This window comes from Pogona vitticeps, chromosome 3, assembly GCF_051106095.1.
Source record: "Pogona vitticeps strain Pit_001003342236 chromosome 3, PviZW2.1, whole genome shotgun sequence".
Lineage (NCBI taxonomy): Eukaryota > Metazoa > Chordata > Lepidosauria > Squamata > Agamidae > Pogona > Pogona vitticeps.
Window position 1 is genome coordinate 98,226,824 of NC_135785.1, and position 144,179 is coordinate 98,371,002.

The 144,179-nt window shown below is 40.4% G+C and overlaps 1 protein-coding gene, 1 long non-coding RNA gene and 1 other non-coding gene across 3 annotated transcripts; 2 read left to right on the forward strand and 1 right to left on the reverse strand.

Annotated features, from left to right (window-relative positions):
- Window positions 1-205: 205 nt before the first annotated feature.
- Window positions 206-94,275, reverse strand: CABCOCO1 (ciliary associated calcium binding coiled-coil 1). The gene is made up of 8 exons (XM_072995167.2): window positions 93,875-94,275; window positions 73,505-73,608; window positions 68,537-68,706; window positions 59,951-60,095; window positions 54,415-54,487; window positions 6,037-6,159; window positions 5,524-5,658; window positions 206-521 (listed from the first exon to the last, which is right to left on the reverse strand). The coding sequence occupies exons 1-8, from the start codon at window positions 93,959-93,961 to the stop codon at window positions 447-449; spliced, it is 912 nt and encodes a 303-aa protein (XP_072851268.2). The 5' UTR covers window positions 93,962-94,275; the 3' UTR covers window positions 206-446.
- Window positions 94,276-99,361: 5,086 nt separating this feature from the next.
- LOC140706216 (U1 spliceosomal RNA) lies at window positions 99,362-99,521 on the forward strand. Its single transcript, XR_012085881.2, has one exon. It is a non-coding gene; the product is annotated as a U1 spliceosomal RNA (small nuclear RNA).
- Window positions 99,522-103,897: 4,376 nt separating this feature from the next.
- On the forward strand, window positions 103,898-110,764 carry LOC140705486 (uncharacterized). The gene is made up of 2 exons (XR_012084879.2): window positions 103,898-104,187; window positions 110,608-110,764. It is a non-coding gene; the product is annotated as an uncharacterized LOC140705486 (long non-coding RNA).
- Window positions 110,765-144,179: the final 33,415 nt, after the last annotated feature.

Below are 144,179 nucleotides of genomic sequence, written 5' to 3' on the forward strand. Positions count from 1 at the left end.
TTGTAAGATTCTGCAAGGTTGCTGTCTGAAGCTGAGATGATTAAGTTTCAGAAGCAATGCAGCAGAATAAAGTTTATTGCTGCTAACAAGTTAGAATCTTTATATCCACACATACTCTGCTTGTCTTTCGCCAACACAATAGTTGGGGTGGTGGTAACAAAAATCTAAAGATGCTTATATTTAACAAGGAAACAAAACCAAGCGATTGTTTTAATGGAAAATTAAGTTTTAATGCTTTTTCTTCACTATCTTGTTTTGATATAATGCTTATAATATATGTATGTACATGACAACTAAATAGAAAGATGCCATATTAGGGACTTCAGAACAACGCTTTTTATCTCATGATGAGACATCAGCTCAGTTATGTTGAATCTGATAAATAAAATGCACATAAATAATCTGCATACAGCACCATCATCATTCTGCTTGCACATGTTTTTTTTTCAGACCTTCTTCAGCTTCTCTATTCTTGCAGAATAGGTCTCTTCCTGCATTTGTAGCTTTTCATTTATCTCAGACTGTAACGACAAATTATTTAAGAAAAAAGGAAAATGATATTTATGTGTTTAAATCAATGGTCACAACTAATTGTCAAACAATCAGAGCATAATGTATTCTCAAAGGCTTTCACGCTGGGATCTGATGGTGGTTGTATGTTTTTCGGGCTGTTTGGCCATGTTGTGAAGGTTGTTCTTCCTAATGTTTCGCCAGTCTCTGTGGCCAGCATCTTCAGAGGACAGGAGTCAGAACTCTGTTCACCAGAGCACATACGAGTTCGGACCCCTGTCCTCTGAAGATGCTGGCCAGAAACTGGCGAAACATTAGAAAGAACAACCTTCAGAACACGGTCAAACAGCCTGAAAAACCTACAACAACCAATTAGAGCTTAAATCTAACTATCTGCACCACTACAGTACCTGTGTCAACAGTATAACTTGATTGGGAGCCACCAAAGACAGTAAAAAGCCTCAAGATTTTGCGATAACATTTCAACATTTAGATTTTATTAGTCACTCTGATAAATACATGTTCCAGGTGATTAACGGTATTCTTCTGGGATCTAGAACAATCTTGTTGGAAGAGGGTTTTTTTTGATGCTTTATAAATTCTCTCTCTCTCTCCCTCTCTCTCTTTGGTAAAATATGTACGTTACGCATAAAAATGACAAAAATGTAGAATGGTACCTTAAAACCATGTTGAATACGTCTAATAACATTCATAAATATACAAAATGATATTCATCTCCACTTTTCAATTTATCAAATGTTCGGACAGAAATAGCTGGACAGACATACACACGGTTTAATTTTTAAGGTAAATCATTCATGAGTCGAATGCAAAAGAGTTATTGACAAGGTATAGATCATATCATTCCTGGCTGATGTTGGCCTGGTTCCCATTCTGCTAGCAGCCCCACTTTTTGACCTCTAGCGAGGTGCAAGCCTTTCAGTAAGGTGAGCAAACAGTCAGGAGCTCAGATGAACATGGATACCCTCACTTTGCTACCAGCTACCTCTTCCAAAAAGAAATGGATACAAGAAGCTGCTATGCAATGCCTCACTAACTTTGATATAGCTATGGGAGACCTTATCTTGCAAATTCCTTCCTCTTTGGTAGATGCTGTGATGCCCCAGCTTGTTCTTATTGAGTAACACTTCGTCTTATTACTGTACCATTATCATAAACAGAAAATAGTATGGTAGCTACTATTCTCCCTGCTTTGTGTTCTCAGCTGAATTTATCCAATAAATACTAACTAACTTTGTATTCTCGAAGACTTTCATGGCCAGGTCTGATGGTGGCTGTGGGTTTTTTGGGCTCTTTGGACGTATTCTAATTTACTTTGTTCCAGATTTTACTTTTACACACACACACACACACACACACACACACACACACACACACACACACACACACACACACACACACACACACACACACACACACACACACACACACACACAAGCTATCTGAAAGAACTGTCACATACATATATTTCAGAATTAGTTCACTACATATAGCTTGTCTGTTTCGACTACCTCTCGATTGTCAAATGAATAGCATAAGCAGGGATCTCAGAATGTGGAAGACTGATTCTCTTGTGGCATTTACCAGGGTGGCAACAACTATGGTATCTTCTGGCAGGCATTCCACATTTCTGCAACTTTGTTGCATGAAGAACTGTACAAACACTGGATCAAATTCCATGAATATCAGCAGCCTTGGAATTTATGTAACCTTTTCAGTATGTAGATATTTGTATACAGGGAAAGAAGACCGCTTGGAATGACATAAACAGCCTGAGAGGGCTGAATGCAGCAATAACAGATTTTACAGAGTATTTTCTGCCACGTCTGAGCCATTTTAGATACATCGTACAGATTCTACACAAAGAATCAAGTCCAAATTCTCAGCTGATTCCACAACTATAACACACTCTGGCCATAGGAGGAGAATTTAATACAATCCCCAGGAAACGACAGACAAGTTCCAGGAGACAGGTTTATCAGATAGCTCACAACACACAGATGTACAGATGGATGACAGCATGGCTCACAAGCTAGAGCTAGAAGTCCAAGGTGCCATGGAAACTCATTTGGGTGTGACAATGGTAAAACTGCTCTTTGAGTAAAGTAAACAATCTTTATACATTTTTTACTATTTACACTAATAATTTGCAGCTGGGTAATACTGTACATTATTATACTTTACACTTTGAAGAGTGATACCGGCATGTTAACTACTCCTATACCAACATCCAGTTATGAGAAGCTTAGGTATGCAAAGCTGAAGTAAATATGTTTGTTAGAGTTATATGATAAGTAACTTTATTCCCCTTGTGTTCCCAAAGCATTGTGTAGCTTACACATCCTTTATCCACTCTGAATCATGGGAACATTGGAGTTGCTTTAGCTACACAAAATGGAAGACAGACAGCTGCTCTAAACACTGGGCACAACAATGATGATGTTCATGAAGTCTTAAGAAAGTGTATCCCTCAAACCATGGAAGTTAACTAGTAGGTATGGTGTCAGCCCTGCTATTAGCCAGAGCAAGGCTGTGCCTCCCCTAACCACTGAGCTAGTTCACTGTCCTTATAAAAGACAGAGGTTGCTACTCTAGCGTAACGGTTGAAGGAAGACACAACTGTCTGTCTGGTGGGCTTTTGTAAAATAGAAGGGAAGGGGGCTATCTTGTATTTCATTGCAGGTAGCAATTTGTCTTGGTCATGCTGTGGGAAGACATAATTTTATGAAGGGATTGGAAGAAAGTTAACTTCATGTTGAAGTCCATCTTTCAGGGTTAATCCTCCTGAGGCTATTGAAAACATACCAAGAGCAATAAAGTCAATCTGATGCAATGCCATGGCTTTTTATTAAAATTATGCATTATCAAGTCACTTTGGACTTATGGTGACCCTGGCAGGTTTTTCAAGGTATGTGAAATATTTAAGGAGTAGTTTTACCATTGCCACATCCAAGAAAGTATCCATGACAAAGCTGGGTTTTGAACTCAACTTTCCTGAGTCCTAGTCACTTATCCACTAGAGAGCATTAAAATTCAATTAAGAGTAAAAACAAAAGAAAACTCAAAGTCTATTTATAACTCACCAGTAGAGCAACTGTATGCACATACCTAAGAAGTCCCATAAGCTTTCACAAGTGAAAATGCTCAATAGCCTAATTCCTCATTATGGTGTAAACAATCTCTGTTGCAGCACACAATACTGTAGATAATTTGCCTATGCTGAATTCTTAACCTCCAAAAGTAATGCCATTTGGGTTACACTGATATAAAATCACAATAGGATTTTAGCCTATGTAATTCTTCTGTAGTTATTATTTTTGCCTTCTTAATGTTCAGCTGTAATCCTGCTTCTGAACTTTCTTCTTTAACCCTCTTCAATAGTTTTTTTAATTGCTTTCTTCTGCTAGTTATATGGTGCCATATACATATCTTATATTATTGCTGTTTCCCCCCTATATTATTAGTGTTTCTTCCTTAAATCCAATTATATTAAAATAAAATAAATTTTATAACACATAATTATTTTTCTCAATTCCAGTGTGAAATATATTGATTGTTTTTATACCTTTTGGTAAAATATTTGGGTTTAATTCATTGTCTCCAGGCAGAACTATATTTCTGTTGCACATTTATGGGACAGGATGAAAAATATGAGAGGTTAGCTTGGGTGCCCCTTAACTGCTCTGTAATATATATGCAACTACAACTGCAAGAAAGATATTGATGATATTGATACCAATATCATCACTGATAGTAAACCTCAGTGATAATATTGGTATCAAACAAATTTCTTGGAAAGTCTTTGAAGTTACCAGGTATTACAAATATTTGCTAATACAAGTTTTGTGTACCACACATCCTCCCGTGATTCTTAAGAAATGCTAAAGAAGCGCTGGCTAAGTGCTGTTAACTCTACTGAAAATATTGCCACAGGCCAAGTTCACCACAAGCCACTGTTTCTTATCACCTTTGGAGAATTCTTTGCCACCACAGTCTCACTCACTGCCAGTCCATTTCCTCTCTGGGATTGCAAAAAAAACAGGGGTTTCTGAACTGTCAAACATTTTGCAGGTCAGGATACGTAGTTGACAGGATGTGTTAAGTTTTGTGGGTCAATTCTGCAATTTATCGTTCTCAAATCTTTACTGCTCAGTGTTTTCCCTGTTGTTCTCCTATGTTCTGTTGTAGCATTAGGCTATCCAGAATGGAAAAGCAAACACACTATTGTTGCTTATTAGAACTCCTGTGCCTTTAATTAAATGTTTACTGTCTGCAGGTCCTGTTTGCTTCAATGCTTCCTAATTGCTACAGATGGCATTTAGCACAAAAGAGACAATTTACATGCGTTTCTTGGAAAACCTCTTTTAATTGCACAAACACAATGTCAGTCTCTGTTCCCTTCATTTTTTATAATGAAAAAGGTCAATTTACTATAAAAAGAAAGAAAATGCAAGCAAACTAGTCATTAGAGCTCCCCCTTTAGGAGGCCTGAAGTGAGGCAATTTAGACAAGCTTTTCCATTATGAGGCTGTTCTTCATTAATCCTCAGAGATTATCAACAAGAAACAAGGAAACAATCAGGACCTGTTAAGCATGAAACATTTGATTAATGCTATGCAGGATATCTGCTGAATGGAGTAACTTGTGATAGATGCTATATCAAGATCATGACCAAAGGGAAGTGGAAGATTAAGTACTGTGTAGGATCTGCATTTTAATACAGCTTCCTGCTTCTTAAGAAAATAAAATAATGTCTCATAATGTTAAGGACATGTTTCAGAATGCATTTTTTTACATAACTTTGGATGGTAACACTGAAGGGAATGCCTTAAGGAAGACTGTGAATAGGATACACTGAGAAGTGCATCTTCTTGCATTGCACAGCATGCAAGATAAATAGTGATTTGCAGTTCTTCACTGAATTCCACTAGCATAACAGGCTGAGTGTTCAACTTGAATTATAACTAGTCCATAGACTTGTAGTAAGAATACCTGAATGTTGCTGATCATTTCACTGGTGATTTCACCTAGCACTGATTGAACATCATCGATGGTGTAACCCACCAAAGGATCTTTCACAGGTTCGGCTTCCACCTCCTCTTCTGGATGAATACCTCCATCTATTTCCTAACAAAGTATTAAGGGAATTACACATTAAAACTTCCTGTCTGGACACAATATAGAAAACTAACAGTGTTCTAACGTGTCTGAAAGAGTTAACCTTTAAAGTGCCTGTCTGACAAATAGAAGGAAGGTTGTTTGAAAGAGTGAGTGGATGAACTGGAACTGGTGAGTGTTTTGCCACTTCTTGATAAAGCAATGTCAGCAAATATTCATCCTAGAACTGAAGTCGGTGTATTCTGCATTCAAGCAGCAGTTTTTTTCCACAGAGGACAACCCTTTTGCTGTGTTTTTGGAGGGTGGGATGGGGGGGGGAGAGAAGAGGAATTAACGATACATAATTTCCTTGACCATTATAGTTTTAATAAGAAAAATCTTCTGTACCTGGGCTGCATCCTCTTTCCCTGGAACCAATGCAATAAATCTAGAGTAAATATCGTAAGGCAGACCCTCTTCCAAGGGTGCAGGGAAAGGGAGATCTGCAGGCTTGACAAGTTCTACAACATTCTGTTCAAAGACAAAGAAAGAAGAAAGCAACTTATGTAACAAAGATGTTATTAATGGTTTTCTCCAGAAAGGAAATAACATGGACTGGCTGTCAACAATCAACATTTTTGTGGTCCCCAATTTTATCCTTTACTGTTTTAATTTCTGACTTTGTGAATCATCCTGGGGTGGCTTGGCCTCAAAAGGCAAAATGGAACTTTAAAAATAATTTAATTAATAAAATGCTTGCACATGATCCCATTTTTGGATGCCAAGCAATGTTACACTCCAGCTCAGGACCATAGTCTGAAGAGATCATGGTTTGCCACAGAACTGCGCTACAGAAGTCATTGTTAGAAGTGGGTCAAATCCCCTAAGAAAAGCTTTAACATGTCTCTCCTTTACCAAGTGGTTGTTCAGCATTTCTTTAACTGCAGGAGCCATTGTTGTATGTTCTCCAGCTTCTCATGTTTTGCTGGCTTAGAGATTAAGTGCCTGAGCTTCTGCAGTTTTCCAAAGATATTGCCACTGTATGTTGATGATTTTGACATATCATTTGGGAGCAGGATTCTGTTGTTATGTAAAGTTTTAAAATTATTCAACCTTTAAAATTAAGTTTTTTAAAAAATGTACAAACATATGTCTGCCTGATGACATATCTGTGTCATGTGATTTTGAACTCTTCATTTCTCTGCATCAGTTATGCCTTTGCCCTACTTTGAATACCCATTCAAATAGCCAATTACAATTAGAGTCCAGCAGAACTAGTCCCTTTTGTTAATCATATGAGCCCTAACATTTGGCCAACAGCTTTTTTTTTTAAATAGTTGCAAAGTGGAATTAAAATGAAGTATTTTGTTTAGGAAAAGAGGTTTATGATCTGATCTAGGCTGTAAAACCAGAATGTAGTGATCTAAAAAGAGCTATTTGACTCAGTCCTTCCTATATTTTGCATTCTTAACAAGGCCAGGGAAAATTCAGAATGAATGAATTGTGAAGAGAGCCCAGAGCCAAATGTATTTAAATGAATCCTTCTGATGCAATATTTTCCCTTAAAAGTACAATTAAGGCTTTGTATTTCCTTTAAACAAAACCTCATGTATACTATTACCAATGATTATGCAGTGAAATCCATTTAAAAATAGAGAAGACAAGGTCAGCAGTATAATCCTGTTTTTAAAGTTACAATTTTTCCAAGATAAATTTACTGCTTTCTTATGTATATGAATGGATTTCAGGCAATTTGCTCATGCAGGGAATTAAGGCCACAAATAAAAATAAATTAAAACAAGTCTGTACTTAATTTCCTCCCTTTGTTTATGAATCTCTTTCTCTCTCTCTCTCTCTCTCTCTCTCTCACACACACACACACACACACACACACAGAGAGAGAGAGAGAGAGATACCCACATCCACACAGAAAACAATATTTGCCTAAGGTTGTTTGCTTCCCTTTGCAAGGTGTTATGTCTGAACCATAAAAAAAATTAAATGAGAGTAAGGACAAATTGTTATCAGATGATTATGCAAATCTTGTTCTTCTAACAACTTGGCATTTTGCTTATTAGCAACACATGGCCAGATACAGCTGCTGCAATGCTAGGCAGCCTTGAACCATGATTTCATCAGCTATTATATTCAACTCATAGTGCAGTGTACATAGATATTAGTCTAATTTGGTCCTAGTTTGCATAGATAAAGAATCGGGCATCTATGTTCAGCTACACCTCTTGTTTACTCACTCTGGTTATATTTGGGGTCACTGCTTGCATGGTAATCTGAATTCTATCCACCTCTTTATAGCCAGGACAATGAACCTTTTTCAGTTATCACAAGTTTCCCAATCTTTTTCTCATTCCTTTTCTATCAGAGGTTGGATGTCTTTGTGCGTATTATACCACACACAGCCCTTCTAAACAATAATATATCATTGCATCCAAACCAGTCTCTACGGTTGTACTCATTTTTGCACTTCTTTCCCTGTTTGGGATGATCATTGTAACATTATAACATTTCTCATTGAGTCACCAAAGCATTCTAGCTTTTTGCATTTTATGAACTGTATTATTTCTCAGTCTGTAATAATTCACCTTAGTATTTCTTTATCTCTGAACTCAAGGAATTCTTAGCATATTGCGATAAATCTTCATTTAAAATAGCTGGAGGTCTGAGAGGGTTTTTAAAATGGATTGTTGTGCTCTGATGTTTTAAATGCATTTTAATATTGATTTTATTAATGTTTTTAATATAACACTTATTTAATTCTTTAAAATATTTGTATACCTACTGTTTTTAGCTTTTAAATATTATCTTTTAATGATGTAAGTTTTAGAATTGGCCTGTTTTAAAACTGACAAATCCATGCCATGCAATAGAACTGAGAATACATACATTGCACATACCCAAAGCTACAGCTTGGTTGCATACACCACTTTTCACCTTAAAGAAGGTCACTTCTATTCTGACTTTTAAATGGTTATGATTTCACAGTTGTTCAACCAAACTGATCAGAGAGCAGAAACTCTGAAACCCATTGAAAAACAATGTTCAGCAGGCCAAGGCGAAGAGGCATTCCCCAAACCAGCAAAATCAGGGAGCTGGACAGGGGACATACTGTATTTGTCTTCAGTGTGGAAGGGATTGTCAGTCTCTAATTGGGCTTCTCAGCCACACTAGACACTGTGTTAGTGCGTAAACACACACAAAAGTTTCAGCAGAGTAACTTCAAGGTCCTGGTGACAAAATGACTCACACAGACATGATCAGCGTCTTCTACCACCAGACATATATTTGCAGGATATTTACAGATATACAGAGCGACAGCATGACACCATGAATTCACCAGAAGAGCAGGAATACATCTTCTCTGCACAGTCCACATATATACACTTATGCCTCTGGCTGTGTCCAATCAGCACAGATGTTGCATCATCTTTGAGCCAGCCCTCCTGAGTCACAGTGACTAAGCATTTTGACACACCTGAACATCATGGCTCCTCATTAGTACATTTGTTCTGCTCAGGCCTGTAAATTTTATACACTGACACGCTGTTCCAAGTCCACCATACAGAGCATGTTACTATAGTCTCTCGAGACTGAGGATGCCTAATCTAAATCTAAATCTAAAGTTTGGGGATGATCCTGTATAAAAATAACGTGGGTCCATGAGGAGCTGTGCCTCACATGTATTTTTACCATTGCAACGCTATACACCAAAGGATCCTTGATTTATGTGTTGTAGTCTGTGGGTAAAAATGGAACCTATGATTTGACAGTGGTTTGGGGCAGATTCCACATAAAAATCATTCAGATCCATGCCTTGGATCAGTGTTTTCGTATCACTGCAAAACCATGCACTGAAGGACCCATGATTTCTGTGGTGTAGCATGTGAATACAAATGGTACCTATGATTTGTCAGTGGTTTGGGGCAAATCTCACGTAAAAATCATGTGATTCCCAGAGGATCCATACCTGGATTCATGTTTTTGCCCCACTGCAAAGACGGCTCTTTGCTCCTTACTTCGAGTACACATGTCACCTATTTGTTGCCTCCAACCCTGCATTTCAGACATTCCCATTTGCCTCCTGTATGCTTTGCTAAATCGCTCACTAAGTGGTGGGAGTTGCAAATGACAGGGGTGTTCTCATATGCCAAAATGATTCAAGAGGTGTTTTCACAGAGCAAATCAATCTCACAAGGGAGAAACAACCTTCTTGCTGCTCAGTAAAATGCCTTGTTTTCCAGCCAAAAAAATATGCTTCCCATGGGGAAAAAAATCTGAGCTTCCATGTGCATTGTGAAGTTACCTTAAAAAACAAAACAATTTAAAACATGTTAAACCCGATTCAAATATGTCCCCCCACCAATGTAACCATTCCTTAACAGGACTTGTGAAACAAAAAGGCTCACAAATCACAATGCTGATGCTCCACTCCCAACCTTGCTCTAAAGGGCATGATGGAGTCAACATTGGCATGCTAGACAGCTATGAGCAAGGCGAAGGGGCTGAGGAGACAGTTGGCCAATGCATGTATTTGCGCCCATCATACCATTTGGAGCAACAAACACACATTTACAGTATGTTTCACAACCAAAGAAGTTGTTACACAGTCCTCAACCAAAGAGTGTAGGATATATAGTCTACCTTGCCTACAATCACTCTCTACTGCTATCTACCTGACAAACTAGCTCTGGAACTTGGAGAAACTTCAGAAGGAACTTTCAAAGTAGTATGAAGAACTTCTATTAGGTGGAGGAAAACTGAAACACTTGTGCTTGCACAGACCCTTATGTTTGCCTAAAGGGAGCTGTCAAGATTGGAGCCCCACAAAGTTACTATAAGCCCTCAAATATACTTTTCATCCTCCTATTTAAAATAAAATGGGGAAGTGCTACAGTAGAGCCACTTTTGCTCATGTATCTGTCATCTGCAGTCTCTAAATGACATACAAAAAACTGGCTTCTCTTAAAGCATACAAGAACAAAATAAGCAATAAGAAATATTCTGAAGTATGCAGAGAAATGGATTGCTAAAAGTTATAATACATGAATTATGCAATGTGATGTTTTCTTTAAAATTAATATTGTTCAATCTACCTATGTAAAATTCCACTTTCCCCAGATACTGCACTATTTTAATTCACTTAAAACATATTGTACTATTTATCTATATAAAAAAACTACTGTTCCTGAGATATAAAAGGAGACTTAACCGGTGGAAATATATTGTTGTAGTAAAACAGGTAACATCATATAAATAACTCCATAAGTTATAAGCAACAGCAAAGAATGCCTGCATTCAAAATATTACAGAGATGAAAAACAGCTATTTATTTACATGGTTACAAGGAACACAGGAAATTATTTCAGTATTTTTATGTGCAGAACAGAAGAAAGCTTACTTACTAGCTCTTGGAATAACTGTGAGGAGTGTATTTACTAATATGCTTTCAGAAAATGGAATCTTATGTCTTACTTTATTGATGATTTAACCACTTTGATCATTCAACCACCACTAGAACTACAATTAAAACATAAATACAAATGGAAATATGACACCTGCAGAGTGTTAGCTTAACAAACAAAATGCCAGCAAATTAAAAAGTACAAATTATGCACACGCTCACAAAATACTGGATTAAAAACAAAGTACAAACAAATTAAAATGCACACAGAATTTTTAAAATTCCTTTCAATTAATCATGCATTGTTTTAAAAATTGGAATCAGTGTATCTTAATGCCAGCTTAATTCTTCTTGGATATGAGAAAGTATTAAGATATGTTTATTTCCCAAAAGTTCACCCTCTATGCAAAGGACTCATGTTTTAATTTAAACTGTGCTTTAATATTGGAACTTCTTTAGTCTTCTAATTTATTATTTTTTAATTGAGCTTTATTATGGGTCACTGTGAGTTCCATTTTGGGAGAAAAATCAGATATAAAACCAATCATATCGATAAAATGGTTGAATAGCAGGGATATGAGGGCAGTATAGGTATAAGCTAGTCCTCTCAGCTCTAACAGACTATGCATAACAGACTATGTCCGTATCTTTCATGATAGACATTTTTCCTGGCTGCTATTACTTGAACTGGCTCATTGCACACACTGAGTTAACTGCTTTCCAGGTTCAAGACATTATGCACTGAGCTGAAAGGAATATGGGGGACAGGGTGAGTGGGAAAGTGATGTTACCATGGAGTAGTTGTCAGCTCACAGATATATCAGTTACTGTATGTAGTCCTTCAAAACATAGCAAAACACTAGGCTGACAGCAGCAAGAGAAACTCCAACAGCAGGTTGGGTAGTAACTTGTTATGATTGGTGCTGGTAAATGTTTGACATATAGGTAGGTTAACCCTGAATCTTGGGAAATTATTGGCAGGTTAGGGGCAGCTCTTTGTTTGAGTTGTTGGGAGAGAAAACTGAACCATAATCTCCAGGGGAAGAGTTTGAAACCTGCATTTTGAACACTTTTAAGAAACAGACCTGACACAGGAAACTGCCAAGACTTTTTGGATGTTCGTGTGTATTTTCTTTTGCATAGCCCACAAAATATTAGTGCACAGTCTGATGAAGACTAGTTTAGGTTGAAAGCTAACTATTTTAAAAAATTATTATTTTTTAGTGGTCCAGTAAGGGCTTCACCCGCTCTTGCTTTTATACTTTATAAGGATCATATGCCTTTGTTTTTTCTAGGAAAAAATCTGAAAACTTCCAGCACTCAACATTTCAACAGCAGAAAACACATATCAACATTTAATAATTTTAAAGCAATTACACCTTTGTCTCTGGGTCAGTCTTTCCTTCCTGCCTGTCTGCCTTTGTCATACCTACAAAGTTCTTAACTATGTGAAGCACACATGTAACAGGCATATTCAAACAAGTTCATGTCTAAGAAGTGATACAAACAGGCTTCTAAACTGAATCACTTAGCCTACTTATGGAATGATTTTGCCAAGCTCACTCAATATGTTCATCTTTAGCTGCACATTTCAGTTTTGGTGAATAAAAAGAGCACACAGACACGTCTGTGCTTGTTCAATGGATGAGTAAAGTGCTGTGACTAATAGGTTACAAAGGAGTTGTTTATGTAATATTAAAATCTGCTCTTGTTCTGTAGACAGAAAGCATGTTACTCTCTGAACTGAACTGAATCTTTAATTCAGGTCCAAATTTTTCTTCCTATTGATGAACTCCAGATGGTGCATCTTGGCTAAATTATAAAGAAATCATCGAATTTGAGCCTTCCAGGCTTCTAGGCACATCACAATCATGTTTTGAATCTCCTCACAGCAGTGAGGGCTAGAAACTTTCTACAAAAGAAAATATTTCCTGGATATAAAGGACAGCTTATGAGCCACATAAATAAGTCCTAGGAGCTACATGTGGTTGATGACATATATATCTTTTTCCTCCCAGATCTGTGTTTAAATTTGGGACATATATAATACTTCATTATATTATCTTGTGTCCTCAAAAATATTAGTAGAACAACAATTGCAAAGCTGTGGAGAAGATCTCAGAGAGCAAAATATTTGTGGTGCATATTTTAATGACAATTATACTGACAACCCAGGAAACTGTGCATCATTTAGTGGCATCTTGGCCTCAGGGACACAAGAGTCAGCTGAAATGTAGGAATTTATATTAATGAACATCAGTATGACAATTTTACCAATAGTATAGTTATTTATGGTTTCTGATTTTCCTTTTACACATCTAGCCCACAAATTGCTATCAGAAAACGCTACTGTCATCATAATAAATATTCCCTTTAGATTTTAATAATTAAATCTTTTGAAAGACTCTCTTTCTGGCCAACATACAGAATGTTCTTGTTACACTACTGAATGCTGCCAAGTTGTCTTCTTAGCCAACCCGTCAAAAGTGTTACTGGCAGAAAACAGTGAATAGTGTCCTACGTTTTGACACCATAGTAAAAATCATTCTGAAGCTGGATTACAGTTGATAAAATATCGGAGCCAAATAAATGAGAGACAACATAATATGGTCTCAGTTACTGCCGTTTCATTTACCAGTATATTTAATGAAAATTCATCTTCCTCATCCCATGCCCTATCTTATGCCACAGTTAATCTTATGCCATTTCCCCTCAGCTTGTTGAATTCAACCCTTTTACATTTATTCTACTGTTTGGGGGCCTCTCAACCCAGGGCCAACCATGTGTTCTACATGAGAGGATGCAAAGTTCCTTTAATTACTTTAATTCCAACACTAGCACTAGAACAGGAATAAAACAGCATCTCTTTGACTGTGGACAATAAAATAAAAACATGAAAGAATTGGCTCTTTTAGAATTCCCCACCTCTTCTTCTTCAGAGTGTAGTGTTCTCCACAAATCAAATGTGGATCTACTATGGTAATTTGCTTGCTGGTATTTAATCCATCACACATATATAATGTGCATGTGCTGTGTTTTGGGGAGGGGTTACAGAAAAGCTTCATTTACCCTTGGATCCTCTCTGCTGCCCTCCTCTTCTAAAGGGGTCTACTATATAATTTAAGGATCTTTGAAACACACCAGCATTAATTTCTAAGTACACTTTAATCTATTTAAAACCATCACCATAATCTTCTTTACTGTCAAGACTGAAATACAACAGATCCAAGATACTGTTCTTGCATGAAGCTGGACTTCAAATTTTGACAGTTTCCAGAATTTCCCCCCACTCTCTGGGCCTGACTCGGTTTTTCAAACGCTAATGAATTATCAAACATTTCAGTTACATATAATGATGTAGGTCTAGATAAGTTAGCTGAACTCAAGTTTTCACTGAAGCCAATGGTTTATCAGTGATGACCAAGTGGTAACACTGATTTCAGCTGAACCGAAATTTAACAAATTTAGTCTGTCTCAATCTTGTGACGAACATATAAGGCAGAGAACATGCCTCCAAATACTGCTAGACTGCAACACAGATGGTTCCTTTCAACTGGCTATGCTAACAAGGGATAGTGGGAGTTATACTCCTGACTGGGTATACAAGAACTGTAATTCTGAAAAGTGCCTACGCATGCACACACACATCCACCCACCTCAGCTGAGGGCCATTTCTTACATTATCTGACAAACATGGGTATTACTTCTATATGTCTGTGTCCTATGGCACTCCAGTATGATCTGAAATGTGGGAGGTGCAGTGACATGGTGATTTCTTATTCCCCTAAGATTTAACTTATTAAACAGTTTTGGAATTTGCATATTATATTAATTTCAGTCTCCTACCAGTCTGAGCTAAATTGCTACCTGAACCATTACTGGTAAAACAAGATCTGGACACAAATTTATATAGCATACAACCTGAATTACTGAAATATGTTCCATGTCTTGGGCTGTTGTAGAGACTACTGAGAAATAACAAGAGGTGCAAAACACAGAACTGAGTGACATGAAGAAGTGCGAAACACATTTTGCCAGATTTTTCCTTTTTTTTTCTTTTTGGTAAAAACTAAAATGACTACTTATTTGTTTCCAGACATATTTCAAACTGCTAGTTTTAACCATTAAAGGCTTGAATTAGTAGGAACCAAGGTAATTGTATGACCACCTACTTCCACATGAATCTGAAGGGTTTAAAGACTATCTTCAGAATGTCCTTTTATACAGATATAAGCAATGGGAGGTAATGAGGAACAAGCCCTTCATGGTAGTGGCACCTCGACTTTGAAACACCCACTCTCTGTCAATTCTTTTGTTGGCTTCCCATATAAAACTAAAAACACTGGTATTTTTTGTTGGTTTGAAGTGACTTGATATTGCTGCCATATTAAGGATGTTGGTTTTTCTTCATTTTTGATACTTTAAATATTTTATATATTGATATTTTTGAAGTTTTAGTGTCCCTTTACATTTTACATTTATCAGCTCTGTCATGAATTCCTATAATTAAGAGGCAAGGTACATGTATATTTTAAATAAAAAAGTGCACACAGTGAATACAGCCAGATGACACATTGGCTTTTCATCTAGTTCAGCCAGTTTTTAGTGAAAGTTGTGGAGCAATATGATGGACAGGAACATGACAATAGTGATGATATAGCATGGAAATAGGTAATGTGGGTGAGAGCGGGTACATATATATGCATACTTGTAGGAGGTTGAAGCAAGATTCTCTGGTTTTGGACAGAAGAGAGATCGTGGTTATAGAATAAACAATAATGTTGGAAGCATGAAGAATATGTGGTCTCAAGCTTCCTGGTACTGAAGGAACAAAATGCCTTATTGCAAAGCACAACTTGTTGCTGCCGAAATGTGTTCAATTCCTCTCCATCATTTTGATAACGAGGAGTCTAGTTCAGCTTGAGAACTTAACCGGATGAACTTCCCACACCAGCTCCATTACCAGGGTAGACACAGACATGATAGATAGAATGTGATTAAAGCTGAAAGCAAATTAGGGTTGGGACAGAGTTGTGCCAGTCTTAGAAATAAAACTCAAAAGGAATTCTGTGCTTAAGTCATGAAAACCAGTCATAAAACATAACAAAGTAATTTACAAATTCTAGGAGGTGACAGAAGTTCCTGCTATGATATTCACACACAAAGGACCTTCAGGATTGTCCGCACCTACTCACAGGCTATCTACTAGGCCAATATTTGTTACTCGTAGATTCAGATGATGAAACAAAGAATGGGATGGCTTTCAAGCTGAATCTAGGATGTTTAGATGATAATCAACTGCTGCCCGACACAACCTTATAAAATGTCCTGCTCTAATGCCCAATTTTACCACAGACATTTCCACTGAATTTACCTTAAAAAAGAAGCAGAAAAAAAAGGCGGACACAGAATGCGATGATCCAGACTTGGCCTTACTGCAGATTCAATGAAATCAGTAAGAACCTAATACTTGACTTTTGGGGGTGGTGGTGGTGGTGGTATATAATAGGATTGTTAAATACACTCAGTCTATTGATTTTAGTATACTCTAAACATGACTAAATCTGGATCCAACTGACAGAGGGAACGCATCAGAGACAAAATACTGCACAACTTTAGATGGCAAAGAAACCACACAAACATTTCTGTTGAAGTTCTTTTAAGATGCTGTAGACATGTGCTAAGGCTGCCAAAACCCAACTCATTTCCAGCTTATGTATGAACCACTTTTTAAAAATGCAGTTCAAAGAAACCGGTATTTAAAAATAAACTTGAGAGCCTTAATCCAGAGGCAACAGGACATTAAATTGTTCAAAGATACAAAAATGTACTGTAGACTTTTTAAAATAAATATTATGCATTTCACTAAGCATGTGGGTTGCAAGGACACGTAAAGACTGTAATATTGTGTTCTCTGCCATTAGATACAACATACAAAAGAGCCTAAGTCTCTTCCATGAAGTGTGTAACTTTCTGTTAAAATAATCATTTGTTCTTTGGGCTGCAAATTCAATTACTGATTTTGCCTGAATCATGTTCTGCTGTGAAAACAAGCATTCAAAGAAATAAGCTGTAACTGAGACATTTTTTTTAAACATTCCCAACAGGCATGTGTGAACAAACTGGTTATGATCATCCTTTGCCTGTGAACAGCATTATGTTCTAATCCATTTCTGTATTTTTAATTAAACTTAAAAATAAAATGTGTACCATAGTTCACTTCAGTTTTCAAAATTACTTTAAAAAGTACTTTTGGAGGTATTTTGGTAAAAATTCTTCAGGTTTTATCTCATGCTGGCAACAGAGTTATTACTGGGTTTTTGTTTTGTTTTTTTTTGGCATTTTTTAACTTTCAAAGAGGGAAATCAGAATTGCCCCTAGAGGGAACCAGAGTGGATTTCCTTGTATTTGGTGGTTTTGTTTGTTTGTCTGTTTGTTTTCTTTTGCCTGTTGGTAAAAGCAATAAGATATTAACACTAATAATAACTGTAACTGCAAAAAGGTAACAATCTACACATGTGATTTAAGTTATAGTAACAATGGGCTGGCTGCTCAGAAATAACCGGCAAAGCTACAAGTTTATTTTAACTGTAGTTTTCCAAGCTCTGGGCAAACTCAGGAACTAAACAGAGAAAGGTCTCAAGTAACCCTCTAATTAGTATAGAGTGTAGTCTGGCTTTCAGTATCTCACCTCAAATCATAGTATTACATACCCCAAATTCTCCAAGAGTTGGGGCATTCTAAAGAGCATTGGAGATATATGACCTTGTCTGTAATGTTTATTTTATTCAAAAATAAATAGGATGCAAATTGTCTGACTATATTATATTCTCAGAAAGGGTGTGTGTGAGGGGATTTTCCCTTTCTTAAAAACAATAGTCCTCAATGAGCAATCCTCTACCAACTATTCCGAGATATTAATTATCAGTCTTTCTACAAAATGAACAATGACCTAGTAGGGTATTATTATGTCCATTGCCTGGTAAACATGCCCCCTAGCATAGATTCTAAACAGGATCACAACTAACCACTACCTTACTAAGGTGAAGGCTGCCAGTCGAGCTCACTTCGCTGTCCAGATAAGTGAAGCTTCAAATAAGCAGGTGGAACTTTTCCGTATAGTTCGCGATCTATCCGGAATTCGTCTAAGTGATGGGCCTCCTACTAGTATTTCACCTGACTCATTTGCAGCATTTTAAAAATCTAAAGTGGAGGCCATCTGCTGGGAGCTATCTCCTTTTTTGAACACAGTAGATTGAGCAGAGATATCCAGCACTCCGCCTTGCCCAATGAGACTTGATCTCTTTCAGCCTGTGACGCTATATATGGTGGACAACGTGCGTGACCACTGTTGTGCCACCTCCACCTCCCTTGACCCTTGCCCAGTCTGGCTAATCAAAGCAGCCAGGCCTACAACAACTGAATGGGTCACGGCAATAATTAATGGGTCTCTCCAGAAGGGCAAGGTTCCCCTTGCCCTCAAGGAGACACTCATTAGGCCCATAAGGAAGAAACCAAGTTTGGCGGCGGAGAATATTGGCAATTATAGGCCCATCACCAGTGTTTCTTTCCTCAGCAAAATGGTAGAGAGGGTGGTGGCTGACCAGCTCCAGGCTCTTTTGGATAAAACCAATGCCCTGGATCCATTCCAGTCAGGCTTCAAGCCGTGCCACAGTACGGAAATGGCATTGGTCACCCTGTTTGGTGATTTGCTGAGGGGGGCTGACAGGGGCAAAATGTTTTTGTTGGTCCTCCTCGATATCTCAGCCACCTTAGATACTGTTGACCACGGTATCCTCCTGGGGAGGCTCTCTGAGCTGGGAATCGGTGGTCTGGGGCTTGCCTGGCTCCATTACTTCTTGGAGGACCATCCTCAGAGAGTACAGCTTGGGGGAGGGAGTGTTTCGGCCCCATGGAGCCGAAACACTGTGGGATTCCGCAGTGCTTGATTATCTCCCCAATGCTGTTTAATATCTACATGAGGACACTGGGTGGGGTCATCAGAGGGTATGGGGTTTCATGCCATCAGTACGCTGATGACACCCAGCTCTACATCTCCTTTTCTCCAACCATAGTGGATGTCGTTCTGTCCCTTCAGTGCTGCCTGGAGGCTGTACTGCAATGGATGCAGGTGAATGGACTGAGGCTGAACCCGGACAAGACAGAGGTTCTGAGGGTGAGTGGCCCTTCCATTGGTGGTTTGGGAAATTCCCTCTCTTTTGGGGGAGTGACTCTCATCGCGAAGAGTGAGGTTTGCAGCTTGGGCGTCCATCTGGATCTGGTGCTCACCATGGAATCCCAGGTGGTGTCAGTGGTCCACTCCACCTATTTCCATCTCTGGCGGATTGCTCAGCTGTGTCCCTATTTTGTTGGGGCACTCACCACTCTGGTCCATGCGCTTGTAGTCTCAAGATTAGACTACTGTAATGCACTCTGTGTGGGGCTACCTTTGAGATTGATGTGGGAGCTTCAAATGGTGCAGAATGCGGCAGCCAGACTTTTCAGTGGGATGAGAAAATATCAGCATATTTCCCTCACTCTGGCTGCTTTGCATTGGCTACCCGCTCGTTTCCACATTGATTTCAAAGTGTTAATGATGACATATAAAGCCCTAAACGGTTTAAGACTTCGATATCTAGCGGAACGCCTCCTCCCACCTAGATCTACCTGAATCACTTGTTCTAGCCAGGAAGGGTGGCTGAGGGGCCTAACACCGAGGGAGGCCTGGAGAGAAAGAACCAGAAACCGGGCCTTCTCGGCAGTGGCCCCTCGCCTTTGGAACAGTCTGTCCCCAAACATCTGTCTGGCTCCCTCGCTGGGTGTTTTTAAGATCTGGCTCTTTAGGCAGGCTTTTCCTCCTGTCATCACTTGGATATTTTCCCCCCATCTTGAATGATATTACTATTGTTGTTTTTTTATTTTATTATATTGTTTTTAATTTATTTTTTATTGTTAGCTGCCCAGAGTAGACTTCGATCTAGATGGGTGGGGCATAAACAAACAAACAAACAAACAAACAAACAAACAAACAAATAAATAGAAATTCCTGCTTTTAAACTCCAATAGGATTCCTAGGCTGTCACTAGAAAACTTCACTGTTGTTCATTTAAATTGCTGCTGGTTCAAGAGATGCTGCGGTAATATATTCTCCCCTCTTTCTTTTATTTGTAGTGTTCCTGTGTGGTAAACATGGTAGCAAACAAGGGAAAGTCAGGCAAGACAAACCACCATGGCCCCATTTCTGATACAATAATAAATATAAACCATATACTCCTCTATAATGCATAACACATTGTTGTGCCAAGTTATATATGCTTCATTTGGTTATTTGCCCCCAAATATACAGTAACATTAAAACATTCCAGAAAGATAATGGCAAAAGAAAGCAAGGAAGCTGTGAAGTCTTCCTGTGGGGCAGCACACTTTTTTCTGGAAAATGTAGAAGCTCGCAAATGAATTGAAGCCTAACTATCACCGTATCAGAGTTGAAGATTCAAAGTGAATCAGTTTTTACCAGGAACCACAGCCCTTAAGGGTAATGAATGAACCAAACCAGCTGTGCTTTGTGTTATAAACAAATTTAAGATTGGATAAGATCAACACAAAAGATGGATAAAAATCATTTGGACTGGAAGTAAAGATGAGAAGACAACAGCACATTTATCAAATTATTTCCCTAAATTAGGAAATCCATGCAAGTTTCAAATCTGGAAAAATATGAGGTAATAATACTTTTGGAAACCAGAAGTGTGCTTTTTTATTATTATTTGGAATGCTTACAGTATTGGAAAGTGTCACTTCACAATGTTGTTGGGCTTGAAATAATTTCTACTGTGAATTTCCTTGAAAGCTGCCAGCCAATCATGTTATTAAATCAGGATATTTAAAATGTGTTTAACTAGGACTGGGAAGAAACAATAACTAATTTCAACTAATAGCTTCCATCTCAAGTGAACTGTTATATAATGTAGGCCATTTTGCTCCTTACCCTTCACTATTTATAATTTAATTTCCATTTCCTAAAAGCAAGAGAGATGACATTTCTTTAAACAAGATATCCATAATCACAAAGAATTTAACCTCAAGTTGACATTAATGTGAAAAGATTTTGTGAAATATAACAATGTGCAGCTTACCATGCTACTGGGAACGGAAGGGAAAACAGACCATTTGAATGTCTGTGTTCAGTCTTCTTCATTTTGCACCTTTCCTTCCATTTTTCTTACAAGAATTCCCCCCCCCCTTTTTTTGTTTGACATTTCATTTTCAACAGGTTGTTCACACAATTTGGATTAACATCTTGCAGCTCTGTTACATAGTTTGAAGTCTAAATGTTTCCAGTTTCCATCTCTTTCCCTCCCTCTCTCTGGGTTGCCATCTCACTTGCTGAGACTGGCTACCATCATGGTAATTCCTTTGTTCTGTCATCGCCAGCTCAGTCCTCCAAAATCCCATGAAAGTCATGGGGGCTTCTTATATCCTTCCTGGTAAACCAGACTGAAAACTGGAGTCCTCTGATCTGTCAAGCAAGTCCCCCCCCCCCAATCAAATAGCCATTCCCTGGTTTCTTGTACCTTTCCAGTCCAACAGCCTCCTGGGATGAGGGACTGGAAATGACAGTCAGGTTTCCCACAGCCCAGCACTTCCTGGACTGTAAACAGGACCACAGGTAAGGAATGGCTGGGGATCCAAGTTTTATATCTGCACTCTGTTACAAACAGTTTCAAGTTTCATTCTTTCACTGTGGATGCCACCTCAGATGCTGAGGCTGGCTTGCATCAGGGAACATCACCAGCTACCTCCCCCTTTGTGAATTAGTTGTTCTCTATTAAGCCCCTCCTTGTGACTCTGATGTTATTTCTGATTCTTCCACATTTACCCTCGATCTTTCCTTCAAATATTCATTGCAGTATATTTGCCATGGTGAACTATGTGTCCAAGGTATGAGAGCTTGTATTTCTTAATAATCAATTCTTTCTTTTTGTTTTCCTATCTGATGAAGTATCTCTTCATTCCTCATTCTATCAGTCCCTGCAATACAAAGGACTCCTTTGTCTGTCCAATTTCAATAGTGTTTATTTTATTGCACATCTTAGGGGTGATCACCTGTAACACTAACATATTCAGTTTCAAAAATATATTAAGCTGTTTATCACACAGCATTTTCTTCAACTTGTTGTTCTAGTTATCTCAATTCTTCACTTTATTTCTATATTGTAGTCTATTGTTAATTAAATGTCCTAGGTATACAGTATGTATCTGTCTGCTTGGTCTATAAGTGAGTTGTTGCACTAAATATATATATTGATATTATCCCTAATCACCATTATTTTTGTTTTCTTGCCATTGCTTGACAGTTACTTTCTTGTTACATTCTTCTATGACCCAATCTAACTGTATTTGAAGGTCATCTGAGCTTCCTGCTATCATGACTATCATCAGTTTATCTTATTTTATTTAAGAGTATGCTATTTATTTTAGCATTCTCTGATCTATCTGCAAGAACCCTTTGCTTTGTGAGGCCCTAAAGAGTAGACATTTGGTCCAGATTGGCAGGGTAGAAATCTAAATGAATGAATGAATGAATGAATGAATGAATGAATGAATGAATGAATGAATGAATGAATGAATGAATGAAGTTTGCAAAAGTACGCAAAAGAATAGGAAAAGTTGTTGAAGTGGTGGTGGTAAAGAATGAGCATGTTCACTGGAACCAAAACAAGTGTTGAAATCCAGCTGTGTACTAGAACTGTGCTAGTAATCTACTGGTTGCTGGCTACAGAAAGCATTTAATTAATTAAAATGCACAGGTTGCTGTCCTCTGAAGATGCCGGCCATAGAGACTGGCGAAACGTTAGGAAGAACAATCTTCAGAACATGGCCAAAGCGCCCGAAAAACCCAGAACAACCATTAGATCCTGGCCATGAAAGCCTTCACGAATATATTAAAATTAAATAGTCCTTTTAGAATACAAAGCAACCTTGAGATACAGATCTTCAGGGTTTACCGGTAAATATCCATGGCAAGTTTCAACTGTCCAGATTTTATATCTTTGAAATTATGGTGGAGACTGATGGACAGATATGCAAAAACATGCACAGGCACTTACATCAGTATAGAAACATGTGTTCCTTCCCATCATGCTGTGGAGCTATATCTAGTATAGCATCACCTTATCTTATGCCTCAACTCATACCTGAATGCAGAGAGCATATGATTTGAGTGTATGCTTAATCTCCTGCCCACTGTCCCATGTTTTAAATTATTCAAAATTATTAATTTTCAAAATCTTTTTCTACTTGTTTTCCCCAACTACCTCTTCCCCTCTTTCCCAGCTATCCCATGTCTCAGAAAGAATATGACAAGCAAAGCCCTGCTTCCTGCCTCTCACTGAATTGCAAGTACAATCTGATTTCTTTAAATCAGGAGCTTCTGATAGAAAAGCAGACATCGTACTTTGATCATGATATGTATCTTGAAGCTCCTTTATTATCACAAAAAGTATACTCCCAATCAAACTCGTAACACTGCAGCAACGAAAATAAAATAAAAATCATTACACTAGATCTCGATCAAAGCGTGTCACTATCTGTTTCCAAGTCAACACATCCCCGGTGAAGCTGGCAAATTGCCCAGGAAAAGTAGACAGCAGCTGGTGGATTTGATTACCATCTGTAAATCTTTAAATGCATAAAGGTAAATTGTTTTGTCTCCATCTAGTGATCAACTGCATTTAGCAGAAAAGCGGAGTGAAATTAAGAGAAACAAAATAATAATTGGAGGACATCTTCAAAGAACAAGACAACCATCTTAACTCACACACATCATTTTGCAGCTGCAACACTTGCATAAGCCACGGATTTTTAAAGGATGGCGTTAATGAATTGCTTTTAAAGAGAAAACCAAATCTTCAACATAAAGATTATTAACCATATTTTCTAAACTTGCACATATTTCAATTGTAGCAGATCAGAGAACTGATTATAGTTCAGTGAGGTTTATGTTCAAAAACATTCCATGCTGTAAAGACCAGATCCCAAGAGGGGTTAGATGTGTCCTCTGATAGGTCTTTCTGCACCAAGAGCAAATTGTACCCAGGACGTGTACCCATCATATCTAACCCCATAGTCTTGGGATCTGGTCTTTACAGCATGGAATGTTTTTGAATATAAACCTCACTGAATGAAGTTTTCCCAACCAATATCGTGATAGATGGAGTATAGCTTCATTTAGAAGTATGGAATGGATGTCGAAATAATCTATGCAATGATATGACTGACTTACTAGGCTATCATTTCCTTCTTTTACTTAAAAATATTTTTGCATATGGCTGTTCCAGTTTGGTTTGACTTAAAAATAATAACAACAATAATCTTAGAACTGCAGAGCTGTAAAGGATCCCCTGGATCATCAAGTCCAGCCCGTCAAGGAGGTACAGTGAAGAATCAAACTCCCAACATGCCTTATCCAAAAGGGTATGTAGTTTTTTCATGCCCTGCTCTTCAATGAAGCAGTATTAGGTTAAGTATGGGATGACTTTGTGTCAGCTTCACCGATTCTTCTATACCAGTGGGTTATGGAATACAATACTCATAGGCTACAGTGCTTGTCTGAATCATAGGTCACAGGTGCCCACTCCTAACAGTCAGATATCCATGGACCTATCATTTGGGAGTTAAATTAGACAAAAAGATAGCACATCTCCAGAAGCACATCTCTAGTGGTTCCAAAGACTAGTGCCTGAGCAATCAAACTTGCAAATGAAGGTGGCCCATGTTTACCTCCTGATGGCGAGTCACAAACAGAAAGAATGTAAATTTGCTCTCCCTGGATAGTCACAAATCTCATGTTGTGATAGCCAGATATATTTCAGTGCTTCAACAACTTCTGTTTCCAATGATACACTATCCATATTGTGTACTTTGAGTTTGAGAGTGTTCACTCCATTATAGCTTCTTGTATTTCTCAGCTGCTCACCAGAACAGAGTTACTTCAGTCCATAGTCTTGTCTACAGCCCATAGTCATAGTCCAACAGTATTTGTAGGATTTCTTGGTAGGTGTATCTCCTTCATTTTTAGTAACACAATAGTATCTTTGCTTAACTAGTGTTAAAATAAATGACAAGTCTCTTCCCTGCCCAGGTTTAATCCTGAACAAAGTGTGTTTTCTTGAGCTGTCCCACCCTAGTCTTGACACTATTACATTATTTATAGCCATGCTTTGCTTACTTCAGGAGTGGTAGATTGTACAGTACTGAAGAAATGACAGCTAACCCTACACAGTGGGGTGTCTCGCAGGTGGATAGTACCATCATATTATGCTTTAGTATATCCAAATTTATTGAGAAAAGAAGTTTAACTATATTTCTACTTCTGTACTCTCATTCACAACATGGATTAGTGTATCAGACTTTCAGATCAAAGAGAAGAAAACAAAATTCCCTCCTTGATCAGTAGTATTTGCTTTATTCACCTCTTTCCGAAGAAGTCAGAAAACTACAAGGGAGAAGACAGACTCATTCGTGAAACTTTATCAGCACAGAGATTATAAGGAAGTGATTCAAACAGGGGCCTTGAATAGTAAAGGAACATCAAGGCTTCAGGAACAAAGACATGCTAGGTAAGAATCTATCACCAGTCTGCTGCAGAAAGGTGGAGCAGCTCAATGAAGAAAAAACAAAACCCCAAAAGAAACAGTTGTTTTAAACTACTTCATAATCAGGTACATCTAGCTTAGCATCCAATATCTGACAACAGACAAATTAAAAGATTTCAGAGGAAGCATGCCAACAGATTAGGCAGAGCTGGCACCACCATTAGGCAAAATGAAGTTGCCATGCAAGATAGCAAGTTCAGGGGTCATGAAAGGACAGCAACTTGTTAATTTATTATTATTATTATTATTATTATTATTATTATTATTATTATTATTATTATTATTATTATTATTATTATTATTATTATTATTATTATTATTATTATTATTATTATTATTATTATTATTATTATGCTTTAACCAATTGGGAGAGATTTTCTGCTTCATGTGGCATAAAACAACCAGTCTGGCTTAAGGCTCCTATATATCTTAACTTGAATGCACAGGAAATATCATTTGCTTCTCAATCACTTGCAACAACATGTCTTTGGTCCATGGTGAATCCAGGTCAATAATGTAATATTCCTTTAGCTTTCATCCTTTCCAGCTTTCACTCAAGCTGGGAAAACATTTATCGGATAAAACAAAAGGCAGTAATTTGGACAGGCAGGGCTAAGGACATGGGGCAGTTTCAAATGGAGACAGGCGGCGCTGGATGTAACTCCCGCAGCTTTACTCTAGCACAGTGGTTCCCAAGCTTGCGTCCCCAGTTGCTCTTGGACTCCAGTTCCCAGGAAAACTTGGCTGGCACAGCTAATTGTGAAGGCTTCTGGGAGCTGTGGTCCAAGAACATCAGGGGACTCAAGGCTGGGAACCACTATTCTAGCAAAAGAGCGTTTAGGCATTCTGAGCACAACTCAGTTCCATGAATGTCTTTTCAAGATAGAGCTTCAGTGGAACAGATTTCTGCCTTGCAAACCAGAACTCATGTTCCATTCAAAACTTTTCCAGTCTACAAACAAAATATTGTGTTCCACACAAAATCTTCTCAGTCTGCAAATCATTTTCTACATCATGCACATGTGTTAAGCTCTTCATTCAAAGATGGGTAGTAAAAATCAAGTAACAGAAGAATCAATTGTGATCTGAAAAAATATCTGGACATCACACTTCAAAAAGGATGCCAACAAATTTGAACAAGTTCAGAGGAGGCAACAAGGATGATTGGGGGGCTGGAAACCAAGCCTTATGAGGAAAGACTGAAGTAACTGGGCATGTTTAGCCTTGAGAAAAGAAGGCTGGGGGAAGATATGATAGCAGTTTTCAAATACTTGAAAGGCTCTCATACAGAGGAGAGGCAGGATCTGTCTTCAATCATCCCAGAGTGCAGTACACACAACAATGAACTCAAGTTACACGAAGCCAGATATTTGTTGAATATCAGGAAAAACCTCCTAACTGTTAGAGCAATACAGCAATGGAACCAATTACCTCAAGAAGTGGTGAGTGCTCCAACACTAGAGACATTCAAGAGAAATTCAGACAACCACCTGGTAGATCTCCTTTGATATGTATTCCTACAGTGAGCAGGGGGTTCGGCTCGATGGCCTTATAGGCACCTTCCAACTTCATGATTCTATAATTCCAATCTTAATTAGAACAATGGACTAAAGGGTGGGTTAGAAAAAAATGGTAAATGTAAGGATCTTACAAGATTTGGACAATTGGTAATAAGGAAGGAAAAAGTAGATGAAAATAAGCTAATGAAAGGGATAATAAGCAAAATCTCATGTTCCATGCAAAATCTTCTCAGTCTTCAAATCTAATGCTACATCATGCACATCTGTTATGCTTTCCATTCAGGTTTTCTGCATCCTTTGTGAATGCAAATTGCACACATATCTTAAAATTTAAAAGAAATTATATGGCTGCTGATACAACTGAAATTTCTCAGTGTTTCCAGTAACTCTGTGCCTCACTTTTACGGGAGTAAGATTAAATTTCCCCTTTATATATATATATATTTTAAAGATTACATTTATTTTGACTTTACACCACAGAACTAATCACTGTCATGGAATTTTTAAAAACTAAATGGGTTTTCATATCCTACTGTTTATTGCATTAAGAAACTGTCTTCTACATTGTAAGGATTACAGCTAAAGAAATTGTAGTGTAATCACAATGCAATATAACCTCAACCAGTGTACCAACAAAATGTCAGATTTAATCAGAAACAGACCTACTGCATAAAGGCTGCCTTTATGGAAAATGTGACAGCTTTGTGAGACATTTAGCTGCAAGAATGAGGAAGCAGTGATGTGCACTAGCAGCAGCTCTGCTAATTTGTGATAGATTATGTCCTGGGACTGTGTCATTTTTGGGTGGGTGGTGAAGAAATAGTAAATGATAGGTATAGTTTCAACCTAAATTTAACTGTCTCTAGACATGAATGTAAATGAAACATTCTCAAAAAATGCAGAATACTGAGCAAGAAACTTCCTGTGACATTTAAGAATTCCTTCAATGGTTAAAAAGCTCTTTGGAATATTCTCTTAGAGCCATGCTTATACTATGGCAATTCTACCACTTACCACCTTGTAATTATATCCTGCTCCTGCATGAAAGTATTGGTAAAGAAACCTTGTAAGGTATTTCGCTTTACTCTTGTTTGCCACTTAAACGAAGAGGTGAGATGTGCTCTTTCATAGGGGACAGTTGAATTTGTAAGACTCACAGAACTGTAATAATACCTAATATTTAATAGCATTTAAAATTTCATATCCTTACAGCAGCCCTGTAGGGCAGATCAGTATTATTAACAGCCATACTGAAGATTTCTAGGGAAAGGCAGATTGACAATGAGATATTAATTTGTTCAGGGTCTCCTACTGATGTAATGACTTCGCCTTTAAGCAGTGAGCTTGCCTCCATTTACGTGAAATTATGTTCTATTAAATACAGTTGGTCTTACTTATGTGTAAGCATGAACGCAATCCAATTACTAGTCCCTACACTATACAAAATGGTGCAAAACTAGAGTGTGGTATGGTAGCAAAATGAATGCAACTGGAAATAGCCCATGAAAGCTTTTTTCAAATAAAACTTTTAAGTCTTAAAAGTGCCACAAGATCTTTTGGGTTTTTTTTTTCTGCAATATCTATGGTGGTAAAGATGCTTGTAGGACAATAGTTGATAAGTTACTCCCATCAGCCTTTGTCAACAGTGGTTAAATTGCTGTACTTCAGTCAAGACTCTGCTCATAACCTGATTTTGATCTTGATAAATTCAGGTAGCCAGCTCAGGGTTGACTCAGCCTTCCATCCTTCTGAGGTCATTAAATGAGTACCCAGATTGTTACGGGGCAAAGTTGTTGTTTGCATAATTATCTTGTAAACTGCCCAGAAACTGCTTTAGCATTATGGGGTGGCATATAAGTTAAAACCATGACAACAACAAATCCACATATGACATGTTATCATGGATGACAAGAGCTGCAGTCCAACCACATACTGAGAGCCAAAATCCTGGGCAGCTCCCAGGGCCCACCTCCAACGCTTGCACTGTCCTGCCTGCTTAATTCTGTTCAGCACTGGCAGGACAGGCAGCTGCTCTTTTGGGGCTCCCCTAATGCCTCCAATGCCAGTTTGCTCCAGGGGATTTCAGACGTGTAAATGATGCCTTGGTGGCACTAACTGGACAAGTGACACAACGGGTAGGTCTGCTGATTAGATACTTCAATCACAGAAGGGGATCCACTAGAAATTATTATCCTGCAGGCCCTCTGAAACCTGGACGTGGCTCTGCACACAGTGCTGGAAAATGATGGAAGCTTGGGAGAAGGGGAACAAGGTGAATGGGAGTAATCACTGTTGCAAGATGTAAGTTTGTAGGCATTCTGCACAAATTTTATGTGGTCAGATGGACAATGGCATGGCAGGATGACTCACCAATGACAGTGCTCTCTGCATGTGAAGTCTGTCTCTGCTGGAGCAGTTTAATGCTTCATATATATGCCATACAAATATCATTTATTCTTTAATGCATAAATACAGCAAAAATATCTGGCAATAAGGGATGGCGAAGGATACAACTGTACTAAGCTATTTTTAGGCCTTCAGGTTCTACAGGAAAAAAACCAATTAGCCAATTGATAAAGATGTAAAACGAGGGCAGTCATGTTGACATTATCTACAGGAAATTGATTTGAGGACTAATTACATTCCTTTATTCACAATGATGAATACACTGCCTTATTTTGGACATGCTAGCAACAGTCTCAGATCTGGCTATATAGAATAGGTGTGCATCTGGTGACTTGATCCTATTTGTATGTACAAAATCTAGAGTGGAGATTAACTCCTGGCCTATGTCCAGAAGCTATTGGCAGTAATGCTGGCCCAATGTTCTTGGCTCTTACATACCACATTTGCCTGTTTTGTGGTGTCATACACACCTTTCTGACACATCAGAGCAGTCCTGGAAATAACAGAGAAGAGGAAAGAGGCAGGGACTTCTCAATCGTAATTCCACAGACCAGATCCTGCCATTTTATATGCTGGTGAAATGATAAGATCAGGTTGTTGGGGAGAGGTCTTTAGCTCAGCAATAGAGCACATGCTACATGCCCAGGTTCAATCCCCAGGACCTCAAAAGTTCTCAGGTATTAATTCTGAGCAAAGACCCAAGTATTGTACGTTAGGCTGAGGTTCTCAAACTTGGGCTACTAGATGTTCTTGGACTGCAACTCACAGAAATCCTGACCAGCACAGCAGTGGTGAAGGCTTCTGAGAATTGCAACCCAAGAATATCTGGGGACCCCAGTTTCAGAACCACTGTGATGAAAGGAGATGGAGCAATGTTCCAAGTCTAGCAAACAGTGTAATGTTGTTACAAATGGTCTATAGTATCATAATTTACAATGCTGTGATTATAGATATTAAGAAAGCTAGTTTAAAAAAGAAAAGAGGCATTTGAAAAGTGGATTTGTCAGAGATTGGTAAAAAAATTCTTGGACCAAGAGAAGACCAGCAAAAAAGTACTAAAAGGCATGAATAAAGACAAAGAAATCATAAAACACATAAAATGCAGAAAGTTAAAATACTTTGGTTACATAATGAGAAATGAAAAGTACAGATTGTTACACATAATTTATTGAGAAGAGTATGACCAACTAAAGAATCTGGGAGGCCAATATCAATGTATCACATCACCAATGTTTAATACTGCCACATCTTAAGTCTGGACAGCCATGATAATGTCCAATCTCTCATAGCAGGGTCACAAGAAAAAGAAGAATGGTCTAAGACAACTACATACATTCATATAAAATGGGACATAGTCAAAAAGGAATTAATTGTAGTTTTAGAAGTCTGTTAAATAATGAGGAAAAACTCAATTTCCTGCCTCAACCCAATCCAACTCAGCAACCGCCCAGAGCAGACCCTTGGTTTACATGGGCGGGATAAAAATCTAATTTAAATAAATAGATGGATGGATGGATGGATGGATGGATGGATGGATGGATGGATGGATGGATGGATGGATGGATGGATGTGATCTGTTCTGATATGGACTTGAGGTTTGACTTTTTGTACCTGGGACTACCCACATCAGGCTGGAAGTAAAGCACAACAAGGGGGGGGGAAGATAGTGGTGAGAGTTGAAGTTGATGATGGTACCCTCTGCGCCAAATATCAAAGTACATATCAAAATATTTCTTTGCTTTCAAGTCACAGTTCCTCTTGCACAACAAATGGAAACAGTAAAAGGAGCATTGGAAATTCTAAATATAACTTGAGTAGCACTGATAAATCCCTAGCTTCTGAGACCCACCAATTACTGTATATCATTTTCTATTGTTGTAGACAACTAACTTATTAATGTTTATGGGGCTCAAACTGTTCTCAAAAAATGTCTAATGAGCATAACCTACATAATACTTTGTCAAGGAAAGATTGGGGACAGACTCAAAATGAAAACACATTGTGACATGACACCATCCATAAAATGATCCACATATTTAAGGCCTGCTTCTATTAATGCTAACTCTAGTAACAGCAGGTCCTCCATGCACAGTATACCTTGTGGACTGTCCCCCAAATTGTACCCATTCCACAAACATTATAATTCAGCAAGCCTTGGGGTGGGAGGATCAGCCCTTCACAGAAATGGTTATAAAGTTGCACATATCCTATAATTAGCTGTGATTCCATGCAACTTTGCCTAAGAATTAGTCCGCTTAATTCAATCAGCCTTCTCAGTGGAAATGCATGGAACTTAAGTACCAGCTTAGAGACTCTGTGCCAAGATCTCTAAATCTGATATTATTTTATTTTAAAAGACTTTTCCCCCAAGTAAAATATCTCTGTTTTAAAATCTAAAATACTTATGCTTGTTTTTCATGAACATCCAACAGCTATGGATAAAGGTGTATCCTCAAATATTGAATTGCATAGTGAATCCTAAATGGAACAAAAGAATGTGACTCACACAAAGCAAATACTTTGTGACAGATACAACTTTTTGTTAAAAACCTGAATTGAAATTGCTGACGTCACTGTTTCTTTCAGTGAAAAGCAGCTGACATGCCAAGTAGCTTTAATGATAAAAATACTTTTTATTCACATGCTTTCTTTTTTTGGAAGTGTTTTTCTAACAACAAACTAGCAACCACATGAACTCCATCTTCTGTTCTTGACTTTGAGAAGGACTTGACTCAGAACACCCAGAGTTTGGAAAGGATATAATTGGACTACAAGTCCCAGAATCTGCCAGCTATTGGGGCATTCTGGGAGTTAATAGTCCAAAAATTATTTTCCCATACTTTAAGAGCATCAGTGATTTACCGGATTTATTAAAACAGAATATATAGTCTGCATACATCATGCTTCTACATTGCGCTAACATATAAACCACTGGAAAATGACAGAATGCACCTGAGATACAGGTTCATCTAAGGATGGTCTGAAGCATTTTGCTGTCTGATGTAGAGAAGCAAAATGGCACACCATGCCTACCCACATCTAGGCGCATACCATATAAATGTGGCCAAATTATTTTGGTGCATGAAGCTGAAAATCTCAACAATCTCTCTTACCATCCCTGGAAGTAAAAAAAAAAATTAATATTTATCAAAGCAACAATAGACAATGCACTGTTCTTTCAAAATACTTATAATGGGTTCCCTGAAGTAGTGGTCTTGCTTTGCATAATCATAGGGCCAGCACTGTATCCAAACAGGTATATGCCCTTATTGGTCTGAATCCAACTGTTTCTCCAAGCCAGAGAAGAACTCTCCTTCATGGACTGCTGCGTTGTCGTGGTGAAGGGGCTTGAGTAATTCAGAGAAGCTATGGGCTATGCCGTGCAGGGACACCCAAGACGGACAGGTCATAGTGGAGAGTTCTGACTAAACGCAATCCATCTGGAGTAGGATCATTACTCCATGATCAGAAACAAAAGGCTAAAAGATATGACACTGGAAGATGGGACCCTCAGGTCAGAAGGCATCCAACATGCTACTGAGGAAGAGCAGAGGACAAGGACAAGTAGCTACAGAGCTAATGAAGTGGCTGGGCCAAAGCTGAAAGGATGCTCGACTGTGGACATGCCTGGAAGTGAAAGGAAAGTCCAATGTTGCAAAGAAAAATACTGCATAGGAACCTGGAATATAAGATCTATGAACCTTGGTAAGCTGGATGTGGTCAAACAGGAGATGACAAGAATAAACATTGACATCCTGGGCATCAGTGAACGAAAATGGACAGGAATGGGCAAATTCAATTCAGATGATTATCATATCTACTACTGTGGGCAAGAATCCCGTAGAAGAAATGGAATAGCCCTCATAGTCAACAAAAGAGTGGGAAAAGCTGTAATGGGATATAATCTCAAAAATGATAGAATGATTTCAATAAGAATCCAAGGCAGACCTTTCAACATCACAATAATCCAAGTTTATGCACCAACCACCAATGCTGAGGAGACTGAAATTGACCAATTGTATGAAGACTTACAACACCTTCTAGAACTGACACCAAACAAGGATGTTCTTCTCATTATAGAGGATTGGAATGCTAAAATGGGGAGTCAAGAGATAAAAGGAACAACGACGTTTGGCCTTGGAGCAAAACGAAGCAGGGCAAAGGCTAATAGAGTTTGTCAAGAGAACAAGCTGGTCATCACAAACACTCTTCCAACACAAGAGGCGACTCTACACATGGAAATCACCAGATGGGCTATACTGAAATCAGATTGACTGTGTTCTCTGCAGTCAAAGATGGAGAAGCTCTATACAGTCAGCAAAAACAAGACCTGGAGCTGATTGTGGCTCTGATCATCAGCTTCTCATAGCAAAATTCAAGCTTAAACTGAAGAGAGTAGGAAAAACCACTGGGCTAATCAGGTATAATCTAAAACAAATCCCTTATGAATACACAGTGGAAGTGAAGAACAGATTTAAGGAACTAGATTTGGTGGACAGAGTGCCTGAAGAACTTTGGATAGAGGCTGGTAACATTGTATGGGAGGCAGCAACATAGGAAGGGAAACAAAATGCAAGGGAGATGGGGAAAGTTGAAGAAAATTGAATGCAGACTTCCAAAGAATAGCAAGGACAGACAAGAGGGCCTTCGTAAATGAACAATGGAAGGAAATAGAGGGAAATAATAGAAAAGGGAAAACCAGAGATCTGTTCAGGAAAATCGGAGATATTAAAGGAATATTTTGTGCAAAGATGAACATGATAAAGGACAAAAATGGGAGGGACCTAACAGAAGCAGAAGACATCAAGAAGAGGCGGCAATAATACACAGAGGAATTATACCAGAAAGATTTGGTTATCCAGATAGTGTGGTTGGTGGCCTTGAGCCAGAGATCCTGGAGAGTGAAATCAAGTGGGCCTTAGAAACATGGCTAACAACAAGGCCAGTGGAGGTGATGGCATTCCAGTTGAACTATTTAAAATCTTAAAAGATAATGCTGTTAAGGTGCTACGTTCAACATGCCAGCAAGTTTGGAAAACTCAACAGTGGCCAGAGGACTGGAAAAGATCAGTCTGCATCCCAATACCAAAGAAGGGAAGTGCCAAAGAATGCTCCAACTACCATACAATTGCACTCATTTCACACGCTAGCAAGGTTATGCTCAAAATCCTGCAAGGTAGGCTTCAGCAGTATGTGGACTGAGAACTCCCAGAAGTATAAGCTGGATTTCGAAGGGGCAGAGGAACTCGAGACCAAATTGCTAACATGCGCTGGATTATGGGGAAAGCCAGAGAGTTCCAGAAAAACATCTACTTCTGCTTCATTGACTATGCAAAAGCCTTTGACTGTGTCGACCACGACAAACTATGGCAAGTCCTTAAAGAAATGGGAGTGCCTGACCACCTTATCTATCTCCTGAGAAACCTATACATGGGACAGGAAGCAACAGTTAGAACTGGATATGGAACAAATGATTGGTTCAAAATTGGGAAAGGAGTACGACAAGGCTGTATATTGTCCCCCTGCTTATTTAACTTATATGCATAATACTTCATGCGAAAGGCCGGACTGGAGGAATGCCAAGCTGGAATTAAATTGGTGGAAGAAATAACAACCTCCAATATGAAGACAATACCACTCTGATGGCAGAAAGTGAGGAGGAATTAAGGAACCTTGTAATGAGGGTGAAAGAGGAGAGTGCAAAAAAAAAATGGCCTGAAACTCAACATCAAAAAAACTAAGATCATGGCCACTGGTCCCATCACATCCTGGCAAATAGAAGGGGAAGAGATGGAGACAGTGACAGATTTTACTTTCTTGGGCTCCATGATCACTGCAGATGGTGACAGCAGCCATGAAATTAAAAGATGCCTGCTTCTTGGGAGGAAAGTGATGACAAGCCTAGACAGCATCTTAAAAAGCAGAGACATCACCTTGCCAACAAAGGTCCACATAGTCAAAGCTATGGTTTTTCCTGTAGTGATGTATGGAAGTGAGAGATGGACCATAACGGTGGCTGACTGCCGAAGAATTGATGCTTTTGAACTGTGGTGCTGGAGGAGACTCTTGAGAGTCCCCGGGACTGCAAGGAGAACAAACCTATCCATTCTGAAGGAAATCAACCCTGAGTGCTCATTGGAAGGACAGATCCTGAAGCTGAGGCTCCAATAATACTTTGGCCATCTCATGAGAAAGAGAAGACTCCTTGGAAAAGACCCTGATGTTAAGAAAGTGTGAAGGCAGGAGGAGAAGGGGACAACAGAGGATGAGATGGTTGGACAGTGTCATCGAAGCGACCAACATGAATTTGACCCAACTCCGGGAGGCAGCGAAAGACAGGAGGGCCTGGTGTGCTCTGGTGCATGGGGTCATGAAGAGTCGGAGTCAACTAAATGACTAAACAACAACAACAAGAGAAGAACTATTGAAGCAACTGTATTTGCAGAAGTATTGATTCACCATTCAGTAATTCATTCATTGGCCAGAATCCTGTTGGGTTCATGCAACCTAAGGGGACAATTCTGCAAGTGTGGCTACCTGCACTGCACTGCCAGCACAAATGCTGCATTCCAATACTTACAAGTCAGGAAAAAGCTTATGGGTCAAGTCATTTGACAGATGGCAAAAGAGAAAGGAAAAAACACTGTGGAGATGCCCTTGTACTTGAGGTTTTTCCTAACACAGTTTTGCATACTGGGCCTAGCACAGGTGGGATCAGCCATCTGATTTAGGCAATTGCATTTTGTGCAGTTTTCTTAAATTGACCTTATGAAGGCAGAAAAGAGCACTGGAATTTCCCTTGCTACTGTTTTGCACTAGGCAATGGATTTAAAATATGTCAAAAGTTGTATTTGTCAAACACATCTCCTTCCTTAATTCTATTAAGTTGACTGAATATAAGCCGCTGGTAATTGAAACTAGCATAAATTACCTGTGGGAAATACTGCTACTATTACTGAAAACAACTGCTACTATTATTTAATTATCACCTTTGTAATCATCATTACAACTACTATTGCTAAAAAAGCTTTCACCAAGTAAAAGCTGATAATGAATAAAACCTGCTGGAACATGAATGATTAAAAACATCACTTTCAATGTGCATAATCAGAGCTTTAGTGATCACAGGCCTCATCATGTTCACAAACACAGCATGATCCTCTTTTCCATCACCCTAAACAAGGACAACATTTCTAGATCCATTTTATTGTTTTCAAAATCATCTGTTACTATGTACAGTAGTTGTTTAAATATGGACTATTACCAAACAAGAGAAATTCTTTCTGTGGAATATTATTCAGCTGTCATCTGTACTTTTACTGCCTTGAATTAAAATTCACAGTAGCTAGGAGATACAGAGATAAGAGTGAACCATGTTGTGAGCTATTTTCACTGTGCAATTAAATTCACCCTGGACATCTCTTAAAGGAGAGTCATCGTCTGCTTCAGAAGGAACTTGAATAGCCAGATTCAAAAATACATTAGCAAGGAGGATAGAAAATGTGCTGTTATTATAAGAAATAGTTTCCTAAGCAAAGTAACATTTGTTCCCATTGTTCTGGATGGAATATCTAGCCTTGGCCCAAACACTATAAATCTAAACAAAATACTGTAATAAGAACAAAAGCCTCAGTTCAGAACTCTTTGTATCAGCAACAGAAAGTCATTTCAAGAGGGAAGAATGCAAAGATATTTCTGAAACTCCCACATGAGGGCACTCAAGGGCCCTCTGGTAAGAAATTTTTGTGCAGCAACCTAACCTTTATGTGATCTTCACATTTTAGATCAATTTCTACAGAACCAAAATTTTAAATTAATAACCGTAATTAAAAATAACACTGCACTAACAGATCTCCAATAACAGAGGCAGGTGAAAGAATAACTCCATTAAATATTCTATTTGAAGAACAATCATTATAGGTTAATTTAGTCTCTCCTTTATACAAATTCTTCAAAGAGGAATCTGAAATCCCGTAGAGATTCAAAAGCTAACAGGTAGTCTTTATTAGAACAAATGAAGGACCATTAAGGGAGCTGTGTGAAAAGCAATGACAAATTACAATGATAAATGGGCATCATAAATAATAAAGTGAGAAAAACTACATATGAATGTTAAGCAGGTATTTGAAGAACTATAGCAAGTCACCCTTTCCTCTGCATTTTTCACCTCTGTATAAACAAGAAGGCCTCATGAATTGGCACAAGTCAAAAAACAATATTTGGGCCAACAGCTCCATTGCTGTAAAAGAAAACACAGCAACTAGGGATCAGCATTCTGCCTCATGTTGGGTAGCATTCTAATTGACCATGGGAAGCTTCAGTAGGGACGTGGTGGCGCTGTGGGCTAAACCGCAGAAGCCTGTGCTGCAGGGTCAGAAGACCAGCAGTCGTAAGATCGAATCCACGTGAAGGAGTGAGCACCCGTCGCTTGTCCCAGCTCCCACCAACCTAGCGGTTCGAAAGCATGCAAATGCAAGTAGATCAATAGGGACCACCTCGGTGGGAAGGTAACAGTGTTCCGTGTCTAAGTCGCACTGGCCATGTGACCACAGAAGATTGTCTTTGGACAAAACGCTGGCTCTATGGCTTGGAAACGGGGATGAGCACCGCCCCCTAGAGTTGAACACGACTGGACAAAAATTGTCAAGGGGAACCTTTACCTTTACCTTTTAAGCTTCAGTATAAAACATGGCCTCCTAAGAATTAGCACCTTACCTGTTTCAGCACCCAAGCCAAAGACATGGGAGCGTGTTTGGAAATGAGACTTCCTGAGCAGCTCATTGTGTATGGTAAACATTTGTATGCCACGCCTCAATTCCATCTTTGATTACCCTAGAAAACAGGTTGCTGACCAGTTGTCAGGGTGGGGAGATTTGGGACAAAGTTATGATCACCACGTTTTATTTAAAGCATTCATATGCTATTTCATACAAATATGAGGCAAATAACTATAATTCAAGCACATTGTGCCAAAAGCTATGCTAAAAATAGCATGCTGTTACAAGAGAGAATGTTCTGAAAACATCTAAGTACCACAGTAGGAGATTTTCAGACCTTCCATACTTTGCAAATTAGTTTGCTGCTTTCTTTTGTGACTAATCATCAGATGCTAAGCATAGATTCTGTTTGGAAATACTGTATAATTGCTTAGTCACAAAGATCTCCTGGAATCTGGTCCCTAGAACACTAATGAATTTCATCTTCTAATGACAAGTTATCTGTTAAATATAATTTGCCCATCAGATAATGGGGAAAAGAATGGTAAGAATGCAGGTAGCAAAATTCAGTTTCAGGGACACAAAATCTTTCTCAGACTCATCTCCAAAGGACTGGCCTTTGCATGTTCTCAAAACACGTCCAAATCAGACCTCTTCAAAATCTGTGTTCTAAAATAGTTCTGAAGGCTGTTGGTGTGGTAGAAGTCCTCGTCTTGTGTAGTATAGCTGTATTAAAGAGCATTTAATCTACTGAATGTGGATTATATGAAGATATGAAGGTCTCTGTGACACATGAGTACCACGTTGTGAAAACAAATAACATATGTTTTAATACAGAAACTAGCTATCACAAAAATACCAGATTCACTGGAAGGACAGTAATGCTGGGGGAAATGGAAGGAAAGAGGAAGACTGAATACCAGTTGTAATGTGCCTTTAAATCACCTTTGACTTTTGGTGACCCATGAATTAGTGATCTCCAAAAGTTCCTGTCATTAATAGTCCTGCTCAGCGATTGCAAACTCAAGGCTGTGGCTTTCTTTATTCGCTTAATCAGTCTCATATTTACATTCTTCCTCTTTTCCTGCTGTCTTCCCATTTTCCTAGCATTATTGTTTCTTCTAGTGAGTCCTGTCTTCTCATGATGTGCCTGAAGTATGACAGGCTGTTTTTTCACTTTTGCTTCAATACGAAATCATTAACAATTTATTTGTTGTTAACATTGAAGTTATGTAATTCTTTTGCAGTTACGGTTTTTGTCTTCTTAATGTTCACTTGTAGTCCTGCTTTTGCACTTTCTTCTTCCACCTTTATGAAAACTTGTTTCAAGTAATTGCTGCTTTCTGCCAGTAATATGGTGACATTTTCATGCTGCTGTTTCTTCCACTGGTCTTCACTCTTCTTTCACATGAATCTGATCCACCTTTCCATATACTACAATCTGCATACAGATTGAAGAGACAAGATAAAATACACCCCCTAGCCTAACACCTCTGCCTATCCTAACAGTAGCTTGTCCACAACACAAGACAATCAAGGGCTGAACCAGGGTGTTGTAATCCATAGGTTCTCATGATCCACAAAATTAAAAGTTTTGGTGAAGTTTATAAAGCACAGACATCCGAAATTCTTTGATACTTTCCAGTAGCTCACATAGATTTGCAACATGGTCTCTAGTGCCTCTTCTTTTTAGGAATCCAGCTTGAATCGGGCATTTCTTGCTCCATATGGGTTAAAATTATTTGTTGCAATATACTGGGCATCACCTTGCTTGTATAAGAAATTAGTGCAATGATCCAATAGGTAAATCACTCTTTGGTCTCTCCTTTCTTTGAGGTTGGAATGTACACTGAATGATTCCAGTCTGTGGATCATTCTTTTGTTTTCCATATTTGTTGGCAAGAAGTCAGGATTTTTACAGATTTTGCCTCTGCAGTTTCAATTTTGATTTTGCCTTTGCAGTTTGATATCCCATCTACTACTGGTGATTTATTTATTCCAAGAAGCCCCGGTCTTATTATTATAAGAACTGAACAGGGATGGTGTCACATTCCCGCCTGTCCCTTGGTTGTTTCACCAACCACAGGGCACAAGTTAATTGTTGTGTCGCTGCCACTAGTTGATTACATCAACATTAGGTATTATTAATCACAGAGGTTGAGGCAACGTGTCATTTTAAAAAGAACCAAATAGAAGTTGTTTATTATTACATGTGATGAAAGTGCAATCAATGTCGTTAACTGATGGTTGTTGTGGGTTTTTCGGGCTCCTTGGCCGTGTTCTGATGGTTGTTCTTCCTGACGTTTCGCCAGTCTCTGTGGCCGGCATCTTCAGAGGACTGGAGCCTTCGAGAATACAATATTGTTAACTCTTAACAGAACATCCTACTTCATCCACTCTCAACCGCCAACCCTCTCTCTCCACCCCAGATTCCAAAATCACCAATCATCTAATCTCCAATCTCCCATGTAACTCTGCCCCCCCCCACTGCAGAGATTCTTATATCTCATGACTCTGCCTCTCCAGCACTCTCATTGGTCCATGCAGATTCATGACCTGGGCAGACGCCACAGATGGTAATGACAGCACCTTTTTAGAGGCCATTGTTTCTTAAGGTCAGCATAAATCAGAAGAGACTGGAAATACATAACAACATACATTAGTGCTTTTAAAGTAAGAAATGAGCCCCATTAGCAACCATCTCTACTGTTGCAATGCAGGTTGAATATGCTTCTCATTCACAATACCCAGAGGGAAACAGGCAACAGCATTCTACACTAACTTAAGCTTCTGAATTGCTATAGTTCTGTCAAGTAACACTCTCTCTTGTAATCCTAATAGTTAAAATATGTCTGGATCAGCATGATCAGATACCTTTTCTATGTCAGAGATGTAACTGATAAAGGAGCTCACAGCAAATCTTGACACCATCCTGTAAAAAAGAACTACCACCAAGAATTTTCCTAGGCTCCTAAACTTAAGATAACAGAGGCAAATGCTACTCAGTTAACCAGACAGGATTTCAGCAGCTAGGTTTTTGGAATCATCAACAAACATTATTTACTAGGTAAGGTAATACAAGCTAGGTCTGCTAATTCCTTCAAAATCATGGCTCAGAGGAGAACTCTTTTTGTCTTTTATTTGGTCACTGTGAGGTTTACTAGCAACAAGGCTGTAAATTTGCAAGTCCTTTGGTTTGATCCATCACAGCACTTCTTATGTTCTTGAGCCACATCACTGAAGAGTGTCTCAACTTTCTCTGGATTTCACTCTATCTCTTTCTATGGCCATATATGTCCTTTACCAAAACTATTTGCAAAACTCCCCCCCCCAAAAAAACACTCCCCCTCCCTACCAGCCTTCTTTGGAAAGATCTTCAATAATTAAGCAGAGTCCTCTGCTTTCCAGTTCAGTCCCCCAACTCAGCATTTCCACAACAATTGTTTTTATAGTTCATTTGTGAGAGCCATAGTTCATTGCTGGAGAAACTTCTCCACGATATCAGTAAGGACAGATACTGTACGTTTGTCCGTTTTCCCACATTTGATTTTTAAAATGACAAATTCTTACTGTGAGATTTAGGAATATGTGTGGATTCTGAAATATTATTTTCATTCATACATGTAGAAAGGAGTTAAGTGGCTTAGCAAAGCACAAGCTAAACAGGAATCAACAGTATAATGCTGTAGTGAAGATAGCTAATACGATTCAAGGTGCATCAACAGAAGCAGAGTGTCATGAATGGAAATGATTGTTTTACTTTATTCTGCCTTGGATTGGTGTCACTCCAACTACTGTGTTCAGTTCTGGCCATCATAGTTTAAGGAGCCTGAGAACCTGAAAAAATGCCCCAAGGAGGATGACCAAGATGGTTAAAAGGTCTGGAAATTATGTGCTGTGAGGGAAATTTAAGAGTTAGGTATGTTTAGCCTGAAGACAATTGAAAGATTATATGACAGCCACTTTCAGATATCTGAAAGTCTATCACATGTGAGCAATCTATTTGCTCAGAGAGTAGTAATGGACTCTGTAGATTATGATTAAACATTAAGATCTTCCTGATGGTCAAGAGCTGTTTGATGGCAGAATGGACTGTCTTGGAAGCTGAACAGTGTTGTGTGTGTTATGTGCTGTCAAGTTGGAATTGACTTACAGCAATGGAGCTTTCAAGGTAAGTGAGATATTTAAAGAATTGTTTTACCAGTTTCACACATACCCCAATTCATTTCCACATCGTGGAGATTTGAACTCAGGCCTCCTGAGTCCTTCACTCTATCCACTACATCACATTTTCACTGGAGATTTTAAAACAAAGGTTGGATGGCCATCTATTAAGATTGCTTGAGTGGTATATTTCCTCACTAGCAGGGGATTGGGCCTTTGAGGTTCTTTCCAACTATATAATTCTATGATTCTATAAAAGATAGTCTAAACAATATTCTCAATGATCTGTGCCACATAAATTCAAGGCACACAACTCTTTCCAGGAGAAATAAGGTCATGTTAGACTAGCTAGACATGTAGTTGTTACATAAGAAACATGAACAAGGGGTGGCAGTTCTAATTCAGCACTGCAAACATGACTGGCAGATATTCAAAGCTAGATTTCTAAGGGCTAAGGATTCAAAACCCTCTCCTTGGATTAGCAAACCCATCAGGTTGGGTTATTTCTCCAATTCTTTTGTTGCTAGTGTTGTTTTTAATTTTACATTTTTTTCTGTAGAATCCAAATTTGTGGATTTAGGGAAGTTTCTACCAAAAACCTGAATTAATCCCTAATGAAATCCAAATGAAACCCATCCCTAATGGTTAATGTGCTTCCCATTTTAGAATAAGTATAACACAACCTCAGATTCAAAAACAGGGCACTGACAATGTTGCGATGCTTTGCTTCTCTTCCACACTGGGTCAAAAACAAATCTATGAGATGTCAGTCCTACTTTTGAGCCTAACGACCTTCCTATGGAGTTCACTGCCTTAATTAGAGAAAGCAGAGGATAATTTCTGCTCCAAAAGTTAAGGCATGCTCCAAGTGGGTCTAAAACCTGCCAGGTTTCTAAATGCCCCTCCTCCTCCTTGCATTGCTAAATGTTTCCATTGTCTTATGTTTTGATAATTCAGTCAGCTCAAGCTGTGTGCCAAACAACCCTGGATTAACAAGACACAAATATTTATCTCTGAAAATTTCTTCTTCTTAAAAAAAGAGGACTCATATTGATGGTCTATGTTCTCATTATATATACTGTTATCTTCTTCGCTGAAATATAAATAAATCCTTAGGTAAAGTTTCTTATATATACAGATCTGTATTACAGCATAGGCCATATGGTAGCAATTTAAATAGTAACACATACTTTTGCTCCACAGCTGTAGTCATTCAGTAAGTACAACCTTTATTTTCATATTAAATATACTGCTTGCTGATGCAATAATTTCCACTTCATACTGAAAAATGCCCATTAACAGTACATAATAAGAGAGCACAATACCAGCTAGCTTTCTTTGGCTCTTCCCACATTTGTAAGTAAATATGGCTTAGAAATGAAACTTTGTTATGAGAACAATTTAGGGATTTGTGACATTTAAAAACAGCAAAAGAGTATTTTCCAGACAGAGAGGTTAAGATGCTGAGGTAAATCAAATTGTTAGTCCCAACTAGAGGAATCCCAATCAATCAATAGGACTTTGATAAGTCAACACTTACATAAGACTCACTGGTTTTGTATGGGTGTATCCCAATTGGGACTAACAAATGGATTTAGTCCAATACAGTATATATTCTCAAATTAATATTTCATAAAGCAAGAGCAAAGAGTCATAACTTGGGGGGAAGGCTTGCACCACCCCTCTGTAGGCCGAATAATGTCAGTAAACACAAAAGAAAATGAAGCAAGACTGGGCATTTTACTGAACACTAATTGGTAATAACAAGATTCCCCTATGTGACACATCTCTTCCCAGTGGGGTTGGTGTGTAGTGGAGGAGTGGAGTCTAGCTGGCTTATTACAAAGACAACATCTCCCCTGTGCACCCAACCTGCAGGCACACTGATGCTTTAACTTCCATGTTTGCTGCAGTATTCTGGGAATTTTTGTCAAAGAATTGATGTTTTCTATATCTGGTCTTAGCTCATATGACCTCTACACCTATGTTTCATCAAAACATTTGAGAATGTGGGCAGATGGGACTGAATCCTACTTTCTAACTCTACAGCAGAAAATTCAAGAATATCGCTACTTACCACTGAATAATTTTTCATTTTGATTTTGATTTTTAATTCAGAAATGCAGGCACTATGTAGTCACGTATAAGTGTGATTTATAAGAAAGTAGATGCACTGTCTTGTAAGATGGCTGCTACGCTGGGGGTGGTCCGGTGAAGGATGGAGTCGGAGCCATTGTGTAGCCTGCTCCAGAATACAACAGGATCCATAAGCACCAACACATAAGTAGTACTATGTTATTTGGTTGTGATATCTGTTAGTGTATTGAGTGATCAAATCCTTGGATATTTTAGAAGAAAAGTGGCATATAATTACTTTAAATAAATAAATACATAAACAAACAAACAAACAAACAAACAAACAAACAAATAAACAAATAAATAAATAAATAAATAAATAAATAACTGTATTTTTCCATCTATAAGATGCTACTTTTTCCTAAAATCATTACACTAAAATTGAGGGGTGTCTTTTACACAGACGTAAGCTGAGATATCTGAGGAGAGAACAAAATGGCACATACCTTGCCTCTGTAAACAGGCTTCCTTCAGCCACAAGGCTTAGTTTCCTACAGTCAGGAGACGTAGCTTCCTCCAATCACAAGCCTTATGGAACTGACGTCAGCTGATCCTGAACAAACCAATTGAAACACACCTCCTTGAAGGAGAGCCTGTAGGCTCAAGATTCAACAGAGACTCAAAATGTCCCAGCGTTCTGAGCCCAGAGGCTGAATCCTCAAAGCTAAGTTTTCTTAATGTTTGGGTTAGAAAATTGGGGTTTCTTATAAATGGGGGTGTGTTATAAACGGAAAAAATACAGCATGTTAGTCAAGCTCAATGGAGATTTAGAGATTGCATGCGTAAATTCCCTGCTGAATGTGTGCCACTTCTTTTGAACAAAAAGTACTAGAGTACTGGCCCAGGATACTGTACTTCCAGCCCCAAGTTACTGGTACTGTATTAGAAAACCTTCTTTACAAAGAAATTGCCATACGAGACCAAACAGTATCACTACTGCCAAGTTAACAACTAATATTGAAACCAATTTAGCAGCTATATTTATTCAAGTGGTACAAAAGAAAGCTTCTGTGGTAGAATCACAAAGTTGCGAAAGCCATAATGACATGAATTATAAAGCCAATATCTTCTGATTAAACTTCTGATTATTCTCCAGCCTTGGTCTCCTAGTGACCTTACCTTCCTCTTCTGAATACTAGCCAGCTTATTCATCTTGACTATATTAATATAGGGCCAGTCCTTTAATTAAGGAGAGTGAATGGCCATTTCAGACAGCTGATATGGAGAGTGGTAAAATGACAAATTGATAGTTAGCTAATATTTTTATTGCCAGGAAGGAAGGAGATACCTCTGCTATTTTCTGTCTCATGTACCCATAAAACATGATCAGTGTTGGGTACAGTACACCTTCGTTGATACAGTGTCTCTGCATCCTAACTGCTGATTCCCTCAGGCAGCAAAATGTATTGAGCTGATCTATATTACCAGCTACTCCAAGTACCTCTTCTCCTCTGACCCTTCTCTTTCTATCATTTGCAAGCTATGACATCAAAAACCTCTGTTTTGCTGACCTTGGTTCAGATAGTAGGTTTGTGCACCTATCTGATCCTCTAGAAGCCAGAATGAAGGGCTGGGACTCTCACATGGCAACTGGAACCTGAGTTTGAATGTACCTTTTGAAAAATTCTTGCTTGCTAGGTAGTAGCCAGTAATCTCTGTATCGTGAGATGAACTAAAAATGTAATAGGCCAATGAACTAAACAAGTACTGTACTAGGAAAGAGGAAGGAGACTTCTTAAAAGTAGCATTGTGGTGCTATTCTGTCCAACCAATATTTCAGTAAAATAGTGGGAGAAGGGAGGCTTCTCCTGAAACAAATTCAAGCGCCGCAGTCCAAGTGACATAAAGTCAGAGTTGGACAGAATCCAAGTATGGGAATGCTAAGCAGAGCAATATGTTCATGTAAATAGTTACTGTTTAACAAGGTTAACTCTAGCAGATGATATCGCGTGACTATAAATTTAGTGGCAGGGCACATTTAACATTATAACATATATTCTTCTAAAACTCTGCAATCTGATTCTGTACCATTTCTAAACATTGTCCATTATGCCCTGGAAAGTTTTCCTTCTCAAATAAATCCATTTCCATGGAGCTTGTGCAAAAACGTTTCCTGTGGAACGTATCCATGATATATGAAATGCCTTCAAAAAGTGAAGATTCATCCAGTCAGCTGGGCTATAAAAGCCAGATTATTCCATCACACTGACTGAAGCAAGATGGGATAAAACTACATTTACCAACCACATTATTTTTATTAAGAAATGCTTCAAAGCATACATCATTCCCAAAGTATTTAGTGTTGTTCTGTTCAAGAACAGCATGAACGTGTAACCCCTGAGCTCAAATTTGTAAATGTTCTCAAAACTCCCTAAAAGGCATACAGTAATATATCACTCTGAATAAAATAAATTAGCTGAGCCCCCAAAACAGAAGACAGTAAAAGCTTCTATGCCATTAATGTCTGAGTAATGTAAACATTTGTTACAAGATCTGACATGTGGTAATGGAAATTGTTCTGCTGAATTTTTGAATTTAGCTTTTGGTCCGTTCATGTATTCTGAATGCGTAGGTTGGGTTAATATTAGTATATTAAGCAAGCTAACTCAATGAAATGCTGCCTAAGACAAAAATGAGTATTAGTATTTGAAGCAAAGATTTCCTGGAGTAGGGACTGTGACAGATCTCTGTTGAAGAACAATTCTATGTACAGTATGTTTATTGAAATAAGACATTCCTACTAAAATTACAATGTTAAATGTGTAATCCACATTATTTAAGAGACTGCAAAAGTGCATTTGGGGATGCTCTAACCTGGAACTTCAGCAGTAATATCCAAGCATTTAACTTCCTATCTCATCAGCTCTTAGACCTGAGCTTTAATGTGCCATAGTGCCATATGTAGAACAGAAAGAGAAGACACCAATCAACCCAACTGGACCAAGTGAGCTGAGAAAAACAATGCAGGATTGGATTGCCTCTACAAAAATGTCGCCTCAGGCTTGCTTCTTCAATCTCATCAATTTTTTACTTGAGCTGGTACAAGGAGTGCTTTCCTTTGGATTGTCTGTGTCCCTACGTCTGGTCCCTCAGATCCTTGTCTAGCCTCGAACTTTTCTGTTTGGACCATCACCTTGTCTCAGCACCCAAGGGGGAAAAAAGCAGATTCCTGCTGACACCTGATACAGATTATCCTTATTCCAGAACATTACAGATCATCAGTGGGTGGCATCTGTGCCCGCCTTTATAGTGTAAGTTGTAGAGTGTAAATTGCTAATGAAAGCATGGAATCATGATCATCATCATAATCATAAACTGTCTTCATTTCATATAGATCCCAAAATGTCTTCATCTAAATTTACCTTACTTTTGCTTCCATCAATGTTCAGATCTGGTTTTCTTTTGCATACTCATCTTTGACAAACTCAATCCCTAAGTAATAAATCTTACATCATGTGCACGATCGTTGTCTCTACACAGATGTGGATATTCCCTCAATCAATCCAGGCAGGAGTCTATACTACAGTCTGTTCAATAGCCTATCCTGGGACATTCAAGTCACATGAATGGCCTTTTAATCCCAGTTTATTGTGTGGAGCTATCATGGAAGTGGATGCCACACAAAGAAATGTTTGAATGCAAATGTGGGGTACTTGGGCTGTCAGATAGGTGGTTCATTTGAATTAATGCTGTGGAGAGACTAGAAAAAGTAGGGAACTGTGGTTTCACTTGCCCTTTTGAAAGGCCTATTAGTGCATGCCTGGGATGAGCGGGATAGGAGAGGGAAGAGAAAATGCCAATTAATTGGGAGGCCATACCATCTGGCCTTCTCACTGAGAGAGGGGGGAATCTTCTAGGCTACTGCTCACCCCTTGGTACAGATCTAATTAGCAAATAATGGTTTCAGCTGAGAATGGAAGGGGAGATAAGTTACTTTTGGAGAAGTTACTCTCTTCAAAAAGGTTCGGGATAATTTGATGTTTGATTGAATCTAAAAAGGGAGTAATGGGTATAAAAGTGAGAGAGAATTTACTTACCCATATTTTTCGCTCCATAAGACGCACCTTTCCATAAGACGCACCAATTTTTTAGGAGAAGAAAACAGGAAAATTTAATCTGTTTTCTTCGCTCCATAAGACGCACAGACTTTTCACCCCCTGTTTTGTGGGGGAAAAGTGCGTCTTATGGTGCGAAAAATACGGTAGCTTACTCTAGTATCACTTAGGATGCTGCTATGATCATCTGCTTCCTTGCTGCCTGACTTATACTCTATGTATTTTGTACAGCCATGCTAACATTCTACCAATACATAAGTATTAGCGTAGCTTATTTATTTTCTTGTGGGAACGGTTCTGGAAGTGTTCTTGCCTCAAGTCTTAACCTTTTTTGAATGCTTATTTGTTCTACAATGTTTTGATTGTTTTGTGACTTTTGAAACTCTTTGGAAACCTTGTTTTTTCTCTTTTCTTGCAACATCTTTAATAAAATATAAAATTTTACAATAGTCTGGTTAGTTTTGGGAATAGTGTTGTTGGTACTAAAGAAAGGCCTTGCTTTGATCACCTACTGTACGCTTTTGCATTTTGTGGGTATTTTAGTATCCTTACTTTGCAGGGTTGGCATAGGTGTCAAAAGTTCTTAACCCTGTGGATTTTTGGTAACCTCCCTGGAGCCTTGAGTAGGTAGAGTGACTCAATGGGCTGGGAGGGGCTACCAGGCAGAAAGATTTCCCCAGCCATCAGCACATCTGGCCTCTTGGAAATTACCTACACCAGGAAAGTCTGGGCAATGTAGCTCAATGCTTAGCGTGGGTCTCTCTGACCTTGCCACACTCTTGTCAAATGCAAAAAGTCTACAATAAATATCAAATCCTGCACAAGTCAGTAGCAGAAACTGGGAAAAATGGTTCCCACCATTGTTGGCTTCTTCTCTTTTTTTTTGACCAATGGATTGAATGAGCAGCTGCACAGCTAGCTGTACACATACAGTCTTCTTCAAAGTTCCATACACTTCAACCTTTGCTGAACTATGCATGAAAAGTTTTTTGCCCTCATGTGCCTTCTCAATGGACACTGACAGCCATGGCTGTTAATATTGTCTTAAAGCACAATTTCTATTTCATCCACCACACATCATTCTCTTTCTTCTTCGTACCATGATTTTATGGCACACTGGCTAGAATCCTGCTGCATATATAGACCAGTAACGATTCCATTTGTGTAAGTTACAGTAGCAAATTGCAACAAGTTAAGAAATCAGCATAGGCAGTTCCTATCATGCACCAAGTCACATAACTGGTATGCAACAGGAAACACCCATGACAGAGATTGACTTGTGACAATTTACTACTGAAAATTATGGTAGAGCAGTTAGGCCAGTAGGCATAACTAACAGGATTCTGGCCACTACCTCCTGGCATATATAACCTGCCACATGGTATACTGAACTTGCCCCTTCTGCCATTCTTAGCTCTATTTTTTCACCCCCAAAAGTAAAAGCAATCAAGTAAGCAAACAAACAAAACTGAACTGCATGGTTATACAGGTTTTAATCAGTGTGAAGGGTGATAGTAGAGAGTGTGCCATCCCCAGCTAGTGAAGGACAAAAGGGGAGAGAGGAATTAGAAAGCAAGCAAGGACAAGACAGCCAAGGAGAGAATGTGACCATGGAGACAGAGACTCGAAAGGGCAGGAAGTTTGAAGTTAGCTCGGTGGAGGAGGCACGAAAGGGGTAGAGCTGGAGTTGTTGGTCTGGGATGAAAGTATAAATACCCAAGGAGAGCGCTGTTTTGAGGTGGAAGTAGAGCTGTGGAAGAGAGAGATTGAGAAGCTAAGGGAATACGAGTGGGTTAAGACCCAAGAGTTACTGAGGGATTTCCCAAACTTAAAGCTAGGAGGGCTGCTTCCCGATCCACCCTCTCAGGAAGGGAAAGAAGTAAAGTACGAGACCCTTGAGTGGTCTGTAGTGGTTTTCCCTAAGAAGAAGGGAAGCGGTCGCCAAGTAATACAACCCGATGGTCGGCATAACACTCTGCCACTAGAAGGTGACTGGGCAAGGCACCCATGTTGCGGCACCATCTGCGTGGTGCAGAGCGCGCCACTACGGAAACCGACGGATGCGGAGAGATTTGTCCCTGCATCCCTCTGAGTTCGGTTGGTGAAACGATTGAATATGCATTGGACAGTTACGGCTTGTTGCCAGAGTTGAGTTTCTTTGATCCCTTTTCTAATAATGTTGAACCGCCTGTCCCTAATAAAGATGAAGCTGTTAAAGTTAAGAAGACGACTCCTGTGGTACTTCCCGTGCAAAATGACGAACCGTCCAAATTTGAATCTGAACCCATTCACACTCAGTTTTAAAAACAAGACAGGCAAAGAACAAAACTCTGTGGAAACTTTAAAGTTACAACAGCAAAAATTTGAGAAACACAAGACAACAAACAACCTGCCTATAAAAATGAAAGTAATGAAAACAAAGAAAGAAGAAATGGAAAGGTAGAAAGATAAGCTGCTCCACTTGAAGCAAAGACATCCCCTACCCAGTAGTCAATTCCAGGACAGGACGTCTCAATGGGACACATGAAAAGGCAGCAGAAACGATGCTGGAATATTTCATGAAAAAAAACAGGATTAAAAAGGTCACCAAACTATGTAATCCCTCCCCCCCGAAATGCGATTAATTTGGGTATTTGTGCCAGTCAGGGTACAGGAGGGGATGGGATCCAGCTAAATAGCCAGGATAGGCTCGCCCCCAGCTGCCAATTTCATATCTCTTTTGCAGTCAGACTGCAACCTTTTGCTGAATCTTGGTAAAATCTATCTTTCTCTCCTTTTAACATGACGTTTCTTTTGAAAGTATGATAATAGCTTCTGTGAAATAATTTGAAAAACTGCAATTGGACTCATTTGCTATATTGGCACCCACATTTTTATTAGCATCCATATATATATATGTTCTCATATTAATCACTTTATTCATAGAGCTCATTCACATAAGGTGTATAGCTCCAACTGAGGGAAGTTTATTTATTTATTTATTTATTGGACTTATATACCGCCCCATAGCGCTACAAGCACTCTCCGGGCGGTTTTTACAATTTTAATTATAAAGGCTACACATTGCCCCCCCAGCAAGCTGGGTACTCATTTTACCGACCTCGGAAGGATGGAAGGCTGAGTCAACCTTGAGCCGGCTACCTGGGATTTGAACCCCAGGTCGTGAGCACAGTTTTAGCTGCAGTACAGCGTTTTAACCACTGCGCCACGAGGCTCTTTGGAAGAGTGGTCCCTTTCCCCCGCAAATGTAGATTCACTTACCAAAGCTTCCATATCTGTTCCATTTTTCTCTGAATGTAATCCAGATTCTTCCAGTTCAAATTTCCACACTATAAGGCATCGCCTTTTTTCCTCCTCCCACTTCTCCCTCTCCTTTCTTTTCGTTCATCCCCGCTCCCCAGTTTTCTGCCGTCTCTCCATCTCTTATCTGTTTACCTCTGTTGGGGGAGGTACAGGTAAGGCACTCTCACAGATTACCACACAGCTGATGTCAGGGGAGTATGAATTGTTCACAACCCATAGAAATCGGACTTATTTCGGACAAGGAAACAAACAGGGCTGACAAAGCTGGAATAAAAAAGGATTCCAAACATGCTCCCACAAAAGACCCAATACCCACATGAAGGAAAATAATCCTGAGGTAGAAAGGAAGTGGAAGAGATTTATTTGAGCCTCCAGTAATGTCATATAGATTAAACTAATTTTAATCAATGGTTAATGGAACCACCTCTTTAACGGAAGCACAAACAGGATGTGGGGATGAACTTTATACCTATTTCTTTCTCTAACTACAAACAGACTGCACTGTTACTAATATAATCAGGAAATGGACCCCTGTAGGAATTTCCCTCTTACCGGTCACTTAATAACATACATTGATTGAGGGACTGATTGGTTGATTTGGACCTTTAGCGTTCCTTTCCTCAAAGGAACTTGGGGTTCCCCGTTCCTTATCCTGTGTTATCTTCATCACAAACCTGTGACATGCATAAGACTGAGAAGGAAGTGTGTTCCAATTCTGCTATAGTCACCGCCGGATTAACATTTGTTGGCAAACAGTAATATTAAACCACATACCCCAATTACCTTGCTATTGGGGATAGAAATAATATTCAGTTAACCTCTCATTATCTTCAATTCAAGCTGTCCCAAGATGAAGAGCTACTAACTGAGGAATTTTCAAGTTTTAAAAGATCCCTTACCTCGAGTGCAAGAGTAAAAGTGAGGAGGGTTCCCCCCCCCCCATTTTGCAATTTATAGAAAATGCCTATGGAGCAATATATGCTGAAATGATGCCAGATTAGGCACAGCTGCTGGGCCATATGGACCTAAGTATTTCACCATCCAACTTCCATCAAAAATATTTTAGGAAAATCCTTGCCCTGCTTAATTCTTTTCCTCTCCCAAGCAAATTCGTCCACCATCACCCTCCAATAAATCCAACACTAGCCACAATTGCAGTTAATTGTTTTTAGATGACAGCTAGGAAAATCCACTTTCCAAACTGGATTCAATAAGTATTTCTGTAAACCAGATTCACTTTTATGACAAATTATTTCTATAAGGTTCTATTACTTAAGCAAGCATTAAAAAGACTTGAATGTTATGAGATAAATGCTTCCTGTTGCTAGCTAAATGTCAAGGTATGCCTTGTCACAAGAGTCTGACATTCATGTCTGACAGTTTCTTTTGCAATGGCTTTCTTCTTATTAGTCTAACTGATTTATGAGGGCTAGCAATCAGCGGGACTGTAATGACATTTATTCTTTGCTCCTTTGCCATAAAGATGTATTCTCATTGGCTAATTATTTTCTGAGCTTACAGAAACAAATTTTCAGAAGATCGCTTTACAAATCTCACTGGTGTCAATTAAAGGGCTTTTAAATATTTGAACTATATGATTACTTACAATTATATTTAACTACTTAAAAATAGCAGTGCAATTTGAAGGTCTGATGTGTGCACGGGGTCAGGAACTGCATCTGGTTGGAGTATATGTCCCATATACTTTCTGCTGGAACACCATGTTTTATGTCTTCTTTGCATGATGAAGAATTTGAAAACTCGCCTTATTTGAAACTTTTTAGTAAGCTAGTACAGGTACTACCGAATCCAGAATGTCCACAAATGGATCATATAGCCATTTTTACATAGGTTCCTGAGGGGACATGGACAGGCAGGGTATGGAAGGATACTACACTAGAACTGGATAGTGAAGATACTTTTACAAATTAACTACCACTGCTGAATCCATTCTCTGTGGGGACTGATTAGTAGGAAATTATATAAATGAACTGAGTTGCAAGGTGGCTAAGTTCAATAGCCCTACTGCAGACACTTCATTCCGAATAAATTGAACAGCCACAGAAATCATACACATCAATTGAAATCCTCCGTTGACCAGTCCCTCTCCTCTGCAGCTTAAGTTACACCTAGAATTCCATATATCATCCTAATAAATGTTGTCAAAGAAGGTATTCTTGGAAACAATGCCAACAGTCTAACTAGCAACGGCATATTTATTCTTCCAAATTTCACATTCCTGAGGAGACAGGCGTTATTGTACTTTTCTTTTTATTCTTTCATCTGCTATTGTATGCTGTTAACACTTGAGCAGTTTTGACATAAAGTTGCTTTGAGCTATAGAAAACAGATGCCAGAGAACACACATTAAAATATTCCACTTAATCAGTTCCAGTCATATAAATTACTTACCTCATCTCCAATCACAAGTTCTTCTCTAGGACTGTGGAAAAGGTACTCATATAGGGTATAATGTTGAAATATGCTGGAAGACAAGAAAAATGGACATTCTGTTAAAGAAAACAATAACTTTAGGATAACAACAACAACAAAAACACTGGGACCATTTTGATATTCAAAGGGACCCTCCCCTCCTTTTATTGCATTTAGCTAGATTTTGTCAACTATAGCTGGCCTTTTTTTAAATTCACTGTGAATTTTGTCACACAGATCATCATTCCCACTTTACAAATGCATAACCAAGGCTGGGGAGAAACTACATTTAAAATAATTGTTTTTTTAAAAAGGTAAAAGATGCACCACCCCAATTAAAATCCCTTCCTTGGCAGCCAGTCACATATTAAAAGACTGCCTGAAGAGACAGGTCTTTGCCTTCCAGCAGGAGGACTGCATGGAGAGGGTCAGCAGGATCTGCCAAAGAAGGCAGTCCCACTGTCTAGGAAGAACCCAGATAACAAAACCTCAACTAAGGTTTGTCATTTTTTGCATTTAGATTCTTTTACACCAGCCTTCCCCAACCTGATATCCTTCAGATGTGCTGGAATACAACGTCCACCATCTCCAGCTATCTTAGCTCGGATGGCTGCAGAGAGTTATACTCTTAACACACCTGGGGGACACTGACTTGAATTTATTCTGGAGTTCTAAAAGCAAATCAGAAAATCTGTTTCTTCAATCGAGTGACTGATGTAGTGAGGTTTCTGAATGTTACCCAAGAAGTTGTTTTCAAACACTCCTGACAGTAAAAATGCATTAACTACATTAAGAAGCTTGCCCCTGCCCATTTTAAAATAATGGTTCTTGTTTTTCTTATTGATCAAATAGTACAAATGCTAGTTGAAATAAACAGTTTTTCTATCAGCTCCTCTGTGCTTAAGGGACATTCTGGTGACATCACAATGCTTGTTGTGCTCATAACAGCATGACAAAATTATGTCACCAGAGAGTATAAAAGCAGTTGTAGTAGGAACACGGCCAGTTAGAGAGCAATCCTCCTACAAGTACCAACAGAAGCAACACAGCAGTCACAGTAAACTTTCCTAACACTTTTTCCTGTTATTTCTGGCCGATGACCTTGCAATCAAATTGCTGACTCTCCAGCTGGAAGAAAACCACCACTTCTGCTACAGCAAAAAGAAGCTATCATCTCTAGCTAGGAGTCAAGTAATCCAGCAACCAGCCTGCCTGACAGAAAGTTGAAATGTTTTGGATGCAAATATGGCCATATTGGCGATATAACTATTCTAACATTTTTTCCCCAGCCCAAGCTTCAGAATCAGACATGGTAAGGCAGCATTAACAGCCTTGATTGATTCCTGCTAACAAACTGATGCCTGGACTCCCCAAGATTTTCAAATGTGGCAGAGCATCAAAATGCAGAAAAATGAGGAGAGTACTGCCATTCTCTCAGATGCCAATCAATTCATTTTACTGAAATGAGCCTGACACATTCTGAATGTGAAATTTTTCGTCAGGACAACTCTGTTGGGGAACAGTCAGACAAGAAAGTTGCCCCTGTTCACATTCACCAAGTGAAGACTTTATTCCAAAATTCTGATTTATTTATTGCCTGATTTGCTCTCTTCTTCACCAGAGTGTTTTTTCAGAACTCACCAGGAAACACTCTCTTTCAAATGAGCCTTTCAGGTACCTTTACTAAATTAGTAGAAGGAGGAGGTGTGTTAGGGTCAGTACAGTACAGGTCAAAGTAGCTCATACTTCCAGGGCAGGAAATAGAGCTCACAGCAGAATTATACAAAGGTAGAAGACCCGGGAGATTTTAGAACCAATGGGGCACAGTGCCCAGAGTGATGGACTAGCATGTCAGACACCTGGGTTCAAATTTTGTATTCAGCTATGAAGTCACTGGGTGACCATGGTCCAGACACTATCTTTAAGCCAGTCCTACATCACAGAATTACTGTAACAATAAAATGGTGAGAGGAAAGTATTTGATCTCCTTGGAGGAAATATGAGATGTAAAATTAATATCTAGTATATTTCAGAAAAACAAAATTATTGGAGAACCCACAAACTGAATTTTCCTGCTCTCATTTTAAAAAATGCAGTATCAGAAATGCCTCAACATAACTCTGTTCATTTCTCTTAGTTCTGGTGTAAGTGGAGGAAGCCTTCTGGATCTAGGCCATGATGTACTTCAGGTTGGATGGAGGGTCTGGGGCAGAGTGCTAGAACAAATCTGTGTATATAAAATTGTTACTGCCCTGGATTTCACTGAACCTCATCTGGCCACATTTCTATTAAATTATGCAGCTTTTTGCAACATGTGTACTTTCCCCCCAAACAGTACAGTTTTCCTTGTTTCATGTCACAAAGGAATACACTGCTTGGCAAGCATTTCTGAAATCTTAGATTTCTGGCATAATATAAAACTATTGCAGATGTGAATGAAGTTGCAGCGTAGGGCTCTTAGGACAACTTGCAAGTATCTGAAAGTGATGAAGGATGGCATATTTTTTAAAAAATGTAACTGTTTCCTGAAAGAAAATGTCAATTGATAACATTGATGCCTGCAGTCGCCTCAGGAAACAGGATGGGAGGGCATATTTTATCAAAAGGGGAAGCATCATGAGTTTTAAGTCATCGTAATCAGGGTATTTTTCTCCACTATTTTATTACATTTTTCAAAGATCTGTAAGAAATCTTCCTCCAGAGAAAAGAAGAGAGAGGGGAAAAAAGATATAAATGCTGAATACTCTACTGGAAGAAAAAAAATGTCTCAGCTGTATAACTGAAAATACATAGGGAGGAAGCATGAGTCTAGCATCATAACATACCATCGTTGGACAGCTATGGATGCCTTAGCATGGCCAAATACTGATGCTTGAGATGAGCTCCCCACTAACATTTTCCCCATGCATAGTATTCTTCTCAATAATAGGCATGGATCTGGCAACCCCCATTTTAACTTCCTATGATGCTCCCACAATGCAGTCTAGAGGCTTGTGGAAGATTTAATTATCAATCAACAAAACTTACACATCAACTAACATATAAGGGGGAAATATTGGAACCCAGATGCAACCACCCAGTTGCTGAATAAAATGAGGGAGAAATGGTTTAAAGCAGGGTAGGCTATGCTGTTTGCAGTCGTTAAGCTGCAATACTGCAATCAAAACTCTGCTCATGACCTGCGTTCGATCCCAGAGGATTCAGGTAGCCGGCTAAAGGTTGACTCAGCCTTCCATTCTTCTGAGATTGGTAAATTGAGTACCCAGCTTGCTGTTGAACAGGGCAATGTGTGGCCTGCATAATAAAATTGTAAACCACCCAGAGACTGTTTTAAGTGCTATGAGTGGTATATTAGCAGCACACTTTGCTATCTTGGAAAGTCTTCAGACCCATTTTCTACACTCAAGATCCACACATGAGCCACCAGCTCCAAAAAGGAGCAAATGTTTTTTTGTTTTGTTTTTTAAATGAAAACTGAGGATTGCTGGAAATCAACTTCCAATCTCATTTTTGCATGTGTGGGATTTGTTTGCTTTTAGAAATTTGGAGGCCCTGTGCCCCACTTTATTGTAAAGTCACAGTTCTTGGAGGTTTCTAAGGTGGATTTTCTCCCTTTTGGCAGATTCAACTTGTTTTATATAAGCCCACTGCATTTTGCCCATTTCTAGTTTAAAGTGAGGTCCAGGTCACACATTCTCAATGGACCCCATTGGAATAGGAAGGCACTAGATGAAACAAATATAGCTACCAGTTAATTTTTGGTTAGAGGTGCAGTGGAGGAATTGCAAGACTAGAGAAGCACAGTATTGTTGCTTGCCTCGAGATACAGGATGCAGCTTTTAGAAGAGGAAACTCCGCTGCCTTGCAAGTGTCATCCAGTACTAAGCCAGTTAAGGGACCAGCCAGGGAGTGATTTTTGACAGCTTAGCCAGCAAACAAGCAGCCCATACAAAGAGAGGAAGGATGCAGGGTGAGGTTAACACTTCTTCTTGCCCATATCAGAGGCTTCTCTTAAGGGGTGGGAGTAGGATACACCTCCAATTTCTCTCTTCAAAACTGGCCACGGTCATGCTTTCCTGATCGAAAAATATGTTGCTCAATTCTGTTGCTGCAAAGCATTCATTGTTCTAGTGTGCAATCTTGCACCAGTCAATCCAGAAGTAAACCCTACTGATTTTAGTGGGACTTACTCCTAGCTTAAGTGAGTACAGGATTGTAGTCTCAGTGTTATTGTACTATCTTATGGCCCACTGAAGCTCATTTTCCAATGTGATAGAAGAGATGCTCCCTTTGTATGCAGCTTGTGAGCTCCTGGGAAGCATTCAGTCTGTTGCAATTCAGCAAAGTATTTCCTATGTATTATCAGTCCCATACCTCTGAGGATTAGCTACTTGGAAGAAATATACGTTTCCGGGTATTAGAAGTGTCTGATTTCACAAAGATGAAGATGGGCTGCAATGCCCAAATGTGGAACAAAGGTGCACATTTCATTTAGTAATAAAATGTGCACATAAACTTGACCAGGTAATCAGACAACTAAAACTCTGATGGCTAAGATTTCTGTAACTGAGTGACAATCTAAAGCTTTATTCACTTAAAATCCATTAAGTGCACAGCACCCTTATATTATGAGATGAACTAGTCCAATGGTTCCTACTCTTGCGTAACCCAAGAAGCCTTCACTACTAGCTGTGCTGGCCGGGGTTTCTAGGCATTGCAGTCCAAGAACATCTGGGTTACCCAAACATTGGGAACCATTGCACTAGTCAAACTGTTCCCCCCCCCCCCCCTTTTCCTTTGTGAAGTCATGGTAGCTTGAGTAGTAGATCCTAAGGGGAGACAATGCCACAGATGGTTGGAATTTAAAATTAATCCAAAGCACAAAGTAAGGAAAGCTATAGTTCGCTATCGGTTATTTTTGCCATCTGTTGCCGGGGGTGGTGGTGGAATCAATCCCCCCTGGATACTGTATATACAAACTCTCCTTGCCCTCTTGCTTATTATATTTTTTAGTATTTAGTTTGTGTGTGTTAGTCTACTACTTTATTATTTGTTACATTTCTTTCCCCCCTTTCTCCTGTGACCTCAGGGTGGAATATTTGCTCTTCCCTTTCCTGCTGAAACATCTAATGTATCATGCAGATGAGGTAACGTTTTGCCTGATTTTTGAATATCAATGTTTTATTTATTGCATGATCAATGACTTCCAAAGGCATATAGTTGATGCAGATTAAAATAGTCTGCTTTGATTTAAGCTCACAACAACTCTGGGGGCTAAGGCCAGCCTAAGACTGGGTGGCAAGTTCAGGATCACACAGTGAGCTCCATAGTGTCAATTTTCCAAAGCCCAGTCCTTTGTGTTAACATTTATGCAACAACATCCCACTAAACACAGAGTAAATAAAAACTGTGTTGGCAATTTTCACTGGTCACTGTGATTGGAATCCACATGTGGGAACTGAATATGTCACATTTGCCCAAATGTTTTTCAACAATGAAGTCTGACGATTAATACCTGATCTTCAAATAATTGATTATGGCCTTGGCTTGGTCTACAGTGAAGAACTCAAACCCACCACTTTTTTCTGAATTACATTGTCCTATTCCAGCCATTGTACGTCCCAGTTCTTGGATGTTGTCTTCCAGTGGCATATGCTGGGCTGTAACACAAAATAGGAAACTTTTGAACACTCACAGAGCCCTCAGAGCAATTCTAAATGAGCTTTGAAAATCAACCATAATTTGACCCATTGTTACTGGCTATAAATGTATGTGTCAGTAATGCTGTACAAACAAATTGGATGGATAGCTGAAGAAGCTGACACTTGGGTGCTTTTGTTGAGTTTTGAACATGCATGTTTGCCTCTTTGAAAGGTACACAGTTTATATTCACAAACAGTTGCTCTGGCTTAATCACCCTAAATTCACTCAGTCCCTGACTGGCATTAGTGTTGAATGATGTCACTGTACCAGCACAAGGTACACTGAGGATGGAGATAGAGTTTAATTATTAATGGATGGGAACAATTCAGTGGAGATTTCTATATGTGCAAGAGATTGCATGTATATACTATTTCTTGTCCTAACACTTGTAGAATGGATAAATCCAGTACAACACTTGACCTGGATGCTGTGGTTTACAGGTTCTGTAGCTGTAACTATGGCTCCTGCTTGTTGATGGATAAGTTTCAGTTTTTGCAGCCTGATGATGTGGACAGGATCCTTGGAGAGGTGAAGGCTACCACATGTCTCCTGGACCCTTGCCCTTCCTGGTTTGTAAAAGTTGCCAGAGAGGGACTGGCTGAGTGGGTCCAAGAGTTAGTGAATGCCTCCTTGCAGCATGGTAGCATCCCAGCATGCTTAAAGGAGGCAGTAATAAGGTCATTATTGAAAAAGCTCTCCTTGGACTCCACAGTACTGGATAATTACCAGCCAGTCTCTAATATCCCATTCTTGGGCAAGGTGCTGGAGTGGGTTGTGGCTTCTCAGCTCCAAGGTAAGTAAACTTGCATTACTATTTTTAATTATAAATTTCAGTGTTGTCAATTTTAATATTAGAATCAAATTAAACTTCTTTTTACATTTTAAATTCTGTTCTAGTTCATACTGCGACTGTTTTTAACTGTTCTGTAAGTCACTTTGAGTCCAAATTCTGTGAGAAAAGTGGCATACAGTGGGGTCTTCACTTGAGAACTTAATCCGTATTGGAAGGCAGTTCTCAAGTCAAAAAGTTCTCAGGTCAAATCTGTATTTCCCATAGGAATGCATTGAAAACCATTTTATCCGTATCTGCTCTTTTCCGTCCATAGAAATTAATGGGAAGCTGCTATTCTGCCTTTGACCACTAGAGGGGGATATTTTGTTTCCTTTTTTTCTTAGGTCAAGAAAGGTTCAGGGAAGGCAGGGAAAATACAGTCCAGGCAGTGTAGTGGACCCTTGACTTACAGAATTAATCCGTATTGGAATGGTGGCTGCAGGTCAAAAAGTCTGTAGGTCAAGTCTCCATTGAGCTACAGTGCATTGAAAACCGATTAATCCCGTAACAGGCCGTTTTTGTTCCATTTTGGTTTTTTTCTGGTCTGTAAGTCAAATCTCAGTCTGCAAGTCAAATCTAAATTTTGTGGCCAGAGAAGTCTGTAACTCAAAAAGTCTATAAGTCAAACCGTCTGTAAGTCAAGGGTTCACTGTATAAATACAATAAACACATGCAAAACAATGGTTTCATGTTATGTCTGAATTTAGTTTCTCTTGTTTAAGAGATCTCTTGCTAAATGAGACCAAGGCTCACTAAATCCAATATTCCTTGCAGGGAATAGAGAGGTTACTTACCTGTAACCATGGTTCTGCAAGTGGTCCCCTGTGAATCCACACAAATGGATTGTTCTGCACCTGCGCAGGACCTCTTGGAAGTTTCTAGAGCTTAAAGACATGTGATTAGTGGGACTTCCCCCAGGAAGCACAGGCTGCACCCGCCAGAAGTCCCCTCAGTTCCCAAAAAGCCTGCCACTGTCAGAAATAGATGGAGTTGACAACGTGATGGACAGAGGGGAGGACAGGTGGGATATGTAGATTCACAGGGGGCCACTAGGAGAACCATGGTTACAGGTAAGCAACTGCTCTTTCATCTTTGTGGTCTCTGTGAATGCACACAAATGGGTGACTGACAAGCTTACTTACTGGTTGGTGGGTCACGTGAGAAAGGAGGTAAGAACAGCTCTCCCAAATCAAGCATCATTCTTTGCTCCGACATTAAGTCTATAATGGGAGACGAATGTCGAGGGTTGCTCAACATATGTTGGAAATGTCTATGCAGTAGAAATAGAAACAGCTGTAGTAGAATGAGCTTTAAGAGCATCAGGAGGTAGTTTGCCTGCGAGATCGTAAGCCAGGGAAATGGCCTGGACTATCCATCTGGATAACGTCTGTGATGAGGCTGGTGAACCCTTGTGAGGGCCATGAAAACAAACAAAGAGGTGAGGAGATTTCCTGAATGCCTTAGTTCTGTCAATATAAAAAGCCAAGGCATGGCGAACATCCAAAGTGTGAAACATGCACTCAATGTCTGATGTTGGAGATGGGAAGCTTGAAGGTAGAATCAAGGGCTGGTTGAAATGAAAATCTGACACCACCTTAGGAAGAAAGGAAACATCTGGGTATAATGTGACCTTTTCTGGATGGAACTGGAGATACGGAGGGTCCAATATGAGGGCTGCTAATTCGCTGGGCCCTCTAGCTGATGTAATGGCTACAAGGAAAAGGGGTTTTATGGAAAGAACTTTGAGGTTGGTGGTAGCCATAGGTTCAGATGGATGCCTGGTAAGCGCATTGAGAACAGTTTGAAGAGACCGTTGTGGGAGAGGGGGCCAGTGAAGGTGACATACATTGTAAAGTCCTCTGAGAAATTTCTTCAGAGTGGGATGAGTAAAGAATCGAGCAGATTCAGAGTCAGAGGGTTGATGGGCTATAACAGCAACAATGTAGACTCTTAGAGTGTGATAGGCCCATATGGAAGAGGTATAGAAGTTAAGTAGTGTGTCTAAAGACGTAGGTGAAGCTGTGAGTCCCTTAGAGTCGGTATGTGCAGAAAAGGCTTTCCATTTTTGTTCATAAAGAAGTTGAGTGGAGGGTTTTCTAGCCTTATCCAGGATAGCCCTTATGAAGAGAGAATACTCCACGCTATGAGCTTGAGGGACTGGAGGTCAGGATGATAAATCCTGCTGTCATTCTGAGTTAACAGGTTCTGAATGGGGGGGGGAGGCAAAACTGATCGGTGCACATAATGACAGGTGGGTGAACCACGGTTGTCGAGGCCACCAAGGGGCTAGAAGAATGGCATTGGATTGCAATTGCTGGATTCTGATTACCATGCATTGTATGAGTGACAGTGGTGGGAAGAGGTATGGAAGATGAGGTCTCCAGTCTATCATGAACGCATCTCCCATGAAGTCTTTGTCGGTTCCGGCACAGGAAGAGTATTGAGGGCATTTTGAACTGTTTTGAGTGGCAAAAACATTGATGGAAGGATTGTTTCATCTTTTGCAGATTTGAGCAAAGATCATGTCATCTAGAGACCGCTTGTGTGTTGTAATGGTAAGATGGCTTAAGTGGTCCACCAAGGAGTTGTCTTCTGTGGCAACATGAACTGCGACTGGGAATATGTGGAGGTAACACTACTCCCAGAAGTGAACTGCTAGGAATAGGAGCAATAGAGTGTGTGTGCCTCCTTGCTTGTTTATATAATATAGAGCTGTCATACTGTCAGTAGCGATTTGGACGGCGTGTCCTGTAACAAGTGGTTGGAAGGCATGGAAGGCTTTGATGATAGCTAAGAGTTCAAGATGGTTTATGTGTAAAGACTGTTCCTTCTTTGTCCACAGGGCATGGATCTTGTGGCCCCAACAATGAGCTCCCCAGCCCAAAGGGCTAGCATTGGTGGTGATCTGAATTGTGAGTTGAAGAGGAGCAGAAGGGCGGCCAATGAGTAGATGTAGATGGAAGGTCCACCACGTAATTTGTTGAGCTAAATCAGTGCATACCCTGAGGTGTTTCAGTGGGTGGTCTGGCACTGGATTGAATAGGGAAAGGTACCAGGATTAGAGAGATCGCATTTTGAGTCTGGTGTGTTGTATGACAGAGGTAGTGGATGCCATGAGTCTGAGGAAACGTTGAGTCTGGTGAGCCAATACCCAGGCAAGAGGTTGAAAAGGTTGAATAGCCAATCTTAGTTTTGTTATTCGATCTGGCGGTGGGAAAGCTTGAGCATGGCAAGAGTCGAGATGTGCACCTATGTAGGTTGCAGCCTGTGATGGTTCGAGGGATGATTTGATGAAGTTGACCTTGAGGCTGAGATGTTGTAATGTGTCAAGGGTGATGGGAGTGTCTCTTAGAGCAGCTTGATAAGAATCGGAGACAATCAGCCAGTCGTTGATGTATGAGAAAACTGTAATTCCAGGAGACAGAGATGTGCTGCAACTGGCACAAGACATTTGTTGAAGGCTCTCAGGGAGGGAACAGAATTGGAGGGAACAGAATTGACAGGCAGTGTTGTCGAAATGGAATTGAAGGTATTTGTGATGTTGCGCATGGATAGAAATGTGGAAATATGTATCCTGCAGGTTGATCACGACAAACCAATCTCCATGTGAAAGGAGGGGAATAACAGTGTCTAGAGTAACTATTCTGAAATGCAAGGGACAGATGAACTTATTAAGGTCAAAGATTGGACAGAGTCCTCTGTCTTTCTTTGGTACTGCGAAATATCTTGAATAAAAACCATGTTCGATATCAGTCAGTGGAACAGTGATGATGGCAAGTTTTTGAAGGAGAAGGAGAACTTCTTCTCTCAGGGCTGACGAGTATGGAGTATATTTAATTTGTCCAAGGGGTGGAAGGTGATCAAATTCTACAAGGTAACTGTTTTCGATCATGGACAAAACCCAATGGTTGTTAGTGATGAGCGACCATGAAGTCAGAAATAGATAAAGCTATGTTTTAAATGAAACAGAAGTGATGGGCTGTTGTATAAAGAAGTTATGGGTATTGCTTACCCTTCTTTTGTGGGCGACAAAAAGTTTGTCAATTTTGAGGTTGAGGTTGGAATCAAGGGGCAGGAGCAGTGGAAGTAGACTGAGTGGAGAAAGGTCTTTCAAGCATGTGTGACTTGTATGGTTTGTATTGCTGTTGAAATGGTTGATGAACAAATGGTTGTCTGTGCCATTGAGGTCTCTGATAATGGTAAGGTTGTTGAGTAAAATAAGATCTTGCACTTTTTCTAATTTTGTGAAGATTGTACATTACTTTGTCTGTTTTCTCGTTAAAGAGGCCTGCAGCATTGGACGGGAGGTCCTCGATATGGGACCTAGTCTCATCTGATATGACTACTGATCTAAGCCAAGTATGAGGTCGGAAAGCAATGGATGTTGCCACAGCTTTGGAGGCAGCATCGGCAGTATACCTAGAGGCAATTCTTTGTTGTTTTGCCAATGTTGAGGCCTCAATATGGACATTTAGGGCTTCTGATCTAGTGGTTTCAGGAGCTGCTTGGAGAATTGGTAGCATTTTACAGTATTCCATAGCTGATTATGGTAAGCTTCCATAGCTGCTTGGAAATTAGCAACTCTCATCAGAAAAGAGGTGAGAGAGTATAAACATCTGCCGAGAATGTGGAGTTTTCTGCCCTCTGTGCTGGTCAGAGCAACAGATGATTTATTTCTAGCCTGAGATTGATTAGATTCTACAATAATGGAATTTGGCGTGGGATGTTTGGTCAAAAAAGAAGTGTCGGGGCTATGGGTTTTATAATGACTTTCTACGCTCCTTGAGATTTGGAGAGAAGATGGCGGTTTGTCCTAAGATTCTTTAACCAAGTCTAGCATGGCTGGTATAAATGCAAGACTGAGTGGTGGTGTTTTTTCCTGATTAATGTCATTAAACACTAAGTCCTGTTTGGGAGGCGGTGGTTCTTCAATTTCCAGTTCAAATCCTCTGAAGAGGAGGGAGGCTGGTTTTCTGCAACATCTGAACCAGGACTGCGTAGATTAGATGGAGATTCTTGTGATACATCCGACGATTCGTGATCAGAATGAGAAGAGTCTGATGATGGAGAAAGTTGATGAGATCTGGATGTGAGTGGTTTGGAAGCAAAAGGTACTATTGTTGTAGAACCCTTATCGATATCAGATGGAGGAGGAGGGGGACCCTTGTATGTAGTGGTAACTTGGAGAGAAGCGTAATGACGATATGATGAAGTTGTGGTTATTGAGGTCAAGGACACTTTGATAGAGTTTGTTCCATTGCAGTATGATGTCATTTAAAAATTGTATTAGGAAGTTGTTCCGGAGGTAGAGTCTTGAATACATGTGAGTGGTGTCGGTATTGAGGTGGAGAAGGCGATATCGAAGGTGAATGTCAATGTGGATAATCCATGGAATAATGGACTCTCTTCAGTTTTTCATAATAGATTTGTTCTAGGAGGTCATCTTGGAAATATGGGTCATATTTTGTGTAGTAGGGATCCCAATAATCAGCTTGTGAATGGTATTGAGCGGGTTCTTGATAATATACAAAGTCTTCCCGTGGGGGATCATAGGGTAATGGAGAGAGGTGTTGCCTCTTTGATGTATCTTTTCGAGGAGATCGACGTGGAGACTCAGAATCAGAAAGCTGAATATGTACTGGCTATCCTGATGAAGCAGGACTAGAATGGGCTGAGGCCTGGCTGATGTGTACATCAGCCACAGAGAGGCCAATATTCCGTGATGAAGCGGGAGCTGAGCTGGAGGCAACGGAGCTCTAGAAACTTCCGAGAGGTCCTGTGCAGGTGCAGAACAACCCATTTGTGTGCTTTCACAGAGACCACGAAGGAGAACCAAGCAGCCTGCACAGAGGTGGGCCATTAGATAATGCCCTGTAGGCCACTTCTGCTCATTCCAGTCTAGTTGATCTTACTGAAATACACAATAGAAGCACTGTGGCTATAAGTCACAAGAACTAATTGTTGCAAACTTCTGTTCATAGATGTGCAAGCCCTTGTGAAACATAACTGGATAACAGCACACATTCATCTAATCTGGATAGATTAACTTTATGCAAATAGTATGATCCAGTTAGGGCCAAAAGGAAAGATTTAAGCACATGCCTATCTCTTCCGCTAAAACCAACAAGGCTTCTACATGCTTATCTTTCAGCTGGATCACATCTAACATCTGGGTTGCAAAAGAAAGACAATTTCATGTGAGACAACCAATTTTCATATGGGGAAGAGGATTTGGGGACCATGACAGTGATCTGTTTTGTATATAAAACAAATGAGATACAGTATATCTGTATGGTGAGGAAGTGGAGAGAGTTGGTAGTTTTAAATTTCTGGGTACTTACATCTCAGAGGACCTCTCATGGACTATAAATGCCAACATGCTAATAAAGAAGGCACAGAAGAGGCTGTATTTCCTGAGAATGCTCGGGAAGTTAAATTTATCACAGCATTTCCTTCTGTCCTACTACCGTAGCACCATTGAGAGTGTCCTAACTTATGGCATTCTGGCATGGTTTGGGAGTAGCTCTGTAGCGGACAAAAAAGCTCTACAGAGAACCATTAAAATTGCCCAGAATATCATCGGGCTCCAGCTACCAACTCTGGATGACATCTTCACATCCCGCTGTCTAAGGAAATCACACAGCATCCTGAGAGACTCTTCCCATCCTGCTCATAACTTTTTTGAACTGTTAGCGTCTGGCAGAAGATATAGAACAATTAAGGCTCGGACCACATGTTTTCTAAATAGTTTTTATCCTAGAGCTATAATTGCAATTAATAATGAGCTTAAAGACCACCAGTAGTGAATAATTAGTTGGACTGTGTTACTTGGCCTGAGGTGTAGATGTTTGTATTTTTAGTGGGGAACTTCTAGTGGGTGGGGAGTGTTTGGGGAATGTTATGTGTGTGCATGTGTCTGGTCTCTGGGTGTCTGTGAATTTCGTTGTATGGTATACTGTGTATATACTTACAATGACAATAAATTATATTATTATTATTATTATTATTATTATTATTATTATTATTATTATTATTATTATTATTATTATTATTATTATTATTATTATTATTATTATTATTATTATTATTATTATTATATATTTTTGGACAACTTTCAAGGAAACACTTTACAAAATGAATTACATTCAATTAGTAAAAGTGTGTGCAGAACATTTTAAACAGTCAGAAATTAAGAAAAGATAACTATGGCCATGCTTATACAACCCTCCTTTTAACAGTTAAAACACGGCATGGGAAATGCATGATCCATAGCTGAGGGAGAGCATGTGCTTCCACAAGCAGATATTATTCACCGCTTGAGGGGGCAATGCTTCTTGATATGGGGTCAGCATCTTATCCAGTGACACTTTAAAACTGCAGCTTCTGACTCTCAGACATCTTTGCAGTCCAATAAGCTGTAATATTATGTCTTTCAGATAATTGTGGCTATAGAGTTCTAGCTAATTTAAAATGTACAACCTACTGAGGGTTGAGATGCTCAGAAATGAGAAAAAGTGCTCAAGTGGAAACTCAGATATTTAAAAGGCTTTGGATAAGAAAACATACTTTCAAGGTTCTCCAACAGCAAATTTAACAGAGTCAGGAATCCTCCAAGTTGCACAGGTGTGAATTCTAATGCTTTGGCCCAACAGAATCCTGAGACGTAGTAATCCAGTATCGCAGCTTCTTTCAAAGATGTCAAACGTTGTTTCAAATTTAGAAATTCTTCCAAAGTACTGTGGATAAAAATTGTAATTACTTAAAACTGAAGAACATATCCACATTATACCACCTAAGTACCACCTAAGCAGCCCTCCCTCCACCACACTTTTAGAAGAAGAGGTTAACAAAGTCTGTAATCAGTGTCAACTGTGCTGACTCAATGAAAAGCTCTATTACTCGATTCTTGGTAACATGATCATATTAGGCACCACAGGTTTGGGCCTAATATAGTACAAATAAGCTTCAGTTAATCACTGCAACATTGCTATGCTGTTAGCTGCGACAAATTTTGAAAGTTCAGGATAAAAATTAAGAAAATTAATTTCCTTCATCTGATTTTCTATCATCCTCTTAAATAAGCCCACAAGGGCACTAGCACATCTGATATATTTAAACGTGATGATTTCTAGTAAAAAATATCCCAGTAACAGTAGAAGCTAAGTTTCATGTCCTTTGGAAAGAATCTAGCAACAGGTGGTAATACAGTGGTGCCTCGCATAGCGAGGTTAATCCGTTCCGGATTAACCTTCGCTATGCTGAAGCATCGTTGAACGGGGCAGGGATTTCAATTGGAACGCATTAAACATGGTTTAATGTGTTCCAAATGAGCCAAATACTCACCGTTCAACGAAGCTTTCTAATGGCCGGCAGCCATTTTCGCGCCCTCGCCTCGCTTAATGAGGGCGCGAAAACGCTGCGCGCGGCCATTTTGGGCCATTTCCGGGCTTCCGGCGGCCATTTTGGCCGCCAAACAGCTGATTGTCGGGGCTTCGTTTTGCGAAGCTCGGTAAGCGAAATGCTTACCGGTCTTCGCAAAGCGAATTGTGCCCCATAAGAAAAACGTTAAGCGATCGCATTAGCAATCCGAAAAAACGGATCGCTATACGATTTCGTCGTTATGTGGTGCACTCGTTAAGCGAGGCACCACTGTACTGTAAGCCATGCAGGCTGCTATTTCAGCAGAAGAAAACAGAAACTACAATGAGAGGCTGGATAGTTAAAATGAAAATTCATTCCTGTCACTTGCTGTAGTGTTGAAATGTAACTTCTTGTTGTTACGAGTTAGAACATTAGAAAGTAACACATTCTGTTACTCATTGGCTGAAAACTTGTTGAGCAGTTATGCAAATAGTGTAACTTTTAGAAACAAACTGCCATAATTCAAGAAATTTTTCATCTCTTGTACGTCAAGTTGCATGACTTGTTATACAACAAATAATGCCTTATGGAGATTTCTTAGGTTACAGCAATTCACTTCCAGAATATACACCTTTTGCATAAATGTTCAACACAATTAATCACTGCATTTTCACAATTTTTCATTACTTTTTTAAAAATCACCTTAGAAATGATAAAAGAATGGCACAAAACCCAAAACATATTTGTCAAAATGCTCCAAAAATGCTTCTGGAAAAGTTATTTCAAATTCACCAGATGAAATTACTCAGTATATTAATAAAGTAACTTTATTCCCACTTTAAGAGGAACCAGAGATATAAATGAGCCCTGGATGGTGTAGCAATCACCCTCAGGTAGAAGATTATTGGCCTGTACCAATGAGAGCCTTTGGGAGGCAGAGCCAGAGAAACTAAGGGAGGGGTGAGTCAGAGTCTAGTCAGTTCAGTCAGAGAGAGACAGGGAAGAGAGAGAGTGAGAGTTTGGAGTTAGAGGCAGAAAGAGTGTTTAAGTAGTGATTAGTCAGTGTGTGGCCTGTATTAACTAAGACAGAAGAGGTTAAAGTAAAATACAGAAGCTTTGTGTAACTTTAAGAATGTGCTTAAGAACTACAGTGGTGCTTCGCTTAACGATTACCTCGTTAAACGACGAATCCACTTTATGATGAGATTTTTGCGATTGCAGCGATCGCAAAACGATATTTAGATAGGGAAAATTTGCTTGACAATGATCGGTTCCCTGCTTCGGGAACCGATTTTTCCCTAGACGATTATTCTAAAACAGCTGATTGGTGGCTCTAAAATGGCCGCCTGCTGTGCAAAATGGCTCCCCGCTGTGCTTTAGGACGGATTCCTCACTTTACAGGCACCGAAAATGGCCGCCCTATGGAGGATCTTCGCTGGACGCTGAGGTATTTAGCCCATTGGAACGCATTGAACCAGTTTTCAATGCAGTTCAACGGGCTTTTTCATTTCGCTTGACGAGGATTTCGCTTAACAGCGATTTCAATGGAACAAATTATCCTCATCAAGCGAGGCACCACTGTAGTCCTGAAACAACTTGTAATAAATAAACCTGTTTCTGTTTAAAAGTTCAGTATTGAATGGACCTCAATCTTTCATAGGAAATATAGGTTGATAAAGAGATCAGCTGGTGGCAGCGTGTTAAAAGGTGTGTTGGGATACTCGTGTGAGCCCTGTGTTTGGTGAAACAAGCAGGGGCCATGGGGTAAACGCCACAGATGGACATCAGTTAGAACAAGCTGGCATTTACATACACTTAGGGATTGAACGTTGATGTATGTCTCTCATGGGAAAATCATCTAGCTATAATTAAATTATTAAGTAGTAAAATTACGATGCAGGTGAAGAGATTTTTCTACTCAAAAGAAGGCTGATTAGTTAATCCTATTTTAAAGTCTTCACAGATAAAATTATAATGCATATGCTATTTGGGGCAGAAATCTGAGGTGAAAGAGACAAACCAGCTCTGGAGATTTTCCAGAATAAGTTTATGACCAACATTCTCAGATTTCTTTTGGCATGCTGGCCTCTCTCCTTATGGCTGAATAAGGTTTGCCCTGTAGATACTGGCTGAAGCTGAACGAAATGGATGACGGACAACTTGCTGAGCAATGCTTGTTTGAGCAATTGAGCTATGGGTGCTGGGCACAGCAGTGTCAAGATGAGGAATAGAACTACAGTAGGATGCCCATATCTGCTTGGAATTTGTTCCAAGCTCACTGTGGATACTGAAAACCGTGGATAATAGCGATCTCTCTCTCTCTCGCCTGGTAAAAGGAAAAAACCCAGAAAATATCTTCATATGCATTGCCAGAACTGGCCACTAGAGGGCACCAGATACCATGATATGCATTCTTCACTAACAAGCATTCACAGCACAGTCTCTTGCTCCCTCTAGTGGCCTCTTCTGGTAATAAATGTGAAAACAGTTTTTCTGGATTTTTAAAAAAATATTTTTATTATTTTCAGACCATGGATAACTGAAACCACACATACTGATCCCACAAATACAGGAGTCTTACTGTATAGCCTGCTGATAGAAAAATTACTAGCACATGGATTTAATCCTGCTTTGTGAAACAGGGCCTTTGATTGGGATGATGGTGAAGATAGGAGGGTTATTAATCATTCTTCTTAGGGGCAATTACTTCCAACCTCTGACAACCCCAGATATGTACGGTGGTGCCTTGCTTAACGAGCGTTTCGCTTACCAATCTTCGCATTGCAATGTTTTTTTAAACAGCTGATCGGCGGTTCCAAAATGGCCGACGGGTGCCCAAAATGGCCGCCGCAAGTGTTTTTGCGCCCTGCCCTCGCTTACCAAGGGTGCGAAAATGGCGACGCCATGGAGGAACTTCACTGAATGGTGGGTTTGAGAGCCATAAGAATCATTAAACGAAGTTTAATGCGTTCCTATGGCTTTTTCCATTCCGTTTAGTGATGTTTCTGTATAGCGACGATTAATCCGGAACGGATTAACGTCGCTATGCGGGGCACCACTGTAGTACTTTTACTCAACCAAGATTACAGGCAATGCCATCTCCATACCTAGATAGAAGATACACATGTGAACCTCCATTAGAATAAATGGAATCTATGGTTGTGGATATCGTCTGCTATGTATATATGTTGTACGCTGTGTTGAGGATATTGTATGCTATGTCTTGAACTTTCTCTATACATAAAGAATTAAAGATGAAATTCTTCTATTATTGTCCAGCATACTAGAAACTCCATGATCAGCTCTTTCTCAGTCATATAATTGCATTGTTCCTGTGACAGCAAAGAGATTACACTGTTCTTTCATGAACACAAAATGGCTAGAGTAATAAAAAGGTTTGTTTAAAATGTTCAACCTCCTAATTCTGCTATTTATTTATTTGTTTATTTATTTAGATGTGGTCCTTGAGATAGCTTGGGCGCAAACCATTTAGGGCTGTTCTTATTTTACCCTCCATTTAATCCTATTTTACCTTACTTTTATGGAAACTAATTAAACAACTGAAAGTCATGTTTAAATGTCAGTCTTTTAATGTTGCTTTTCTTATTCTGGTCTGTATTTTTACTTGTGCTTTATTGTATTTAGAGATGGGCACAAATAAGGGTGGTGCTCACACAAGCTTTCCAAGTGTACCATGTGCTTCCCTCCCCAGTCTCCTCTGTGTGTTCTCCTACTCACTGGCTGCAGTGTACTTCCCCCCCCCCCTTTGGCTCTTTAGCACAGTCCTTCACTCAGACAAGGAGGCGGGACAAGGAAGCCCACAGCACTGCCAGTAAATGGACAATAGCACAGAGAAGGCAGAGGAAGGAAGCATGCTACAGCCAGTGAGTGGGCGAGCACACAGTGGAGGCAGGGAAGGAAGCGCACAGCCCCTGTGGAACATCTGTGTGGGTGCCGCGCCAAAGTGCAGTTCGTGCCCATCTTTAATTGTATTTTATTCCGATGGACTACGGCTAAATATAAAGTTCAACTAAACCCGCCCCCACTTATTATATTACATTTGAAGTGGAAATTCCTTTCACCCCTGCTAAGAAACAAGTATTTTTTGCAAGCAAATACATAACTGACAAAAGCAGTATTATCTATATTTAAGAATAAATTCAACAGATTTACCTTTGAACTCCTAGTATATCTTTTTCCAACAGAATTGTAATTTCATCAAGAGAAAGAAATTTCCAAGCCATTGCTTCTTCATCTTTAGTAATTATGTCTTCTTCCTACAGCAAGCCAATAACATAACATTACAATGGAATTCATGCACACAACGTACTTGATCTTAAGGATCTCTTCTAATCAGTGCATAAAGAGACACAGTGGCTGCTGCTAACATCAAATTAACTGATCTGGAATAGAAAGAATAATAGGCAATCAAATAAAAATTAATTTGTCTCACATTTGCAAATGAAATATCACTCAGAATGCATTATTAAAAAGAAAATCTGGTTTGTATGAGATTGCGACAGCTGAGAGAGCCAAGCTAGGCAAGACAGGCACTTATCTAGGTAGGCAGACCTCTGGGGTTGGTGAAATTGCCACCACAATATGGCCCATACTCAGAAGCCAACTGTCTTTTCCAACAATGTCTAGTTGCAAAGTATCCTCAAAGGCAAGATATTATGAGAGATTTGAGGGGGGGGAACTACTCCCCATCTCACCTCTCCCTCAGGCACTGCGGCATGGAACAAAGGAGGAAGGGCTGCCCTCTCAGTTCTTGAGTCTCTTCTGGCAGTATGCTGGGGATGCTGCTACCAGTGCTGATTCTGTGCATGATAGAGGAGTGGGACAGTGACCCCAGGTCCTGAAAAATGTGGGAGAACAGCACTTCGCTTCTCACCATGGGCAGTGGCAGACCATGAACTGCCCTGGTGGGCTAGGTAGTCGGCAGCCCCTCAACCTAGTATCATGAGCTGTTCCACTTAATGTACAGTCATACCCCGCTTAACGATTACCCCGCAGTACGATGAATCCGCTTTACGACGATGTGTTGCGATCGCAAAATGATGGTCTAAATGGGGAATTTCGCTTAGCGATGATTGGTTTCCTGCTTCGGGAACCGATTTTCGCTTTACGACGATAAAAAAACAGCTGATTGTTGGGTTTTCAAAATGGCCACCGGATGCTTAAAATGGCTCCCCGTTGTGCTTAGGGATGGATTCCTCACTATACAAGCACCGAAAATGGCCACTGTATGATCTTTGCTGGACGATGAGTTTTTAGCCCATTGGAACGCATTGAACGGTTTTCAATGCGTTTCAATGGGTTTTTTAATTTTGCTTTATGATGTTTTCGCTTAACAGCAATTTTCCTGGAATGGATTATCATGGTTAAGCGAGGCACCACTGTATTCTCGAAGGCTTTCACGGCCGGGATCTGATGGTTGTTGTGGGTTTTTTGGGCTCTTTGGCCGTGTTCTGAAGGTTGTTTTTCCTGACATTTCGCCAATCTCTGTGGCCGGCATCTTTAGAGGACTGGAGTAGGAACTCTGTCCATGCTCTGTTGCTGTTTGTTGGATAGTTGAGTATGTACAGCTGTGGGAACAGCTTTTGTCCTTTTTCAGGAGATAGGGTGATCTGTGTTTTTTTTGTTGTGATAAGGGGGAGAGCGATTGATTGATGGGTGTCATTTGCTCGTCTTTTTTGTGAAATGATCCCTGGTCCTTGTGGCTGGGTAGAGTTCGTTGACCTTTTGCAGGCTGTACTGGAAGTATTGGAAGCCAGGCCTTGTTTAGTTTTAGGCCTTCTTCCTTTTTGTTCAAGTTCTGTTTATGTGTATGGATTTCAATGGCTTCCCTGTGCAGTCTAACATAATGATTGCTGGCGTTGTCCAGTACTTCAGTATTTTGAAATACAATTTCATGTCCAGCTTGTTTTAGGGCATGTTCAGCTACTGCAGATTTTTCCGGTTGTTTTAGTCTGCAGTGTCTCTCATGTTCTTTGATTCTGGTGTGAATGCTGCGTTTTGTGGTTCCAATATATACCTGTCCACAACTGCAAGGTATCTGGTATACTCCTGTAGTGGTGAGGGGGTCCCTTCTGTCCTTTGCTGACCGTAACATTTGTTGTATTTTTGTGGTGGGTCTGAATACTGTTTTTAAGTTGTGTTTTTTTCAAAAGTTTCCCCATGCAGTCCGTGACCCCTTTGTTCCACTTAACTTCAAAAATAAAACCGATCTACTAGCCATCTGTTCACCCTTCAGAAACAAAAGAATGCCCTTCTACCAACAGCTTGCTAGGCAGGGAAGAAGGGGAGTTATCAGGAAAAAGGGCAGATAAAAGAGATAAGCAGAAGAAAGAATGAAAGAGGTAGCCCATTTGCCTTGGATTCTGGCCCTAGCATGTGGGTCTGCACGGATTTACTCAAGGAAATGTGTTCCTTCAGGGGAGAAAAGGCAGCGGTTAGTTTACGTTTTACTAGAGATGCTGATTATTTCATCTATTTGTTATGCTCCAGGGACTACCAGTACACCTTAGTGTCTTTCAAGATACTTGGTCATGATCATAATGAAAACAGAGAAGGATGTTAAACAACCAGAAGGATTTTTTAACCCTACATTTTTCCACCCCAGGGTAAAATAGCAAATGGACAACTGTATGATGTCCCTCTTTTCCTCTTTCTTTCTCTACCTTTCCTTCTGCTACAAAGAACCATTAAAATATTTCCACACACTAAACCTTGTAATGAAGAAATACTGTACAGAAATATTTATACATATAAAGCAGAGGTCGCCAACCCCGGTCTGCATCCTGGTGCCAGTCCGTGGCCTGAGCCGGACCGGGCCACGGAGACAGACCTCTCACCCCTTCCCCGCATGCACTCCCCCCCGCACATGCTCACTAGCACCCACACAACTGCTCCCCACCCTTTTGTGCATGCGCATGAGTGCCCGCACGCTCACATGAGTGCTGCCCCGCCATATGAGCATGCGCACAAGTACCTGCATGAGCACAGTGCCACCATTTGCACATGAGCATGAGCACCATCCTGCTCCTTTGTGCATGTGCATGAGCGCCCATGCAAGCACAAGTGCACTCCTGTGCGAGGGGATGCCCCGCCTTCCCCAGCCGGTCCGTGGGGTTAAAAAGGTTGGGGACCCCTGATATAAAGGAATTATTACTTTTCCTTTATCATAAATATGTGGTCAAACCAATTATTTCACCATTGACTTCAGAGATACGATCCTGACACCTAGAACTTCAGTGATTAAAAACAAAAATAAGAAAACCTGGTTCTGTTGTGCTCCATTCAGTCTGCATTTAATATGAACTCAACAAAAAATGTTAAAATACACAGATCCTTTGAATAATTCTAGGACAGATCAGGCAACATAACCTAAAAAATAAGGAAACTGATCTCTCTCTGAAAGAAGGAGAGGAGTGCAAACATCTCTGCAGTTGGGTTATGTTTATATTCTCAAATCACTTATTCTTATGAAACTTCCAAGTATATTATTCCCAAATCTACCTTATACATAACTGAAACAGTATAACAGCAAACAGGTTCACTGTTTCTAAATATAAATTCATTTTATCACCAGGTACTAGAATTCAATAGCATCTATTTTTGAGTTGTTCTGTTTCTTAAACAAGGAAGGAGACCAAAATAGCCGTGTTGATTTACAGCCCCACTCAAAATAGAAATGTCATGTCCTACAACACAAAGTCAGTATGAAAAGGAAGCCCTACCCCACCCCCCACAGAAAAGTACTCAAAATTATAAGCAATTAAAGGGAGGTGGAAACCTAGTATGTAAATTACTCTGCAACAGGGAATTAGACTGCAGACAATATTAACAATTTATGAAATATCCCTACACTACAACAACCAAGGATATACTGAACACCAAGTACTGCTATTAGTAACTTGTATCTAATTAACAAAATGAAGCAAAGAGCAAAATTTTCCACCATTGTTTGGACACCCGAATCCATTAGTTCTACTGTAATTTCAGCAAACACAGCAAGACAGCAGATCCACCAATTAGAGCCAGTTGCTCCAATCCAAAAGTTCCACAAGCATTAACATGTACAAATCAGACTTTAGCAGTTGGGGAAGATTATCAACATTCATAGCAACTGTTGGGTTAGGACAACTTTGTCACATTTGTAGACATCCTTCAGTCTCAAGAGACTATGGTAACGTGCTCTGAATAGAGTTCTTGGAACAGCATCTGGTGTGGCTTAGAAAGCCAATTTGAGAGTGACAATCCCTTTCACATTGAAGACAAATACAATCTGTCCCCTGTCCAGCTCCCCGATTTTGCTGGTTTTGAGACAGCCTCTTTGCCTCAGTCTGCTGAAGATGTGTCTCTTCATATTGGGAGAGGCCATGCTGCACCGCCTGCCTCCAGGCTGAACACTCAGATGTCCAGGTTTCCCATCTGTTGAGGTCCATTCCTACGGTCTTCAGATCCCACTTCGTTATCCTTGTATCACAGCTGTGGTCTCCCTCTGGGGTGATTTCCCTGCATTAATTTTCCATACAGGAAATCTTTTGGAATCCTACCATCGGCCATTCTCACGACATGCCCAAGCCAGCGTAGATGTCGCTGTATACATGCTAAAAATTACACTTTGTTTCAGGACTACTCTATTTGGAACATTGTCCTGCCAGGTCGTGCCAAAAATGCATCAGAGACAACGCATATGGAACGTGTTCAACTTCCTCTCCTGCCGTGCACAAAGGATCCAGGACTCACTGCAGTACAGGAGTGTACTCAGGACACAGGCTCTATAGACCTGGATCTTGGTATATGCCATCAGCTTCTTGTTAAGCCATACTATCTTTGTAAGTCTAGAGAACATGGTAGCTGCTTTGCCAATGTATTTATCCAGCCCAACATCTATGCAGAGAGTGTGTGTCAGAGATTGTTGAGCCAAGGTACACGAAATCATGAACAACCTCCAATTCTTTTATAGAGATGGTAATAGAGGGAGGTGAGTTCACACCCTGGCCCATGACTTATGCTTTCTTCAGGCTGGTTGTTAATCCAAAATCTTGGCAGGCCTTGCTAAAACAATTCATAAGTTGTTGGACATCTTCGGCAGAATGGGCAACAACAGCTGCATCATTGGCGAAGAGGAAGTCCTGCATGCATTTCAACTGGACTTTGGTCTTCGCTCTCAATCTAGAGGTATTAAAGAGCTTTCCATCTGATCTAGTCTGGAGATAGACGCCTTCTGTTGTAGTTCCAAAAGTTTGCTTCAGCACGACAGCAAAAAAGATCCCAAACAGAGTTGGCGCGAGGACACAGCCCTCTTTCATTCCACTCAGGATGTCAAAGGGATCTGATGTTGAGCCATCAATAACTACAGTGCCCTTCATTTCCTAATGAAAAGACCTGATGATGTTAAGGAGCTGAGGTGGACATCCAATCTTGGGAAGTATTTTATAAAGGCCATCCCCGCTAACCAAATCAAAGGCCGTTGTGAGATCTAAGAAGGCCACAAAGAGTGGCTGTTGTTCCCTAAATTTCTCCTGCAACTGTCTGAGGGAGAATACCATGTTGATGGTGGATCTATTAGCTCGAAATCCACAGTGATTCTGGACAGACTCTGTTTGCAAGCACCTGGAGCCTCTTCAGCACAACACAGGCAAGCAGCTTCCCTATAACGATGAGAAGAGAGATGCCACGGTAGTTATTGCAGTCACCCCTGTCGCCTCTGTTCTTATACAATGTGACAATGTTTGCATCCTTCATGTCCTGTGGTATTCCACCTTCCCTCCAGCAAAGATTTCATACAGCTCAGCGGAAATGATCTCTTTGCAACACTTCAGCACTTCAAAAGAGATGTTATCCATTCCAGATGCCTTGCCGGAGGCGAGGGAATCCAAGGCTGCTTTTATTTCTGCTGAAGTTGGTTTGCTGTCCAACTCTTCCAAGACAGGCAGGCACGCAATGTTATTTAAAGTATTTTCGATTACTAATATTCTCTCTAGAATATAGCTCAGAGTAGTGCTGCACCCAGCGTTCCATCTGCTGTATTCGGTCCTCGATGATAACACCTGTAGCAGCCTTCAAAGGAGCAGATTTCTTCTGTATTGGACCTACGGCCTGCTTGATACCATCATAATTCCCTTCATGTTACCTGTGCCTGCTGCTGTCTGTTTCTGAGAGCAAAGCTGAAGCCAGTAATCATTGGAACGTCTCCTGGCAGTCTGTTGGAGTTTGCTACGAGCAACTCGAAGAACCTGCAAGTTGTGCTCACACAGACAGGCTTTGTCTGTGGCTAGAGCTATCCTCTTTTCCCCAATGGCTGGCATCAAGTCTTCCGAACAGGCTGCAAACCTGCCTGCCAATTTTTTGGTCTTCTTGCCAAATGTGGACAAGGCGGTATTATAAACAGCATTCTTGAAATGTTCCCATCATTCCGGTGCATTTGCATCAGCCGGGCCTGGAAGGTTTTCCTCATGCACTTAAGCAAATTACTCCACTTCTCTCTGATCACTAGTCTTGCTGGTGTCAATATGTGATCTTCCTTCCTTTTTCGTATCATACAATCTCTTTGTTCGCAGTTTTACTCTGCTACACACCAGGGAGTGATCAACATCGCAATCAGCACCCTGATAACTATGTGTGATCATAATACTAGGAAGGCTAGAGCATCTAGTGAGGATCACATTGAGCTGATGCCAATGTTTCGATCTTGGATATCTCCAAGAAACTGTGTTGAAGCTTCGTATTAAAGAACGTGTTGCTGACACAAAGACCATAATAACAGCAAATCTCTGGCAAGCGTTGGCCATTTTTGTTCATCTTCCCAATGCCAAAACATCCTAGACAAGTGGGCCAAGAATTGGGATCAGCACCAAGTCTAGCGTTAAAATCTCTGAGAATGAACAGCGGCTGATAGTAGCTGCCAGATCATAAAATTTGTTTTTAACTTCTGCTGTAGATGACTGTTGGTGCATATGCACTAATAAGGGTGACTGGTTCCACTGATGAGTGGAGCTGCAGAGACAGGATTCTTTCACTCCCCACAGTAGGTGGAACAATGGATCTCAGCAGAGTATTTCTAACCACAAAGCCAACACCATACAGTCAAACCCTCGACTTACAAACAGCCATAGTTACAAACATTTCGACTTACAAACCGCTCTGATAGAAAAATATTGACTCAACTTGCAAACTTAGATTAGAGTTATGAACCGAAAAAACGTGCAGGAGATGGGGAAAGCGTAAAATTTGAACTTTCAGTTAACCGTTGGCCATTGAAGAGGGTGCCTGTCTGCTTCCTTGCTCTTCCCAGCATTTTGAGAGTGGATTTGGAGACAGTCTTCAGACTGCCTGGTACTGCCTGGTATTGCCTGGTACAGTGTTGTACGGACTGTATTTTTATTTTTACGATTTTTTAATTTTTTTTGATATTTTGGTCTTTAAAAGGTGTTCCCTCCCTCCTTTGCTGCCCCCTTTCCCCCCAAAAATTGCTTGTATTGGTTTGTCGTGATTGAAAAGGTGCTTTTCAAGGTGATCTGTTGTCTGAAGGTGCTTGGTTTTTCCCAGAAGGTGCTTGTCTTGGCTGAAAAGGTGCTTTTCAAGGTGTTCTGTTGAAAAGGTGTCTGGTCCCTCCTTCCCTCCCTCTTTTCTTTCCTTTTTTTAAACTTGTCATCTTAGGTTAAAAGGAAAAAAAAGACAAAAAATCTGCCTCTAGTGGTAGGAACAGATTAACCAGCTTTGCATTCGTTCCTATGGGAATGAATGATTTGAGTTACAAACTGCCCCTCGACCTAAGAACCAAAAACAGCCAGAATTGATTAATTGGTTTTCAGTGCATTCCTATGGGAAATGCTGATTCGACTTACGAACTTTTCGACTTACAAACTTCCTTCCGGAACGGATTAAGTTTGTAAATCGAGGGTTGACTGTATTCCCTGGTTTCATTCAATGATTTTCCCTGCCAGAAGAATGAGAATTTTTTTCTTTGATAGATCCCAAGTCTCACAATCTCATATCTTTGAGGGCAACAATGTCCGTCTGCAGCCTTCTCAATTCCATGTTGATGACAGCTATCTTGCGTGCATTGTCTATTTCCTGCAGGTTGTCAGAAAAGCCAGGGGTCATTGTCCAAACGTTCCAGATGCCTGCCATGCATGCAGCCGAAGATCTGGAACCTGAAGGGTTAACTGTAGCTGAGGAGAATGCTGAGCAATCAGAAATACAAACACCTGAATCTCCTCCAGGTTCTCCTCCCCCAGTAGACAGGCTTCGGGCCAGGCTTTGAGGAAGACTTATGACAAAAAGGTCAGAAGATCGCTTGAAGGCTGCCCGCAGAAACATCCAATCAACTATCCCTGAGTTCTGGCAGAATGTAAAGGCTTCCAGCAGTTCAAGGGCTGTTTTTTACTATATAAACAGCTCTCAGACGGCTGAAAATCTGAGGAAGCAACAAGTCAAACCTCTGGCTTGCATCCATGCTTCTGACAACCTTGAACCTTGTTCCCTGGACCCTTGGCTTTCTATTCTGACCCTGGACTACGTTGTGAATTTTGGCTTTGGACTCTGACCCTGGACTACGTTGTATGAGTTGGTTTTGGTATTTGGATATCAGCTCTGCATTCCCTGAATTCCTGACATGGGACTGGCTTATCGGACTCTGCTGTTGTAACTCCCGGAACGTGACAGTGCCCAGCTTTAGGGCAGAAGGTTTTTTTACGATCATTACATGGCGCAAGGTTATTGATCTGTTTGTTGGCTTTCACCCTAAATCCCATGAGGTTAACAGACTATGGCGAGGCAGCACCTTAGTGGCTGGGGGTAGCTTAAGGCAGGTGGTAGCTACCTAGTGAGGTGCAATGACCTATCCCACCATTGGAAGTAGACCCTGGTATCACGCTCTACGCCAATCAAGCAAGGACTTATAACCGCTAATTGCTACTTCCCGTGTTATTTCAATGCTGTATGTGAAGCTGGAGTGTCCTTTCCAGAGCACGAGGCCTGTGTAAAATAATATGGAGGACAGACTGTTACCCAAGCAGCAAATCCCCCCTCTCCACGTCACTGAAAAAGTCCAATGGAAAAGCAAAAGCCAGTACAACTGGTTCTAGTGATGTTGCAGGAGTTGTCAGAGTGTCACGAACTGCCTCCAGGACTCCAGATGTTCTAATAGGAAAAATTTGCTTTGGGATGATCGGTTCCCTGCTCTGGGAACTGATTCTTCGGATTACAGTGATTTTAAAACAGCTGATTGGCGGCTTCAAAATGGCCACCGGCTGTGTAAAATGGCTCTCCACTGTGTTTTTGGACAGATGCGTCGCTTTACAGGCAGTGAAAATGGCTGCCCCTATGGAGGATCTTCGCTGGACAGTGAGCTTTTAGCCCATTGGAAAGCATTAACTGGGTTTTAATGTGTTTCAATGGGTTTTTTATTTTTACTTAACGAGGATTTCACTCTACAGCGATTTCGCTGGAACGGATTATCCTCGTTAAGTGAGGCACCACTGTACCCGATGTCACATTTGGGACTTGAAGAAAATATAGAATGTAAATTCTCAAAAATGGTACTTAGGACAACTATGTTCCTATGCTCTCCCCATAAGATAACTTTTCATTTTTAAAGACCAGCAATTTTGCCTTTAAGAATTCTCAAGTATACAGTGGTGCCTTGACTTATGAACACCCTGACCTACGAACGTTTTGAGTTACGAACAGCTCCGGGTGCAGAATAATGCTTTGAGTTATGAACCGTGCTTTGACTTATGAATGGAAAAAAAAACTTTCCTGCCCTTTTTTTGACCTAAGGTGCTTCTCGTACCTCTGGAAATAATTTGCCTGCTTTGTCTGGTGATTAGCCTTCAAAACCTAAGCGTGCAGTTCTTTAGAAATCTGATTTTAGACACACCTCTTGACAAAAATGGATCAGGCATATGTTTCTGTCCACTGTTTTCCACAGTGAAGATTTTTCTTTCTGAAAACTTATTAAACTCTTTCAATGTTTGTTTGTTTATATACCACCCACCTGACTTCAAAGGCCATTCTGGGCAGTTTACAACAAATCATACAGAACAGACAATAATCAATAATATAATTAGACAGCAAGAAATTATATCAAAATGTACCTCAGTTAATATATTTAAAAAATCTAAAACATTGTGACTTAAAATATGAAATAATAAGACATTTAATAAATGTATTCAAGATGGCAGAGAATAAACAGTTTAAAGGCTGATTGATTCCCATGGAATAGTCTGAAAGGCCCATCAAAATAACCAAGTCTTTAAAAGTTTCTTAAAAGTTCCCAGTAAGTGGCAGCTGGTTCCAGAGATGTGGAGGCCTGATTCCTAGTCTTATCCTTCAGAGCCTCTCTCAGGATCAATGTCCTCAGCTGCCCAGCCTGAGATGAACTATTAGGATGGGCAGATCCCATCGGAAGAAGGTGTTTTGCTAGGTATTAAGATCCCAAACCTCATCCTACCACCTCTGTGGCAGGTCTCTGCATTGATACACTTTTATTGTTTGGCTACACTTCCCCAAATTTCATTTTTCATTTGCTATTCTACTAAGTAATTATGCCTTTCTATTAAAAAAAACTTATTTCCTTTTATAGCTTCCTTGACTCCGCTTGTTGGCTAAACTATTGCCACTTAACTTCAAAAAGGCCACACAATACCTTTAAAACTTACTTCTGAGGGAATAGTTAGAAGCATTCAGCTTAAAACAATTCATCCCTTAAGGAAGATGATGTAAATGCTTCTAGCTGTCAAAGTGGGGATGGGGGAGAACTTGGCAGTATCACAGAGAAAGAAAGGACAGTTGTTGAAAGAGACCAAAGAACTGTAAGAGAAATTGCATATGAAGAAGACAATTTGATAATGGACACATTGTACAGCAATTTATATGCAAATAGTAAAAAAAGAGCTACAGTCGAAATATGCAATAATGGAACGTTATGGTGGTAAAAGAGAACACAGATATAGGAGGCATATAAAAACCTTGTGGAGAGATTTGGGAGTGGGGGGGTGGGAAGCTGTTGCAGCCCCCTTTTGAGAAGATCCATGTGGTCCACAATAACATGCAAAATGAATGCAATTTGTAAGAACATTTTCATCACTAAAGGTTTTGCCTAGTCTTTCAAAGGAACTGATTTCTTTTACCAACAGGGCCTACCACTGTGCTACAACTGGAAATCACACTCTCCTAGATCGCTGCCTAACAAATCTAATTAATTAATTTAACTTAAATGCCGCCCACACTACCCAAAGGCCTCTGGGCAGCTTACAACAATTTGAATTCAATAAAAAGATAAAAACAATTAAAAACAATTACAATAAAATTAAAAACACAATGCTCTAAAAATTGCCATCAGGACCCACAGTTGATATCATTTCAAATAAAAGCCTACTGGAACAGGAAGGTTTTGAGCTGGAGTCAAAACATCATCAGTACTGGTGCCAGACGAATCTCCCTCGGGATGGTGTTCCATAGTCTGGGGGCAGCTGCCAAAAAGACCCTTTGTCTGCAACCGATCCCTCTTTACTTCCTTTAGGGATGGCTCTTTCAGGAGGGCCCCCTGGCTAGGTCTTAATTGCTTAATAGGCTCATATGGAAGGAGGTGGTCTTTCAGGTATCCAGGGCCCAAGCTGTTTAGGGCTTTATACGTCAAAACAAGCACTTTGAATTGGGCCCAGGCAGCGACTGGTAGCCAATGTAATTTGAACAGAATCGGCCTGATATGTCCCCTAGCGGCTCCACCACTCACCAGCCGCGCAGCTTGATTCTGGACCAGTTGCAGTCGCTGGATCGTCTTCAAAGGCAGCCCCACATAGACCGCATTGCAGTAATCTATACAGGATATTACCAGTGCATGTGTAACTGTCATGAGACTCTGCTCATTCAGGTAAGGCCGTAGCTGGTATAATTTCCACAGCTGAAGGAAGGCACCTCTGACCACCGAGTCCACCTGGGCTTCCAGAGTTAGACCGGGGTCCAGAAGCACCCCCAGACTGTGGACCCTGTCCCTTAGGGCAGTGGTCATCACCCACCAGTCTGCGACCTGCCGGTCTGTGGCCTGAGCTGCAGAGACAGACCTCTGCCCCCCCCGCACGCACACACTCCCCTCCCCACAGCTGCTTGGTGCTCACACGTGTTTTCCAGTGCCGGCGTGAGTGCTCCCCCAACCTTTCACGCAAGTGCCCGTGGTTATCCCTTCCTTTGCTGCTTTTTCCTTCCTTTTGCTAAGTCATGGGGCTTAGCAAAAGTAAGGGAAAAGAAGGGAGCAAAGGGCTGCATGATCCCTTTGGCCGCCACTTTCCCTTCCTTTTGCTAAGCCCCGGCTGTCAAAGGACTACATGACCACTGAACCCACAACCAGCGGCTGAGGCAGCAGCAGCAGGAGGTGGTGACGGAGGCAAAGAAGCATCTGGGAGTGGCTGCCTCAGTGCTGCTGCTGCCGCCCAATCACAAGGAGACAATCGCCTCATCCTGCTGCCTTCCGTGTATAAAATGACCCTCAAGTTTTCCTCTAACTAATTTAGGAAAAAGTATCATTTTATACACAGAAAAATACAGTATACAATTCTTTATTTTGTGGAATAATTCTGATTCTAAATTCTATTGCCGGTAACTGTCATTAGGTTTCAAACCAGTGTTCCAAACTGAACACTCCCTAAGATTGTCTGTGGTGCCTTGACTTACGAACTTAATTGGTTCCGGAACTCTGGTTGGAACTCAAAATGGTCGTAAGTCGAAGCACCATTTCCCATAGGAATGCACTGAAATGCAAATTACCCGTTCCAGTCGAAGGAAAAAAAATCACACACACCCCAAAAATCACTGCAAGATCCATCGGAAATGCGATTAATCCATTCTGGCTGAAGGGGGGGGGGGTAGAAGAAAAGCAAGCAAAGCATGCAAGACCCATCAGAAATGCAAAAAAGCAAAGCAGAAAGCAAGAGAAGTGTGCAAGACCCATCAGAAATGCAAGCAAGCAACCCCCCCAAGACCCATTGGAAATGGGGGGAGACCCAAAAAGCAAGGAAACCAAGACCCATCAGAAATGGGGGGGGGAAATACCAAAAAACAAACCCCCCAAGACTCATCACAGCACAGAAACATAAACCCTCTAGCTCAAAACCACACTGCAAAACCCATCCAGGATAGTTTTTAAAAAGCAGAAAGCAGCACCTTACCTTACCAGGCACTCCAAAGCCTCCTCCAATCGCACTCACTCTAACCATTGGGGCAAAAGAGCTACAAAGAAGCAGCCTCTTCGCCTACCAATGGTTAGCTATTTGAATTTCCCGCCTTTTTCCCCTGACTTTTTCTGTTCATAACTGGAAGCTCCAGCCGCACGTCGAAGCAAAATTTTGCGTCCGGAGCTGGTCGTAACTCGAAATGGTCGTAAGTTGGGACGTTCGTAAGTTGAGGCACCACTGTATATAGTAGCATAAACTCCTGCTGTCATTTTCAGTATGTTTCCTAAACCACAGTTTCTCAAAATGGGGGGGGGGGGGCTTCTAAGGCATTTTGGCTTTGCTAGAACATGACATGAAGCTGAGCTCTTAGGAAAACAAGAGTTCCTCAATGAGAAGATGAACCGCGGATAACTGCCTAGAACACTGCCATCTCATTATTACTTATTTCGTCCTGCTATGTATAACTGTAGAGGAGTGTTCAGCACATTTGGGAAGAAATGTATTATATCAAGCAAGGCAAATAAGCCTGGCTAATAAATTACATGAAGTGATGCACACTCTAAAACAGAGGGTGGCAGAAATTGAAGCAGCTATCTACTTACTGGTAGTGCTCTGGATAATGTGAATTACAACAAGTATTTCCTACCCCTGCTTCCCAGTTCTAAATATTGTTGTTGTTACATCCTGGCAAGTTCCTTCCAATTTATAGGAACCTGCACAGGGGTTTCAAGGTACATGAGATGTTCAAGGAGTGTTTTACCAATGCCTTTCTCCAGTTAATTTCCATTTCTGAGCAGGATTTTGATCCAAGGGATCCAGAATTTTCGTTTGAGACTCTATTTATTACCTAGCATAAGTTCTCACAAAGATCCTGTTTTTTTTTTTAAAAAAAAATCAGCAGTGAGTGGGAAACTTTCTTGTGTAAAAGCACTTGTGAGTTTGGTTCTCAGAAATGATCACATGTTGAGCACATTCTGAGAAGGACTCATGTCCGCCTGCCTCTCCCACTATTCTTCATGTGGGCTTTGGATCATGAACCTCAGTGTTTGAACAAAAAAATAGAAACTTTACCAAACTGCCCATCTATAAAACACTCAACACTCTTTGTAAAGTGCCATGCATTTGCAACAAATTTATAGACTTCCTAGAAGAAAAACAATGTATCTGAGAAACTGAGTTTCTCTGACCCTGACTTTTCGATTGGTTCTTGGTTTTGTCTTCTCAGGACACAAAGATAGGTTAGAGACAGTCCATAATTACATCTGAAAGCACATTACAGCTGCAGAGAGATGACTGAAGCATTCTTTCTGTATTTGTGAATTCGGACTTCAAATAAACCCATACTTAAATTTTGAGACAAATCACCAAACCAAGCAAACTAATCTACATACTCCTGAGTTGAAAAAAAAATCTCCTGTGACAATCTGATACTCACATTAGTTAAGAGTTTCCCTTTTCCAGCCATAGGCTGTCTCTAGGGTCTGTTTCGATCTGAAGAGATTTCCCATTCTCATGTCACACTTTTTGCTGTGCAACTCTTCACACTCTCAGAGAGTCTCTGTCTGGAAATAACAATCCAGAATGAATTACCGGTATATTCTTCTAACCAAGTATTTTGTCAGTACAGTACTACAAATTTACAAAATAATTTACCATTTTACTTATCTACCAACAGGCTGTAATCTAATGTATATTTCCATTTTTTCAAATGACAGCCCGGAAATGCTTCTCTCAGCTCTCCTAGCTCACAATTCAGTGTTCTTTGTTTGGTGACTGGTCTTCAAGATGTAAGCAAAGGATTTCTCTGAAACGTCATTGTCACACACCCTCAGTTCCCCTGTGTTCTTCCACCTAACCCAGGTTCACTTTTGGGTGTGACATTTATTTTTCAACCCTTTCCACTGCCACCAGAGGACCAACCGACCGACTGACCAACCGTCCGTCCATCCATCCAATATGCTGCCCACTCTATCCAAAGGTCTCTGGGCGGCTTACAACAATTAAAATTCAATTAAAATACAATAAAAGATAAAATGATTACGTTGCAGTGTAGAAAAAAATAACGTGTCCAAACTTATGCCATACATCTCTACAAATAAGCACACTTAGCTCTCCGTTCACATGCCTGTAGATGCAAACATACCCGTTAATGCACGTGTAATGGGGGCTCTATTGGTTTACTGAGCATACATATACAGTATATATACAAATATACAAATTATATATTTACATCAAATATAACTCTTAAATCAGTGTTATTCAATAAAAAATGTTTATTTAAGTGTTCATAAGTAAATCATATAAAATTAATCATGTGTTAGCACCCAATTTTAGGTTTTTAGTTGGTTTTAGTTCTCCAGCAGGGAATAACAGATAAAGATAGTGCATCAATCAGACTATATGTGAGTCAATTGTTATTTTTATTAAACATATAGCTGGACTCCCGTCTTAAAAGGCAGATCGGGTGTGTTCATCATACATTGGTAAAGCATTTTATAAGCTTCTTACAAAGGACAATAAAGCACAGCATCCCCTTATTGGTCTCCTGAACCCTATGTGTGCCTGTTGGGTCATCCTATTGGCCATGGTAGATGTGAGAAAAATATCCAAATTGCATCCCAGGGTTAGTGGCTGCCAAGTTTGTGAATGTGTGAACCATTGTGTATTTTGAAGCATGCTACAGTCGCCTAAAGCGCTGTGAATGTTATTCTGAGTTGGCCTTGGGAATGTTTCTGTGAGTGCCAAGCAGGAAGAGACAGTTACAGTGGGGTCTTGACTTGAGAACTTAATCCGTATTGGAAGGCGGTTCTCAAGTCAAAAAGTTCTCAGGTCAAATCTGCATTTCCCATAGGAATGCATTGAAAACCATTTGATCCGTATCTGCTCTTTTCCGTCCATAGAAACTAATGGGAAGCTGCTATTCCGCCTTCGACCACTAGAGGGGGATATTTTGTTTCTTTTTTTCCTTAGGTCAAGAAAGGTTCAGGGAAGGCAGGGAAAATACAGTCCAAGGCAGTACCAGGCAGTCTGAAGACTGTCTCCCAATCCACTCTCTAAATGCTGGGAGGAGTGAGGAAGCAGACAGACACCCTTTTCACTGGCCAACAGTTAACTGAAAGTTCAAATTTTGCACTTTCCCTGCCTCCCACGTGTTTTTTTCAGTTCTTAACTCAAATCTAAGTATGTAAGTCAAGTCAATATTTTCCTATGAGAGTGGTTCTTAAGTCAAAATGTTCTTAACTCAAGCCGTTCTTAAGTCAAGACCCCACTGTACTTTGAGATGAAATGAGGATACAAAAATGCATTGACTATACAAAATGCATATAAGGTACAGATACAAAAATGCATATAGAATATCATTATAGTAAGGAAATAGTGAAATATTTCAATTACAGGTACAAGGTATGATTACTTGTGTAAGTACATGTGAATCAAATAGCATGTGTTATCTTAAATTGTAAATCCAGTACTTTGTATATGTTAGATCAGAACCTCATCCTTGCCCCCTATCTATCACTGGATGGTCTTATATTATTCATTCAATCAACTATGCTTTGATAATATTTAAATTTGCGTATGTATAATCATGTTATTCAAGGTATTTATTCATTTCTTATCTTGTTCCTTATCTCCCTATTCTTCTCTAACACAAGACTGGTCCTAACTGCCTAAACTGCTTTTCTCCAACTCATATCCCTAACTCATCCCTAACTCTAACTGAAATCCTGCCTAACTGATCTTTAACTGTCATCCATTCTTCTTATATTTCCTTAGTCCCGCCTTTTCTTTACAACTATTGGCTCCTGAATCAAGGTTCCATTGTGACAGACAGGAGTGGTTACTGACCTGTAAATGCTGAAATGTGATAGTACATTTATTTTCTTGCTTGCTTGTAATTTAATTTTAAAATGTGCTACAAGCACATTGAAAACTCAGCGCTTACATTGCACAAATAGTACATCAGGAATGAAGATGTCCCAAGGTGTCTTCAAACAAGGCCAACATTTTGATTTATGGTTAGTGTATTTTCAAGCAGGGCTGAGACGGTCTTCTTCCTGAAACTTAAGAGATTCTACTAATTGTGTAGACAATAACAAACCACGGACCAGTATAAAGCAACTCCCAGTTTTTTAAACTAGACATTGACATGTATTGAGGACCATACATTTGTTTAAAAAAACCAAACTAAAAACAACAACAAATGCATAGTACAAATTACTGGATTGAAATCACTGTTTTGAATGAACACTTTATATTTGATGATTCACAACCTAATTGCATCCATGTTTAAGCAGAAAAAAACAACTAATGTACCAAATTTAATGAATTTTATTCACAGGAAGGAGGATATAGCAGATTTCTAAACAATCCTGGGTATATTCACTTCTCATAGGTAGGTTTCTGAGACAATTTAGTGGGCTTAATCTCAAGTAAGAACAGAGAAAACTGAAGTCCACCCTTTGCTTTAAATCTCCTCAGTCAAATGTTTATTCATGAAGTACTGTAAATCACTAGACACCAGACAAAAATTAACAGTTAACAATACAATAAGCACTACTTGCAGGCCTGAAATGTAAAATTAGACAAAACATACTAGGAAGAAAAGTAAAATAAAAGAGAAAGTGGCTCAAGAAGGAAACAAAAAGTCCAATAAATTTGTGTTAAGGAAATATTTAACTTTAATAAAGGGGGAAGAAAGTCAGATGGAGAGGAAATTGCTGGTAACTACAAATAAATCAGGAAAGCATGCACACGTGCACATGCATATAAATGTTAAAAACCTGTGTTTTACTTCTGAAAATAAATCCACAAGATGTATTAGCCTCTCCAAATGAATATGTGCTGTCCTGCTTGCCCTTACGATCCAGTTGCAAATCTTATACTCCCCTCCCCTTCTGGAGTAACTACTGGACTCTTTCCATGTCTGGGCCCAAGGTGCCATGTCATTAGGACCCTTCCCCAGATACCTCCCCTCAAACAAGCACAACTTGGAGTCTTTAGATGAAATACTAATGGCAGTGAGTGAGCAGTAGGCATGGTTGATAGAAACCAAATAATACTTTATTGTGACAGAAACTTAAGATACAAGACAATGATTCTCTTCCACTCTGCAGCATACTCATCTGATTCTGGAAGCTAAGAAGGGTTGAACCTGATTTATACCAGAGTCCTCTAATAGGGCTTGGTAGGAATCTTGCCTGAGACTGTAGGAAACCATTGCTGCCAGTCAGAATTGACAAAATTGGGTCAGACAGGATGACGGTCTAACTCAATACAAAAAAGCTTCCTATGAGCTACACCAATATCTACTCCCGTTCCTAATCAACACAAAAACCCTCATTCTCACAGTCTTTTTTTTCTCTGCTAATAATCTTAATCCTACTCATGCATTCAGAAAGAAATGGGCTTTCTTAAGTTATTTTTATAACCCATCCCTAAAGTAAATCAACACAGTTGGTTTACTAAAGTAAGTCAACTATAAATGTTGCTCATTCTAGGCTCATGGGTCCCAGCCCCAAATCTACATCCCAGGGCCCGAGATCTATCCCAACGTTCTGTTCAGACTCTATGGAGATTTGTGTTCCCCCAGCATATACTACATATTATATGCATCTGAACACATTCGAAATTAATGTGAACTACCACTCCTTTGCTATTATGCTTTACTTCTGGCCATCTTGATTTATAGCCACGGCCCCCAAAAAGGTTGAGAATGGCTGGTCTCACAATTCCATCCTACTCCTCCTGTTTCACCATCTTTAGTTCATGCCCAGAAAACACTTCAACAATGTGAGACAGGAGTTGGGACTCCCGCTCGCTGGAGCACCGTTCCTCCTCATCAACAAGGCAGAAGATACAGAGGAGAACCTCAGCTGCCCTCAAATGAAGCACCCCAGAAGTCTCAACAGGGGGCAGAAGTAGAGGCGATGATAGAGGAGCTGAGGGGGATGAAGGTAGAGGAGGACCAGTCAGAAAAGATGGTAAAGGAAAGGAAGAGGAGGGAGGAGATTGAAGCAGGGGTAGGGGAAGTGAAAACAGGAGAGAGTCAGTTGCCTCCTGGTTGGGAGTGGGTATGGATGCAAGATCTGTGGACAGGAAAATGGGAGAGATTGAGGATCTCTAAAGAGACTGTGGGAAGCCCCTCCTGCCAGTCAGAGTTGACAAAACTGGGTCAGACAGGATGATGATCTGACTCAATACAATAAAGCTTCCTATGAGCCAGTGGTTCTTAACCTTTGTTACTCAGATGCTTTTGAACTGCAACCCCCAGAAACCCCAGTCAGCACAGCTGGTGGTGAAGGCTTCTGGGAGTTGCAGTCCAAAACTCCTGAGAAACCCAAGGTTAAGAACCAGTGCTATGAGCAATACCAATATCTACTCCCGTTCCTAATCAACACAAAACCCCTTATTCTCTTACGGTTTTCTTTTTCTCTCTCTGCTAATAATCTTCATCCTACTCATGCACTCAGAAAGGCTTTAGAGCACTCTTTTGGATATCTCCATCTGTGACACAGCAGACAGTGGCAGATGTTTTTGACAGTTCCCTCGTCTCATTACATTTTCAATAAATGTAGTACTTTTTATTATAAACTACATTTACTTACATAACAAGGATATGAAAATATAGTATGCCATAATGAATACAGGCAAAACCTATAACACGTGAACAGGGCAGTCCTCTATGTTGCTATTCAGATATAAAACTTGCTGAGTTCATTGGGACTGATGCCCAGTGTGTACAAAATTGAACCCAAAACAGAAAGTAAGGATTTACATGCAAACGAGTCAGAAACAACAGCAAAGGATTAAGGCTGCAGCCCTCTACATCTCCACCTGTGAGTAAGTCTAACTGGCCTTGGTGGGACTTACTTTTAAGTGAACATACATAGAATGTACTCAAAGTACGGACAAAACATTTTTACAAGGCAAGGCATATTTTTACTCAGAAAATGCTTCTCCTTAAGTGGGTCTAGGACTACAGCCTTCCCATGTATTTCTAAGTTTCGTAAACTATCCTAGTAAGGGTAAGGTGACTTTTAAAAAATCTAGTAACTTAAAGGGGGCTCAAGTCTCAACATAAGGTGTTTTTTTTCCCTTTAACATAAGGGGGAAAAGGACTGTATGGAAATAGTAGCTTGTGCCTTAATGAGAGGGTCGTTAAATGTGAAACAAGAAGTCCCTCTCGAGCTGCCGCCCAAGGGAGCGGCCAGTTTGGCTTCACGCCTACTCAGAAGTAAATCCCACGGCGCGCAAGGGCGCTTATTCCCAGCTGTGTGCATCAGAAGGACAAAACAGGAACGCTAACTCAAGGCGGGAAAAGACACTGAGGCAAAGCAGGACAGCTCGGGCCACCTACCTGCCCAGACAGAGCAGCAGGCACCGTTATAAGGACACTCTCCCGCTGCTCTTTCTCCTTGGCCTTCTCTTTCTCCTTGGCTGCCATGCCAGCATCTCCCAGAGCGTCTCGGCGTTGCCATGGGAATCGCCATGGGCGGGGCCAAGACGCGGCCTGGCCGTGGAAGAGAGGCGGGGAAAGCAAGCAAGCAAATAAAGCAAGCGCTGTTCTCCAAGCGAGATGCTTCCCTCCTGGGTGTCCCTCTCTTCCCGCGTTGGTTGGGCTCACGAAGGCAGCAGGGCTCCGCAGGAAAGGGTCATTTTGTGGGGAGAAGAAAATGTTTTCTTTAAGACACGCAGGGCAAGTCAGCGGGGCTGGGGTGGGAGGTGGTGGTGGTGGAGAGCTCGCCTTTGGCAGCTGCAGGACAGCTGTCGTTTCTGTTCCTGTATCTTGCTATGCAGTGCGTCGAATTTACGATTGGGTAACTGTTAATCAGGGCTCTCGCGTTGTCCTGCTCTCTTTTCGTTTGAATGCGTCTAGGAAATTGGATTTGCTCTGGTTTGATCTAAAAGCAGGCTGCCCAGTGCAAATCTAGAAGTGTCTGGGCGTAACCAGGGAGTGTTGCTTTTGCCTAAATGCATCGGACCACAGGCCTTTTACTGGGAAACAAACCCGCCTAATTCTATGAGGTTTGCTTGTAGGTAAATATCCTTAGAATAGATCAAAACCTATTATATTTGTGGGGGTTTTTCAACAGTTGCTTCTGACATAGGCAAAACCGTCCCGTTATATTTGTGTATTATTTGCATCTGATGCACCTAATGGGTTTTCAAGGTGTTTGGGTTAGTTGAGTGGTTTTACCCGCGGGATATACACACGCATGAGTTCCATTGGTCAAGTGAGGATTTGAACTCGGACCTCCTGAGCCCTACTCTGTCCCTCGTATCCAATGCATATGGGCTTTCTTTAAGTTATTTTTATACCCCATCCCTAAAATAAGTCAACACGGTTCAATGCAATTTTTTTGTGTAATTAAGTCAGTTTCTGTTTTTGGATGTTGTCCAATATACACTGGGGGCTGTAGTTTAGTAGCAGAGCACCTTGTTTTACTATGCAAGGGGCTTCAGATTGGTTCCAAATGTGTCTTCACGGATACCTTTGAACAAAACACTTCTCACAACTATAAATGCTGCTCATTTTAGGCTCATGGGTCCCAGCCCCAAATCTACATCCCAGGGCCTGAGATCTATCCCAACGTTCTGTTCAGACTCTATGGAGATTTGTGTTCCCCCAGCATATACTACATATTATATGCATCTGAACACATTTGAAATTAATGTGAACTACCACTCCTTTGCTATTATGCTTTACTTCTGGCCATCTTGATTTATAGCCACGGCCCCCAAAAAGGTTGAGAATGGCTGGTCTCACAATTCCATCCTACTTCTCCTGTTTCACCATCTTTAGTTCATGCCCAGAAAACACTCCAACAATCAACTTACACATTTCAGAGATATATTTACTTATTTATACATCACACACACACATATATATTGCCTGTCCTCTATTTAGCTCAAGGCAGCATACATATGAATCCAGAGTAATTTGCTGAAAACTGCAAACCTTTCCAGATGAATTCAATCATATTCATATAGCTAGCAGAAAGAATATAGAGACTGTTTGAAAAATCCTCTGACACGCTGCATGCTCCACATTTTTTCATTCTCACAGCAAGCTGCTTAGAATAGTATCTTTAATTGACAGTAATACATGTGTATTTAGTAGAAGAGGAAGTTGACTGCAGTTATGCCAGCATCAACCGCAAAGAATTGCAAGGAATTTATATCAAAATTCATGGGGTTTCTTCTGTACCATCTAAACAGTTCTCAAATGCTTTAACTAATTTCATAAAGCACCACAGGAGCCAGGATCCTGTGTCCTGTTCTAATGGACAATTTAGTTTTGGACAAATCTGACTGGAGGGGATAAATGCAGAGAGGTCAGAGAAGGTCTGGAAGAGGAATGGAGCAGATGATGCAATTCGCTCAGTGGTTCTCAAACTAATAAATCACAGCCTTCACTTATAAGGTAACAGGTTTTTGGTCATTTGTTGTACAGACTGGGGATTCATGTGTCGTTCTTAGAATTTGATGGCACCTTTGAGAAAATGGCAGTTTGATCACAGCTTTCAAAAAATAGCCCACTGTTTAGAAACAGTACTAACTATTGACGGAGTTGCAGAGATAGCAAGATGTCCTGTTTGCGGCTGATTGTTTTTTAAAAATACAGAAATTGAAGACAGTGACTGTAAACATAAAGTATTATTCCTTATTTGCATTTTAAACTGCTGACTTGTTCTCAGCACAAAGACTATCCTTTTATTGATTCTGGTTTTACTCAACTCCTATTTTGGCTTCACCTATGATTATTCCTTGATTCTGGAATATTTTGCCTCTGCTGTGTTTTGAAGTGCCCATAGTGTGTCTGTGTGTGCGGATTAGTTGGTTGGTTGCTTGTAATTTCTTTCTTTCTTTCTTAATCCCAAGGCTGCTTACAACATAGTTCTTAAAAACAGAAAATTAGCATACTCTAAGTTTATAGATACTTAAATAGAATCATGAATGATAACAATAGCAGGCTGTCGATTCTGACCTATGACAGCCTTTCCAAGGTTTTCTAGGTAAAGAGTGTTTAGAAGTGATTTACCATTTTTATCTGGGAATGTGCAGCTTGTCCATGACTACACAACATAGCTGGAACTCCTTATTTTGAATACTTGGCTGAATTAGATGGCCCAGCGTCTGCCTTTCTGCAAAAAACAAAACAAAAACAAAAAACCTGCCCAGTTTATCAGAGTATGTAAATATGTGTGTGTGTGTGTGTATGCTACCGTATTTTTTGCTCCATAAGACGCACCTCCAAATAAGACGTGCCTCATTTTTAGGAGAGGAAAATCGGGAAAAAAATATTCTGGCAAATTCATAAGGCAGTAGCAATAGATAGATGTTGTCACATAAATTACCTCAAACTTCTTGCAGTGTACAACACAGTGAGAGCTTTTGAACAATTTGTAGTTGGCAAAGTTATTCCAATAGCCACAGACAACAACACTACAATGCTTTATTGATCAACCACCAAGGAGGAACAAAATCCATGTCTTTCTTGCTACTAACAGTACAGTTTTGGGACTGGTGTATTCTCAAGCATGTCATTTCACAAGTCATACATGTACCAGAAGTGGAGAATCATGAAGCAGACTTCTACAGCAGGATGACACACAATGAGTGGGAATTACAGTACCATCTCAAGTTTTAACACTTATAATGAATTGTTATTGCACTGCAAGAGATGAATAAACAGATTGTTGCTGGGTAGTCAATAAGAGCTATAATGAAGAAATCACCACCAGCACAGGTGTAAGCAAACAGCAAAGCATGCCTCACTTCCACTCCCTCCCTTCCTCCCTTCCTTCCTTACAGCAATAAAGTTTTTTCTCTCTCCATCATTCAGTTCTTTACTTTGCAGCATGCAGCATGTCCACAGAAAGTGTGCTTACTTTTATCAGCTTTTTGCAGCTGATCCTCCTGTTTCCTCCACTCTCTAATCATTTTTTCAGATGAGGAGGCCCAAAATGTCTCTGCACTGTTCACTGTTTCCATACTCCTTAGCATATTTTACTACCTCTAGTTTAAAAGGAATGCTATATGCTAGCCCAGTGGTTCTTAACCTTTTTGAAAGAAACACCCCCTTGAGCCATTGAGGAAGTTATCATCGCCCCCCTCCCTGAGGTGATATCTTACCTACCTACCTACCTACCTACCTACCTACCTACCTACCTACCTACCTACCTACCTTGTCTCCCTCCCCACCCGGGTGCGAGGCAGTGCTTCACAGGGTGAGGATGAGGACTCAAGAGACCCTTTCCTTCCACCCAATCCACACTCAGTGCTCCCATAAAGGAGAAAGGCGAGATGTGGCAGGTAGAAAGAGCTGTATCATCTGGCGGCAGCAGCAGCACCAGATCTACTGCCAGCAATGCGGCTGCAGTCGCCTTCACAGGTTTGGCTCGCTCCAGTGCCCCCCTACCGCCCCCTTCTGTTCTTTTGCCCCCACACCACCGCTTTTCGTTCTACCGCCCCCCTGAAAAATGAAACCACCCCCTGGGGGGCATTATTGCCCACGTTAAGAACCACTGTGCTAGCCTTTTCTGCTTTGCACTGGTAGAATGAGTTCCCATACTCTACAAGAAAAATGTGCCCCTTATTCATCACCACATCTACTGCCTGCTTCCTTTTACAAATATAATCTCAAAGCAGCACAGAATCATAGAATAATGGAGTTGGAAGGGGCCTATAAGGCCATCAATTCCAACCCCTGGTTCAATGCAGGAATCCAAATCAGAGCAGATCTGACACATGGTTGTCCAATTTTAGAGACTACAATAGGATAAAATACAGTAGCTGGGAATCACAATGAAAAGATAAAATCTACCAGCAATATTGTAGAACAACAATGATTAAGAAAAACCAATAAAAACAGGGGGAGCGACACCATGCAGCTTTTGTTAACACAAAAATACTACTAAAATTTCTGTTTCCAGTTGTGTGTGTGTACATGTGAAATGCTATTTATGAAATGTTGGGTTCTTAAACCAATTTTCAAGATTTCAAAGCTTTACTTGAACATATTCAGATCTGTGTTTCAAATCTGCCCTCTGCAATTCAAATTGCCTTGCTCCTGATGAGTCCATAAAAACTGGACTCAGCTAATGTGGCAAGCTAATACACCAAATAAAACCTGTAGCCCTAGTGGTAATATATTAAGGAAAGGAGTGTTAGGTCCCTTTTGGGTTTCCCTTTTGAACTTTATTCTGCACGTGCTCAGTGCCTTTTTAATCATTTTGTGCTTCAGAATGAAATTTGGCTAACAATACACATTAGCCTCCCCCTCACAGTCCCTTAATGTTTTGAATATCTGCAAAATTACTTCTATTTAGGCCTAATTTATGATGAAGTGATGCAGCTTCCTGCAAAGCTCTGAACTACAGAGAGCTATTCTAGCAGGCTCTCAGTAGTAACTTTATCTTCCCCTCACCATTCTCAGGCCTATTTAACTTACTGCCAATTTTAGAAGCTTTTGTTTCTGTCCTCTCTCCCCCCCCCCCCTCTCTGCTTCTCAAAATGTCTGGCTAGTCACATGGTCTAACTTCTCTGCAGAAGGTGAAGGGAAAGAGACTCCTCCTTCCTGCTTTGCTTCTCCAATAGAGAAGCCTGCTGGGTGATGCAAGCAGGCAGATATGCTAATATCTGTGCACTGGAGGATTGTGGGAGGAACATCTAGCCCCTGATGGGGGTCCTGTGGGGCACCCCAAAACACTGAGTAGCTCTCCTGGCCTCTTTCAGGACTGGGGCTGTGCAGCCCTGTTCTGATTAGGAGGTACAGCCGGCGGTCACCATGCCTTTGGGGGATAGTGCACACAAAGGGCCAGGAGGCTTAGGGGCCATTCAAACTCATACCTTGCAGGGGAAATACCATTGTTGTAAAAGTGGCTTTTCTAGGGTAAGGTTCATCTATTGCATTTTGGATGAGCTGACTCCTGTGATTTCCCCAAATTTGGGGAAATTAACTGCTTAAGTTGGGGACTGTTTCTGGTTTTTCTAGAATCATTCTTTCCCTTTTAGTCTTTGGCTATTTGCATTGCTTGTTGCCATAGGCCTGTTTGCCTTGCTGGTTTTCCAGGTGGGTTGCAGGAAGCAGATACTGGAAAGCTAGCAGTGCAGAATGGTGAGGTCCAAACAGTCTCTGCTGCCAGTTCAGGCCTCCCAGCATGACAGTGGGAGGCTTTTGGGTGGTGGTGGCTGAACCCTGGGTTATTGCATTCACTCCATAAGATGCATGTACTTTCCCTCCCACCTTTTTGGAGAGAAAAAGTACATCTTATGGAGTGAAAAAGGTAATATGTTGGGGCTTTTACTTAAAAAAAGAGAGAAAAGAATGTCTTAACGTTTGGCTCCTGGTGCTCTAAACTAAAGGAGAGTGGTGCTTTCCTTCCCATTTCCTTAAATCAGCCTCCTTTGCCTCTACCTGCCTCAGGGTTTCAAGTGCATCTGTTTAGTGTCATGTGGCTTAGAAGCTTTTTATCTTTTTTACAGTGAACCACAATCATAATCATTCCACCCATTACTAAAAGCAACCAGAGCAACATGCAACATAATCCTATGAGATTTTATTGAATAAAAGAGGGGCATATACACACAATAAAGAAAAATCAACAATTCTAAGTCAGTGAGAAGGATAGTGGTGCAATAGTAAAGGCTAATGGGAAAATACCCTTAAAAATAAAAAGGTTAAAATAAGAAGGGGGGGGAGAAGCCCACCCAGTCACAAAAATAGCAGTTCCCAGAAGGTAACGGCATTTGTTAAACTGAAAGGCAAAGGCAAAGTCTTGCTAAAAATCTCCTTTGATGGATGATAAAAGATGAAGATAGTTCACAAAGGAACAATACTGATGGTTAGAGGAAGGGAACTGGCTGTAAAGTAAAGCTAGAAGCCGTAATTTTGACCCAGAGTGATGTCATTGTCAATTAGTGCAAGCTCTTTCTTTTGTAATAGTCGACTGTCTGGTGCAGGTTCTGATTTAGTGCATTACACTGTAGGATCAAATTAATCTCCCTGTTCAGAACACTGAGACCAATACTCTGTGTATATTTTCAAAGGCATCATTTCAGTGCCAGAGAAGCTTGTATGTGACAAAAATACTTAGTGAAACTTTTGTCAGGAAGCACTGCATGGAAAAGATTCATAGCTACTGCAAATATCTTTGGTGTGAGTAATATTTTTTTACAATGCATATCCACTGTTGATGCAGTATACTGTGTATTTCAGATAGATTGTCTACTGCTAAAACAAAGCAGAGTGTTTTCATTAGCAGGGATCATTACTTCAACTTGTCCTCCTAGTTCTTGCCACACAGTGGTGGAAATCCTGACCAAAATCCTGTTGGTTTAAATTTACATCATGTTTAATCACCAGAAAATGCTGCCAGAGCATTAGGGAGCCTTGGAATCTGAAAGGCGGGAGGGGATAAGTAGCTTTCAATTACTAACTTAAAGTAAATTTTAGTGGCACCAGATGATGATATAATCCAGCTTCCACAGCATATATTTACACAAAAGGATTTTGTACTTATTTACAAACAATGGTATGGTGACTAGATGTGTGGAATTGGTACTCCAGCTCTGCTAACATCAAGGCAGACTATCCCCAGCCACGGAACAAAAACCAGCAAATTTACAGCTTAAATGAGTGAGCTTCTGGATATTTGTTCTCTATGTTTTTTTTAATTTTAATATACTTTTCAGTATTTTCACACCAGAACTATAAATTCTTTTTAATGTCCATTGGGTCAGGAAGGAGTTAAGGTTTTTCCTCCTCACAGTCATTTAATTTGGTTCTGACTGGCAGGGTTAAAAGTCTAGACCTCTGTGACTCTCAAACTGATGCAGTGTTTATATTTATATTTAGAATGTTGGCATTTATAAGAAACCTCGAAACCCAGACTTTTCCTCTCTTTGAAATGGCTGTTTTCAAAATCAGTATTAGAGCCATGGATGCCTAGATTCCTTCCAAATCAAAAAGTGGCTGGAGCTAACCATTCTCTGTCAAGAAAAGCAAGTCTGGTCTTTTCAATGTATTTGATATGTTTTAAATCTGCAGATACAGAACATTGCCAGTGTCTGCACAGGGCTAAAATAGTTTTATTTATTTTATTTTATTTATTTTATTTATATCCCGCCTATCTAGTCCCTCAGGACCACTCTAGGCGGCTTACAACAGACATATAACAATATAACTAAAACAATTTTAAATAAAGGGAAAAACATTAAACAAGATAGGGCAAACACTAGGAGAGGAGAAAAGGGAAAATCAGGAATTAGTTGAGGGGAAGGTCTGCCGAAACATCAATGTTTTTAATTGATTTTTGAAAATACCCAGCGAGGGAGCCGCATGAACGTCAGGGGGAAGGTTGTTCCAGAGGCGAGGAGCCACCGCCGAGAAGGCCCGATTTCTTGTCTTTTCTTTCCGGGCCTCACTCGGCGTTAGGCTCCTCAGCCTCACCTCCTGACTCTACACGGGTAGAACTTGTTGGAAGTAGGCGTTCCGCCAAGTATCGAGGCCCTAAGCCGTTTAGGGCTTTATACGTAAGCATCAACACTTTGAAGTCGATGCGGAACCGGACGGGCAGCCAATGCAGTGTGGCCAGAGTGGGTGAGATATGTTGGTATTTTTTCACACCACTAAGGAGTCTGGCCGCAGCATTCTGCACCACCTGTAATTTCCGCAGCAGCCTCAAAGGCAGCCCACGTAGAGCGCGTTGCAGTGGTCTAATCTTGAGATTACGAGCGCATGTACTAAGGTAATGAGGGCCCCCACATTGAGATAGGGCCACAGCTGGGCTATCCGCCTAAGATGATAGAAGGCGGTTCGGACCACGGACGCCACCTGGGATTCCATAGTTAGCGCCGGGTCCAGATGGATCCCCAAACTGTGGACCCCATCCTTGGCAGGGAGGGTCACCCCCCCAAAGGAGAGGGAGTTTCCCAAAACCCCCACTGTGGGGATACCCACCCTCAGCACCTCCGTCTTGTCCGGGTTCAGCCTCAGCCCGTTGTCCTGCATCCATTGCAGTACGGTCGCCAGGCAGCGCTGAAGGGACAGAACGGCATCTCCTGCAGAAGGTGGAAAGGAGATGTACTGTAGAGCTGAGTATCATCAGCATACTGATGACATCGAGCTCCACAACCCCAAAGTTTTACTTTTAAAAATATTACAACCTCAGACCTGTTTGCCCAATCATCTCCAAATTTGGCACAAAGCAATAGCAGAGTGTCTGCTACGTCTGTGCCAAAAATGATGCTGATCCAAGGTCTAGTTTCAAAGTTATATATTTTTGGGATCTGCCTAGGTTTTGCAGTGCCTTATGGAGCGCTGAACTGGGCAGTCGCACAATATATATTAGGGCTCCTTTTTAAACCCTGTGATTTACACTGTATGAGAGCCAGCAGCAACAACATAAAAAAAAAAAAAACATGACAGAAGGCAATTGATTTGTTGGGAGAATTTTATCCCAGTGTTTTTTTCATTAAACAAAACCTGTACATGGCTGGAACTCTGAAACAAAATATGATTGGAGAACTAAAATCTCCTGTTCTGTTGTATGGAGATTAATACAATGTGCACTTTGACCCTAAAGATTCTGAAGATAGCTGAAGCTTGAAGACATTCCTGAAACATTGTTTGTTATTTCCTGATCTGACAGCAACCCATTAAAAGCTCTAGCTTCTTTTGAGCAAAAGCAGGGCTAGTTGCACCATATTCTGTTCTTAACTACCTCTTAAGGGAATTCTTTTGAACAGTGCTATTAAAACATAGTTAAAACAATGCTGACGATGCTGGTTGTTTTCAGTATGTGCCTAATTGTTCTATGTAAAGCAAATGCCTCACCCAGAACCATTTGAAATTATGTTGCTATGTCTGTAATATTTTCAGACCATTAATATGATACAGATCTTCCTTACTCTTGAAAAGATAAGTAAATTAAAAAGAGGCAGCAACTATATTATGTTGAGAACTAGATATCTGCCCTTCTATGATTTTCACACATAGCTTTGTATGCAAGATTTGTATGGAATAGAGATGGACATGAACCAGTGGTTCATGCCGGTTTGTTTACTGACCAAACAGGTGGGCCCTGTTGTCCTCCACTGGGTGCCCACTCAGACGCAGCACCTGGAGGAGGCATGGCGGGGAAGCCGGGACACTAACTCCAAGTGGGTGCCTGCCAGAGGAGGCAGAGCTTGGTGCCACCAAACACCTGTTTCAGATGGTAAATGAACTGTCACAAACTGCTGAACCAGCAGTTCATGTCCATCTCTAGTATGGAATGATTTATCCAGAAGGTTAACAGGAAGCTGTTCAGTCATCACAGAATGCATCCTAGAGAATATTTTACTATCTCATTTTCTCTTTGTTAGTAATAGAAATCAGTAAAAGAATTCTGTAGCCTGTATGATAAGATCATCTTCCATTGGAACAAGGAAGAAGCTTGGAACTTGGAGACATGGTTGAATACAACTTATAAAAAGGCAAAGACAACAAAGACGGTGCAGAGACGGTGAACAAGACGCATGCAGTGAACAATGGCCTCGCAGATGATGCTGATCCAACTGTTTACATGGGTAAAGTTATTTGTCCTCTCAGGAGCGTACGAGTAGATCCAACTCAGACTTAATACCAGGGAATGATTGAAGCCGTGGAGGAGGATGAAATGAAAGGTGAGGTGAGGGGGTATCCTTTTGGAGTTGTTGGTATGGCAGATAAGGAGGACTGTCTGCAAAAGGGAGAGACTGTGAAGTTGAAATAAATAAATAAATCTTGCTGTCCTTGGTCAGCATGGGCAAACAGTGGCTTGTAACATGACATCTTTTTTTGTAGAGCCACTGTAGAATGTGTGAAAGATCAGTTGGTTTCATAAACCATGAAGTGGGAGACAGCAAAAATATCTTCTTTTTTTCATGTGAAAGAGGTTCAGGCTGGTGAGGAACTGCAGGATGGTGATGAAATAGAGCTTTTAATCATCCTCAGTCAATGAACAGAAATGTATTGCCTGTAGGATCAGGTATGTTAGTGAAGGTGCTAAGGTGGTAGCTGCCCAGTACTGTATCCTGATAGATTTATTGAGCATTTAAAAAACTTTAATTTGGGATAATGCCAGCTTTGAAGAGAAACAGACTTCTAATTTTCAGCCTGAAGGTCCACTATGTTTTGTAGGACTCATAGAGAGATCTCAAGCATCAGACCCACTAATCCGATAGGACTTCTATAACAAACTGTAGCAATAGTTTTACAGCCAGAATTCCGAAATCTGATAGGTTCTATTCTAATCATTCTAAATCTACATGGTTCTATTCTAATCATTTTTAACAACTTTGGAATGGAGATTAATTTCACTACTCTACAATCTGAGCCACGAGTTTACATTTAAAAAATACTCCTCTGCTTAGCAGCCCCCCCCAATATATTTGCATTTTAGTCTAGGGGTGCTTGTCTTTGACTTCATAAATTTGACTGTCTTTAGTTCCATACTTTTCTGTCGCCAGGATACCTGAAGTATAAAACAGATTACTCATGTAACTTTCATTCATACTTTTATTTTCAGAGGGATAGGACATTTTACACTAATCACAGAGCTCTTGGGCATGTGGTGAAGGATCTGTTACCATGAAAGGCTCCATAAGTTTTTTTTAATAGGGATAGAGGCATACATTTTTTCACAACAATATGGTAACAGACATGTTTTCTGATGCTGTTTGACTGAACAAGGACTATGCAATTTCAAGAATCCCTCAGCCAGTGGCCATGTTGGCTGTGGAATTCTGGGAGTTGGAGTTCCTAAGAAAAGGAACTTTTCCAAGCCCTGGAATAAAGGTATGAATTATTCCTTCAGTTGATTCTACGAAGGCTTTAAACTGTCACAACACAATGTCTATGCAATTCAAGAAATCAGATATAGCATTTTGCATTAATGAAAAAAATAATTTACCAAACTAGATTGACAGTAAACTCAATTTTTTTAAAAAAAACCTTGATTCTGTTATATTAATGATTCCATAATAACAATGCAAAGCATACTTTACCGAGTACATGCAATGATGAGGGGCATGACATATGGTTCAGGAAAAAGATTACAGATGAACTATGAATATGCTAAATGTTTATCTTCACATTCTGTATCTGATGAATTATGACTTTCTTGATAAGATCCTGTACTTAGCCGTTACTATCATATGCATTGTTTATATTGTTACATTTATTTGATAAAATAGCAGGAGGAGGAACAGGAGGAGGAGGAGGAGGGCTATAGACCGGAAGGTCCTTAGTTTGAATGTTGCCTCCACCATGCAATTATTGCCTTAGACAAACCAGAACCTCTCCACATCAGCATCCCAGTCTGTCCTATAGGGATGGAGGACCATGACTTTTTTCATGGGCACATCAACAAAATATTTTCCAGTTCTCCACCTTTGATTTCACAATTTAAATTTGCAGTCACATGACGCACGGGCATTAGCAAATCATTTACCCTGCAAGTGTGCTAACTGCAGATAATTTCTTGCTCAGCCAGAGGCTTCTCCTTTTTTTTTTTTTTTTTTGTGGATCTCCTTTTTTAAAAAAGTTGTGTTGCTGTGTGTGAGAGACCAGTCTTGTCACAAGTTTTTTAAACTAGTGTCACCATGCATGTCCCTCTAAAATGTTTAGTTTAGTTTTGTTTTTAATTTTTTAATTTTTTTTAATTGAATTGGACAAAAATGATTCAGTTACTCAAAACCAATTAATATATATATATATTAATTGTATTTTAATTGTTCTGAATTTTTATTGTATTTTAAATGTTGTAAGCCACCCAGAGGCCTTTGGGTAGTGTGGGCGGCATTTAAATTAAATTAAAATGCCCAGTGTGGTATCATGAAGCAGTTTTGTAAGACATAAAGTAATATGTGTGTTTAAAAGTGCCACACAAGCATCATGCATTTTTTTAAAAAATCAGTCTGATCCAAATTGTTACGGAATGAACCAAAATTCCTGCTCAAAATATTTGAGTGAACCCTAAGCCACAGACAGCAATATTTTTACAGAACACACACCATAATTATTACTGCTGGTGATTTTAAAACAAGAGAGACTGTGGAAAGGCCAGTGGAAGATAATTTAATTATGATGTGTTGTTGCTATAAATGAGACAAGATATTAAAACTGTTATTTAATGACTTCTGTACTTAAGAAACATGTTATATTAAACACTTTACAGGAACCTAATAAACCTAATAAATAGCAATTGATTTAAATGGAATTTGTACGCCTGACTGTACAAGACAGCAGCCATCATGATTAAAGAAAAGTAGAGCTTCAGCTGTGAACAAAATATCATTTATGTTGGATCATAAATACTGTTCAAAAGTTAATAAAATTCTAAACAAAGTGAAATATTTGTGCTTGTATAAACTTCTGAAGAAAAACAATAGGCTTGCTATGAGAAGAGCAACTAAAGGCTGATAAAGGATTAATTTTCTTCTCCCAATTACCTGCTTCCTGGAGATTTTTTTAATGTATTCTGGATTTGAAACCAGGTTCAATACAATATAATACTCAACTGAATATGTAATGTGCCCCATTTCTATGACAGCTCTTCTCATCAGGATTAACTGCAACTCAGGGAAAATAGTAATATGCAATACTAAGATTATCTATAGTGGCATAAATCTATTTTCAGATGTTAGGTGGAATTGCTAAGAAATATGTGGAATATAGTTCTAAAATTACAGCTCAGGTCCTTGTACTGTATTATTTTACTGGAAAAAATTGTACTAACTTTACAGTTAATTTGATATTCAAAGAAATGAGCAATCAGATTTTAAATGTTCACCTAATAAAAACCAGGTGGGTAAAACCTTGGTTGCTTGAAACAAAGCAAGTGTATTAAAGGCAACCAAACAACTTGGCTAGATGAAAGCTAGAAAAAGAAGGAACCAAATTGATTTCCTGAAGGAGGAAGTTCTAACACAATGACTGGATGCTACTAATAAGAATTACCTCAGGCAATACTTATTTGTAAGGTTAGCACTTTATTAACTGACTGATTGTTTGCAGAGGGGCTTCCTCACAATATCCATCTGTCATAGCAAATTTTCTTCACCGCACACCTTGCATTCAGTGTGCTCTGTTTTGTGATTGGCCATTGGAAGGAAAACATAGGCTTACTTCACAACTAACTGAGCTACAGATCTCTGAGGAAATCTCACTTTGGAAGGGAGAAGGGGGGGAGAGAATACAGATTCCTCTTAACATTTAATGTTCCCTCAGTTCTAGCTGTGGTTCACAAAGAGGTGGGTTTGTTTTTGATTTGCCACATGTAGCCGTTTATCTCTGGAACATCAGGTTCTTAAGTTGAATGGATTTATAGCCCTGTGAAAAGCAGACTTCTGAGTTTATCATGAAAAGCAGCTCTGGCTGTTGTCGGTTGGAAGAGGGATGGAGCAAATTCTTGGGGCCACTGAAATAAATGGGCCCTTTACTAATAGGGGAAGAAGGTGACAGAAGCAGGGTCTGAGATAAAGTGTTGCACTGACAAGAGAAAGGCCAAGGAAAGCAGCCAACCCTGTCAAGGCTGAAGAATTACCAAAAGCTCTGGGTTGCTGAGCTACCTCATGGAGAATTATTCTCAAGCTGAGTCTATTCCCCCCAAAAATGTTCTTCAGAACAGCATGGGAGAGGGTGCAGGATGGTAATTTAGCCTGTTCAGGCAGATGTGGAAGAAAGCTTATCTTGTTTTGCCAATTTTTGTGAGGTTTCCCCCTCTCTCTTCTTGCTTGCGAGTTTGGTTGCTCATACTAGGGGTGTGTATGGTGAAATTTTTTGTGTTTACTTCATTTCAGGTTCTTTTAGGAGTTTCTCTTCATTTTCATATTTTATATGTGGCATCTTTTCATTTTTACACAAATAGTAAAGCCTTTCTAGTTTCCCCTTTTGTACTTCCCCATTCCTGTTTTCTGGCACTGGAAAAGTCCTAAGAACCCCTTTAAAAAAAGCAGAAGCAAGGCAAAAAAGAATCAGTCTACTCCAAAACTGGGCAATAATACCCAAGGAAGAAAAATTATCATTAATTTTTCTTCCTCAGTTATTATTGCTATTAATATAACATTTACAAAACCTAGTGGCACTGTCACAGTTTCCATTCCTTGATCCACATATCCCCACAGAAGCAAGCAAAACAGTCCCTCAAAACAACCAACAAATTAACCAAATAACCGTTCTTAAAAATCAGTTGAGCAAGAAAGGCACTCTCCCACAGGGAAAAGTACAACAGCAGCAACACAGCCACCTTTCCAAAGCCAAGGAAAGCAAGAAAGCAAATTAAGGCAGAAAATGTAATCAAATCCCTTCCCAAAACAAAGCTACCAAAATATGAGAAGATTTCTCTTCCCACTACCACTTGATAGCTTCTCTCCTTTGAGTCCAACAGGTAGCAGACAGTAGGCCAGGCTCATGCAGAAGGGAAAATAATCCAAGGAACAGGAAAAAACAATAACAAGAAGGGACCAATATGGAGACACAGCAGCCAGCCAGCCAGCAGTCCAAAACAGAGGGCACCAGGAGCTCAGCATACAGTAATCCCACAATAAACAACTGAAGCAAGAGCTCTCCTCACTTATTAAACATTCTTGCTCTACCCAGAACGTTCTGATTGACATCTGACCGTCCTTACAATACTATTGGATGAAAAATGTCTTAGGCAATTTAACAGACACAGGGTGAAAGATCATTGAAAGATTATACAAAAGAGACAACACAAAAGAAAAACAAAACATTAATGTACCCTTTCGTAAACATGAATCATTCATGATAGGCTCTCTTTTGTGAATTACTAAAATAACATGAAATACACAACAGAGAACCTATTTCATGTTTGGGGTCTTTTGTTTAAACATGAAAGGCCCATTCCTAGCCATTCTAGCCCTGCACACTGTCTTTTAGAGTCTGCCTGATACACTCATTATAACACTAACCAAGGTAAACAAAAGATTATGAGGCAAGACCTTTCCAGAAGACCTTAATTAGTGGGAAAGCTCTGATGGAGAGCTCAAATAAAGCCTGGTCAATTTTACACTGTGAGATCCCCTAACTATTTGATAAGAGGGATAAAAATTATTTAAATATAAAGAAAGGCATATTATAAAAAGATGATTCAATAACATGCATGACAGTATAATTTTATTTAGCTTTATCTTTAGGTTGAAGTGAAGCTTCTTTGAGGTAATACCTAGGCCAAATAGCCCTGTTGCCTCCACCCCCTTAAGACCTGGCAACTCCCATAATCCCCAGTCAACATGATCATTACCAAGATCTCTGGAAAGCACCAAGCTGGGGAAGATTGCTGTCATGTAAGCATCTAGGTCAGGCATCTACATGCATATCCCTGCCTTGATAAGGCTGGTTAAGAAATGGATACTATACATGCAGTTCCTCACCTGATGTAAATGTTGCTGATTGTGATGTAACCATAGCATTGTTACAGTTTTCATTACAGTATTTTCACAGATAGTGTAATTATCTAACTTGGCAAGGGCAAGCTAGGCACATTGGCTGGGGATGACAGGACTTTCAACCAAACATATCTTCAGAATACTCGCTTAGGGAACCCTGCTCTAAGGCATACATCTTGGAAACTGAAAATCTATCATACATTGCTTCCGAAATAGAAGTTTTAAATGTGGTTTGTGATATATTGGGGGGAATCTGCCAGTCAATGCTGGTGGTGGGAATAAAAGATCTCCCTGAGCATGATAAAGCCGTTGGGTCAAGGATCCCAGTATGAGACTTAAGATTCAGTTTTGCAAATTACCAAAGCATTTGAAATGGAAATCCCAAATATGAATTGGGCATGTAATTATATACTCCTGATTTCTTGCAAGTATCTTCTAACATTTTTGTTTAAATTTGGACAGATTTTACACTGTAGTGACAGCTTAATTAACTATAAAAAGTGTATCTTTCTGTGCAACTCACTCCCATGTTATATTCTAAAAAGGAATCATACTTCATTGTGTCAAAAGAAAAGAGAGGATCTCTCGAGGTGTACTTTGTCGCTATTTATATTTTGCATTTTTAAAAAAGTTGTTTCTCCCCTTTTCTCTTAGTTCAGAGACTTCCCAGAACAAAGCATTGTTGGATCAAAGGAAGATGGCATGCAGAACTACAAGAGAATTTTGAATTACACAAAACTGCCAGATGCTGTTTCTTTCTTTGCAGTAAACTTAGCAAAAGATACAGCTTTTTATTAAAGTCCAATCCTTATGCAGTGGTCTCCTGGAATATTATGTCTACTTCTGGACACCATAGTTTAAGAAGGATATTAAGAATTTGGGCTGTGCCCAGAGGAAGGGAACCAGGATGATAAAGGTTTTGGAAACCAAGGTCTGTGAAGAATGGTTGAGCAGGGTGGGCATATTTAGTCTTGTAGGAGACTGAAAGGTGATAAAATGGATTTTGATACTAACATAGAAAGCCCTCCAAGGTTTGGGTCCATGTTACTGGTTGCAGTGTCTTTCCGGAATGTCATCTGCCCAACCCACTTAGCTCCACTTAGCCCCCTACCTATTGACATTTAGGAGGCAACTAAAGATCTGGCTTTACAAGGAAGGCTTTCCACACTGACCCTGGCTGATCACCTATTCCTTTTTCCTTCCATCCGCTTTGGTTCCCACATGACTGTTTGCACCATCTGCTTTTATGGGTATTTGCAATGGCTTTTAGTGCTTTTATTTTTATTTATTTTCTTTTTTATATTTGTTGTAGCCACTGAGAGTAGTGCCTCAGCACTAGAGATGGGGGTATTCGTATTCATATATGAATATCCCCGCACAGGTGGCGTTAATGAGGATCCAGCCGCATGGGGCTGGATGGTCCATGCAGCAATCTGCTGCAGACATGGATGGCACAATTCTATGAATGGCTCCACTGTGTGCAATCCGCTCACCACTCTTTGACCTTGCAGCGAAGCTTGTCCTCCCGCCTCCTGTCAGGAGTGGTGAGTGGGTCTGTTGAGCCATTCATAAAATCGCACCATCTGCATCTGTGGCAGCTCAGTGAGTGGACCATCCGGCCCCATGGGGCTGGGCCCTTGTTAACGGCACCTATGCGGGGATATTCGTATTCATATACGAATACCCCCATCTCTACTCTGCACTAAAAGGAGTGAGATATAAGTTGAAGAAATGAATATATAAATATAAATGAATATGATAGACATCTTCAAATATTTGGATGATGAAGTTAGCTTATTTTCTGCTGCTATCAGAGGGCAGGACCTGAAGTAATGAATTTAAATTACAGATAGGAAAATACAAACTTCTGAAAAGCGAAAGCTTCTTTGACAATGTCATAGACTGTCTTGTAGGTTGGTGGGTTCTTCAGCACAAGAGCATTTAAAGACAGGTTGGATGGCCATCTATCAGTGATACTTCAGGCAGAGATTTCTTGCTTTGGCAGAGGGTAGGTCTCAACAACCCCTTGCAGTTTCTTCCAGCTCTAGTCTTCTATGATAACTACAATTTTTAAGACCCAACCGCAATCCATGTCTAAGTTGGCCCAGCTGTATGTATGGCTTCTGCATTTTGAAGGCAGGCTGGAGTGATTCCTCAACAGACACAAAGGTCTCTTAAGGAAGATTACCGCTGTCAAAGCAACCCTTTCCACTGCTATTGGGTGTGCACATTTGTAGCTGTCTGGTCACATCCTAAGTATCTATACTAAGAATGAGTTCAGTGAGTTTCCTATACAGCAAACTGTTGAAAATGTTACACCAAAAATGCTGTTCTGGTAGTCCTTTTTCACTAATAGTAGGGCTAGGCTGGTGACTACATGAGGCAGGAATTCCTTTGTACCCCAGTTATAGAACTTCCTTCCAAGGCAAGTCGGAATCATTCCATTGCAACTAGACTTCTAACAAGCAGCCGAAACTGTATCTTCGCAAAGTTTGGTGGTCTTTAAGATGGACGTTTAGAGAATATTTCGAGCCTGCTTTTTAAAAAAATATTTAGTGTATATTTCAAATAATCAATTTCTGTGTAGGCATCCTTCAGTCTTGTGAGGCCATGGGAACGTGTTCTGAATAGAGTTCTTGGAACAACGTCTAGTGTAGCTGAGAAGGCCAATTCAAGAGTGACAATTCCTTCCACACTGAAGACAAATAGAAACTGTCCCTGTCCAGCTCCCTTATTTTGCTGGTTTCAGGATTGCCTCTTTGTCTCGGCCTGCTGAACAAGTGTCTCCTCAGATTGGGAGAGGCCATGCTGCACTGCCTGCCTCCAGGCTGAACGCTCAGATGTCAAGTTCCTACGGCCTTCAGATCCCGCTTACAGATATCCTTGTATCGCAGTTGTGGTCTCCCTCTGGGGTGATTTCCCTGCACTAATTCTCCATACAGGAGATCCTTTGGAATCCGACCATCAGCCATTCTTGCAATATGCCCAAGCCAACGTAGACGTCGCTGTTTCAGTAATGTATACATGCTAAAAATTCTAGCTCGATCTAGGACTACTCTATTTGGAACTTTGTCCTGCCAGGTGATACCGAAAATGTGTTGGAGACAACACATATGGAACGTCTTCACCTTCCTCTCCTGCCATGCGCAAAGGGTCCAGGACTCACTGCCATACAGGAGTGTACTCAAGACACAAGCTCTATAGACCTGGATATGGGATTTGCTGTCAACTTTTTATTAAGCCATACTCTCTTTGTGAGTCTAGAGAACATGGTAGCTATTTTGCCAATGTGTTTACCCAGCTCCACATCTAGAGAAAGTCAGAGATCTTTGAGCCAAGGTACACAAAATCATGAACAACCTCCAGTTGGTGGGTGGTGAGTCCATGCCCTGGCACATGACTTGTGTTTTCTTCAGGCTGATTGTCAATCAAAAATCTTGGCAGGCCTTACTAAAATGGTTCATAAGTGGTTGGAGCTCTTCAGCAGAATGGGCAACAACAGCTGCATCATCGGGGAAGAGGAAGTTCCGCATGCATTTCAGCTGGACTTTGGTCTTTGCTCTCAATCTAGAGAGATTAAAGAGCTTTCCATCTGATCTAGTCTGGAGATAGACACCTTCTGTTGCAGTTCCAAAGGCGTGCTTCAGCATGACAGCAAAAAAGATCCTAAACAGTTGGCGCGAGGACACAGCCCTGTTTCACTCTGCTTCGAATGTCAAAGGGATCTGATGTTGAGCCATGAAAAACTACAGTGACCTTCATTTCCTCATGAAAAGACCTGATGATAAGGAGCTGAGGTGGACACCCAATCTTGGGAAGTATTTTTAAAAGGCCATCCCTGCTAAACAAATCAAAGGTCTTTGTAAGATCTATGAAGGCCACAAAGAGTGCCTGTTGTCATTCCCTACATTTCTCCTGCAGCTGTCTGAGGGAAAATTCCATGTCAATGGTGGATCTATTAGCTCAAAATCCACACTGTGATTCTCGATAGACTCTGTCTGAAAGCACCTGGAGACTCTTCAGCACAACATGGGCAAGCAGCTTCCCTACAACGCTGAGAAGAGAGATGCCACTGTAGTTATTGCAGTCGCCCCTGTCGCCTTTGTTCTTGTACAATGTGACAATGTTTGCATCTTTCATGTCCTGTGGTACTCCAGCTTCCCTCCAGCAAAGACAAAATATTTCATACAGCTCAGTGGTGATAATCGCTTATAGCACTTCAACAGGGATGTTATTCTTCCCAGGTGCCTTGCCAGAGGCGAGGGAATCCAAGGCTGCTTTTATTTCTGCTAAAGTTGGTTCACTGTCCAAGTCTTCCAAGACAGGCAGGCACTCAATGTTGTTTAATGCCTCTTCAGTTACTACATTATCTCTGGAATATAGCTCAGAGTAGTGCTGCACCCAGCATTCCATTTGCTTTTAAATTAAGTAAATACTGTAATCAATTCAATCTTTAAATATTAACTTTAATCTTTCTTCTGTATATTGATTTGGGAGCTGTGGTGGACAGAAAAGCTATGCTTCAAAATAAGTAAATAAACAAATAAATAGGACTCATTTTCCAGTAAGTGGTATATGTCCTAAATTTGACACAGCAATGTTACTCCTGAGTTAGTTGACAGAGTCCTTCCAGGGCCTATTAAGTTATTGTTTCCACATCTTTTAACTATAGCTCCAAATTTGTATTGGCCTATCACTAGAAATATATAATTACATGCTGTCAAATAAATGGTAAACTTCTTCAGAGTTGACAATCCTTTTCAGGATTTTCTAGCTATGGATTACTCAGAAATGGTTTACCATTCCCTTTTTCTGCAGTTGCCCTGGAACAGTGCAACTTTCTGAAGGCTACACAGGCTTTGTCATTTCCTGTGACAATCTATGAGTGTCTAGTTGCAGAGCCAGCAGCTAGGGGTTTGATTCCCCACTGTGCCTTTATGGAAAACAGCCAGTCATTATCCTTGGGCAGGTTGCACAATTCCAGAGCATCCCCAGAAGAAGGGAATGGCAAACCACTTTTGAGTACTCTGTACTTAGAAAACTGTGTAAAGGGTTACTGTAAGTCAGAACTCACTTGACGGCATGTAATTATTATTATGACCATTTGAAAAATGTGTAACTACACTTCTCAATATTGAAGAGATGGATAATTCAACAGATCAAATGCACAAAGCATAGGGCAAATGAAGAAATTGTGAACTTACTGAAAAATTGTTTCCATTTATTCTGTAGTAGAATACGCAGTGAAATCATATAAGACTAGAAGACAAGTTTTTTGGGGGGAGGGGGTAAATGTATTATGATAATAAAATACTTTTTCTCACTAAATTAATGTGGCTGAGCACAAATCATAGCCATAAAATTGAGCAAAGAACCACCCTCAAGTGAAAAAGGAGCTTTAATAGCAATTGCTGAGGATTTAAAAGATGCCAAAGCTAATAGTTACTTTATATTACATGATTTCTTTGCTGTGTGATTGTATCCTGAGGTGAAGAATAAAACACATCGCTCAGAATGTATAATTAAGGACTAAATCTGACAAGATTATTTCTCCTGCTGACAAATAAATGTCATTTTTTAAAAGGCGCATTAGAGAAAAAAATGATAAAAACATGCACAGGGGCAAAAATGGTTCCTTTCTGAACATAGAAGGGACTTTATGAATGCTTACAATAAACAGTTACACTGTTAGGCTGGCATGCAGATCAAAAGACTGACAGAATTAATTCATGTTTCCATGATGTACACACAATGGCACGTACAAGCCAATCTGGATGGCTTTCAACAAATAATTGATGGTAGGGAAAACTAAGATGTTAAAAATCATTAGCAAACTCAAGTCTTAATAGAACACACAGTATGACAAATACTCCACTGTCATTATTTTGCTGGTTGCCTTATTTTCTCTTCCACATCTTGGTTTACAAGTAGTAGTAGTAGTAATAATAATAATAATACTGAGAATAATTTATAGTATTAGCTTTTCTTTTTGAATGTGAAGTAGAAAATCAAGTTGAAAGAATGGAAAAGGATAATGGGAAGAACTTGAATTTTGGTTGCACCTTCAGGGCAGGCAATGTACTAGTTAACGGGGGGACTTGAAGGTGCTCTTCAAATAAATTACTATAGGGGCTGTTCAACTACTGGTATAGGTTGGTGGTTTTGAATGCTTGGCTATGAAACTAGAGGCTGTGAGCTGAAATCTGCACTGTGCCTTCCAGGAGAAGTGTTAGCTAAGATTATGTGAGGTGTACATAGCTGATGGGAATGAGTGCCCTAACACCTGTGTGGCCTTGCATAACCTATACAGTAACAGAGCACCATTGGAAGGAGAGACGGATAAACCCCTTCTCAATATTTCATGGCTTGAAAACCCAATAGGAGTCACCATAACTTGTGAAAGCAGCTTGATGGCACATGAAAAAGGAAATTCTAAAGGCACAACTACAAACAATTCCAACAAGAAAAAAGGTGAAAGACAGCAAAAACAAAACAACAACAAGAAAACACCTATGTGGCTTCACAAAAAGCTCAGAGAGAAACTGAAAACAAAAAAAAGGACACATATGGTAACTGGAAGGAAGGCAAGGCTACAAGAGAAGAGTACAGACAAGTAGCAAATAATTTATTTTTATTTATTTATTGCATTTATACCCCGCCTATCTAGTCGAACGACCACTCTAGGCAACTCTAGGGATGGAGTTAGGAAGGCAAAAGCTGAGAATAAGCTGAAGTTAGCAAAAGGTGCTCAAAGCAACAAAAAAGCATTCTTCAGGTACACACATAGAAAAAGACAGAGAAAAGAAACAGTGGCTCAGCTATTCAATGGGGATGGGAAAATGATCACACATGACAAAGAAAAGGCAGAACTACTCAGTTTCTACTTCAGTTTGGTCCCAAAAGACGGTCTGTAACCAGGCAAATGTGAAGTACAAAGTGGGGAGATAGGATTGCAGGCTGAGATTGATGAACAAATAGTCAAGGAATATCTTACTACTTTGAATGAGTTCAAATTCCTGGGGCTGAATGAACTGCATCCAGGGATATTGAAGAAATTGGCTGAAGGTATATCAGAACCACTGTCTATTATTTTCTTGAAATCATGGAGGATGGGTGAAGTGCCAAATGACTGGAGGAGGGCCAATATTGTCCCTGTCTTTAAAAGGGGCAAAAAAGGAGGAACCAGGGAACTACAGACTCGCCAGTCTGACATCAATCCCAGGGGAAAATCTAGAGGAGATTCTTAACCTACAACAATAACTAGAAGCTAACATGGATTTATACAACAATGGAACCAATTACCTCATGAGGTGGTGAGCCTTCCAACACTAGAGGAATCCAGGAGAATATTGGACAATCATCTGCCAGATCTACTTTGATTTGGATTCCTGTATTGAACAGGAATGGTCAGCTCCATTATTCTATGATTCTATGATGTTACAGTGTTGGTGTAGCACAAAGTGTTGAAGCAAGGGACACAGAAGCTGTGAGTTCGAACCTCATTGTTCCTCTCGGAGGCAGCCAGTCAGATCATTTGAAGCACAGGTGGCTGATGGAGTTACATGCCTTGCCACCTGTGTTGTCTTAGACTGGCTGCATGGTCCCCAAGCGTACCAGAAGGAAGGCTGGTAAATTGCTTCTCAATATTTTGGGCCTATAAATATTTGGGCCTATGGTTGACTTGGCAGGAATTCTTTTTTAAAAAAATGCACTCTTCAATGGGATTGGAAGCTCAGTGTGTCGTCTCAAGCCATTTATTCAGTTGCACTTATTTTTTAGAAGGGGTAGCTTGTAGGACAGGGCCAGAAGACCCCTCTCCTCTAAATCTGGGGTGGTATTCCCCCATCCATTCATGAGCCACCAATACTTTTTGGCACTACATTACAAAACGTATGCCACTGACCGTGCTCCCCAAGGGATTCTGAGAGCAGTAGTCAAGAAATTAATTTTGCCAAACTCCCCATATATTGGATTCAGAGCCAAAGTGAAAAATGAACTGGGGCCTTCCTGGACCATTGGACACACTTGTCGGATTCATCAGCTGTCATTGTTGTGAAATGAAAATGATGAGAGGAGATTCAGACAGATGTACAGACTAACCATGCCTCTGCTATGCACAGTGGCTACCCCGCTACTGTGTTTGCATTTGGCCACTTTATCTTAAAGTGCATGCAAAAAGCTTCACCATATGAAAAAGAACTTTGAGTGGGCCAAAGTTAATGTGGTGAACTTTGACGTCCACATGGTGCAAAAATCAGTATTGACAGGCTCTACCATTAGGCAGATTGAGACAGCTACCATCGGAGGCAGTTTTTCTCTATCATAAAAGGGCTAATTTGTTTTGTTGATCTTGTGTTTTGTACCAAAACAACTTGGCTTCCTTCCGCACAGCTTGATATGGTTGGATGAGTTATTTCATCTGTGGCAGAAAAGCATCTTAGGGCAGCCCTGATCACGATGTGCCCCACAGACTCTTCACACTAGCTACATGAACATAACCTCCTTCCAATTCTCAGGTAGCACCAGGATAAACTACTTAGTGTGAAGATGTGTACTGTAGGAGATACTGCAGGAAAGATTGTGAAAAGGTTCGTTACTTCCCTCAGGCGACCCCTCCATGGCGGCGCAGAATGACAAAGGACGCGTCTTTTTGAATTTAACATCAGAACTTTTACTCTCTTTAACATCCACCTGCACTTCTTCAAACGATAATAACGGTTCCAACACCGGCAACTGGCCGTCATTATTAACATTCAAACTATGGTTAATGTCCCATTGAGTCAGTGGGGTGGCCCTCCATGGGACTCCTTGGGCGCCATCCAAGGGTTCGGGAGACTCTTCACTGCGCAGATTGTTCCACAGCATCGATGACGGATCCATCCTCCCGCATCCGGACCCTCAGGCAGAGATGCTGTGGCGCTCTCCCTAGCCCGTCTCAACTCGATTTCCCTTGGGGCCGCAATCACATCCCACTCCCGGAGTTATTCTGTGGGGTATCCCTTGAGGATCAGGAGGGTTAGGCAATAAACCGCCCACCTTTAGATTCGGAAAGTCTTTCACCAATCCCTGTAATCTGACTTTCTCGAATGCTCTCCGTCTTTCCTCCCTTTCCCTTTCCTCATACGCCTTTACCACCGAACTGAACCACACAACCCCCTCCTCATCCTTATATTCCTCCCCAACTGTCACTTCTGACTCCTCCCACTCCCCTTCGGCCAAGCATACCTCTACTTTCCCTTCCCCCTCTCCTTCTGTTAACTCTTTTTTCTCTTCTTCGCCACTTTCACTGTTAATATGTTGTTTCCTTCCATTGTCATTGTCTTTTATTTTGATTTCTGCGGACAGCTCACTTCTACCTTCTAACCCTTCACAAAGATATTTTGCTCTTTGTCTCTCTCTCTCACACACAAATGTACAAACATTATTCTGCAATTCTTACATAAGGATCTGCCCCCTTTGAGATCTCACAAGGGCCTATGTTGTGGCCTCAGGCATTGGCCTTGAAACTTAAGGGAATGAGAAGCTGTTGACCTGGCAACTGTACCCTTGTATGTTCTTTCAGCACACAAGGGAGTCATTTGAACTCCTGGTCTCAACCATAATCCTTTCCTATGTATCAATATCTGCAAGAATACCTTGTTGTGAGTACTGGCAAAAAGGTGTATAGGTTAACCTATACAGTGGTATAGCCTCTGTGCCATCAGTAGGCTCTAACTGGGCATAGTCCTCTCCTCTCCACTTGACTAAACCCTTCAAAACCCTCTTGAAACACAATGTCCAGAATGCCGCAACCAGTACTTTTTGGATGGAAAATATCATTCTCACCAGTGTGAAAACTCCACATTGGTAAGAGCTTCTCGCTCGAGTAGATGGACAAAAGAAGCAAGAACTTAGATCTCTCCAGAGATACAGGTTCCATTCTCTTCCTTCTTATTTTCCTACTCCTGTCATTTACTTGCCTTGTTCTTTGTCCTTTTCAACAGTAAGATCCTGCAATAGACTTTCAGTGGTTCTGGAATGCTTTGCTGCCAGCTGCCTTCTTTGGTGTTGAAAGAGCTTGCGGGAGGGCTTGCCTTCCTCTCTTTGTTTTGTTTTGACAGTGCTGCCCTCTAACGTCATACACCCCTGCTTCAGTGGCCATGTGCTTGATATTACAGACAAGAGTCTTCTGTTTGAAAATTCCCTCTATTTAAAGATCGGTCTGGCCCAAATTCATTTTACAGGTAAAGAACCATATGAAAGCAGAGGAAGGGCCTTGAGCTTCCCAAGTGTCACACACACCAAGCTCCTCTGTGTGTTCTCCCTAACAAACAGATTTGTCTTCAGGCATGACCGTTTCTCTTGCCTCCACTTCCGCTGCCACCAGAGGAAATCCTTCCTAACCAATTAGGACCACAGAATCAGTGGTGTCAAATATAATGTTGTTTATTAACAGATTAACATATTTAAGACTCAAGGAAATCATAGATGGTATTGTATTTGATAGTCATTAAACTTCATTTAACTTGGAAATATGCTGGTTACTTTGTATTTAGTTTCAATCACTTTAAAACAATTTATTTCTTATAGTTTCATTGCATTCACTTCTCTTATATGTTTCTTTCCAAGGGTTTCTTTCCCAAAACAATTCTTCCAGCTACCTAACTCTTTCCCTAACTCCTAACTAACTGTCCTATATCACCACTAACTGAAACCCCTACCTCCTGGCTAACTGAAACTCTAACTGATTATAACTGTACTCCATTCTCTTCTTATATTCCTTGGTTCCGCCCTCCTGCACAACCATTGGCTACTGAATCAGTGTTCCACTGTGATGGAGAGGTGTGGTTTCTGACCTGTCCATCACACCTATTAACACACTAAGCAAGAACCCAGGCCGTTAGGGTTGCTGGCTCTCAGGATGCCAGCTGGAGTCTTGGGAAACTGCAGTGCTTCCCCAGGCTTCCAAGAGACTCTTAGGGCACTTTATTTGCCTTTCCCAATTGGTACCACGTCTCATAGCTCAATATGGAGGTATGTGTGTCATACACAAAAAAGCCAGGAGAGAAGGCTAAAAATAGAGCTAGTGCTTACACATAGTTATGCATATTTTAACATTTTTAGAGTAAGGCCAGAAGTTCAGCTCCAGCACTTTGACTCATGAGCCTTCTTGTTGTCAAAGTTCTGCCAGGTAAAGCACAGAACCTGCAGAACATTTCTTCATGCCCTAGCAGCAAAAGCAGGCCTGGAAAAACTTCCCATGTAGTGTGTCATTTGCTGTAGGCAAAGCTATGTGTGATGGCAACTATAGTGGATATTATGACAACATCTGCAGCTGCTGGGTACATTTTGCCACCTGTCCAGCCATCAAAAATTTGTGCTTCTACCCTCACTGTGGGCTGCTAGATTGCCTAGTTAGTTTGGTTTTACCCAGATTCTGTGCCTATTTATCCAGACTCCTCTCATGCCTGTTTTCTGAAGCATCTGTTCTAGAATCACTTCTGCCTGCCCTCCTGATCCTTGTCTACCTGATTTCTGTAACATCATAAGGGTCTGCCCCTAGTCTTATGTTTATATCCCGAAATCTCATGGAATGGGATGCTGCTGATCTGGCAACCCTATGTCAGCTGTTTTCCCATTCTTTTCTGCTATTATCATGTTGTAACCATTGACACACAGAGAGAGCAATTTCCTCTCTTGGCTTGTATCAACAGCACTCAAAGCCCACAGTCTGGTTTGAAGGAAGTTTATGGAAGGAAGTGCCAACGAATGACGCATTTGAACAATGGCAAAACAGAAAGGTCTACCGCATCGGAAATGGATCCAATCCTCCTCTTTCACAGGAAAGTCCCTATGTCCCTCAAAATATAAAGTCCCTCAATATGCCCTAATCAGAACCTATCAATATACATTGGGAGAAAGTTCATTGCCCTTCCAAATCCCATGAGGTAGTGCAAGAGATGAATGCACTCACTTTCCAACAACAGATAGTTATTCTTTTTGCCACATTCACAGTTCATTTCTGAAGATCAATAGTAGCCTATGAAGCAAGTCCTTCATCTGATTATTACATAGGATGAACCTTTAGCAAGAGACTTCTCTCTTCTACTTTTTCTCAGTGGCTAAATTTTAATATTTTAAATACTTTTCTTGAAAAAGTAGATTGCAGCTTGTCTTAACCCAACACACAATGGCCAAAATGTTATTGGGTATATTCTGCCTGCACAATGGGAATTACATCATCATTGTCTTCATCAATGGCTTACCATTGATTAAAGGCCTCCTTTGCAATTGCAGGGTGCATATGTCTGCATCTCATTGTCTGCAAACCATGCACATCCTGAAATTGCAGAAGGGAAGCCTTTGATGGACAGTAATCTGCCAATGATGATGACATCATCACGGGTGGAGCTTTGCAATAGGCTTTCAGCCCGTTGATGATGAAACATACAAAAATGTTAATATTCGTTTGCATATAGTATGTTACAAGAAATAAGAGGGAGACCATTGTTCTTTCTTCCTATCTCTCAATCTACAAACCTTGAGTAAATTAAAGATTAATGATAAGTGTGTTTTGTTCAGGATCACCTTGTAATTCTAGGACCAAGGGGGGATGATACATTACACTTTCTACATCCAGATCCAGAGTACCTTGAAGATCAGCAAACATTAGTGCTGTATTTGTGATAGATTCATTGCAAGAGGTGCCTGTGGATGAAGTGGAGGGGGAAGGGGAGATGTCCTAGTCATGAGCTTCATATACAGGCTCTCCTCACTTAATGATCTACCTGTTTAACGACACCACAGATTTACAACCCTTCATAACCCTTGTAAATGCTTGCTTGCATCTTCGCCACACCCCTTCTCCATGGCACATGGACATATTACTCTTGTATACAATTTATTGCCCTTCACTTACTGACTTTTTTGCTTAGTGACCTAGTTGTAGGAACGGAACTGGGTTGTTAACTGAGGAGTGACTGTATCAATTCTCCTTAAAAGTACATGTGTTTCAATGTAACAAACAGGTTAGCCCTGGACAACTCGGAGTATTTCAAGTAACTGCAGGGCAGATGAATGAATGTGTGTATGAGTGTAAAGATCCTAACCAAGCACTGCGGAGGAAAGACAAAGGCTCTAATAATGAAAAGATGGAGCAATGACCAGGAGCGGGCCCAATACTAGATTTCCAGGTAATTCATGGGGAATTTACACTGGTGTAATTAGGCTCAATCTTTTGCAGTCGAAGATCAGGAAATAAAATGTAAAAAGTGACCAAACATGGAACATGATGTTTGCTGGAATAACTTTCTTTATCTGGAAGATCATGTTGGGGGAAAAAATCCAGTCTTGCTGTGAGGTTATGTTGTGGTTACCAAAAGCACGTTTGTTGTTGCTATTGTTGTTATTTATGTCTTCCTTTCTTATGCTTACTTTTTGGTCCACTATTTTATCTACTCCATAAATCAGTACAACAGGTCCAGCTGCCTCAACTGGCCTCAAATCACGCAGCGAGCTTGATAGCTATGGTCCAAACTTCATCTTAAACTAAATGGGTGTAATGGGATCCTGATACATCTACCCCACATTTTTTGTATAGAAAAAAACAGCAACAAGATATTTGGGAATGGAGAATTGGTGCAGTGCGAAGGGGGAGTTTAATAGTGTCCCTCACCAGTATTTTCTATGCAAAGTCTCTTTCAGTTGATTTTGCTACTCAACTGGTCTCTGTGGGTTTTCAAATAAGGTGGATTTCCCCTTGGGGCAGAGGTCATCATAAAAGAATCCTTGCTGAAGAACATAAAAACCTCTAGAATTGGCCTGAGCACAGTGTTCCCCATCGAACGTTTGCACCCCCCAGAGCTCTTCATGTGGCCAACAATGTACGCCACCCAATTAACACCTCTTTAAAGTACAAAAAGTGTCACTTTTGGACACTTACGATTTGAAATTAGGTCCTCCATGGGCCTAAAACAGGACATGCCCCTTTTAATGTTGCAAAATTGCACCTCTAGGAGATATAAGGGGCTTTTAAAAAAGAGAAGGTGTTGGAGTGGGTTGCAGTCCTCAAACATCCAGAGGGGGACATGTGGATCCCTGGATTTTGCAAAGTCTCCAACCCCCTGTCTTAGCATCTCCTGAGCCTGCTGCTCTCTGAGCACACCATGAGTGCACCGCTGGCTAGTGATTCCTATTTGGGGGTTGTTCTGAATCCATTCCAGGTTGAATCTGCATTTTATAGGAGCTATACAACCCTTCCCCCTCAAATGTTGGGGCCTTGAATAGATCTTTCAAGGTGCAGAATAAAACCTGGCATGGATTCACAATGCCTCTGAAACTAGAGTCACCAGTCACCACAGCCCGAGAGTGAGCAAGCAGCCCTCAGAGTGAGTAATCGCTAAGGTAGCAAAAGGAGCTGCAGCCTTTGTTTGCCCCCTCTTTTCCTTTCAGGTGGCTGTGCTGGTTGGTGCTAGAGGAAATGAGCAAATGTGAATGGATGAACCTGACAGGGCCAAGGTGGAGGGGAGCTGGTTTTCCTGAATTTCTTCCTGCTACTCCCCAGCTTTCTTTAGCCAGAATATTTACAGGAGTTCAATCTGTCATGGACAGCATAACTCTGGAATGTTTCTCATTTCTCTTCTTCATTTCTGGTTCCTTCCATAAAACAAATTACAAAAATTTAGATCAAGCTAGCCTACTGCAGTTTTCTGCTCTGCCCTGCTTAGATATTGTTAGGTATCCAGAACAGAGGAGGAACAGGAGCTTATCAGACTCCAAAGCTTGACAAGAATGTTATCCGTTCCGCAATCTGAACTGTAAAAGGATGGTTTGATCCCTCTCTTTCCAACAGCCTGTGTCAATTCAGGAATTTATCGGGCAAGGTATTTATTTCATTGTCTTCCCAGCAACTCTAGAGATGTCTTTCTGAAAGAATTTGGTGTTTTGTTGTTGTTTTAACTGAGTAAATGACAATTGTACATCTAAGAAAACGTTTGGTACCTGCATGATGAATGAATACTTTATTACGGTCAAAGACCAGTAAAACCAAATCAATATAAAATACATACATATAATTGTAGTTTCGTAAAATCAGGCAGAGTTATAAAAATTTCCATTGAAACATGATAAAACAACTCCTACTTTCCAGTTAATAACAACGTACTGTATATCCTTAGTATAAACCTCAGCCAGTGTTATATCAAAAGCATTATATTATCCATCTAAAATCACCTACCCAAACATCTGAACACGAAACACCGTTGCTGCAGCATAGGTACTTTCATGATGCTGTAAAAATCAGTGGTCCCCAACCTTGGGCCTCCAGATGTCCTTGGACTTCAACCCCCAGAAATCCTGGCCAGCAGAGGTGGTGGTGAAGGCTTCTGGGAGTTGTAGTCCAAGAACATCTGGAGGCCCAAGGTTGGGGACCACGTGATGTTTTTCCTTTAAAAAACACATGCCACATTTGCATTTTTGCCCTCTGAAATGAGGAATGGAAGTCAGGCACTGATTTGGACTTTCATTATTGATGGCTTACCTTGTAGTAACAATCAAACCACTGTCCGTCTTCCCCCTTTCCTGACCAAGCCTTTTGACCAACCTAACTGGCTTGTAGGATCACATTGTGAAATGGGAGTTCTAGACAGATCCACTAGTGATGAATGAATGTCTCCCCCTTGCATCCCATCAAATAAGAGTAAATTGGTTAAGAAAATGCCTGAAAGCTGAGACAAATGTAACCTTGTTTGTGACTCGGTTAAATATTTGTGGAAGCATCCAGCTTGTCACTAAGGAGATTGTCAGGATAAATCCTGAGACATTCCCCCATTGCTACCACCACCTCTCTCTGGTATCCTGTGGTGAGCTTTGGGAGACTTTTAATGGGAGGAGAGTGTTGTTGCAAGGCACAGAATCATGTAACAGAGAAGACCCGTCTGGACCTATCCCATCAGCCAGGGATGGAAAGAGCAGTGCCAGAGTTCTTGCTTCACCACATTCTTCCTGAAGAATATTGTATTCTACCTAAAACGAGCCCTTCTTAGGTGCAGGGAAGCATGCTCTGGTCTCTGTCACCAGCATGCAAAACAAGGAATGCAAGATGAGTTGTGCATTTCTATTGAAGACCAGCAAGGAAAGCCTGGATGGCAGTGATCTATAGCACTGCCAATCTGATCTTTCTCATCGACCTTTCCTCTCTACTTCCCTCCTTTGTGTTTTATCTTACCAGTTCCTAAGGTGGGGGCAGGGGGAAAGTTTTCAGTTTCCCCTTTTTCATTGATATGAGCTTCTTTGGGAGAAATGATGGTCTGAAGATAAAAATAAAATAAACTTACAATCTAAGTGTCTCTTTTTCACAGAGTTTCCACTGTATTGAAGTCCTTCCATTCCTTCAAATTCCTCTGTTCTTGTAGAATAAAACTTCACAGAAAATTGAGATTATTGTTTGGAAGAGGCAAAGCCTCAGGCACCATGATAATATGGATTGGAGATGAGATGTAAACAATTTCTTTCTCCTTAAAAAGTTTTGTTAACAAAGGCCAGCTTCATTTCTCATTTTACAAGAAGTGATATTGTTGTATTTAGCTAAAAAATGTGAGGCAAGTTCCATTTAGGCAGTGGGTTCAAATATGATGGAGATGTTTTACCTTAAAAACCAGAGTCATGGTCCCACAAAGGGGGCCAGCCCTACTATAAAGCTAAATGACGTGCAGCCTGAAGCAAATGAATTTGCATGGCATGAAGAAGTTGGTTACTCCATTTTTATCATGTTTTTACTGTCACAAAAGCAGAAATGTATTTGTGGACTTCTCTGGCTCAGTTGTTCAAATAATTTGATTGTCCTTGGGTCCTATACACCTTTACAAGGGAGGAGCACCATTTGCTGCTCTGCCTCAGGCATCTAAATATCTTGGCCTGCCCTACTCTGAGCTCTATTCAGTTAGAAGCGACCAAGTGTAAGACTCTCATACTGTACCTGTATGGCAAAGTACACATATTAGGATTTTAAATTGACTGGGGGAAAAAAAATCAAATGACTTAGTTGTTCTCTTTTCCTTTCAGCCAACAGACAAAATTGTTCATGTGAGGCCACCACTGCCAGCAACGTTGTTGTGCTGCTGTGCCACTGCCACCACCTCCGTGGCAGCTGATGGAGCCGGTGGCGGCAGTGGCAGGGCTTCCCTTCAAGGAGGCCGGGTGCTGCCTCTGCACAGTTGCCTGATCAGCTGGGAGGCAGGTGCATGTGGAGAAAGCAGGGACCGGACTCCCTTCCCCCCACTGTCATAATGTCACCTCTACTACCAATGCAATCGCACCACCACGGATGCAGAAGTGACCAGCTTCCCTCTGCACAGGCACCCTATCCCCCAGCTGATCATCCTGGAGGCGGGTGCATGTGCAGAAGGCAGCAACCAGCATTGCTTCCAAAAGCCTGTGTGCTGCCTGTGTGCATGCGCCCAACCCCGCAGCTGATTACCCTTATCAGCTAGGCAGCATGTGCATGTGCAGAGGCAGCAGGCTCAGCTCCTGGAAGGAAAACTGGTTCACTGTCTTGGACAATGGCAGCAGCAGCCGAGGTGGGACGGCCCAGGTAGGGAGGTGACAGGGGCAGTGGGAAGGCGGGCATCTGTTTTGCCAAAGCTAAATGAAGCACTGAGGGGTGGGAATTCAGCACTTCCTTTTGCTTTAGCAAAATAGGATGCCTGAACTGGGTAATGAACCAAACCATGAACCAGCCAGGTCCATCGGTTTTTCTGGTTCGTAATTCAGTTTGTGACTAGAGAAGGCCCCCAAGATCTTGCAGGCTGCCCCAAACACTCCCTCCCCCATATATTTTGATGATCTAATAAAAATGATATCCATTTATCATGTCTTGTTGATTCTTGGGAAACTGTTACCCTGGTCACAAGACTGAACAGAGCTCAGGGCAGGAGAAATTCAAGAAATATAGATGCCTGAGGCACAGCAGCAAGCAAGGCTCCTACACATACGTATATAGAAATGTTACAAACCCATCCTGAAAGTATTTATATCCAGACTGCAAAATATTTAGACAGGTAAGAGAAAAATTATCCATCCATCTTTAATTTTTCCCACCCACTCTTTATAATTGCTTCCATGTCTTAGACACCCTTTTCTTATAAAAAAGTTAACTCATTTATTCATAAGTATTGTGGGAGCCAGAAGGCAGACAAACAGTTAAAAGCTGAGAAAAGTACAATCCTGCAACTTGCAATTTTTTAAAAAAAAGACAAACATCATTTTATTGTACATAATTTGTTGTGCAACATTTTCAGCTATCCACAATGTGACCCAATTTTATTATTCATAGTTATGAGTGAGGAACAATGTAGGGTACTTAATTTTTACCTCCAGTCACTAAAAACCTCATTCAGTTACCCATGTATAATGCAGTATTTCTGCAGGTTTAGAAGAAGAATGACATGACACAAACTAGCTCCCCCCCTTCTTGACTTTCTCCACAGTTATTCCCAGATAGTTGTATTGTGTCTAAGACCTGAATTTTGCAAGGCCTCTTTTCTATAGTTTATGTACATTATGGGTTAATCCAACCATATCCTTACAATATGACAGAGTCACTGTTTTGTCTTACAAAGGGAAACAGATGACTTCTTAAGATGTTACAAATACATGTTTGGTGTGCAGCCAAACATTTCATGGTGAAGCTCTGGTAGAATTCTGTAGTTTATTTGTCCGAGATATGCATCACTCATCAAGAGATCTTTGTTCAACTTTACAGATGTTTCATAGCCATTGCCTAATTTTAAACAAATCAAACTGTAATCTCAGTTTAGAATTGTTCCAAACTTGCTGCAATGATGAAGTGAGCAAATGTGGGCAGTACGTCAGACTGCTTTTCTGTGGGCACCCAGGGCTTTTCCATACAGTTATATGTTTGCTATTGGAAAGGAATCTGTTGCCCTTCTTTGTATTGTGCACTGATAAGAATGTGCTGTGTTCTCTTCTAATTGTTCTGCTCTTTTGCAGCATTCTGCTCTGGGAGAGTGCCACCCACCCAGCACTTCAGGGGAGAGCAGCTTTGGTGGATCCAGGGGGCTGATTTCTATGTCTAGGATGCTCCAAGATCCACATGGACCATGACATGTGTTTATTTATTTGAATTATATACTGCCCATCTAGAACATGTCTACTCTGGATGGTTTATACAAAAAACAAAAAAATACAGATATAACAAATCAAAACATAAATACATTAAAAGATGGGGCCCAATTTTACCACAAGAATCCAAAACAAAAACAAAAACAAAAAATTAAGTGATGGCTGTTGGGAAGGCTTGCCTGTAGAGCCAGGTCTTCAGATTGGTCTTAAAGGCCCTCCGTGAGGGGGACAGGCGGATCTCTAATGGCAAGTTGTTCCAGAGACGAGGGGCCACTGCTGAGAAGGCCCAGTTTTTAGTTTTTATTCCCTTCAGGCCTCTCTTGCAGTTAGGCCCCTCAACCGCCCAGCCTGGCTGGGTGATACAAGCAGAACTAGGTGTAAGAAGGGGCTCTGCCAAGTATCGCGGCCCTAAACCAGAAGAATGAAACCAGAAGTGATTGGAAGCCCACTTCTGGTTTTGAAAACAAGAAGACAAAATTGTTTTGTGTGTTTTCTCAGCGCTTCTCCTTTCCTTCTTCTTCTCAAAGAACCCCAATTAAGAAGTAATAGATGGAACAGCTATGCACAGTGTTTTAACTGCTGGCTCTAGGAACACTGAGAGCTCACTCCCTGGGTTGCATCTCATGTTACCACTGTGGATCAAGGTGCCTCCCCTGCTTAAACTATGGGATTCCTTTGACTAGGCACCTTCCATATGGAAGTACCTCTGATCTAGAGTGAGAAGGGAAAACAAAACCATTTTTCCTATTAAGTGGGGTAAGCAAATCATTGTTCCTCTTCCTGTAAAATTCAGATTCGTAAAATTCACATTCATTCCATGCCATTTTTGCATCAACTTGCACATTTTTAAAGAAGTCCATATCCCCAGCTATAATGTAACATAACTGTTGGAGGAACTGTTTTTTTAAAATATTTTGTATAAAATTTATAAAAACATATTTTTATGTTTTACCCTAATAGATGCCTTCTGTGGTTGAATCCAGCTGTCATTTTCAGCTTGAATACACAGTAACTGAATGACTTTTACTTTACATAAGTATTGACTTAACATGTCTCCATTATTCCATGGGTTTTGGAAACAGTTGGATTTAGTCTTTGCCTTTTACATGTGACTTTTCTTAACATAAATATTCACATATGCAGGTTTTCCTATCTAGACACATGACCCACTGGTATTTGAAACAGTAAACTACTGAAAGCCAATAATTAGATATAATACCTCGAGTCAGGTGTTATGCCTGAAAGCGCATCCCTGGCAACATTAAGGACTCTAGTCATGATGCACATATAAACTCCACCCCACTTATAAATGAAATAATAAAACAAATAAAGTATATCTTCACTTATTCAGATCTTCTGTAGATCTTCATATTGAACATGGGAAGGTCTGCTTTTTATCCGGGTGGTATGTGAATGTGAGGATGAGACTTAATTAGTGATTTCTTTGTCTCCTAGTTGTTCAATAAATAGTAGTTAATGGTCTTGCTGAAGAGTTTTGTCACCTGAAAATCAAAAATATTTCTTTTCAAAAGTTTGACAACCATTTAGCATATCATCAACCTCCTGCAAGAAATTTCCCGTGCCTAAATGAAATTAAGAGATTGGGAAAGAAATAAGCATTGTTTTTCTCTTAGTGTCAATTCATATTACAGTGTGACAGAACTTTAGCAAATGAGAATTATAGCTGTAGGCTTTGTTGACATTCACAAAGTACAGTATTAAAAAGGGGGAAAGTCCTCAGTCAGAAAAAAAAATCTGGGTATCAAAACAGCTGAATTTGGGGATAATTGGGTGCTTTAAGATTCCTCATCACTACATCCTACCCTAAATGTTTAACCACATATACCAGCGAGACAAAATTGACTGTTATTCCCCAATGCATGATACTTTTATCAGTTCTATATAGCTCTTTTTCTCTGAGTAACCGTAACAGCAGCGGTGTAAGGGAGACAAGTAGTATTATTTCTGTTACAAAGAAATGTGAGTCAAGGCTGAAAGGTTAGTGGCTTTACCTTAAATGACCTATTAAATGCATGGCAGAAGAGAGATTTGACCTAGACACTTCACCATTTATGACATGAATTGCTCCAATGTATTTCTTATAAATCAATCGAAAGCAGAAGTCAGTGATGTGTGGCCTACAGATGCAACAAGCCCTTGTTTTGTGCTGCGAGGACTCACAGGAAAAGTTACATATTAAAAATTACAACCCTAGAGATCTGACACTGAAGATCACTGGTACAGCTCACCACTGACATTCAACTGCAAACTGTTAAATGCATTGCTCTCAAAGAAAAAGGGAAAATGTTCCATTACTACTTGTTTAATCAAAGAAACAATTAATTCTTGGTAATTTTAATGGCAAATATTTTCTTTTACAAGAATTTGAGTGTTTTTTTCTTAGATACCCACCTCCCTTCCTTAGACACCTACCTCTCAGACTTCCTTCAGTGTTATGTCACTTCCTTAGAGACAGCATGACAATCCCCACCCCACGTCTTTATGTCCTGTTGGCTAGAAATCTTCCACAGACCATACATTCTTTCCTGTTGCTGCTGCCACTGATTATGATACGCTAATGCCATAGTAAAGAGACAGAATATAGCAAACTAGACAGAAACATATACTGTATTGTAAAGTTCATGGTCCTCAAAGTCAAATTTAAATTTCTACTATTGCCTGAATGTAATGAATTTCATTCACTCTAATGTTTAATGGATTGAATTTTATCTTCAGTGAATAAATGACATAACGATCAGCATCATGTGCCATGAAGTCAGTTGTGACTTATAGTGACATTTTCAGGGTTTTCCAGCTAGAGATTACTAAGAAGTGATTTACCATTGATAAAAATGAATTAAAAATACACAATTCTTTCATAATAATTAAGAAAGTCTGAGTGAGTTTTAGTTTTTAAAAACAAATATATTTAATGAATTTTAAATAAATTAATTTACTGGATTTTAATTAAATAGCTTGAATGGATTTTGAATAGTTAACAAATGAGTAGCTTATTTAAATGGGCACCATGGAGTAGAAGGTTCACTTTCACTTTTCACCTTTACTTTTGCTATGTCTCATTCTGAAGCACAGCCTCAAGCAGCTGACCAAGCTGGGGGGGGGGGGAGGCCCCTGACCCTGCAGATGCAGGCCACTTTGATTCTAAAGAGTGCTACAGTATATGAAGTTGTGTCTTAGTGTGAGACACGAAGTGAGAGGGTAGAGGCTCTCGCCGGAGTGTCGTCCTCCCTCAAAAAGGAGCAAGAGGCACAGACAGATCTGCTTACACTACCTGTCGTGACTATACAGTGGGGAGTAGATACCCAGGAATTAGAGTGGGAGCTGTCAAAGATGACAGGGGCCACTCAGACTGAGGATGAGTTGGCGGGAAGAGGAGAAAGAGGGAGGTCCGTCGTAGAGGTTGGGATGGGAGATATAAAAGGGGAGGTGGACATAATACCAGGAGGTTGGGAAATGATATGGGTAGAGGGCCCATGGACGGGAAAATGGGAGAAGGTGCGGGTCCCTAGGGAAGAAGCTGATTATAGACAGAGAAGGGGGCTGCCACCGCGTCCATCCTACTGGGGTGAGTCGGAAGCCAGAGAGTGGCACAGGCAGCTCAGGGAAGAGAAGGAGGCAGTAGAAAGGGAGGAAAAGGAACGTTGGTTATAGCATCGGGAGGAAGCCCAGAGGAGGGGATACCTGATGGACTGTGGGCCCCTCTTCGAGGAGAGGAAGACCCTTATGAGTCGGAGGGGCGAGATGAAGAGACCATCCCATTATTAAACCCTGTGGCAGGAGCTGCTGAGATGGAAAGCTGTAATCTATTTGCAAAGGGACCTTGGAATGACTCAAACAGTAACCCCTTTAATAAAGACGTTTGGATGCCCTCGTGGGACCCGTTGGCGATGGGAGACAATGCAGAAGTTACATGTTCCAATAAAACATAGTTATGATTTTTCAAAGCGAGTGTTCCCAGCGTCTCTGTTGAAACCAGAGGAGGTAAAATTTGAACCCTCACACTTAGTCAATATCAGAACCCTTCTCAGTGTGGGAAATGTAATAAAGAAAGGACCCTGACACTTTAAAAATGCTTTCCTCCTAACCAGGGAGGCAGGGCACAGAAGGAATGAAATATGAGACCACTCAAAAAGAAGAGAAACATCTGGGGAAGAGATCCAAAGTTTTTATCATCATAGTAATATACATACATACACCCTGTTTCCCCAAAAATAAGACCTAACCTGAAAATAAGCCCTAGTATTATTTTTCAGGATGCTCACAATACCCCCAAAATAAGACCCAGTTGAGTGAAACCCCGGCCTTCACCATTGTGCAGCAACCAGAAGAAGATGACAGGACTATATTTGAATCAATGTAGTTTGCTGTACATGAAAAAATAAGACATCCCCTGAAAATAAGCCATAATGTGTTTCTTGGAGCAAAAATTAATATAAGACCCTGTCTTATTTTCAGGGAAACAGGGTAGTTCATTAGTGCATCCAAATAACTTCATGAAGAATGGACTTGATAGTCATTACAGAGTTAATGAACTTCATGCTCCCTGTGTTTGAACCATGGGTTCACAGCTTAAATTCTTAGCAGTGGTTCCCAAACATTTTGGACTCATGGCTCCCTTGATCTACTGGCCATTGCCCCTGGCTCTCCTTGCTCAGAAGGACCATCAGGGGCAGGATCTTGACACACAAAGCCACCCCATCTCTTCTCCACAATATCCCCGAGGATCCACCTCCTTCCAGGTCCTGATGCCTCCAACAGAGACCATAGAGATGAGAAAAGGAGAGGCAGGCACATGACCTCCACTTCCTGTTTCAGACAGAGCTGTGAACAGCTCCTCTATTGCCCTCAAAGCTCTATTTTCCGTTCTTTTTCCGGTGGCACCCCCCTGGCTGGGTTTTACAGCACCCCACAGTACCACGGAGCACAGTTTGGGAACCCCTGTTTTACAGGGTAACCCTATTATTGTTTACTCAGAATATAGCCCCACTGAGTTCAGCAATAAATCTGCGTGGGACTGCAACATTACGCACAAGCACATTATATAAATATGAACGTCATTAAAAAAAATTGATAATTTTCAATCTGGTTTCCTTTATCAAATCCTTGGATTTATATTCCTTTTCATAAGTAGACGTACAGGACTTGATGTGTTCCTTGCGGAAACTATTAACAGCTCCCACAGTACTCAATGTTCTCCAGGTTACCTTTTTTAAAATTGCTAAGCTCCTCCTGGCCTTGAACATTAACTTGGCCGTATCATTCTCTGTGGTTTAGTTTATTTCAGTCTAAAGCTTTTGTTGCCGTAATATAATGTCATCAAAGTGTCTTATAATTGCCTTATGTGCTGCAGTTGAAAAGAATATGTACCATAATGGAATGCTAGACACATTGTATACTTGCATTACATAAGCGCTCAATGAGTCATTTGAATGCTCGATGGAAGAGGGGGTGAAAAGAAAAATATCTTAGTATTGTTGCTGTTTGGTGTTGTTGTTTCAGACACTAAAGTGCCTTGCAGATGCAGCTGGTTTTATATCACAGTGTAATCAGGGATGAACGGAGCAGAGGAAGTAGATACAGGCAGCATGGCTAGTGTAGAAAGAATGTAATTGGTGTGTGTGGGGGGGTTCAGGCTTTCCCTCGACTGACACAGAAGGAGGTGAAGTGAAAAGGACGGGTGAGTCTTGCAAAAGTGTTTGCAAGCTCAGAATCACATTATTTTTCCTTTGAGGGGGTGAGGGTGCTGCTGAACGGGGAGGAAGAATTCATCCATTCAGAGAGGTGCAAGGCAAGACAGACAGATGGACAGACAGGCGAGGCACAGTTTGGAAAAGGGGAAACGAGAATACCAAATCTTTCACACAACAGGAGAAAGGGAGACCATTGGAGGCACTCAAGAGAAATTTAGATAACCGTTTCTGAGAAATGACTCTCGCAAGCTCGGATATGAATCAACAAGAGAAGAAAGAAAAACTGCTCCAAACAGAAAATTACTTTAGTGAGGAAAGCTGGGTTGAAACCACTTCTCTGCCTCATGCAGTCATTCTCCCCAGGCAGGGAGTTTCTGATGTGGCATAAAATTCATAACTGGCCTGAACTGGCGTTATCTCCAAGAATCCCACACCTTGCATGGCTATCAACTCCAGGAACGTGGGTACCTTGGGTATCAACTTTTTGGAATCATTTGGAGGCATCCTGCTTAAAAGCAAAGGACCTACTCAGAGTTGGTTCTTTAAAAAATTGTGCCTGAGAGGGATGTGTTCGACCATCAGAAACTGAATGGCTCCATTTGCTATGATGGAAAATTTAGCTCTTTGATGCATTTAGTTGACTAGAGATCAGGGAAGTTTTACTTGTCCTGTGCTCTAATCATTATATAGACTACCACCATCTCCACTTGTATTACAGTAGAATAATTATTTAGAATAGTCTTCATTCCTACCCAATGGCATACTCAGAGGCAGCATGTAGCTATAATATCTCAGACTGAGAGAAAGGAGGGGGGGGGGAGAAAGAGAGAAAGAGTTTCCCTGGTTCCAGGAGAGACTGCAAATATTTACATTCTTATAAAATGTGTGCATTCTACAAGGAGACCCTGGGGATATTAGGTTTTCAGTGCAGTAACATTTTAGGTCTGTGACTTCATCTGTAATTTTACCATAATGCATGAGGAAGCCTCCAGGAGTGATGATTTTGCAATAAGGTGGGATACAGTCATTCTCAACTCCCTCCAACCCCCTCCCCATAAAACCAGAAGTAGCCTTCCAGCAATATTTTCTTCTGATTTTCTGTAGATTTTCCTCATTTAAGGGAATGCTGTGGCCCCTGGTGTGTCCAGGAAACAGAAGATTAATCCCTCAACGCTGTGAAGTTGCCCACCCCTGAGCTAGGAATTGGCTTTTTAGCCCCATATGATTACGAGAAATCTGTTTTGTTTTCATGGGCAAATATCTTCAGCATTATCTTTGTATGCTTAACTGGAAACTGCACAGTGCTAGACCATGACCTTTGCATTGCACTGCTATGGTAAATGCAGTGGCACTGATGCAGCTGTACAATATAAGGCCAACAGGGAACAAGTTGACTGTGCTCTCTCTCTCTCTCTCTGTGTGCATGAATATATATTTAGAAATATTCCAACCCAATTTGTTCCTCCATTATTCCTCTTTTTATGTAACTGACACCTTAAGAACAGTAACTCCTGAATAGGGTCTAGCAGTCATTGACTGTCAGTGCATTAGTATAATTTATGTATTCATAAAAACTTATAATAGACACTTATGTCTAAAATGTAATGGTAATAATGGAGCGAGTCAGCAGTTTGTCACTCCTAATAAATCACTCGGCCCGGACTCACAACATTCAATTTCTGTGCTGGCTGCTTGGGGGTGTGTGTTAGTGATACATTGGCAGAAGTTCCAAAAGTTCACTAATCACAAGCATCTCCTAATTGCAACATCCTAGAAATAATTCTCCCACTACGATTTTATAAGAATGATGATCTAACTACTATTTTCTGGTCATTTGTATAGCATTAATTAGAGTGTTCTGACTTCACATCTGAAAATGATTTTTTCCTGCTCTCACTAGGCTCTAATTAAGAATTTTAACTGGAGACAATGAATGCCATAGTGTTGAATTTCAGCTTGGGTCTTTACAAGTGCAGTCCTAACCAGTTTCTTACAGATGGGTACTGGAGGAGGAGGAGATCCATCATGGAGCTACCACCATAGCCATAGTGAAGCCAGCTCATTGCAGTTTGGACAGAAAATGAGGAGCAGCTTTCTGCCCTTTCTGTTCCAGCAGTTTTTCTTTTTTTTTTACAAAAGTCACCTTTCACTGTGAAGCCAATGGGAGGGAGAAAACCTTTGGCAGCTCAAGCCTGGCTAAAGTGTAGGGGCTATCCCCATCCTCCTCCATGGAATACCTGCCAAACATCTCATCTGGAGAGTGGAAATACCAGTAGAGGTAGATCTACACTGCAGATTTTTCTGTAGGTACCTTGCAAGGTTCCACCATGAACATACCATCTGACTGGCAGAGCTTCTCTCTGGTGGTGGGAGCTGTGCTCTCACCGCATCCTAGGTCCCCTTAGTCAGCTCCAGTTGGACTTAGAATTATTTCCATGCAAACTGACCTGGGAGCAAAACCTCTTGATTTCAATGGGAATGGGGATTCATAGGACTATAGCATTGCTTACTAGGAACACTCCAAAATAGGTTGTCAGACAACGCTAACCAAATTATGAGGTAAAGGTAAAGGTTCCTCTTGACAATTTTTGTCCAGTCATGTTTGACTCTAGGGGGCGGTGCTCATCCCCGTTTCCAAGCCATAGAGCCAGCGTTTTGTCCAAAGACAATCTTCTGTGGTCACATGGCCAGTGCGACTTAGACACGGAACGCTGTTACCTTCCCACCGAGGTGGTTCCTATTTATCTACTTGCATTTGCATGCTTTTGAACTGCTAGGTTGGCGGAAGCTGGGACAAGTGACGGGAGCTCACTCCATCGTGTGGATTTGATCTTACGACTGCTTGGGCTTCTGACCCTGCATCACAGGCTTCTGTGGTTTAGCCCACAGCGCCACCACGCCCCTAACCAAATTATTAAGATCAAATAAATATGCATGTAATTGTGGACAAGCTCCTGAGATGTTCAGATCTCTACACTGGAGGAAAAGAGAACAGGTGTTTGATATCGAAGTCATTAAATCTGCTGAGTCCCACTGTAACCACAGGCTCCCAACCTGTGGTTCTAAAATAGCCAAGCAGGCCATTAAGCCACATTTCTCCCACTTTTAAGCATGCCTCAGGCACTGTTTTGACAGTCTAGTCACTTCTATTTTGAAAAAAAGGCCCTATGGGCCTAAACACGTAGGAGGGATGTGGCAAAATGGTCAGCCATGCCCTAGGGTATGATTAACTGTTTTGAAGCAACAGGAAGTGACAGGAAAAGCATAGCAAAGCTGGTTTAGGTCTGGCCTCTAACGTATCAGGAGTATAGATTTGGACCCTGTGGAGTTGGGTTATACCTTGAACTGTTAGGACAACAACCAAAACATAATGACAAAAATTATCTCATTTTTTAAAATGATGTCTCCATTTCAAGTTGTAACACTCAAGTTCCTTGGGAGGTCGAGAGGAAAAATAAAAGAGAAACATACCAGGTGATGAATTGAGCCGGTACAAAAGATCAACAAGGAAGTCAACAGAAGCTAAATTGAGTAGTGTTACAGAGAGATTGCGGGGGGGGGGGGGGGACTCTCAGAGTAAACCTCCATCTTGAGAGAGTTGAAACACATTCTTTCAGCTGTCGAATCCCACTTCAACACTGGGGACAGTATCATTTAAAATGACTTTTTTACTCACTAGAAGTATATTTTCAATGCCCTGGATCCATTTCAGTCGGGCTTCAGGCCACACTACAGAAATGGCATTAGTCGCCCTGTTTGATGACCTGCTGAGGGAGGCTGACGGGCAAAATGTCTCTGTTGGTCCTTCTCGATATCTCAGTTGCCTTCGATACTGTAGTCCATGGCATCCTCCTGAGGAATCAATGATCTGGCGCTAGCCTGGCTCCAATCCTTCTTGGGGGACCATCCCCAGAGATTACAGCTTGGGGAGAGTGTATCGGCTCTGTGGAATCTTAATTGTGGGATTCCACAGGGCTCGATTATCTCCCCAATGCTGTTTAATATCTACATGAGGCCACTGGGTCAGGTCATCGTGGTGTGTGGGGCTTTATGTCATCAGTACACTGATGACACCCAGCTCTATATCTCCTTTTCTCCAACAACAGTGGATGCTGTTTTGTCCTTTCAGCGCTGTCGGGAGGCTGTATTGAAATGGATGCAGGGGAATGATCTGAGGTTGAACCTGGAGAAGATGGAGGTCCTGAGGGTGGGTGGCCCCAATGTCAGTGGTTTGGGAGTCCATCTTAACCTGGCATTTACCATGGAGACCAAGGTAGTGCTGGTGCCACCTATTTCCATCTTCAACAGATTGCCCAGCTGCGTTCCTATCTTGATGTGGGGGCCCTCACTACTCTGGTCCATGTGCTTGTAATCTCGAGATTAGACTACTGCAATGTGCTCTACTTGTGGCTACCTCTGAGACTGATGTGGAAGCTTCAAATGGTGCAGAACACAAGGGAGGCCCAAAGAGAAAGAACAAGAAAGTGGGCCTTCTTGGCAGTGGCCCCTTGTCTCTGGAACAATCTCCCCCCAGAAATTTGTCTGGCTCCCTCACTGGGTGTTTTTAAGTGCCAACTCAAGACCTGGTTCTTTAGGCATAAATACATAAATATATAAATAAAATATCTGTATGGGTAGCTCATGAGCTGACTCACGGAGTATATCGAATATTAGATTGAATTGTTGTAAAAGTTTTATAGGTTATTGGCCCTGTTCTATTAATACTGCATACCTTTTAACTATGCCCAGTAATCTCCTTTTAGAATTAAATCCTTCCTCGCATTTTAGGACTGTCCCCATATAGTTCAGAGACTAGAGTCAAGCATGTACATCAAAGAACTGTATATGGAAACACTCTTCCTGCTCTTTTCCTGAGTCCTCTCAACTCCACACTTTTATTGCTAAGCATGAAATTGACTGGATCTAGAAGTCTTCACTGAAAAGTGGCTAATGGAGAAATCCTGTCTGCTAATTATACCTGGCAAAGAAGACATGTTATGCAATCTAAACTGTTAAAAACAGGCCTACAAAATGCCATTGGCTTAATTTGGTCAAATAATCAATTTAAGCATGAGCTCAGCAATATTGCAAAGGGAAGCCATTTTCATTAACAGAGGCAAAGGGAACAGTTTGTTTCAGTAGATGTTGGTTCTGGTGGGTGGGTGTCAGCAGGTCAAAAAAATCTGCATGTGATGAAAGCACATTTGAAAGGTGTGCTTAGTCTGGCTGCTTTTATTACAGGGATTGGGGTATGTGTGAAACACCACAGTTGTGGAGCTGCAGTCTGGAACATATTGGATTGGGGCCCTGCCTGGAGAATCTCCTGGAAATAACTGCCTATTTGCCTGCTGTTTGTTCCTAAGGGTGCTTCTTGTTCTTTTAGGAGCAAAATAGCAACCAGAAAGCTGGGGGATGCAATTTTTCTCAGAAAACCAGCACAAGACCTCTAATTTGAATCACATGCATGTTCCAAATTGTGGGCCCAACAGTGCCTTTCTCCAAAATAAAAAAATACTAAGTTAAATAAGCATGTTTTTCCTCCCAGAACCTGGAGTAGACAATGTCAAAGTGGGAAAAAGAGTGAACCGGCCCATCGCAGAAGTGGACCAAACTGTGGGACAAATCTCTGTGTAGTAGCACCTTAAGCGAGAGTTTGAAATTGGCTCTCACTGTTCCAAGTCGAGCACCGACCATTATACTACACTGGCTCTGCCCAATCAGTTATTGCTATATAAATGATGCCAAGGTTGCAACATACTAGTAGGAAACTGGTCCAACAATCAGTACACTTAATTTGCACAATATGGAAAACTGCCTTAATTTACATAACATGCAAAGAAGGCTGCATCAAAATGATAATTGGTATATTATACAAATTAGGGTGCATAGATTTGAAGGAAAGTTTGATTTGTATGTGAGAGGAGTCTTTAAAGCTTGGGCATCCATTCCCAGAGGCTGCTGGAGCTTACCAGCTCAGCATGAAGATGTTTCTCTGTACCCTCTCCTTGTGTAACATCAGCCAACCAAATAGCCAGGAGTAAGGCAAGGAGACTGGGGGAACAGAAGCAGGGAACAGAGAGCCTCGTGCTTGATTTCAAAATCACCAGGCCAAACAGCAGTTGTATTTCCTCTCACAGTACTAGCTTGCCCATGACCTCACAAGGAGCCACCCCTATGACATGACAGTGGCTGGTCTTGTTCTTTCAGGTTTTGGCCATGAATTCTCAGGAAATGAGATGCTGATGCCTTGGCAACCCAAGATATTAGGCAGCTGGACCTAGAGCCATGGATGGATCCATTTGTTGCTCTGTCTCAGGCAGCAAAATGTCTTGAGCAGGTCCTGAAGTAAATTACTCTGCATCCACCTTCCCTTGTTTGGCAAGAGCAAACATCTCAGCAACTGGCTCCATTGAGACATGGACAAATGGGCCTTTAACTCTCTTAATCTATGGTTCTGTTTTCCAGCTGTTCCTTTATGCATCTCTCACCTGTTATTTCTGCATTTATTTTGAGAAAAGTCTTTAGGGAAATTGGTATGCTTTTAAATATAAAATACACATTTTATATGCATTTCAGCACCCCATACCTATCTTTCTATGCACATGAGCACAAGACGTGCTTTTATAAGCGTTTTGATAAACATTTACACTTAAATCCATACCACGAAATTTAGCTAAGTGCAGAATAAGGAGGATAAATACCTTCTGATCCACACATTACTTTGGGAGAGAAGAATCAGGCTGATTTTCTTCAAAATATATACACACACAGATCCCTAGCATCCTGAACTGCAGATCCATCAGTCAGTTAAAACACAGGCAAAGGAGAGAAAGTATTGAGGTATTTGAGGTTAGAATGGTTCCTTGAGGTTTGCTATTCCAGTGTACAGATGGTTAAACATCCATTTGCCTCTGTTTTCAATTTCGGATGAGTTGGTGGAGAGAGCAGATCCTGTCAACCAGCAGTTCGGAGTAACATAAAAACAGCAATGTCGTTTTTAATGTCTTCATTTATATTTGAGATGGGCATGAATTAAAAAAAACAAAACAAATTTATTCAAAGAATTGCTAGTTTGTCAATTGGTATTCATACGAATTAATGCCCATGACAAATCATGAATCAATGACATTTTAGCAATGTTTGATTCATTGATTTGTTTGGCTATAAAACAGCCTCCAACACACCTAGAGACACCAAAATCGCAAGGATACTTCCCCTAGCTTTCCTCTACGATCCCACCAAGTTAGGTGATGATTGGGTTTCCCCAAGCCAGCTGCTGCTAAAGGGCACTTCCCTGGGGAGATCCATTTTGTGGGTGTCTAACTTGGATGTGTGAAACCCAATCTTCACCAAACTTGGAGGGATTGTAGAGGAGAGTCAGTAGAAGCTTCTCTATGATTTTGGTGCCTCTAGATGCCTGGGGGAAACTTTCCTTGGAGGGGCCTTCTTGTGGGTGTTTAACTCAGATTTCTGAAACCCAGACTTGTAGAGGTGAAGCTTCTCTGCACATTTTGTGCCTTTAGGTATTGGAGTGTCATTTTATAGGGTTTTAAAGTAAAAAAACAAATAGACAAATCAATTCATCATAAAAACAATTGTACTCTCCTACACTTGTATATAGAGAGGCCAGTATCCTATTAGAGAAATGTGATGGGGGGCAGTTGTGTAAGTGTTCCCACCCACTCCAGCAGGCTTCCAGTCACATAATCAGTTGTGTGATCAATCTCACAATCATTGTGACCACAGGCACAACCAGTGTGAGAAGAGGTGAAGGAGCCTGCTATTGTCATTCTATTCTACATTTAGGCAATAGCTTACTGGCCATAAGGAGGGGCAAAATCATTAAACAGAATGTTCAGTTTCTAAATAACAAGTTGTCATTCTACACAAGTGGAGGCAGGGGAGGATTCTTTTTAAACCGTTCGCACTGTTTCTTGAAAAAGGTTATGACTTGTAGCACAAAAAATAATGGAATAAAAATAAAATAACTCTAACAACAGTTGCGAAGTAGTGGTCTGTAGAACAAATAACAATTAATTGCTTTTTAAAAATACTGTTTGAAGGTCTTCTGCTAGTCTTTCTACCTCTGCTTAATCAAAATTTGAAAACTTACTGTATGTACCAGCTCAAGCATAAGTGAGTAAATTCCACAGTGCGGTTTTAGGGCTACTAATATGGCTTTTACTGGCTGTAATCACTGTACCATTTCTGATGAGAACATTTGATACAGCTGGGTTGCTAATGAAAGTTTTCACAACAGATTATTAATGTATGATTTATTTATTTATTTTGTTTTTAGAGGGCTGGATACTAACAGGCCACTCTGAAAAATCACACTCATTGATTGCTTCCATCAACTGTATGCTTATAGGCCAGAAAAACTGAAAGCTCATCTACTGAGGAAATGTCAGCATAATATTTGTTATCTATCTGCCAATGTAAACAACTGATAAATAATAGACAGACGTTATTACAGCTCATAATAACAGTTTCTTCTGACTCTTGCTAATATAATTGCTGTTTTGGGAAGCCAGACATATTTTGCCCTTTCATTTTGTGCAAGACATCTAGCGAATTACTATTTTATCTCTGACAAGTAGGGAGAAGACAAATAAAGGTGGAGTGGAGGAAGGGAGAGAAGGTTACATAGAACCAAGGCATGATTGCAATATATGGGCAAACAAGCTATAGAAATACAAATCTGATTCAAAAACTGTTTCCTTGACACCGTCTACCAAAATAGAAATAACAATTTATCAAAGATTTTGGTAGCTGAAATTTCTCAGTTTCCATTTTGTTTTGCTTTGGAAGATAGATGTCAAGATTTCATTCTTCTTTCTTTCACAAAGAGTCTCTTTTGTGTCATTGATTTATATCTCCAATTCTTTTAAAGTGCTCGTTTTGCTCTAAACAATAGGAAACTAATATTTCTCCCATCCTGTCTATGTGGGATGGATATTATGGCTAGGGGAGCTTTGTCTATTGGGACATTCAATTTTGTTTTATTGATATGAATTCCATCTCCGTCTCTCTATTCTTCTTCTTAAAGGGACACACCTATTCCAAGGAATTTGAAGTTGTAAATTGGAAATTATGCAGCAAAATGAATCTCTCTTCCTTGCATTTTCTCTTCTCCTGTAACTGATTTATCTCCTAGGTAACGAAGGAAAAATGCTTGTATTATGCATAAAAAGACCAGGAGACTAACCTGATGCTATAATTCCACAAAATTCTAACATTTGGCTGATCCAGAAATTGAATGTTTCCTCAAATGATTCATAAGTCAGTACGGTTATCACTTCCTTACCTAAGAATTCATGATCAGATGGTTGTTGTGGGTTTTTCAGGCTCTTCGGCCGTGTTCTGAAGGTTGTTCTACTTGACGTTTCACCAGTC

Bases quoted from the DNA above. Each gene is read 5' to 3' on its own strand.
- CABCOCO1 (XM_072995167.2), bottom strand. From the start codon at position 93,961: ATGGCAGCCAAGGAGAAAGAGAAGGCCAAGGAGAAAGAGCAGCGGGAG. The intron at 54,488-59,950 runs GTATTAATCGTC...CTTGTCTTCCAG, and splicing joins ATCAATTATTTGAAGATCAG to CATATTTCAACATTATACCC. The intron at 5,659-6,036 runs GTACAGAAGATT...ATACTTTGTTAG, and splicing joins GGAAAGAGGATGCAGCCCAG to GAAATAGATGGAGGTATTCA.